This window comes from Eublepharis macularius, chromosome 5 (assembly GCF_028583425.1).
Source record: "Eublepharis macularius isolate TG4126 chromosome 5, MPM_Emac_v1.0, whole genome shotgun sequence".
In the NCBI taxonomy this organism is placed as follows: domain Eukaryota; kingdom Metazoa; phylum Chordata; class Lepidosauria; order Squamata; family Eublepharidae; genus Eublepharis; species Eublepharis macularius.
The window spans coordinates 154,537,073-154,681,251 of record NC_072794.1 but is presented as its reverse complement, the minus strand read 5'-3'; the positions used below and the strand labels follow the sequence as shown (position 1 = coordinate 154,681,251).

General features: G+C 43.3%; 1 protein-coding gene across 1 annotated transcript; it reads left to right on the top strand.

Annotated features, from left to right (window-relative positions):
• Window positions 1-46,282: 46,282 nt before the first annotated feature.
• BMP7 (bone morphogenetic protein 7) lies at window positions 46,283-137,266 on the top strand. The gene is made up of 7 exons (XM_054980196.1): window positions 46,283-47,013; window positions 105,289-105,481; window positions 115,556-115,704; window positions 120,427-120,621; window positions 125,449-125,525; window positions 130,640-130,750; window positions 132,838-137,266. Exons 1-7 carry the CDS (start codon window positions 46,578-46,580, stop codon window positions 132,985-132,987), a joined length of 1,311 nt encoding a protein of 436 aa, XP_054836171.1. The 5' UTR covers window positions 46,283-46,577; the 3' UTR covers window positions 132,988-137,266.
• The last annotated feature ends 6,913 nt before the right edge of the window (window positions 137,267-144,179 follow it).

The following is a 144,179-nucleotide window of genomic DNA, read 5'->3' as shown; positions in this document are numbered from 1 at the left end:
CACAAGCTGGAGGATCACCAAAAAACCCCGCATGTGTACAGGCAGTTGTTGATTTTTGCCCATTTGCAGGTTGGCTCAGATGAGCAAAGTTGTCATGGCAGAGCATAGGTAGTCCTGCAGATATAAGGAGCCAAGACCATGAAGGACTTTGTGATAGTCAAAGGGGGATTCTCAGGCCTTGTATAAACTGTGGGAAGCATGTTGTGATTTCATGCTCACTTGTAAAATAGAAAAGAGTCCAGTAGCACCTTTAAGACTAACCAACTTTACTGTAGCATAAGCTTTGCTCACTTGTATATCAGTAGCATGTACAGGTTAATGTGACTCCCGTATTCAGACTTGTATTGCTATTCTGTGTAGTCTCGGGAGCTTTAAAACCATCAATCTCTTACGTTATAGACTAATTTACTTGCTGCTCAAGGACATATTGAACATATAAAACTGCCTTATACTGTCTCAGAATTGGTCTAAGAAGGTTAGATTTGTCTACTCTCACCAGCAGCAATTCTTCAAGGCATCAGGTCTTTCACATCGCCTACTACCTGATCTTTTTAACAGAAAATATCAAAGCCAGATACGGCAGACTTCTGAAAGCAAACCAAATGCTCAGTCCCAGAGTCACCCCCATGCCATAAAGAGAGGCAGCTACATGAAGCTGCCTTATACTAGAACATTGGTCTTGATAGCAATAATGGCTTCTCTGACTGGCAATAGCTGTCCAGGTTTAAGCAACCACATAGTCTATCCTTGTTCCTGAAATAACCTTTAACTGGAGATGCCAGGGATTGAACTTGGAACCTTCTGCATTTAAAGCTTGCACTCAATTATTGAACCACATTTTGTGTAACATAAGCAAATAGCTAGCATGTGTAATATGGGCTCAAGTGATGGAGAATGCCCTCAAGTCATAGCTGACTTATGGCGACCCCTGGTGGGGTTTTCATGGCAAGAGACTAACAGAGGTGGTTTGCCATTGCCTGCCTCTGCAACCCTGATTGTCACTGGAGGTCTCCCATCCAATTACTAACCAAAACCGACCCTGCTTAGCTTCTGAAATCTGACAAGATCAGGCTCACCTGGGCTATCTAGGTCAGGGTACGGGCTCCAGTAGCATTAATGTATTCACTATCAATGGTCTTTATGGTCATCCCATGGTGATCTCAGACTGGAATATGGAACAATTTCTGTGCGAGGCTTGAAGAGTTAAACCTCCTCTTCCTTTCTTGCATTGCTCCAAGTTGCAGCTGAGCATGTGAATGAACATTTCTAGACTGATGATCTGAGATCTCTGTCTTGCCTGTTTTGGCCCTCTGTCCTGAGCCTGCAACAGATGTTTAATGTGCGGAATTGGGTATCTAAATCTTTTCATGGCATGGAGGTAAATAACATCACCTGACAGATAACATACCATTAAACCTCTGTTAAAGGAAAGAGCCATTTTTTCTCCAGGCAGTTGACAACTCTAGGTTATTTTCTTTTCTGAAAATCCAGCCTCATGAAAGATCCTCAGGAGGTGGAAGTTTGCTTTAAACTTATTAAATGTTGTTGGTCCAGGAAAATGTTTAAAGTTTCGTAACTTGTGCAAAAACCCCACTGGGTGGTTGTGTAACTTCTCTTTTCAAGGGTTCTATGGGGCTTAGGAAGCAATTTTCACAAAATTTTAAGAAATAACTTTTTTTCTTTTAAACTTTTTAACAATTAATAAAATACAACTTAAAAAAATAACTCTTAAGTGCAACCATTAAAAAAAAACTCCAACAATGTCGTTGAAAAAGCGAACAGTTCAACATCCAAGAAGTGATGAGTCCTCTCTCATCCATTTGAAGCAGCTGTACCCCAGGCTTCCGTCTTCTTGTTGGGAATTATAGCCCTGCAAAAATAATACAATCCCAGTAACACCAACCAAACACAATACACAAACACCACTTTAAATCATATTTTACATACAACATTTGATTACCTTATTCAAGGTGATGACAGCTTATAATTTATTAAGCTCCCCAGTAAACAGCCTCCTCCTCAGCAGCCTGCCTCTAGCTTCTGACTCCACCCCACTGGGCGAAACCAATTAACCTCACAGGGGTTACAGTTGCAAGTTACAAACTTTTTATGCTGCTGAAAGCTACTTTTTTGCATTCAGATGCAGATTCCACACAGCACAAAATATAATTTTATATTTCCTATAAAAATCTGTTATATGGGCGCAATACCAAACAGATCTATTCCCTAAAGTAAGTCCTGTTTCATTCAGTGGGGCTTTGCATTCTTTGCATTGTAATCCATATCTCTTTGGGAGTAAATCTTCTCCATGCTATTTTCCTTTCCCTCCCCATTTATTTTCAGCCTAATTAATTCCTGTTTTCTTGTGGCCTGTAAGTTCACTAGGGTGGCTCACGCATCAATGGTTCTTACTTCTTTGGGGCAGCAGTGTCAGGGATAGGACTGCCAGGACCCCTAGTGGGGGCAGGGGATCCCCTGCTCCCAGCCTCTGCCCCCAGCTATCACTCATCTGGCCGGGGGGTGGGGGGAGGCAGGGGAACAGATCTTCCAGGTGTGATGATATCATTCTCAGGAGTGACATCATTGCACAGGCCCCAGGAGCACTCCCACAGACGGATTTGCACCCAAACGGGGCCAATTCTTTAAGAATCAGCCCCATTCAGGGCCCGAGCCAGCCCAATGCAAAGTGCAAGAGTGGTCCCGGGGCCTGCACAATGACATCACTTCTGAAAGTGACATCACTTCCACTCGAAGCACATGCATATTTCACATGTGCACGAGGAGAAGAAACAAGGTGAGTGCCGGGTCCCCCTCCTCCCACCTGGAGAGTAAGGGGACCCAGCAACCCTAGTTGGGGTGTTGTGGCTTAAGTACTGCTTTTCACTTCATAGCCAGCCAGAGTCACTCTTTCTAGGTTTTCATTTATTGTTTATTCTCATAAAAGCGCAATAACAAAAAAAAACAATCAAAAATTTTCAAAAGGGCTGTCTACAAAGTGAAAAAATAGTTTTTAAGTTCCCCTTCCTCCCAAACAAGAGGTTATCACTTCCATTGATTGAACACTTAATAATCCAATGCCACAAGAGCTAGCTACAAGGGAAACAGGAAATAGTCTATTAAGTAGGAAGAAAAAAGGGAAGAAAATTTAAAGGGACAGCCCCTCTAAGAAGCCTCAACAGTACTTTCACAAATTATGCCAATTCCAGACTAAGTGGCTAGTTCAAAATCACCACTGTCCTCCTGCAAAGGCCAGGTTTGTGTGACTTTTTCTGGATTTTCATGCTTTTGAGTTCTTTTGTTGTTTTTAGTGCATGGCTCAGTCTTGTCATGGGCCAAATGTAGGGCGAGGATGTCTGGGATCAGATGTCGGCTGGAGGACTCTATATCACCTCCTGTTTACCTTGCACTCTTTGCACTTTATTGACTATATGGTTGTGAAAGAGTGGTTGGTTACTGATCTTTTTCAATGAGATTGCTAGATGAGATATGAATTTGTGGATTGTATATTTATGAATTGTATATCTATGAATTATGCAATTTAGATGTAATTTATGCACTTCATGCACTTTGAATTTAAATACTTATAAGTAATTTGTAGGTAATTGTTTAAATTCATAGAGGGAACTCTATTTAACTTCAATGGGCCAAATGTTGCCAGTACATTGTATCAGGCTTTGCTAATCACCAGCCTCTGACCAGCATCTTTCTTTCACTTGATTTGAGGAAATTTCAAAGCACCTTGCAATGCAATGCTAAAACCTGTTTTTTGACACTGCCTCCCCCATCCCAAGTAGCTCCTCAATGTATGTACAGATCACTGCATGCTTTGAATTGTTGCCATAACCAAATTAAAGAATTTGGTTGCTTGCCATCTACTTTTGAAGAAATTACTTGAACTATAAATTAATAGGCTCCAGTGCTCAATCCCTCACTTCCTCTCGAAGAATAATTTGCTAATCCATAGACTGTTACTAGACCACGGTACCTTATTTCACGACTTGTACTGGTTTGTTTTCAGAAGAGCTTTGCATTTTCCACATCTTTAAGAATATCGGCTATAAAGTACATTTTATTTAAAAATGGGTCTATTTTGTTTTTTCTTTCTCTTTTCCTTCCCTTGTCCTGGCCCACTTCATTAAATAAGCTTTACCATTTACTCAGATGTCTTAATTGGGCCATCTTAACAAATTGGAGTTGGTTTTTGTCCCAGTAACTGGGATTCCGGGAGAGAAGAGTATGGTATACCCTGATCTTGTGAGATCATGGAAACTAAGCAGGGTCAGTACTTGGATAAGGGACCACCAAGGAAGACTCTGCAGAGGAAGGCAATGGCAAACCACTTCTGCTTCTCACTTGCCTTGAAAGCTGCTCGCTGGGGTTGCCATAAATCAGTTGCAACTTGACAGTACATTCCTATATAACATGGATGCCAAACCATGGTTTAAAGCTGATAAATACTGGGCTTATGTTAGAAAACAAGGGTCAGAGTCTCACCGCACGCAAAGGGTGGTTTCAACAGCATAGATCCTGAAACATGGAAACATTCACCTTTAATGTCTTCTGTAGTCCTCCTGGTCTCATTCCCTGTGATGGGCGGTTAAGCTTTTTCAAAGTAAACTCAAAGCAAAGTAATCTTCTAGTGGATTACCCTTCTTTTTTTCCCTTCCAGAGTTTCTCAGTATAGCAGGTGGAAGAATTCTGTGCCTGAGCTTGAAAAAACAATTTTGGGTGTGATCAAGATAGAAGAGATTAGAGAAAATCCGATCTGCATGTAAATTTCCTTTCCATTAAATTCCACGGGAAGCTGCTGAACAAGTTCTTCAACAGCCTTGTTGATGTCCTTCAATGGAAGAAACTCAAAGGGACAGTTTCTGAGTTAACTTGGAACGCTTCCTGAGCTGCTTCAAGAATACCAAAGGAGGTGTGAGAATTTACACAGGCAACAGCGGAAAGTGGCCCGAAGTGGTATGGTGTTGATTCACCATGGGGTTGTGGTTGTACGCAAACAAAGGTGGATATGCTTTTTCCTGTTGCAGTATGACCGTGGCTTCACTCCAGCTTTGCTCTGAGCATTTGAATCACATCTGAATTTGTGTCAAATTCAAGGATAATTTCCACTCTGTCTCTCCCTCATTCTTTCTTCAGGTGGGCTGTCCATTTTTTTAATAATGCGTGCACCTTGCATGTTTTCTCGTTAAACATTCAGAATGCTCAAACTGACATGTGTGTTATGTGCTGTCAAGTCGCCTATGACCTATGGCGACCCTATGAATGAAAGACCTTCAAAACATCCTATTGCTAACAGACTTGCTTAGATCGCTCAAACTGATGCTGGATGAGTAAGCACATTGAGAACTAGGGGTGTGTGATTCGGGATTCCAATTCAGGGAAAAAACCCGAATCGGGCCCAATTCAGAAAGATTGGGAAATACTGAATCAAAGCTTTCCAAAATGATTTGGATTGATTCAGAAAGCTTTGGGTCAAGCAGGAGCAACCCGCATAATTTTTCTGGCTGTTTGCAGAAAAGTGCTGTTTGCTTTCAAACTTCTCGCCCTGTCGTTTTTTTCCTCCGTTAAGAGGGGAAGGAGGCTTGTAAGTGGCAAGAGAAGTGTTGCTTTTTGGTGTGCTCCAAATCTTTATGGAGCATACTGAAGCGGGTCAGTAAGTGATTTTCAAAGTGGCTTGCCACTTTGGAAATTGCTTATTTCTGACTTTTCCCCCGCTTTGGAAATTCCAAAGCGAGAAACCTGAATCTTCTTTTGTTGCACACCCCTGTTGAGAACAACCTTACTTTATAGGCAGTTACCTCCTCCCCTGACTCTTCCAGCGTACTTTTCGGACATAATGAATTACGAGTACAGAAAGGCCTTCACTAAGGCAGAGTCTGCTCCTGTGACTATAGGTCCATTTATCTCATGTCACATTCCAGTGTCTGAGGGTTGAGGCTAAGTGCAATAGATTTCTGAGGACCATTATATCTCGTTTCCCAGGAAGTTCAGATCATGAGAAATTGGTACTATTACTGGCAGATAGGGACAAATCTATTATTCTCAAAATTGCAAGGTTTGCCTCCGCCACCATAAAGGTAAAGGAGTCGATGAGGAGTGCATACATGGTTGACCTGCACCCTTACTGCTCTACTCTGGGTGATTAACCATTGGATGATGATAGTTTTATTATGAAATACTTTAAACCATTATTATGCATTTTTAATCCAGCCTATGAAAATGATTCATTTGAAATGTGGTGTTGGAGGAGAGTTTTGCAGATACCATGGACAGCCAAAAAGACAAATAAGTGGGTACTAGATCAAGCTATCGTACTTTGGTCACATCATGAGAAGATAAGATTCTCTGGCAAAGTTAATAATGCTAGGAAAAGTGGAAGGCAGCCGGAAAAGAGGAAGACCTAAAACGAGGTGGCTTAACTCAATAAAAGAAGCCATGTTCTCCAGTTTGCAGGATCTGAGTAGGTCTGTTAGAGATAGAACGTTTTGGAGGTCTTTCATTCATAGGGTTGCCAGAGGTCGGAAACGACTTGACGGCACATAACACACACATAACATGAAAAAGTGTAGACATTTATATATTTTATCTTGTCGGAGACTTGATTTTATCTTGTACCATTGCTATGGCTTTTCTGCGAAAGCAATAGACTACATATTAAACATTCATTCATGTTTTTCCATTCATTCATTTAAAAGTCCAGTCTTGGTCTTTTTAAATCTTGAAAAACTGCATGGGGTGGGCGGTTGGGGTTGGGGGGGGGTGGAACACAGGTGCCTTCATGACTGTCGTGAGGGCCAACCAATTCAATTAAGATTGAAGGCCTTGCTATGATCCTCATCCATTGGAGCTGCAGCTGGTGAAATTTTGAGAGAGGGCCTTCTCAGAATGTTATTTGTAGAGCATGCAAAAGAGGTATGCCTCTGTGCTCCCCATCATTATAGGCTCTTTTGTAGGCAGCGAAGACATAACTATTTTGGAGAGATCATGGAAAAACAGTAGGGTTACTGTGTGTTCTCTCTGCAACTGTGTTAGTGTGACATCTTTCTATGGTAGCTGTTGTTTGTTACCTGCTTTGGATGTTTACTTAAGTGTTACATGAATTGGTAGGTGCCTTGAAGAGGGATCTGCATTAGAAGGAAAGGCAGGCTGTAAATATTTCAGTTAAATAAAAGATGATGAGTCTCCCTGAAATGCATGGAATGTACTTCCCACTGTGAGCTGACTGCTAAAATTATGTGTCTGGATTAGAGATGGAAAAACCAGGAAAATGGCGGTTCGTTGCAGTTCATCATTCATCGCATTTCATGAACCATGAACTGGCATGAAATTGCCTGGTTCACAAACCGGTTCGTGAATACGTCAATTCCGGGGCAGCAGAAGGTCTGCAGAAAGCCCATCCCTCCCGTTGCCTACAAAACTGATTGATCAATGCCAGGGTCTACAGTGACAAACTGAAAAAAAACCCAAATGAACCTGCCTAAAAATCATTGCGGTTCATCACGGTTTGTCAGAAATGCCCTCCGACGAACCACCGGTTTGCAAGCCAAAATACAGGCCGGTTCATTATGAACTTTGGTTCATATTTCAGTTTGTGCCCACCTCTAGTCTGGATGTACCCTAAAAGAAGTGGGAAAAAGGAAATGTTGACTTGTGCTTCCCCATCTGAAGGTACCATTTTTCTTCCATATTTCTCAGGGCCAAACTTCATATTCCACCCTGCAAAAAAAAAATCCCACTTTTGCCAGGCACGTGTTGGGCAACCCTAGGATGAAAACCCATCAGCATTCCCTGTGCCATTCTAGCCATCTACTGAGGATTTCCTCTGGCTGGAGTTGCTGCAGGATGGTGTGACATTGGATATTTTGCAGTGGAGCGCCAACTTTTTGAGCAGCCCTTCCAGCTGTGCCTTTCACAGCTACTTGAGCTGTACACATTAACAAATGATAAAACATATTTATGCCTTGGAAAGCTTTGCTTGCTAATTCTTGAATATCATGTGGCTCTTCAGGGCACAAGAGCAGATCAGGATTCCTTTTCCCTCTGATCAGTTGGCAATCTTCGCTTCTTCAAAACTTTCTCTCCCACTAACTGAGCAGTGAGATTTTTTATAGGTCATTTGCTGTATTGGAGAAACCTGACATACAACTCATTCTTGTATTCTGCTGGAGATATATGCCCAGTTCCCAGTGCCTGCACAAAGAGACACCCGAGGCTTCTTCAGACATGTGTCTTCCTATACAGAAAGACATGTTTCTTCCTATACATATAGAATCCTAGAATTCCTTGAGAGAAATAACTTCAATGGTCTGCCTGATAATGGATAAGCAAAAGAGATGATTCTCCTATAAGCAAAAGAGATGGCTCTACTAAATCAACACAGAGGGTTTTGAAGCTGAGTTAGTTACTTTTCCATGGGGACCCAAAGCAGCTGACATCATTTGCTACTCCATTTTATCCTCACAACCAACTCTGTGAGGTAGGTTAGGCCGAGAGAGAAAGACTGGCCAATAGTTACCCAGTGAGCTTCCCTGACTCTCCAGATCCTAATCTGACACGTTAGCCACTACACCATAACAGGTCTCAAGTGGGATATACATTTTAATTGGTATGCATGAATTAAACACACATTTTGAGAGCTGCTGTAGTATAGTGGTTAAGTGGTTGGGCTGTAAATCAACACTCTGCTGCTTCGAATCCTACTACTGCCACCAACTCAGCAAGTGGTCTTGGGGAAGCCACTCCTCTCAGCCCCAGCTCCCCAGCTGTATTATGGGGATAATAATAACATTAACTTGATCACCACTCTGAGTAGGGCACTAATCTGTATAGAAGAGAAGTATATCAGCACAGTTGTTGTTGTTACATAAAACATCATAAAACATACTAGTGAGAAGGAGTGTAACAACAGTGGATGAATTGTATTTTATGTTCAAGTTCCTATCAGCATAAACCTGTCTCGTATAGCACTCCAGTCCATCTGGTTTTCTCTTGAATGTCACCTGGGCCATTCAGGCAAATGAAATTCAGCATAATGCAAATCTAACTTATGAAATAAGGAAATGTACAATCACATGTGTGTTTTCTCAAGAACAGACTTTACCACTGGAAATAGTAGCCTGTTTTCTTCTTGATGGAAGATAATAGGCTATATAAATAGCAGTGACTGTGGACACAGAACCAACTCGGGTATCTTTCTTAAGTGCACCAAGCCTTGAAATCAATGTGACATCGGTCTGGCCTTTCCCAGGACCATTGCAGGGGAGGAGGAGATTAGAGAGGCAACCTTAGGGGGATAGTGCTGATCATCCAGGCGGCCCAGGAAGGTGGCCAAAGTGCCACTGGTGTACAGCTGTAAATTGAGCATCTCCTTTATTGATAGGAAGGGGAAGTTGGGCCTTATGCCAGTCATTGCTTCTCGGTCTAACCTACTTCACAAGTAGGAGTGTCTGGTTGCCCTAGCAACTGTTGGGAGATTGGGAGGGTGAAGGGACATGGAGGGAGGGGTTTTTTTTAGCACTCACAGTGTCTTCTCTTATCCTTCTTCCATGTTTGCTGTGATGATATCACTTCTGGAAGTGATGTCATCACATGGGGGCAGGACCATGTTCATGCTTTGCAACAGGTCCAATTCCTTAAGAATCAGGCTCAAATGCTATATTTGGGGCTGATTCTTAAAGAATAGGACCTGTCTTGAAGCGTGCATGCCCTCCTCTTCCCCACCGCCCCATGCGACAATATCACTCCCAGAAGTTATGTGATTGCAACAGGGCATGGAGACACGTGTTCCCGTTTGCCCTAGATCGCTGCTAGTGGTGAGTGATCATCAGGTGGCTTGCCACCTCCCATCAATCCCCAGTGGCAGGGGGCAAACCACTGGGAGTTTGCCCACCATTGGCAGGCACCTGGCAACCCTATTCACAATGTTGTGGTGATAAAATGTGGGGACTGATGTACACCGTTCAAGTGATCCTTGGAAGAAGGAGAGGATACAACTAGTCATGAGCACAAACAAAAAAAACCCCGAATCACATAATTCGGGTTTGTTGCGTTCCATGAACCACAACAGCCCCGTCAGTTTCAAAACACCCTGTGTTGGCTTCATCCGATCGGATGAAACCAGTTTGAAAGTCTCAGCCTTCCCCTGTTGCTTGCAAATGGCAGGGGAAGGCTGTCAGTTTCAAAACACCCCGCGCAGGCTTCATCCAATTGGGTGAAGCTGGTGCAGGGTGTTTGAAACAGACAACCCCCTTCTGCTGCTTGCAGGTAGCTGGAGAAGGGGATGTCATGTGGCCCCACAAACCACATTTTCATGAACCACGGTTTGTGCGTTTTTTTGCTCTGTACTGCAATTCGTGCCCACCTCTAGATACAACTGCAAGAACAGGAATTGTGGGGAAATAGATGCTGTGTATAAAGAGGGCCTATTCTTAGCCTATTCATGATGATGTTAAGTGACTTGTTTTCATATGATTTGAGTTGAGTGTAGGTGATGGGGAGGGTGGTATATAAAGGATCTTTGTGGTTCTCTGGTAGAGTTTCCGAGCCCTAGTTCTGGAGCTCTCCTTATTGGAAATAGCTATTTATATTCAAGTCCAGTGGCACCTTAGAGAGCAACAAGATTTTCTGAGCGTAAGCTTTCGAGAGTCTGAAGAAGGGAGCTCTGACTCTCAAATCTTATGCTCTGAAAATCTTGTTTGGCTCTAAGGTGTCATTGAACTCAAATCCTGCTGTTCTACTGCAGACCGACACGGCTACCCACCTAAACTATCATTATTTATATTCATTTAGTTTAGGTCAGTGTCATGGGAAGCATGAACCCAACATACAGGAATCCATCTTCAGGCAATTTAATTGTAGAAAAGATAAAACTTGCATTTTATTGAGGAAGACTCTGTTCACAGCCTTTTTCTTGTAGAAGACAGAAGAAAGAATCCTAGTCTAAAGTGAAGAACAATGTCTGTGTTTGATAGCGCCTTAAAGACCAACTAGATTTCTAAGGTATGAGCTTCTGAGAGCCAAAGCTTCCTTCGTCCCTATTGGGCATGGCCAGCTATTCTAGCATCATGCTTGCATGCCAGTATGTGTATTAGGCCTCCATGGCAGGAGAGAGATTTAGGTGCATCCTACACCTTTGCAAGCCACATGGAAAAGAGAATCTCTCACCGCGGACACAAGATGAGAAGGAAGAGTCAGGGAGGCATTCTTGCTGTAGACAAGAGAGGTATCTTGCTAATCAGGAAAATAACACATACACACAGAGAAACATGCAGCGCTCTCCAATGTCCAGACATGCCAAGTTGCCTATTACAACAGTCCTGGAATTACCAGACTGGAGAGATCAGTTACCATGCAGGAAATGGCAGCTTCAGATGGCAGACTCTATAGCATCATATCCCTGCTGAGCTCCCTTGCCCTCCCAAATGTCACCCTTCTTAGGCACCACCCCCAAATCTCCAAGGCTTTCAGAAGCTGGAGTTGGCAGCCATGGTCTCTGGTCTTTTGACAGCCGTGGATTTTCTAGGCATTTCACTCTCTCCCTTAATTTTTAGAGCCAAATGCAAATTGCACACATCTTATCCCCACTGGCAGTGGGAAAGTTTCATTGCAAGAAGAATCGCTGAGCTGCATAACTGGGGATTACCTTTTTTAAAAAATGGGATATGCACCCTTCACTAAGTAACAGATTGGCAGGATGAAAGTCCGCCTTGAAAGTCCGCCTGGGAGCTCTCAAATGGTACAGGCATAAGAGAAGTGGGGAAAGACTATCACTCGTTAATTCAGATCATCATTTTAAATCATTCCACCACCACCCCACACACGCTTGAGGCATAATTTGCCTTGCGGGTAATTTTTAAGGATTAAAAGGAATTCAACTAATCAGAATGATTTTGATCAGGAATGTACCAAAACGGCTGACAATTTACTAATTGTGGCTATCCACAGGATATCACTAATAAGACTAAACAACGTGCTCAATTGGCAGGCTGTAGTCTTTCATTTCAAGAGAAACAATGGACTTCTAAGAACAATATTATATGTACTTTTGATTACACCCTTCTAGCAAAATTCGATTTAGAGAATAATTTTAAAACACTGGCATATAGTCTCTGAAATTTCAGGCTGTGGAGAGCAACCTTTTATAGGATTCAGAAAGACCAAAAGTATTAAAAATACATTAATAAGATCTGACATCATGTCTAGTCCTAGTAATAGAGGGGATATAAAAGGTCATTACAAATGTGGGTCTTGTACAGTATGCCCTCTAGCATGGGAAACTAAAAAGTTTGGTTTTTCTACGGGTCAGTTTTGAAAAGGATCTTCCCCATTTTTCAAATTGTAGCAGTAAACTTATGGTCTATCTATTGAAATTTCCATGTCAACTTTACAATGTGGGGTCTAGTATGCGTACAATATGTGCAAGAATCATTGAGCATAAATCACGAATAAGTAACAAAAATGTTGAAGCACTTTTGGTATTGTGTTTTTTAGACAAAGGTCATAATCCTGATGACTTACAGTTTTTACAGTAAGTGTGACATACAAATGTTTTACTATGTAAAGGAGCATTTTGGATATATAGACTAAAAATGTATACATGTATGGATTAAATTTAAATTTAGAATTGTCTTGCTTTTGTCAAATGAGGAAATCACTAGTGCAATTTATTAGATGGTGTGCCTTTAAAATGACTTTGTAATTCTACATACAGCAGTTAGATGTTTGGACCAATGCCTTGATAAACCCACAAGAGAGTGCCACTGTTAAGAAGGTTTTACTCATGGGAATGAGTGTTTGAAGTTCAGTCTCTTGGAAGAATTGTTGATTGGTGCCCTCTGTGTAATGATTTAATTATTTTTTCATGATTACGTTTTTTAGTGGTTAAGAGCAGTGGGACTCTAATCTGGAGAACCGGGTTTGATTCCCCACTCCTCCACTTGAAACCAGCTAGGTGACCTTGGGTCAGTCACAGCTCTTCCAGAGCTCTCTCAGCCCTGCCCACCTCACAGGGTGATTGTTGTGGGGATAATAATAACATACTTTGTAAACCACTCTGAATGAGTGTTAAATTGTCCTGAAGGGTGGTATATAAATCGATGATGATGGTGGTGGTGGTGGTGGTGATGATGATGGTCTGGTATAGCTCCTTTACGTTTGCACAGCTCCTTCATGTTGGTTTAGTAAAAAAAACATTGTGACTATTAACCTTTATGACTCTACAGATATCTGTCTGGTTTATAAGTATTTGCTCCTCTTCTGAGGAAGACTTCAAAACGAGTGATAATCAGGAACCTCGTCAAGAAGGAAGAAGGAAGATTAGAGGAGAATTTTGAGAATGCTCGGAGTGTTTGAACTCAACATGAAGTGTTTGAGTTTCAAGTGATTGAATATGAGTGACATTTAGTATATATTGACTATCTGGTAGTATTTGAACGCGTATGTGGATTGGATTGTAGGCATTGCACGTTGGATTATTTCTTATAAGAATACACACACAATGTTGAATAAGAATGAATTTCATTGTATTGTAATTATTTTTTGTGTTTAGCGACCCTTATCTCATTGTTTTTCATGGTTGACTATCACTCATTAATGACATCACAAGGATGAGCCAATAGTTGCCCACGAATCTTACGCAACCATGGTCTACTCAATTTGAGAAGAGCAATCTGAAAAATTGCATTTTCCTCCTCAGTGCTAAATTACTGATACTTGAGTGCTGAGGGGGAAGGTGTGATTTCTGTGCCATAACAGCCCTACCTGGGGAAAGACACCTTGATCCTCTCTTCAATAACTAACAACTATGCAATTCCTTATAGAGTAAACCAGCAATCGAAGGAGGCTTCTTCGTGCATGACAGGACTTACCATTACCAATCTGACACAATTTCTTTGGGCAGCAGATTCCAGACCAGGCATAACTTTTCCACCCTACCATTTCTATCTTTGTGTGACATAAGAGAAGGAATAAGAGGAGTTTTTATATTTTGCTTCAAGCACAAAAACAACCAAATAAATACACAGGGACCATAATACAGCCACCAGGGTGGTAAACAGGAACAGAGATTGTTTTGAGACTGCCCCCTGACATAGCCATGTCAAAGTGCAATCCTAAGAGGTAAACCCTTCTAAATCCATTAAAATGACTCTGCTCAGGATTGCATAAGTATCCCAGTTGCCTGCTTCAGATGGGCGTTCTCCTCCCACTGCCCCCCACCCTTGCCTCTGGGGGCATTGGGAGAATAGAGGAGGTGGTGGAAATGATATTGCTGTACATGTTGTCATGTCAGAGAAAAAACAAAGATGTAGGGTTGCCACAGACAACCCAAATGGGCAAGGGTTCCCCATTCCCAGCTCCCTTTTCCAACCACTGCTTGAAGCAGTGGCAAGACAAAAATAATAGTAAAAATGCCTATTGGGCTGATGATGTGATGTCACTTCCAGGAAACCTGGAAGTAACATCATGAATCTCTATGAATCATGAGAAACTGTATGGTAAAACCATAGATTTTTCAGCAATTCCTAGAGAGTTGTGCCATCACTGATGTCTGATCCCCCCTTCTCCACTCTCCAGATGTGATGTCAAGTGTGTCGACCAATGTTCTAGAAACTCTGTGGTGGCTCTGTAGAGCAACATCTGTCCCTTGCCCTGCCCTGATTGGGGGCACCAGTCAGCGGCCTGGCATCCCTAGGATTGTATTGTTCGTTTGTTGCAGAAAAAATAAATGGGAGCCTAGTGGCACCCTAAAGATCAACAAGTTTTTATTTACTAACTTATTTACTTAGTTTATACCCCAAGGTTCTCCCCAGTGGGAACCAACGTTTCTTACAACATTCTTCCCTTCTCAATTTTATCCTCAATTTAGATTGAAAGGCCGTTTTCACACTGCTTACCCAATCGCACAAAACTCCTGGAATGACGCACCTGCCTGGCACGATATCCCACGATAACTCCAGTTATCGCAGGAAATTGCGCCAGGAAGGCGTGTCATTCTGGGAGTTTTGTGCAATCGGTAAGCAGTGTGAAAACAGCCAAAGTGTGTAACTATCCCAAGGCCACCACTGAGCTTCTGTGGCTGAGAGGCGTTTCGAACCTGGATACTTCAGATCACAGTCCAACAGTCTGTCCACGACACCATACTGGCTCTCCATTATAGTATATACTTTCATGGACTAGAATGCTCTATCGGTCAATAAAAGATTGTGCTAGAATAAATACTTTTTAGCTTTTAAGTTGTCCCCGGATACCTGTTATTTTTTAAGTATGAAATTTGACTTTCCTGTGAAAAACTGACCAGTGATAGCCTTTCTGCTATTCTTTCTAACTTAAAATGATTAATGCTTTGCGCGTAATTACACTTATCCTTATGGTGAGCATGAATGCCCTTTAAAGGCTACCTAATGATCAAATCCCTAAGGGTGTTAATTAAACAGCACAATAATGATTTACCAGTGATTTATAGTTATAGATGACTAGCCCACAGTGGTTGGTCTGATAGGCATTTATTGCCTACTTAACCATTTAATTTTTTTTTGTTACAAAAAATCATTGCAGTACAAAAGGTGATGAATGTTTTTGCTAAAGCAGTCAATTAAGATGATTCATTAACATCACAAAGAGGTCTGCAGCCTTCATTGGTGCCGGTAAAAGTCTGGGAAAGTGTAAGAAGCATTACCATAGGAAATTCTCGATGCCAAACATGTGGTGATAGAATCTAAAGGGCTGCTTTCCATAGATAACATCCTCCCTTTTTCAACATGTTACCTAACCAGGTTTACATGGGACACTTTGTACAGTTTCGTGCCTTTGGCGTAAGAAAGCTCTTATCGTCCTAATACCAGAGATACTGGAGGAGAGCAATAATAAAATTCAAGCGCTAAAACTTCATAGTCCTCTTTGAAGCGGCTTGGCAGGAATGTGGAAGCACTGGTTGCACCAGCAGAAAATGAGAGAGAGAGAGAGAGAGAGAAAGCACAGTGTAGCGAATTATAGGGAAGAAAGACACAGATATTAAAAACATGTAGGATTTTTTAAAAAGATGTACTGTATGTGGTCATTTCTGGTCAAATGATACCCCCTTTGCTTAAGAGGGGATTCACACTGTTAAATGGTACAAGCTGAATTTAGACGAGCAATATTTAAGTTTGTTCAGCTCTCTAATACATATTTGGCATGGAAATTTACAAGTGCTGCCAAAGAGAAGGGGAAGCAGACAATACCATTCCTCCAGTCATCAGAAGCAGTTTCAGACACGGCTATGTCTACCACCTGAGAAACTTTTTTGTCATATAGGTTGTTTAAAAATGAACTGACAGTCTATCTTCTGCTTGTAGTGGCAGTAATTACTATACTGGAGATGTGGACCCATGATAATCAATGAAGTGAGGTATATGGGACTGAGGGTTGCCATCTCTGACTTGGGGAATTCCTGGAGAGGGCAGAGTTTGGGGAGGGAGGTCAGCAGTGACGTGATGCTCTGGAGTCCACCCTTCAAAGCTGCCATTTCCTCCAAGGGAACTATTCTCTCTACAGTCTGGTGATCTGTTATTATTCCAGATGACACCTGGAGGTTGGCAACTAGGGTTGCTAGGTTGCCCTGGCAACTGTTAGGAGAGTGGGAGGGCACAGGTGGGTTGTAGGGTCTTTCCTATATTTTGGGCAAATTCTTAAGGAAGTGTGTGCTCACTCCCACCCCCCATGTGATGACATCACTTCCAGAAGTGACGCATCGTGGCAAGCTGTGGAGGCCTGTGGCAGGCGTTTGCTAGGTGGCTTGCCACTTCACAAGGGCAAACCACATGGACTTTTCCTGCCTCGCAACCCAGGTTGGATTCCAGCTAGAGTGGTCTCAGTTCAAACTCCTTGATACCACAGCCAGGCATAACATTCTCAAATACAGTTTAGTTCAGTTTATTCAGCTTAACAGCCCATAGGCCATACACTCTAACAAAGTTTAAGAATGAAAACTAACAGTTAAATAAGAGGTTGCCATGTCTACAATACAGTTTTTACAAAGGCTACTCAGTAATAGTCTTAATTTCGAGGCGCCAGGAACGTTTGAATGCCTCAGTAGCCATTTTTTAGAGAATCTCTCTCTGGCTAGTTCATGCTTTGAACAGTGAAAGAAGGTATGAGACCGCAAGTCAACTTCAGCCAAAGGGCAGTCACAGAAGCGCTGATCCGAGGGCATCCTGAGGACGCAGCCCTTCATCTGGGCTGTTGGCAATGCGTTGTAACGTGCAACCATGTATGACTGCCTCAGTTTTGGGACTACCAGCATACTGAGGAAATGAGGCTGGTCGAACTAGGATATTTCATTCCCACCTACAGAGTGGAGCATTTTTGTGCTGCGACCTTTTGAAGGGAGTCCCTGTCCTGCTTCAGCAGCTTCTCTATGTGTAGCTCTCGTCTTTTCCCAGTTAAAGCTCTTGGGTCCCATTAACCTAATTTGTTCATTTCTATGTCCGCAGTTTTGTTCCGCCTTGGGCTTCTGATTTAGGGAGGACTGGAAGATCTTCAGAGTTTTGCAGTCTGTATTCTCAAATACAAAGGTCACTAGGTGGGCCTGGAGAAAGAGACAGCTGTGCTCTTCCAGTTAGTAGCTCCTCACAACACCGACCCTTCCTAGAGATCTGGTTTTTGACTGGCCTTGGGCAATTTTATGCAAAGGCTTGACAGGGGAGGCCAGGAAAATGTGGGAGCCTGTTCTGTTTTCAAAGGTTATGTATTAAGATTTGACACCCAGTATTTTGGGGATAGTCTGGAAATCTGTGAGAATATTTTCAAATGGGCCATTTTTTTACCATAAATGGCATGATTCTTACCCACACCACACATACTGATTTGAATATAACTTGGCTGTTGGCATGTTGTTAGCCTCCTTATATCTCTAAAGGTAGTCCAGATACAAATGTCTTAATAAGAATATATGCAAGCACGCATTCGTCTCTCAGCCCCTCTTTACCTCAGAACATTGTTGTAAAGATGAAATGAGATATCCCCACCAATGCTGTCTTGAGCCTCTGAGGGAGGAGGGTATTAATCTTCATCCTCATTACTTGTTGAGTGCTCACAACCTTTTGATTTTAGGTGAGGGTTAATTAGACCCCCCACTATTTTGGGATGAGCCTTGAAGTACTCTACCTTTGATAGGGATGTTCAGCTTTTGCACACAAGCTGGGAAGCGTGGTAAATAGATAGGTGATAACTGATATGCATTAAAGATAGAAGATGACACATTTGATCAAAGGCCTGTGATCCATAATACCTGACAAGCAAGTGACTAAACAGTCTCTTCTTATGTGTGCAGCTGACACCTCTTTTTTAAAAGATGAAAGACACACCAGAAAGAAGAGGAGGAAATGATGACAGTCAAAAGGTTTACAAAAACCTATTTGTTCATTTTTGTTCTGGATAAATTAAAAATTCCTGTGAGCTGTTCTGGGTGGGTTTCAGAGAACGTGAGGTGTTTTTTAGCAATTTATCTGTCTGGAATTTCCAAACCATGAAGTCTTTGAAGCTGCAGCCAGCAGCTTGCAGTTAGTTGTAGTCAAGCGTTTATCACAACGCTTCACAAGTAAATAGCTCCCTTTGGACTGCAGACTTTTGAAGTAACAGAGAGAACATGTGGCATAGTTTAATGGTGCAAAGCCGGAATACATGACATTCATTGGTACATTTTGTCCTGAAACAAGGCCCAAAATTGCCTTATTAATGTATACATGCAAGTGTGTGTTTGCATGCAGAGCAGAACCTTGTGAGGCTTTCAAAAAAAGATATTAATAGACATTGTAGAGCAAGCACAGGCTGCAGTCTGGCCCCCAATAGCTTTTCTTCCCAATTATTATCTTATATACTAATAGCCAAGTGGCCTGACCTGTGGATACTTAAATCCGGAGATTAGAGACATGAACGGACAAGATAGATCTTCCTACGCACCTGAAAAATGACCCAGATTTGCAGAAAAATATGAAATAAAAAAAAACATTCGAGAGTAAAAAGAAACCCACTCCAAAATGATAAAAAAGAGTACCTGTAGCTTTAACCACCTGACCTCACTGGCTGTTGCTAGGCAACCATAACAGTTTAGCCAGTATTCCAGGCTTGGTTTATGTCTGTAACAGGCAGGGAGAAGGGGTCTTTGAGAGAGGACTGATTGGAGCCAGGTCCCCCAGGTGTCTTCTTGATACCACATGACTCACCCAGGCCTGGCTCCTTGCTACTTTGGGTTCCCATTATGGAGAAAGGCAGTATATAAATGAAGTAAATTAATAAATATAGATGAAGATGGGGGGCATATAAAAAGCAACTTGTTTAGTGGGTTTGAAGGAGAGAAGGATGTAGGGAAAAGTGAGCATATGGAGGCTGCCAGGAAGAGAGAAAAAGGAAATAGTGTGGGGAAAGGGGGTTCAGGGCAAAGTGAAGTACCCCAAGCAAAATATCTAAGAGCGAACAAATTGAAACCGAATCTTGACAAGATGGAGGTAATGAAGGTTGGGAAGTTTGAGGTCTTGAATGACACTGTACTTCCTACTTTCACTGGCATTCAGCTGACCCTTGCTGACTTGGCTAACATCCTAGGCATTATACAGGATGCAGCATTACTGCTGGAGAAGCAAGTAAAAGCAGCCACAAAAATGCTTTTTGGCCAATCTGGGCATCTGGATCCATGCAATAGTAACATGGAGACTAGACCATTCCAATGCTCTCTACTGGGGCCTGCCCTAAGTCTGCCAAGCCCCCACCCTCATTTCCTTCCATGGAGGAAAAAAAAACCCCAAATTGCCATAGGGCTGATGGCATGATGTCACTCCAGGGGGAACCCAGAAGTTATATCAATCCTCTGCAGGAAATTTTAGAACCTCTATATGAAAACCATTGAGTTTCTAGCAATTCCCAGAGATGTGACATCACTTCCAGATTTTCCTGGAAGTGAAGTCATGCCATCAGCTATAGCAAAACCATGTCCCTGTCACCCTGGTATTCCTCTGTCCTTGAAGTTAACTTGGAGACTCCAGTTGGTGCAGAATGATACAGGCAGCTTAGTTATTACCAGCAACTAGGCAGAGCATGTATATTACACCTATTCTGCAGTCGCTCCGTTGGCTGCCCATCAGTCACTGGGTTCAATACAAGATACTGGCTGCCACATACAAAGCCCTACATGGCCTAGATCCCTCATATCTGCAGGTCTTCTTTGGAGGTCTCCCATCCAAGTACTAACCAGGGCTGATCCTGCTTAGCTTCTGAGATCTGAGGAGATCTGAGGCTGGCCTAGACTATCCAGGTCAGGCCAGGTGTTTTTATAGTATTTGCTTTATTTACAAGGAGAGAGGAAGAAGCAAAGAGGCACTCCTACAGGGCAGAAAAAAAGTGATACCTAAGCACAGTTGTTGTTGTTCTGTGGTACCCCATATCTGATCCCAGACAGACAGATCCTGTATCCCTAAAATGTTTTGGCCATCTCCTGGCCTTCTGTCTGTTCTTCTTTTTATCTGTTTTCTTTTTCACATGCGCACACCTGCCTCTTCTCTTCAGATGGAGAGAAGGGTCCCTTCTTCCAAGCCATGATGGGTTCTTGAGAAAGGCCATTTCTCAACACTTAAGGCCCGTTGAAGGGAGATCTACAGTCGTTAAGAGACATCACCATTCTTTTGTAGTGGGCTTTGGTTCTCCAAGGCATGCCACTTTAGCCCAAGTCCATTGGATAAAACCATTCACAACCTCCAAGCTCCTTTCAATGTATTAACAATTGCTAATTTTACATGGTTGTACCCGTGCAATAAATACAAATTCAGAAAGAAGGAAGGAAGAAACAACAATGTGACAGGCCAGGGCAACCTGTCTGTTAATTCTACCCTTCTTCTAAGAAGCTCAGAGCAGTGACCATACATTTCCTTTCCTCCTTTTATCCTCGCAAAAACCCGGTGAGATGTTAGGCTGAGAGAAAGTCATTGGTCCAAGGTTGCCCAGTGAAATCATGGCTTTGGTGATTTGAAATTAGGTCTCCAAGATCCTAATCTAATAATCTAATCACTACACAGTGCTGACTTTTCTTTGCACTACAAATACAATAATGTTAGACAAGCTAACTAGGTTAGTGGTGTGCCACTGGCATGGTTTTATTTTGGTAAAGGGTGGAATTTTCTTACAGCCAAGAAAACCACACCAAATTAAAACCAATGTGAACAGAACTGAGCCAAAGTCTTTCCTACCTTTACAGAATTTATTTATTAAGTTCACAGATCTTGATAGATCCACAGCCCAACCTGGAAAACATACCAAAAACTTGAATCTATTTGTGTCAAATTGTTGCTTACTCTGCTTGTGTTTCTACAACTTAATCATACTTGGGGCACAATAATTCAATTTAATTACACTATGTAATAATAATAATAATAACAACAACAATATTTGATTTATATACCGCCCTTCAGGACAACTTAATGCCCACTCAGAGTGGTTTACAAAGTATGCTATTATTACCCCACAACAATCACCCTGTGAGGTGGGTGGGGCTGAGAGAGCTCCAGAGAGCTGTGACTAGCCCAAGGTCACCCAGCTGGCTTCAAGTGGAGGAGTGGGGAATCAAACCCGGCTCTCCAGATTAGAGTCCCGTGCTCTTAACCACTACACCAAACTGTAATCCGCCTTGAGTCTCAGTGGCTGTAATTAATTAATAATGAATTGATGGCATGTTATTGGCTAGGTGAAGTTATTTACCTCCACACCATGAAAACCTTCAGCTGCCTGTTTCCATACATTAAACTATTTTAGGGACAAGATATTTTTCTCCAGGCCTGTTGGCAACACTATCTAAACTGTGTAAATGCCAAATTGTACATGATGCTAGAGATCCATGATGAGAAATAGAAAAGAGTCCAGTAGCACCTTTAAGACTAACCAACTTTACTGTAGCATAAGCTTTCGAGAATCACAGTTCTCTTCATCAGATGCATCACCTTACATCTTAAAGGTGCTACTGGACTCTTTTCTATTTTGCTACAACAAACTAACACGGCTGACTCCTCTGGATCTATGATGAGAAATGTTCCTCAATAGCAAAATCAGATGTATAATTGCTTCTCAATAGCAAACTCAGGCTGTATAATTGCTCCTCAAAAGCAACCATGGAGGAAATTAAGATGATCTGGACTATGGCTGTGGCACTAGGGGGATGAATTCAATTACCCATGTTCCTTCTTGGGGTTGCTTAAGCCCTGGTCCGAGGGGGGGGAGACAGGCCCCGCTATGATGCCCCTCTTTTTCTCTTGCGTCGCTTAAAGTTCAGCTGCTCTAGGAAGGATTCATTATCCACCTGCAAGAGCGGATGCAGGCTATTTTAGAAATGACTTTGTAACCGGGAAATATAAAAGAAGTGCAGTACCTGTGTTTGACGGGATGGAAGTTTCAAAACAATTCCAGAGCCATTAAGGAAACTAACTTTATTCAGAAGTCTTCATGATACTTCCAAAGAGAATCTATAAAGAAGAGGATCCTCCTTGAAACAAGACTACTAAACGAGTCATGAAATATTTGTACACTTCTATATTGTGTTGTAAAGATTTTGTGTATGCAATTTTAAAATTTCTTGGAAGCACCTCTCTCTGAAATATTTGTACACTTCTATATTGTGTTGTAAAGATTTTGTGTATGCAATTTTAAAATTTCTTGGAAGCACCTCTCTCTGATTTTACTGGATTTGTGCAATTGTCTTAGCGTTTTGTGGTTCAGTAGAATGGTAGGGTCTGTTTCTTGCTTCTGTTGATGCAAAGATATTCTTCCTCATTCTCCCAACCAACAGCGGGTCATCTTGGTGTAACCTGGAGATCTTCTGTACCCCATTTATGGCAAAGAATGGAGCCTGGTTTCTCCTGCCCAATTCCCACCAGTCCTATTGACTCCTCTCTCACACATGGTGGAGCAAGCATGGCTCTCCTTTTTTTTCCCCTTCAACAACCTAGTGTGTCTTTTTGTCCTGTCAGATTAATGCCCAAGTATTTCACTTGATTTGTTGCTCTCTCACATCCTGTCATTTCCTTGATTTTTTCCTCTTCTTTTTTGGTTAAAAATTTAGAAATTATTTTTTTTTTCATATTAACTTTAAATCCTGAAAAGGAACTGAATTTAGTAAGATGTTCTATGACATAGTGTAGTGACTCATGTGGGTTCCGGATTGTCAGGACCACATCATCAGTGCAACTTTTCAATTTGAATTCTTTTTTTTTTGCATAAAATTTTTATTGGGTGAGTATAAATTGCAATTACACATTTTCCATTAATACCCTTATTTCTAGTACCCCCCACCCTTTCCCTCCTCCCCTTTATCTAGGACTTCCAACAGTTTTCCAACCCTCTGTTGAAATCTATTACCTACTTCTCTATTATTTTATTGCATATCCTAATATATTATTATACTGGTTAATATGTTAATAATTTCAGTATAGCTTAATCTCAATCTAATAATAAAATTATAATATGTCTTTCTTCTTCTCTAGTAAAGATCTATATCTCTTCCAATCTGCAAAATTAATAATTTTCTAACAACCATAATTCCCCCTTTACGTCCCACTTTTTCTCTAAATACTGTTTTAGTCTCCCCCAATCATTAAAAAATTCTTCTGGATTCTGGTCTCTCAACCTTCTCATCATTTTGTCCATTTCTGCCATGTGTAGCAATTTTTGTATCCAATTTTCAATCGATGGTACTTCTTGTGTTTTCCACTTCTGTGCATACAAAATTCTTGTCGCTGTTGTCATATAAAATAGTAGTGTTCTATATTGCATAGGGATTTCTTCCATATTCAAGTTCAGCAGCAACAGTTCTGGGTTTTTATTGAAAATTGTAAAATTTCATTAATAACTTCTAAAATATCTCCCCAGAACTGCTTAGCTACCTCACAGGTCCACCACATATGATACAATGATCCTTCATGGTTATTACACTTCCAACATTTATCTGACATTTTGGAATTCCCATATGCTATTTTCTTCGGCGTTAAGTACCACCTGTATATCATCTTATATACATTCGCTCTAATATTGGTACAAGTTGAAATCTTCAATGTATTTTTCCACAGGTATTCCCACGATTCCATCATTATATCTCTGTTGCAATTAATGGCCGTTCAATTTGAATTCTTCACCGTCTACACTTAAACCTTTAATTTTAGAATCTTGTCTCACCTTTGATGCAAGAACGTCTATAGCTAAAATAGATAATTATGGTGATAGGGGACATCCTTGTCTGATTCCCTTTTCAATTTGAAGACCTTCAGTTGTCACTCCACTAATCAAAATGTTTGCATTTTGCTTTTTATAAATTCCTTTTATCCAGCTCTCAAATTGGGACAACATTTTAAATTTCCTTGTACTTTTTGTAGAAAAAACCATGAAAGATTATCAAATGCCTTTTCAACATCTAAAAACATAAATGCCGCTTTGTATCTCTTCTTCTCCACAAATTCCATTGCATCTACTACGAATCTAATGTTATCTCTCATTAGTCTCTTATGTACGAATCCTGTCTGATCTGGATGTATTATTTTTGCGATACATTTTCTTAGCCTTTCTGCCAATATTGAAGTAAAAAGTTACATTCAATAACAAAATGGGTTTATAAGATTGGGGTAGCATAAGGTCACTATCTTCTTTATAAATCAAAGTTATATAAGCCTTTTGCAAGGTCTGAGGTAGGATCTTATCTTCACTTATTTTGTTCATTACTTTATGAAGTGGCAATATCAGCTCTTCCTCCAAACATTTATAGTACATTACTGATAACCTGGAGCTTTATCTTTTTTAAGTCGTCCTTTTAACCCTCAGCGGATACAAGGGAAAGCTGGACAAGAGGCACAGGGTGGGACAATGGAATATGCGTCTGCATTCCACATTGCTGCTGCAGAGACTTTAAGGAGACAGAGAGAATCTCTGGATTGTGAGACTGTACAAAAGGACTAAATATATGAACATTGTCCTCAGTTTGAGAGAAGAGAACAAGAATGTGCCCTGGTTTATTATTTAGTCATTTGGAGCAGTTCATACCCTGCTTTTGTGTTTAAGAACATTCCAGGCAGCTGATAATAATTTAAAATGCACAATACAATACAAGCAATAAAACACAGTACCATGAAATCCAATAGAAATGTACAATAAAATGAATAGTAACACTTGGTTCGGTTACTAAATTGTATTGTAAAACAGACTACTGCCAGCAATGGTCATAAAGTCCAACTAGAAGCAAGAAGGACTTGTAGCAGCAATAAAATCAACGCATATGTTGCAGCCAACAGAATTAAAATGTAATTGTCTCCTTGTCTCATCTTCTCTTGAAGAATCAAGGGAGGAAGGGATTTGAGGACACAGGCTGTGGAAAGCAAAATAACTTCCTTCCAACAATCTAAGCTTGAAACTAAAGGTTGCCAACTGGGCTTGGGAAATTACTGGAGATTTGGGAGTAGGCAGGGCTTTTTTCTGGGAAAAGTGGTGGAACTCAGTGGGTTGCCCTCGGAGAAAATGGTCACATGGCTGGTGGCCCCACCCCCTGATCTCCAGACAGAAGGGGAGTTTAGATTGCCCTCCGCGCCGCATGGCGCGGAGGGCAGTCTAAACTTCCCTCTGTCTGGAGATCAGGGGGCAGGGCCACCAGCCATGTGACCATTTTTTGAAGAGGTTCTGGAACTCCATTTCACTGCGTTCCAGATGAAAAAAGCCCTGGGAGTAGGCATGCCAGGTCTCCCATCCTCCCAGCAGGAGGGGGGGGACTGATGGGCTTTTTCCTGGGACTAAGCCCTAGTGAATAACACTGGACTTACTGCTGAGTGGTTTATGATTGCCAACCTCCAGGTGGTGCCTGGAGATTTCCTGGAATTACCAGTGATCTCAGACCACAGAGATCAGTTCACCTGGAGAAAATGGTTGCTTTGGAGAGTGGACTCAATGTGGCTTATGTTCACTCTAGCTTGAAGGCTCTCAAAATTTACTATGGGAAGTCTGGAAGAATAAGAGGAATTAGAAAAGGTAGCTTCCCTCTTTGAAGGCCAAAGTGGAGTCCATCTGCAAGGATTGGCTGCTCGCGTGACTCCTGTTGCCAGCTTATGGGATGTACAGGCTTAATTATTTTTAAAATGCACATGCTGAGGGCCTATGAGGAATGGATGGAGAGAAGAACAAACTGTTTGGAAATCCCAAAGCCCACAAATTCTCGCATAAACTGTTGAAGGAAAAATTCCCCTCCTCCTTTTTGCCTTTAATGAACATGTTTAGTCCCCATCAAGCATTTTTTTTCATTTTCCTTTTAGATTAATATCCTGCATCCACCCTCCCCCCTGCTATGTAGATACACCTATTTTATCTGTACATGGCCTGGTATTGCTGCTTTAGGATTGGCTCAAGAGCAATCCAGTTTACTGTCTGAAATAATGATACATGTGAAGCTGCCCTATGCTGAAGCTGTCCTTTAGCCTTATTCCAACTCAGGCTCTTGGGTCCAAAATCAGTATTGGCTGCTCAGCCAGGTCTCCTAGGTAGAGGTCTTTCACATCACCTACTACCCGATCCTCTTACCTGGAGATGCCGGGGATTGAACCTGGAACCTTCTGCAGCCCAAGCAGATGATCTACCCCTGAGCCGTAGCCCTCCCCTCCCACAATAATGAAATGTCTGTGAACACAAACTACTGCTTGGTGCCTCCAATCCCAAATACCCCAGGGAGAGATGCTTCTCAACTGCATCCCTTGTGAATTTTTATTAGATCCTAGAAAGGCAGTGAAATTTGTTACAGGGTGTAACTTTGTTGTTCCAGAAGGGCTAGAGTGGTGGGACTCTAATCTGGAGAACCGGGTTTGATTCCCCACTCCTCCACTTGAAGCCAGCTGGGTGACCTTGGGCCAGTCACAGCTCTTTCAGAGCTCTCTCAGACCCACCCACCTCACAGGGTGATTGTTGTGGGGATAATAATAACATACTTTTTAAACCCCTCTGAGTGGGTGTTAAGTAGCCTAAAGGGCAGTATATAAATTTAATATTATTATTGTTATTTTCAGTAGCAGACTAGTAATGCTGCGCACCTAAGTGCATATACTAGGAAATTAGTCCCATTGAATGTAGCAGGGCTTACTTCTGTGTAAATAGGCTGAAAATTACAATGTGTGATCTTCAGTTTTTTTAATGTTTATTAAATTCATTAGTTTTATAACATAGTAAGGTCCTCAAATCTGCTTACATCATTAAAAAAATATAATATTGAACTTCCTCCACCCCGCCTATCAACACTCTCTTGCTCTGGCTCAGATATTTTTGTTACAGGTTTTGGAACTACAATTGTTTAGATAGATTTATATCATGCTTCCTCCTGCAGTGGGAACCCAAAGCAGCTTACAACATCGTTCTTCCCTCCTCCATTTTATCCTCTCAACCACCACCTTATGAGATAGGTTAGGCTGATTGACCCAAAATTTGTGCACAAACTCTGCTATATTTTCCTACAAAATTACTCGGCAGACTTCATGGCAGAGTGGGGATTTGAACCTGGGACTCCCAGATCCTAGTCCAGCACTCCAACACTGTGCTGTTATTTGTTGTTATTTGCTTGGGTGTTGCAAGTTCTAGTACCCACCATCCCCAAACTTGGAACCAAACAGGGATCTGCTCAGATGTTCATAACAGAGGGGCGGAACAATTTAGAAACTCCCATCCCCACCCCAGTAATCTCAGAGCCAAGATACAAGTGATGCCTGACACAGGTTGGACACTTGCCAGCTTCCCTCAAGTTTTGATGGGAAATGTAGGCATCCTGGTTTTACAGCTTGGCTCTCCATTACAGCTGCAAGACCAGGATGCCTACATTTCCCATCAAAACTTGAGGGAAGCTGACAAGCGTCCAACCTGTGTCAGGCGTCACTTGTAGCTTGGCTCTCAGTGGCTTAAAGAGACTAATTTCCCCTCCTCTTTTCTTCCTTTAACAGCTCAGCTGTTCTCAGAAGTCTGCACCCCCTGGAGTACATTAGAGTTCTCATCCGCCTGGTTTTTTGGGGGGGTCTTTTAAACAAATATTCCTTTGGGCTAATTTACAAATTATGTTTTTCTGCCCTATGGGGAGAGTCCCCTGAACGTGCAGAAGCTTAACTACATTGTCTGCAAGTGGCTTGGGTTTGGTGCTTTAATGATTGACACAAAAGGCCGGTCTACATAACAAAACTGGACAGAAAGGACAAAGGGTGGGCCACCTCCTTATTTAACCCCCAATGTGGCTTTGCAATACTTGGAAGGAGCCGGTTCCCAGTGTTTGGTAACACACACTTCCATGCCAATCCAGAGGCTCTTATCCGAAAACTAAATGAGGTCCCAGAACAATATTCAGACGCGCCTTGGTAGTTCCGGGACGATGGTTCTGAATTCCCTCTGCTTTTCATTCCTCCTTTTCTCCTGTCTCTTCTTTGCCACTAGACCACCCAGTTGGCGCAAAGAGCAAGCGACGCTGAGTTTCGGCTTCACGTTCTGCTCTGCTTGGCCTTTTGAAAGGGGTCTCAATGCAGGGCCTTGTTGATACTTCTGCTGGTGCCACTGTTGATATAGCGGATCATTAGGGAACAGTTTAGCCTGAACAAAAGGCATTTTGTTCCCATTGTCCTTGCAATTTGATGTCTTAACTGGGGGTGGGTGGGGGGTTAATTGTCTTAAAAATAAATAGGTCCAGTGGAGCTGCAGAAAGGGGGGATAATTTATGGCAGAGACCCTACAGTTTTAGTTTATCTCCTGCAAAAATATATATCCAGGGCAAGTTACATTCTTACTTTGCTTTTAGATGATGGGGAGGGTCATGACTGGCCCATCACATAAAAGTTTCCTACATAAAAAGAGCATAAGGCAAAGGGCAGAACAGTCTTTTTCCCTGGTGACCTAGCTTTGTATCTGAAGAGAACATTTTTTTAAAAAAAGGGAAACATTCAACAATATTATGCCCCCGGCATACAACTTGTAATGCTAGTTAACACCCCATGTGTAGGCTCCACCCACCAAATCTCCAGGAGTTTCCCATCCAGGACCTGGCAATCCTATGTGCAGAACAGGTCTCAGTTTTAAAGAAAAGATTGTGGTAAGGAGATTGGAAGCTCCCACCCCCCACCAATTTCTAAAATAAGTAGAATGAACACAGGCCTTCTACCTATAGGTTTGATTCATTTCTTTACTCCTGGTCCTGGATAATAATTCTCTATATATTTTTATTAAAATATTTATACTCTGCCTTTCCCATAGCTCAAGGCATCTTGGTAATAATCATCTTGGAAATCCCCCGTCCCAATTCCTTGTCTCTGTCAATGGGGAGGTTGGGTATCCTTTCTTCTTAAACGGCTCACATACGAATCCACTAGTGGTTGGGATTGTGGAACTCAGCTTTGGATTCAACTCTTCCAACAGTTCAATTAAACAACAAAATGAGGTCGAAGAGTTCTGATGGAGGAGAATGGTCTTAAGGGGAAAGACCACGGTTTAAAAATGCTTCTTGGTGCAAAAAGCTCCCTGGAAGAAGAAAACTAGCAGGGCAAGAAGTGAGCTGAGATAAAAACTTTACTGATGTGTCGGTTTCAGGATAGAATGCAAAACTATGTTCTCTCACCTGCACTCCTGCAGTCCAAAATAGTACTCTGATTATTCTTCTACCTCGTTGTGCCATTTGTGTAGATCAGGCCCTTTAGCAGAATGTTGTGGTAGAATGAGAGCCAAGCTACAAGTGACGCCTTACACAGGTTGGACACTTGTCAGTTTCCCTCAAGTTTTGATGGGAAATGTAGGCGTCCTGGTTTTACAGCTTGGCTCTCCATTACAGCTGCAAGACCAGGATGCCTACATTTCCCATCAAAACTTGAGGGAAGCTGACAAGTGTCCAACCTGTGTCAGGCGTCACTTGTAGCTTGGCTCTGAGAGTCATACATCTTACACAGGGACGCTCAAGTGACTTACTTCCTGTGTGGTCTTTTATGCAAGTGTACTCTGTCTCCCTAGCAGTGCATGGGTATCCATGACGGGAGAACAAGTGTCAGATCTTTCACTTGAGCATCCCCGTGTAAAATGTCTTGTGTAGAGAGATTCTAAGATGGCTTGTGTAAACTCTGAATAAACTTAAAAATCTGTACCTCCTTCTTCCTCTTTCATTCTTTGAACTAAAATTGAAATCTCCAGACAGAGGGGAGTTTAGATTGCCCTCTGTGCCGCTGTGGCGCGGAGGGCAATCTAAACTCCCCTCTGTCTGGAGATCAGGGGATGGGGCCATCGGCCATGTGACCATTTTTGCTGAGGGTGATTTAAACTTTAATAAACTCCCCCCTCCTTGTTCTAGCTGACCCAAAATGATGTCATTGTGCGGTCCTAGGAGTGTGCGCGCACTTTGTGTGCGCGCATGTGGTAACAAGGGCACCACCTCCCACCAGGAGTTGCCCCCTGTTCTGGCAACCCACTGAGTTCCCCCACCTCTTTTCCCAGAAAAAAAGCCCGGAGTGTGTGGGGGATGTTTCTCTACATTATTCAAGCTATTAAAGGAAAATGTTCTTGAGGTTTCTATTCCAATTAAGTTCATCTTAGGACAAGCCTTATCTAGAAAAGCAAATAATGCCAAGGAGATGTAGTTTCACCAGTTGCCAATCACTTCACCTTTCTTCTGGCCTTGCTCTTATACCTAACAGCAGCCTGAAAGACATTTAGCAAGTAAAGCTACCCCTTCCCCGCCCCCAATTTGTTAGCTTTCATGCCAAGAAAAACTTCAAAAAGGTCTCAGGTTGCTGTTTTAAAGACACAGGAAATGTGCCAGGATTCCCCCCCCCCCCTTTAAAGTGACAATCCTATCTCTTGCCTTCCTAAGCAGCTCAAACTGTTGATATTAGCAGAGGATAATTTTTATCTCTATGCTGTGGAAAATGCCACCTGCTTATTTCTGTACGTCCGTCTATGTAAAAGACACAAGAGGAATGAAAGGCAGTTATTTTTGGTGATTTGGCAACCTTTTCTCCTGCAAGTTTTTTCGTCAGGAGTGCCTTCCCTGCTAATTAGTGGGCTTCCTATAGCCCTATTAAAATAATTACATGGCTACTATAAGTCTTTTAGATAAAGATGATAAGCTTGTAGGATTGATGAGACTCCAGAGCCATAGAAGTGATTTCCCACAGGGCAGCATTTTGGGTTAGGATGGAATCATCAGATAAGTATGATGTAGTAACCAGCCCACGGAGGACAAAATGGAGCTTTAGATTCATTTGGAGAAAGAGGAAGAAAAAAGAGTAGGCCCTCATATCTAAACAGAAAATTAAAAGGATACCATTCTGATTATTTCAGAAGCCTGGTAACTTTACAGTTCATAGGGTCAAATTACAGGTTTGGATTTTCAGTCATAAACTCCAATGTAGCACGTAGTTTGGCCTGTAGTAATTCCCTCAGGCCTGTAGCCTTGGTGGTTGCTAAATTCCATGCTCAGCTTCCCAGTGATGCCCTTTGAGACTTCAGTAGAGGCTCCAAGGGATTTCTGGTGTGAAGAGGCAAAGTTGAAACGGCCAGTTTTTAGATACATTTGAGATTAAATTGCAAAATACTGTTGTGGTTTAAATTCCAGGGGAGTTGCCGTGTTAACTCCGTAACGGCCAACGCAACAAACCATCTTGTGGCGCCTTAATGATGTACAAACTTATTGTGGAGCAAGCTTTCACGAGTCAGAGCTCACTTAACATTTTATTTTAAGAGCATTTGTGACATCCATTACTTCTTCGTTGTTTGTAATAAACAGCAGTGTAAACAGCCACTCTAAACTACTTGTGAGAGCAGCCAGAAATTGCCTCAGTCGTGTAAAAAGATGGGAGTTTGTATAGGGAAGATAGATATGAAAAGAAAAGAGGGGGCATGTAGGTAAGGACCCCTCCCCTCCCCCAAAAGGCTTCTCTCTCCAATGCCAGGACTTTTTCTCACAAACTGGACTCCAATGCCAAAAGTGACCCTGCCTGAAAGAAAGAAAAAAACATTTGTGGCAGGGAAGATAGGCAGTAGAAGGGAAAGGGTTCAGTAGTCCTCAGGCTCACTGCTCTTTTGCATTTAAAATCAGTCTTCCAATCCTCCCTTTTCCTATGTGCTTTGCATGGTTCAGTGCTTAAAGCACATGGAATTGTTACCTACCATCCCATCTAGCAAAGGGATTTGTGCCTTTGGTATGCATATAGCTAGTACATAATCTAATTGAAAGAACTGTAACAATAGTCACACTGTGTAGACCCAAGGAGTTGTCCAGCAGTATCGACATTCCCAAGAAATAATCAGATTGGGTGTGAAATACAGGGAGGGAAATACACTACCTCTCTGTCCTTGCACATTTCCTGAATTACTGGCTTTCAGTTTTCTAGAAAGGAAAATCTCCACCCCTTTATTTATGGAGATACAAGAAAAATGGCAGGCAGTATTTTACCAAGTGCTCATAAATCTTCTATCACCTCCTGGTATTCTAGCCTACAAAAGCAACTGATTTTGCACTTCACCTTTTTTTTTCTTTTTGCAAAAAATTGACTAAATTAACTTTAAACTTGTTAGATGATTTGTATTTAGTTTTCCAACATATTGCATTAATTGAGAGCCAGTGTGGTATAGTGGTTAGAGACGCAGAACAGGATCTAGGAGATCCAGGTTTGAATCCCTGTGCTGCCTGGGAAGCTCCCTGACTCAGTGATCCTGGCACAGCCATTCTCCCTCAGCCTAACCTACCTCACAGAGTTCTTGTGAGGATAAAATAGAGGATGGCCAGGTACACTATGGTGAACTAACTGGAGATAGGATAAAAATGCACAATTTAAAAAAAATAGATCCAGAGGAGTTAGCCGTGTTAGTCTGTAGTTGCAAAACAGTAAAGAGTCCAATAGCACCTTTAAGTCTAACCCACTTTATTGTAGCATAAGCTTTCGAGAACCACAGCTCTCTTAATCAGATCTGACGAAGATAGCTGTGGTTCTCGAAAGCTTATGCTACAATAAAGTGGGTTCGTTTTAAAGGTGCTACTGAACTCGACTATTTTTTTAAAAAATTGATAACCCCCCACCCCACCCCACTAATGTTCAGCTATGGGCTGGCATACACAGTTGTTCTTAAATCAGTCGGGGAGCTTCCCTTAGGCAAACGCAGTGGGGGAGGGGCAGAAGCACCTTAAAATATGCCCATTCGTGACCTCCTTTGAAACTCTGGCCCTATCCCATTTGCCTAATCCCCAAACCCATTTGCTGCTTTGGGAGTTAATTTGGTATGCAGATGACCCTAATGAGCCACTGGCATGTGTTTGCTCAATTTGCATGCGAGATTACAGCAACCACATGCGGGGACAAGTCACCACAGGAAGGCTGGGCATCTCATTAGCTTGACAATATGAGCCTTCCTTTCCTAAGGGATTCAGCTGCTTGCAACTGCACATGGAAGACTGGAAAGTGGATTTTTAAAAAAGCAGCAAACTTCACACAAGGCCTGAGATAAACTAAGATACTGGAAAAGGCGAGAAAACAAAATGTTGTTGAGTTGATCGTGTGGCCTGAGTAGAACTCCACAGCAAAAAGGCCCTGCGCTGCTTGTTTGTAATCTCTCGAAAAGATCTCTTGACAACAGCTGCCAGCAGGTAAGATATTGCTTCATCCTGGAGGAGACCAGGAGAGGGCCAAAAGGAAGGCAGGAAAGAAGAAGAAAGAAGAAAAACTGGTTTCCTCTCTGCCTTGCTGGGATGAGATCACGGATCAGTAATATTCCCAGCAAACTGGCTTTGTTACATGGACGCTTTCAGAAGAGAGAAGCATTGCGCACTTTAGCATTACTGGGTGGGTAAGGTGAAAAACAACACAAGAAAGCCTGCTCAGTCAGAAGAAAAGGTGTATGGACACATTTCTTTTATTTGTTTTTTTTGTTATATTGTTATTTTATTATCTGCCCTGAGCCTGCTGGAAATGTGGGGAGATAGCAACAAGGTGAATACGCACGAGTAGGAAAAATCAGTCATAAATAGTATCAAAAATAATATAATGGAGTACACACTCTCTAGAACCAATTAAGAGAATATACACAAATCAATAACAGATACGATATCTGGTGCACAGTAACAATGAACCCATGTGCACCTAAGTATATGAGTAACGAATTCAATAAGGAAGACGTCCATAAGGTAAGTCCAGGAACTTGACTCCACAGCCCGCTTATTACAGCTCCACCTGGAAGAAAAGCACAGCGTCATTGACTTTATTGACTATCTTGACCATTTGTGGTCTTTTTCATTATGGACTTGCTGGACTTACCTTATGGACATCTTCCTTATTGAATTCGTTACTCATATACTTAGATGCACATGGGTTCATTGTTATTGTGCACCAGATATCGTATCTGTTATTGATTTGTGTATATTCTCTTAATTGGTTCTAGAGAGTGTGTACTCCATTATATTATTTTTGATACTATTTATGACTGATTTTTCCTACTCATGTGTATCACCTTGTTGCTATCTTTTCGAGTGGGTTCCTGTTTTGTGTTTTGCATAAGAAATGCGGAGAGGACAGAATAAAAATTGAAAATAAATAAATAAATAACAAAATTTGTGTAATTTATTGATTTCATGTATATTCTGCCTTTCTCTCTGAGACTGGAGGCAGGTTACGCAATTAAAAACAATGCAGTGGAAACAACAGCAATAATACATACAACAAACAATACAGAAATTGGATTACAAAATGAGAGAATGCACTGAAGAACTGTATCATACATACATGAAGAATAGGATCATTGGAGAACAAAACAGTGTAATGTGTACAATTAATAATATAATGAGGATTGTCTAGCATTTCACAGGCAAGTACAGCCCTGTTCCCTTTATAAAAACGCCTTCCTGAATATTCCTTCCCCTCCTTTCTCACTATCCCAAGAGATTCAATGTAGTTTACAAAACAGTGTTAAGCTAATGCTACACACAGCAATTAAGATATATATTGGGTGGTGGAAACTTTATTATAATTCCCCTTTTGGTTCAACTGTTCCCTGCAAATAGGATCTCTTGTCTTTTTGTGTGTGCGAGAGCAGGCTTTCTGTGCCTTTAACCTGATGCCGCAAGTCATATTGACAACGACAAACTTTACAACACATCCTAAGTAGAGCTACTCTAGTCTAAGCCTGTTGAAATCAATAGGCTTAGACCGCAGTAACTCAGTTCAGGATCAAATTGTTGGTTGGTTATATTCTAGTGGAATTCTCTTCCAAAGAATGCTGAAAACTGATTTGTCAATCATTTTTCTTCCTTTGTGCTCATTGGGCAGAATACTGGAAATGAGTTTACTTCTTAGTGGAAGCTTGCTAAGAACAAGGAATCCTGTACATTTAGTTGGCTACAATGACACTCAAGGGCCAGATTCCTATAGCTCCCTGGCCTATACTCTTATGTCTTGTAGAAGCTGCCAAGAAAAGATTTGCAAGTTTAGGCATGACCTACCAGTGGAACATATGAGCCCTCACAAGCACAAGGAAGTGGATTTCACACTTCCAGGTCTGGAATTTGAGTCACTATATAGGTCCTGGATTGAGGGGTGTGTGTGTGTGTGTGTGTGCCTTTTTAGATAAAATCTGAAAATAGGGTAATATTGGGAAATTCTTGGAAATTTAGGGGTGTATCCTGGGAAGGGCAGAGTTTGGGGAGGGGAGGGACCTCAACAGGTTAATGCCATGGAGTCCCCCCTCCAAAGCAATCGTTTTTTCCAGGTGAACTGATCTCTTTCATCTGGAGATCAGTTGTAATTCTGGGAAATTTAACTACTTAAAGGTTACAATTCTCCCCCACCCTGTCAAGATTGTTTTATAACTGCCATGATGGTTGGAAAGCTGTTAGCAAACAAATCAGTGTTCCCAAAATTATAACAAATGTTGGGTCACGAAAAAAACCACCAAATAAAAAATGATTCTGTTGGGCCTTTTTTTGCTTGTTGCCTTGTCAGATTTGTGGTTTTGGCCCATTTTCAATAAGGAATTTATCCAAGTGAGTTGGGGATAAATTAGCAGCAACATGTTCTCTTGTGACAGAGGTCTATCGGCCAGCTTTTCAGTCCAAGTTTTACCCAGATGCTCAGCCAATGCACCTGCAAACTGGACTGCTGGGGACGGTCTGGACTCGGAGCCATGTGGGGAGGTTAAAAATGGGAAAATATTTTGGGGTAGGAGATTTAGGTCCACCTGTGCTTTAAATAATCCACTTTCATAACATGCTTATTATGCCAAGTAAACTCTCGGTCATCCACAACCAGTGACCTGTTTCTGAATCTTCAGATTGTTGCCATGAAGCAGCATGAAAGGCAGTAACAAGGGAAACAAGCAAAGTGGAGCAGATAAGTTTTCCGGAGAAGTAAATCCAGCAATTCAGATTAAAAGTTTCAGGAATGCTGTCAAATCTTTGATTATGCCAGTGGGGGAAAACCCTTTTATGAAAAGCAGCATCTTTCCTTTATTTATCTTCGTCAAAAGGCTAAGAAGTGATAAATGAAGTAAAAAAAAATTTTTTTTTATTTTGCGTAGGGCAATTTCCACTGGCAAGAGATTTCCATCAGCAGAACAGGATCTCGCACTTCCCTTATTCTTCTGCAGCCCAAAATGTTCATCCTGGGGGGCTGGGAACCCCCAGAAACAACAAGGATGGGGGAGTTGGAGAGGTCTGTAGTAGGACAGCAGAACTGGTGGAAACATACCCCTCTTTCTATTAGTGGAAATCTACTGCTGGTCCGCAAAAGGAATATTGTCAGCCTGAAATCTAGTGAGTGTAAATAGTTTCAGCATGTTTTCTTGGAAGTAAGTTCCACTGTGTTTAAGAGAGCTTGCTCTTGAGTAAATGTTCATAGGATGGCATGGCAGCATCACCTATTATAAAGTTCTTAACATGGATTCAACATTCTGGTATGGAATTCTCCCAGTGTTTGGGAGGGACCACTTGGATTATTGTTTAGTTTTCACAAATAACTTGTAATGTGGTAAAACTAGGATTACTATCCTCCAGGAGGGGCCTGGTATTCTCCCAGAATTACAGTCTATTTCCAAATTACAGAGATCAGTTCCCCTGGAGAAAATGGCAGCTTTGGGGGGACAGACTCTAGGGTATACCATAGAGTCTAGGATAAATAGAAGTCCTAGAGTGACATTACATCCCCATAGGGATCCCAGGTCCTTCAGTGGAGGCGGAGGATCACCTGCTCCTACCCTGAAGGAAATGCCTACATTTCCCATCAAAACTTGAGGGAAGCTGACAAGTGTCCAACCTGAGTCAGGCGTCACTTGTAGCTTGGCTCTGAGGTCAACCCTGCTTAGCTTCTGAGACCTGACAAGATCAGGCTTGCCTGGGTTATCCAGGTGAGGGTATTCAAAACTGTACTGCCTTTGAATGTGAAGATTCTCTTAAGTTATCCTGTCTAGTAGCCACTGATGGACCTATCCTGTGTAGTTGGCCTGGACAGAGTATTTTGCAGGCAACAAGACACCATCGTAAAGAAGAACTCTCTAACTTCTGAAGATGAGGGCACCCAGCTCAAGGCCTCACACAAATATTTGACTAGATCTTTTGGGAGAGGGAGGTCTTTCCTTCAGGTATTTTGGTCCTGAATTGGTTGCAATTCCTTGATGTCAATAGGCCCTGTTTCCCCATGTGATTATTTGCATAGGCTAGTTCTATACAGCCCAACATGTTATATGGGACATTTCCTTTTTACTACAATGAGGTATGCAATGGGGCTAGTGAAAGGTTTTAGTAGGAAAAGCTGCTCTTTGGCAATGTGCCCCTAGAACTCTTCAAGAAATAAGCACTGGTGTGATTCCATATACAGTGACAACCCACAGTTTGCCGCTACAGGAACAAACCCAGAGAATCCATGGGCTTATGTGTTCCCTTTCACACAGACAGGAAATGAAACACCTCTGCGACAATCTGGAGTTTGAGCCAGAGACTACGGTTTGATCTCTGCCCTCTAAATCAGGATTCCAAATCATAGTTCAGTCCTGTTTTCGAGGGTAGAGAACCAACCATACTGCTAGCAGAAGTAATGGGGAATGGTTAGTGATCTATTGTGGCAATTCCAAGTCTGAACTGGACCTTCCCTGTGTGAGTCAAGGTTAAAGGGCAAGTGGATCCTCAGAGATTTCTATATTAAAATTCAAGACAAGATATAACAACGTGGGTGGGAAGGGTGGAAGCAAGAACTGTTAAGATCATGTGGTGACATAAGTGAACAATGATGCTATCAAGGTAATTTTTTTTTGCTGTAATTTCGTTGGAGATCATGTCATGACAACTGTAAACTCATGACAAAAAATTAACAGTTCAATGAACCTTAGTATCATGCACCCTAAAAATAACCAGTGACACATTCTGCTTCAGAAGCAATGAAACTTGCTGGAGTATTCAAAACTGAAAGTCGGTTCCACTTAAATTGTTTTCATGTCACCTTTCTCCATTTGTCTTGCTGTTGACAATTCCAAAAGGAATCTTCCGTTAAACTTATGCTTTTATACTTCGTTAGTTAAGATCGGTTTTAATATTGCACGGTCATGCATTATAGCCGTCATTCACAACTGGATTATCCTGTGTGGACAAGATAATTCAGATGGTGACAGATTGCTACAGTGCAAAAATAACACAATATCCAACAATGTGTAGATGGAGCCATCATCTTCTCTTGGGCTGTTGAAGGCTACAGGTTCTTACCTTTTGCTGGTACTTACGTTTAAGTCCCTAAATGGCGTGGGACCAGGGTACCTGAAGGAAAGCCTCCTCTCATACTACCCTGCCCCTCCAGCTTAAATCTGCCTCTCAAGCCCTACTCTCTCCCCCCACCCCTTCAGAGGTGAGATGGGTAGCAACTACAGACAGGGCTTTTTCTGTGGTGACACCATATCTTTGGAACACCCTCCCCTTGCAGCTTGCCTGGTTCCTTCTTTACTGTATTTTAGGCCCCAGGCCAAAGCAGCATGAGTGTGGTGTAGTGGCTGGAGTGTTGGACTAGGATCTGGTTGAACCTGATTCGAATCCCCACTCTGCCATGGAAACTTGCTGGATAACTGTGGGCCAGTCACACACTCTCACCCTAACCTACTTCACAGGGTTGTTGTGAGGATAAACTAGAAGGGGGGGGTATGATGGGACCCTGTTGGCGGGAAAAGCAGGGTATCAATGAAGTAAAGAAACAAGTTTATCAATTTACCCAGGCCTATAAATAATTTGAGCAAGTCTGTTAATGATAGGACATTTTGGAGGTCTTTCCTTCATAGGGTTGCTATAGGTCGGAGGCGACTTGACAGCACATAACACACACACACACACACACACACACAATTAAGAGTTTATCTTTTCAGCTTTATTTAATAGTCTGCTCTAGTCTAAGCTCTGTTTTGTGGACAGTTTTATGCTTTTTACATCCAATGGCTTACTTTAATGGTATGTTGTTTTTATATCGTTAACTTACTATTTTAACTGTAAGCCACCTCTAGCAGGAATCTGATGTTGTGGTATAGAAATCTCCCAAATAAATAAGTAAAGGAATGCTCAATGTCCATTACAGATAAATGTTAAACTTCCAGCAAAGCGGTCTTAGTCCACCTGCCCTCCCCTTACTTCAGAGCAGACTCAGGAAAGGGCATAGAAATTGGTGGCAGTCAAATTCCAGAGAGACCCGATGCTGGACCTGTGTGCATTTCCTTCTCCTTGGATCAGTCCATTCCTCCTCTTATTTTACATCCCTCCTCCGAAAAATACCATAGTTAATGTAAGCTTTGGCTTAGACAGTGTGATCTAGCGGACAGAATGTTGCCTGCTGACTAAGGGCCAAGCTACAAGTGATGAATGACACAGGTTGGACACTTGTCAGCTTCCCTCAAGTTTTGATGGGAAATGTAGGTGTCCTGGTCTTGCAGCTTGGCTCTCTGACTGCTGTCCAATGGACTTTTCAACTGTCAATTGTCCAACATTCCACCAAGCTGCCTACATTTCCCATCAAAACTTGAAGGAAGCTGACAAGCGTCCAACCTGTGTCATTCGTCACTTGTAGTTTGGCCCTTAGGAGATCTGGGTTCACGTCCAACACAAGCTGTACTTAATGGTCCAATGCCTTAACTCAGTGACAGAGAGCATATTGTTCATGCAAAAGACCCCAGCTTCAATTCCTGGCATTTCCAGTTAAAGGTTTCTAAGAGCAGTGCTGGAAAAGTCTCCTAAAAGAGCTACTATGAGTCAGTGCAGACAGGACTGGACCAGATGAACCAATTATTTAAATGAGCACAAGGCTGCTTTATATGCCCAGGTCCTACCACTGCCTCAAATCATATGGACCCAATGAGGCTGCTTTTTGCTGAGTCAACCCTTTGGTCTGCCAAGGTCAGGAATGTCTGTCTGATTGGCAGGGGCCTCCATGGTCTCAGGTGGCGGTATTTTGTGTCACCTACAACCTGATCCTTCTAAATGGAGACCCAGTTTGGTGTAGTGCTTAAGAGTGGCAGGACTCTAACTCGAAGAACCAGGTTTGATTCCCCACTCCTTCGCTTGAAGCCAGCTGGGTGATCTTGGATCAGTCACAGCTCTCTCAGAGTTCTCTCAGCCAACTCACCTCACAGGGTGATTGTTCTGAGGATAATAAAAACACACTTTGTAAACCACTCTGAGTGTGGCATTAAGTTGTCCTGAAGAGGGGTAGGAAAGCTAGTTCCCTGTGCAAGCACCGAGTCATTACTGACCCATGGGGTGACATCGCATCGCGATGTTTTCTTGGCAGACTTTTTATGAGGTGGTTTGCCATTACCTCCCCCAGTCATCTGCACTTTACCCCCAGGAAACTGAGTACTCATTTTACCAACCTCAAAAGGATGGAAGGCTGAATCAACATATAAATCGAATGTTGTTGTTGTTTTGTTGTTGCTATTATTATTAACCTTATCAAAAATCGAAGGCATTATTATTAACCTGGCATGAGCCATGCCCCCTATCCAATCACTGGATGGCCTTATGCAGTTCGTCACTTCTCATTCTCTGTTCTCCATATCTAAAGTAGGAATAAAAGGATACCTACCTCACAGGGCACACGTAGCAAAGATTGTGGTGTACATTGCAAATTTAAATGTTCTGTGTAAGTAGTATTATAAATATGTTTCTTTTTTTAAACAGCAAAATGTCGCTGGGGAAACAAGCAGAAAACTAGTGTAAAGCCTCCTCCTTCAGAATCCATATGGTTGCCAAATTACATTTCAATGGTACCTCCACATCCTTATTTCTTTGTAACATCCCTCCCACCTTATGACTGGGATAAGAAGAGATCTCCCTCCCTACTTGTATATGATGAAAGGGAGCTTGACTCTTGAAAGCTTATAGCCTGGGAACTCTTGTTATTTAAGGTACCTCTGGATTTGAATCTTGCTCAAATAATCTTAGTCATTGGACAAATTTCTCTCAGAAAATCACATAAACATTAGAACTATTTGATCAGTTGTCCAGAGCTCAGTGACACAGCGAGTGCTTGGCATGAGGAAGCCCAGTTAACAAACTGGATTATCCCAGTTAAAGGCTCTTGGGAAGTTGGGACTGGAAAGACTCTCTGCCCAGGACCATGAAGGGCTGCTGCTAGGCAGAGCTGACCGGGGTTCCCAGTCTTTTTAGGCCTGCAGGCACCTTTGGAATTCTGACACTGGGCGGGTGGGCACAAATACAAAATGGTTGCTGCAGAAGATGGAGTCAACCACAAAATGGCTGCTGCAAAGACAGAGCCAACTGCAAAATGCCAGGGAGTAACTGTTCAACATTTCAGGGAGAAGTTCTGTTTAACAGAATGCAAGCTGAGCAGATATACATGAGTTCCTGGTCCAGCTGTTCCATTCATTCTCATGAAACAGAACCATAATTTCAATTAGCACCTTCTTCTTTCAAATATTATACACATTGCATGGCCACACACAGCTCTCTCATAAAACAGTACTCTGTATAACCCATTTGAAGAAGCACTATAGTGTTCCTTGCACAGGAGCAGTGTGGTGCGGTAGTTATGGGACAGGGAGAGCCAGGCTGTCCATGAAATTCACTGGGTGACCTTGAGCTTGCCATCTCAGCACAACCTACCTCAGAGGGTTGTTGTGAAGAGAACATGAAGGGTGGAATAGGCTGCCTGAAGAGGTCAAGAAAGGTCCCTCTCTCCTGACTTTCTACAAACTGACTGAATTATTCAGGAGGGTTATTTTACTCCAGTAACAAAACTGTGTTGCAAGGAAATGGTTCAGAGATAGATGTGTTGGAAAGGGATAAGGACGGTAGATTATACTATCGTGTACTATCTGTTGCTGTAACTAGTTCTGCATTGCATAATATGTTATGTCAGTTTTGTTATGCTTTGTTTTAGCATTGTTTTCAGCTCTGTATCAGATTTATGCTTGTTTTCAAATTTCTGAAATACTTACCCTCTTGTATTGTTTATTGAATGTCCCAGCTGTTGATTATATTGACCTATGTGACATAATCTCCCTTGAATCTCAGTAAGAAAGGCGGACTATAAATAGCATGCATGGTGGATATGCAGCAAAGGTACAATGAATAGATTTAAAAAAACCTGCATTGTACATGTGTCTATATCTTGATTTTATTGGGGAGGGGCTCAACAGTCAAATTCTTGCTTTGCATGCAGAAGGTCCCAGGTTCTAATCCCTGATTTCTGCAGTGGTGGCAGGCTGGATACGTCCTGAGCCCTTGGTGAGCCATGACCAATCTTTGTACTCTGTCAGAACAGGGTTTGACTCAGAACAAGGCAGTGTCCTGAGTCAATCTGAACGCTGAACACACTCCAGGATGTGGTGAGCCATGAAGACACGGTGAAGCATTCACAAGACCAGTCGTTATGACACACACAACGCATGCTTGCTTCACTCCAAAATCACCACACAAGAACAGTCGAGAGTATGACGTCAGCCCGGTGGCTGAGCTCTGCTGAAGCAAAGCAGTCTTTCTGAAAGGTCATTGGGGGGGCCAAAGAACCCATAGCTTTGTGCATACCAGGGCCCACATCCAATCCTTGACAACTCTACTGAAAGGATGGAAAACAGATCTCTGGAGGAGATCTAGCGAGAACAGTGGTTTCAGCCAGCTCATGTTATCCTTTGAAGTCCTTCACTGCCTAGGAGCTACATATCTCAAGGACTTTCTTTTCCCATAGATCCAGCGGAGTTAGCTGTGTTAGTCTTTGGTTGCAAAATAGTAAAGAGTCCAGCAGCACCTTTAAGACTAACCAATTTTATTGGAGCATAAGCTTTTGAGAACCACAGCCCTCTTAATGAGATTATGCTGCAATAATGTTGGTTAGTCTTAAAGGCGTTGCTGAACTATTTATTTCTTTTCCCATATGTCTTAATGCACCAGTTACAGTCCTCAGGATGTGTAGCCCATCTTACCGCATCTACTGCTCATGCCTTTCCCATCATAGCTTTTCCACTCCTTAAAGAGATGAAGAGGACATCACTTATAGAGATATTTAAGAGGCGCTGCAAAGTGACTACTGTTTGCTAGGGATTTTAACGGGGTGTACATTTTAGGCATTTTTAGAGGGGTTATATGTGGGTTTTATTGTATTTTGTAGTTTTATTCTTCAATTTTATAAAGGACAAGGACTGCAGACTACCCCCTAAGAGAAATTGACTCAGTGGAGCACATCTTCTTTAACTGCCCAAGTCACAGTAAAATCAGAGCAGAAACCATCAGTCCATTAGTAGAAAGATTCCCTGGAAGTTCAAATAAAATCAAACTTGATTATCTTTTGTCTGATTGGAATCACCAGACAACATGTCAAGTAGCAAGATTCTGTGCCCAGGTCTACAAGCAACGTAAATCTCATAAGGCAGACTGAATGTATTTTAACTTTTTAAACAACTAATTTATGATGATCTTATTTTTTTACACTTATATTTATTCATTGTTCTTCCCCTGTATCCAGTCTCAACTGTTTTTAAACTGATTTGCAAATGGTTTTATATGTACTGGTCACAGACTGTAATAATAAACTTGACTGCAGACTATCCTACTGTAGACCTACTGAGTAGTTCAGCATAGTGCTAAACCGTTGGAACGGTAGTGTCTTTCTGGCGCAATTTCTGACATCATCATGCCATGATTCTGCTCTCATGGCGTGATGATGTCAAAAATCGCGCCAGGAAGACGCTATCGTTCCGACAGTTAAGCGCTATGCAAGGATGTGTGGATTCAGCCCTAGATTTTCCTCTCTGCATTTTATCTTCACAACAACCCTGTCAGGGAGGTTAGGCTGAACGATTAGGTCTGGCCCAAGGTCATCTACTGAACTTTACGGCTGAGTGGCAACTTGGACCCAAGTTTCTGCAATCAAAGCCTGGAACTCTACTCAGTATATCACATTCTTCTCATTTATCACACAAGCTGGTTGGGATAAAGAAGAGCCCCGTGGCGCAGAGCGGTAAGCTGCAGCACTACAGCCCAAGCTCTGCTCACGACCTGAGTTCGATCCTGGCAGAAGCCGGGTTCAAGTAGCCGGCTCAAGGTTGACTCAGCCTTCCAGCCTTCCAAGGTCAGTAAAATGAGTACCCAGTTTCCTGGGAGTAAAGTGTAGATGACTGGGGAAGGCAATGGCAAACCACCCCTTAACAAAAAGTCTGCCAAGAAAATATCATGATGCGACATCCCCCATGAGTTAATGACTCGGTGCTTGCACAGGGGACTACCTTTACCTTATGGTTGTGATAATAATAATAATAATAATAAAAATCCCACAGATGCTGCTGAGAGCTCCTCGCAGTCGTGGCGTACAAAGGTGATAAAATGATACCACCTTAATTAATTAAATCGATGCAATAATTTTGTAATTATAATTTAAGAGTCTATACAACACTGATGACTAAAACAAAAAACACTTGCCAGATGTAGATACGGGACTCGGTCATCTGTAATATATAGTTTGGGAGGGAAATACTTCAATAAAACGCATATCTACTTTAACATCTCAGTCTATATACAAGCCAGCGGAATCTATTTAATAGGCACCACCAGCCCTTTCTCCTGCTCAGCGCGTTCAGGCCCCTGTCCTGCACTGAATTGATCTGGCCTGGTATTCACTCATAGCTCACCACCTGCTAAAAAAGGCATTCTGGAATGTACCACTTCAGCCAGCAGGTGGGATATTACATGTTGGGAGTGTTCCTCCATAAAAAAAGAGAACTTTTACTCCGACGTTTAGTTTTCGATGTGCAATTATTTTGCGTAGTTTTTAAAAAAAGAGATGTTAAGGGGTGTTTAATTACGGGCAGTTTCGTGGTACAATCCAGACCCCCCCCCCACTGGGTGTTCATAGGTCAGAGCAAAGGGATTTTTACCTGCCTCTCTTTGCACCTTGGTGGCCAACTGCCTCTTTTGCACAAGTCCTGAATTTTCTTCGGGGGTGGGGCGTGTTATTTCACCAGCTACGCATGTGACAACCATAACGCATTGCGTTCCACGGGGCTTCGTTTTTTTAAAAGGTTAGTTCATGTTAATATTTACTTGAATTAATACTTCAGACATCCAAAGCCGGACCTCCGGAGCCAGAAGTGGTCGATCCTTCGGGCACGTGCGGAAAGCCGGCAGCCCTAGGCGCACAAACCCTTAGCAACACAGCTGGCGCCTCTTACTCCCAAGGACGTGCAATTAGAGTTGCCAACTCTTGAGTTGGGAAATCCCTGGAGGGTTTGGGTGTGTGTGTGTACCTTAGCAGGGTATGATGCCATAGTTTCCCCCCTCCAAAGCATCGTTGTCCTCCAGGAGAACTGATCTCCGAAACCTGGAGAACAGCTGTAATTCCGGGAGGTCTCCAGGCCCATACGGGAGGTTAATGTGAATACCTAACCATACAAGCATTTCCTAACCTGTCCTATACAATAAACAATAAACAACAATATGTCAAAATAGATTTTTAAAGTATTTTTCAGTGCAAAAGAAGGAATTCACCAAGGGCAATAGTGCCCCAATAGTACATTTCCGGCTCAGACAGTCAAATCAATCAATCCACTCAATCAATCAATCCGGGTCGGCCGAGATGCTCGGGCTTCCAAGGGGGAGGCAGCCGGCTAGCCCTGCGCCCGGCCCAGCCCCAGCCAAGCCAGCCAGCCGGTCGGCAAAGCCAGCCCGGTCTTTGCGGCGGAGCTTTGGGGCGGGGAGCGAGCGAGAGGCGAGCTCCGCCCCCCGGCCGCTCAGCCTCCCGCGGCTGGCTGCGGCTCAGAAGCGAAGCCGCCGTTCAAAAAGCCCGGAGTGGCGGAGAGGAGCGCGCAGAGCGGAAAGAGCCCGGCGGGCCAGGGCAGGGGCCGCTTCTCCCGCGCCCCCCGCATGGCTCCGGCCAGCTGAGCCCGCCGCCCGTCCCCGATCATGTGCGCGCCGCGCTCCTCGCCGCCTTCGCCGGCCGCCGAGTGAGCCCTCCTCGCCCGCCCGCCCGGGCGCGCCGTCTGGGCTGCTCTTTCATGGTCAGCGCCTTCGCCCTCCTCTGGCCGCGCGATCCGGGCAGCTGCGCGCCGTGACGGAGCGGCGGCCGGCCATGCAGGCGGCGGGGGCTGCGCGCTGGCTGCGGCGGCTGGCGGCCGCCCTGGGGCTCCTCCTCTGGGCGCTGGAGCTGCGCGGCGCCCGGGCGGACTTCACGCTGGAGAACGAGGTGCGCTCGAGCTTCATCCACAAGCGGCTGCGCAGCCAGGAGCGCCGGGAGATGCAGCGGGAGATCCTCTCCATCCTGGGCTTGCCCCACCGCCCGCGGCCCCACCTCAACGGCAAGCACAACTCGGCGCCCATGTTCATGCTGGACCTCTACAACGCCATGTCGGTGGAGGAGGAGGGCGCCGGCGGCGGGGACGCGGCCGGCGAGGGCTTCTCCTACCCCTACAAGCCGCTCTTCAGCACCCAGGGGCCGCCCCTGGCCAGCCTGCAGGACAGCAGCTTCCTCACCGAGGCCGACATGGTCATGAGCTTCGTCAACCTGGGTGAGTCCCTCCGACGGCAGCGGCCCCGAGCAAAGCGCCCGGGTTGGGCAGGTGTTTCCCACACCGCCCTCCCGAAGGTCACCCGGGAGGAGGGAAGCTGCTGGGGCCCCAACAGGTGGCGCTGGGGGTGGGAGCGGCGAGCGCACCGTCGGAGCGCTTGGGGAGGGGTTCCAGGTGGGTAGCCCAGTTGGTCTGCGGTGGAAGAGCCAGATTCTGGTCTAACAATAACAACAACAATAACAACAACACGCGACATATATACCGCCTTTTAGGACAATTTAACACCCATTCAGAGCAGTTTACAAAGATTATTCTCCTCTCTAAAGACCAACAAGATTTCTGGGGTATGGGGAGGGAGTGAAAGAAAGGAGAGCATCAGAGATCGTTTTAGGCGGTAGCTGTGTAGGTCTGCTGTAGAACTGCAGGATTAGATCCCAGTGGCACCTTAAAGATCAACTAGATTTCCTGGGTGTAAACTTTTGAGAGCCAGAGCTTGAGCTGTGGAATCAAATCCTGCTTTTGAGAGTCAGACCTGCCTTCTTCAGATGCTTAAAGGGTTAATTTCAGGTGGGTAGCCCTGTTGGTCTGCAGTAGAAGAGCAAAGTTTGGGTCCAGCAGCACCCTCCAGACCAACTAGATTTTCAGGGTATGGGCTTTCCAGGGCCAAAGCTCCCTTCTTCAGATAAAGGGAAGATAAGGATCCCTTAGCCTTTGTGGTGAGGTTGATAGTTTTCCACTCCATGTGGCTGAATGTGGTGCCTTCCATGAAAATAGTTTCAGGTGAGTAGCTTTATTGGTCTGCAGTAAAACAGCAGAATTGGAGTCCAATAGTACCTTAGAGAACAACGAAATTTTCCGGGTGTTGCTTTTGAGAGTCAGAGCTTTTAAGAGTCAGACCTCCTTTTTTCAGAAATGCAAAGGGTTAATGCATTCCTAGTCTGTGTCCTGTCCCCCCCCCCCAAAAAAACAACTTTCCCAACTTTCTAGGCTTCCTCAACCCAGCACCAATGATCTGGACAGCAGAGCATGCCTCAAAAGTTTGCAGTTGTTGGTGTGCAACCACCTGTGGATCAGGGCCTCTGTTTGTTTTGTTTTAATCCCGCCTTTCTTCCCAAGGAGTTCAGGTTTCCTAACCCAATGCTGAAACAGACCGAGATTTTTCTAACCTTTTCTAAAACCGCTCATGGAGGAAATGCCAATAGGACCATCAGCAATTCTTTCCGAATCAGTTTGGAATGATGGAGCAAGCTGGGGAACGGTCACCAGAGATGAATGAGAGAAAGCATTCATTGTCCCCATGTGGCTGTGGCTTGTGAGGGGAGGAATGGTCTGCCTCCAGATTCCATTGCTATCAAGCGCCCTTACCCCATGCAAGTTTATCCCCGCTGTACTTGAGAACCACTGGTTTTAATGGGGAGGCAGTCTGTGTTCAGCATCCTTAGAGTAGGATAAACACCTGGGGGTTATTTCTAGGGCAAAGGGCTTTAGCCCTATTCATAAGTTGCAGTGAACTCATGTACAACCCACGTTGCAGTGTACGCTTGATTGTTTTTTGCATGTGTGTTGAGTCATTCTGGTATAGTCAGCGTATGTACAGCTGAATGTGTGCCTAAGCACTGGTCCCCAGTTTCATTCATAAAGTGAATGCACATTGGCTCTTTAGCACAAACAGATGTATGCATGCCCAGACAGGATGTGTGTTCACTATAACTTGTGAACAAGCCTTTTGTCATCATTATTCCTAACCTATCTATAGAACTCTGAAGAATGGCCTGAATACAGTTGCTTTTAAGTTTGCATTACTGTGCGCTCTTGAACCTCTGTATTCCGTCCAACTTGCTTCTGAGCAGGTGTGTATAGGGTCAGGCCACACGACAGTCTGTTGCCCATTCAAAACTTTCTAATGCCAGATTAATTACTTGGCAATAACTGTTCAGCTCCAAACTTGCCATAATCAACAAGAAGTACAGCCTTAATTTCACCAATGAGTGTGGATTAAAAAAAAGTATGGAAACATCCATTATTTCTGTGTTTATTGTTTGTACAACTGGGGTTAGAGGTAAATTAATCTCCCGTGGGCCCCTTAAAATACCTGGGGATTTACTCCTCAATATATGTCAATGGTAAAACCTTTTGTAAAAACAAACAAACCTCTTGAAAGTTTTAAGGAACACCACACAGTCGGTGTCACCGAGGGCGTGTGGCTTTCCTAGATTAAATGAAACTCCATTATTAAGACTCCAGTGACTAATGGGAAGATTGTGAAAATTCTCCCTTTTACAAGTGTGGAAAGACTGGAGAACTTGTATGTATTGCTGCCTCCATGGTAGGAATGAACTGATGGTAACTTCAAATGCACTGAGAGAGAGAGAGAGAGAGAGCTACTCTGCACCATAGACAGAGATGGTTCTCTGCAGCTTTCGTGGTTGCAGTGGGCAACTTTGGGAAGCTATTTAAGCCAAATTAATTGGGGCCTAATTAACATATGAATGTTCTTGGGACTTTGCTGGGATGTGTGAACTGAAACAAGTGGGGATGGAATGAATTAGAATGCGTCTCGATGCTCCCTGTTGCTGCCACCGATCATGATTATACCTTTAGAACTTCCATTCTGTAGTTCTGTTTGTTTGTTTTGATATTATGCTTTGGGGCAGCGGCTTCCAATGCCATCCTTCACCCTGTCATTTTATCTGTACAACAACTACCCTGTGAGGTAGGTTAGGCTGAGAGAGAGTGAGTGAGTGAGTGAGTGGTTGGCTCAAGGTCAGCCAGCAAGATTCCAAGAAAAAGGGGGGATTTGAATTTGGGCCTCACGGATTATAGTTCAACATTCTAACCATTACACCAAAGTATACTGTTGTGCCTTTTGCTGAGAAAAGAGGCAGTGTTCTATAGTGGTTAGAGTGTCCAACTAGAATCTTGGAGATCAGGTACAGAGCTCCACTCTGCCATGGAATTAGGGTTGCCAACCTCCAGGTTGGGCCTGGAATTTCCCCAGAAATATAACTGATCCAGACGACAGAGAAAATTTCCCCTGGAGAAAATGGCTGCTTTGGAGGATGGACTGTATGGGATTGTACCCTGCCCTCCCCAGGCTCTAGCTGCCAAATCTCCAGGAATTTCTCAACCCAAAATTGGCAACCCTACATGGAAGCTTGCTGGGAGTGAAGCCAGTCACACACACACACAGCCAGCCTAATCTATCTCACGAGGTTATTGTAAAGATAAAATCGAGAAGGGAAGAACAGTGTAAACCACTTTAAGTCCTCATTGGGGAGAAAATCAGAGTATAAATGAAGTGAAAAAAATGAAGCTACCTGGGTCTGTGCGTTGCAATAGGCCACAGTACGGCATTGAACACACAAAGAGGCTTGGTTGCCCTTTGAATAATTGTAGTTTGGTCTCAGCTGCTTGTGAAAGAAAAACTCCCAGTAGAAAAGGAAGGGTTAAGGCCAAGATGATGCTCCTTTTGAAGCTAGCTGCTGGGTTTCTTTGTGTTTTAAGCTGAAGTGAACAATCCATTGATTCCAGAGGAGTCCCGTTCAGATCAGTTGGAAGGCCTCCACAATAAGTAGGTTGCGGAGTGTGATCTTAATGACCCGCGTAGGATTCCCTAGTAAATCCTCATTTGTTCTCTCTAATGAGCTGAGTCTGGGCTTGCCAGTTCCCTTGGTGAGCACATGTGGATGGGTGCATGCAGATGTGGGGGGGGGAGTTGTCACTGCTCAGCTTGTGGTTGGCTGAGCCTTTTTAATGGGACTCCCGTCGCCCAATGGCAGTTCCTCTTTTTGCTCGTGACGGGTCCAGCTGGATTTGAGTAAAACATTGTCCGAGGCAGCCATTCTATTTAAAATGTGTAATTATAGGTACCAGTTTTTCTGTATCTGTTTTTAGCCTGCCTCATGTGGCGCCTGTGAAACCACCACATGTACAGATTGGGTGTCTATGAATCCACACCAGATCTGAACATGAGTTTAGAACAGAGAGATTCACTCTTAACAATCCCACCCAGTTTACAGCTTTGTTGAAACAAAGCTGGAAAGAGCTCGCACAGACTGAATGTGACGCAGGGAAAATAATAGCCAGGACTGGTCTTTGTTGTAATATGGACTGTATCTGCATCGGAGGTCATCGTTACCTAAATGGTCAGTTAAGATGGTAACCTGGAAAAGTTTTCTGAGCAGGCAGGAAATGCAGGTTGTGGGGGTCGTAAGAGTCTTTAGAGGAGGTCAGGTGATACTGCTGAGATGGACTAGGAGAGATTTCCATTGGTGGGACCTGTTAGTACAGTGTTATTCAACCTCTACGTAAAACCTTTAGGAGAGCTCATTCGCAGCTATGGAGTTGGATGTCATCAATATGCAGATGACACCCAACTCTGTATCTCGCTATCCAGGTCCCCACAGAAGCAGTGGAAATCTGACAGCCTGACAGCTGTGGTGAAATGGTTGAAAAACAACAAAATGAAATTGTACTCAGACAAGACTGAAATGATTCTTGTTGGGAAAGCAGGGATCTTGAAAAACATTGTACTCCCCACTTTCGATGGAGTTCGTCTGTCCCTTTTAGACTCAGTTAAGAGCCATGGGGTTATATTGGATCCAGCGTTATTACTAGAAAAACAAGTTAAGGCTGAGGCAAAAAATGCTTACTACAACCTCACTCTAGCCTGGAAGATGGCTTCTTATCTTGACATGGCTGACCTGGCCACTTGGATCCATGCTATAGTAGCATCAAGGCTTGACTATTGCAATGCTCTATACATAGGTCTCCCATCTAAGTTAACTAGGAGGCTCCAATTAATGCAAAATGCTGCAGCTCGACTGTTATCAGGAGCGAGCAGGAGCATGAACATCACTGCTATCCTACAGTTGCTCCATTGGCTACCCATCAGTTACCGTGCTTAGTTCAAGGTATTAGTTATTACATAAAAAGTTCTTCATGGCCTTGGCCCAGCATACCTACGGGACCGAGGCACCTCCCTCCCTATGTTCCTCCATGGCAGCTTTGCTTATCTGAACAGGATCTCCTGCAGGTGCCAGGCTGCACACAGGTGAAGTCAGCAGCAGCTTGTACACGGGCTTTCTATGTGGTGGCCCCTATCCTGGGGAATGACCTACCTGAGAAGTCAGAAGAGTCCCCACTCTCCTGGCTTTTCGTAAACGATGCAAAACCGAACTATTCAAAAAGTCTTCTTACTCAAATGGGAGGGCTGTATTGTAGGGAAGGGGGTCTCAGGTACTTCGCTAATGAGTTAGGGACCATAGACTTCATCACTATATTGCCTTACATATTATCTGCTGCTTTAAATATGTACTCCTAGTCCTATGTACCACCAGTGCTCCATGTTGTCTAATGTTAGCCTTAGAATTGATTATGTTCTACTTCAGCATTTTTTCTACTCTGTATTGGATTCTTGCTAATACTATGTCTTTTAAACTTGTATCTATTTACCCTATGGCATTGTTTATGGAAATGTCCTTGATACTGTATTGAAATGTACTTGATACTGATTGTACTAATCTCATACTGTGTAATCTGCCTTGAGTCTCGGTGAAAAAGGCAGATTATAAATAAATAAATAAATAAATTTGGACTCACTGATCTAGAATCCCATAGTGAGACCTGGGTCAGAACTAAGTGTATTTCCCTCTCTTGACACTGAGGTCTACTGCTCTGATTGAGAAGAATTTCCAGTAGCATTACATTGCTCATGCAACATGATTTGTACACCTGTGCATGCAGCACATCAGTGCTTTGAAGTGGAATGATCTTGATAATTAGGTGTAGATGCATGGAAAGTTGTCGCCGGGTAGAATAGATGCCATTGTATGGCCAGCAATAATGGCATTGGGAAAGACCTTTCTTTGCCTAAGATTCCAGACAGCTACAACCAGTTAGGGTCAAACAAGACATCAGGACTTCTAATGAGTTGGGTCTGAGATAATGATGGGAGAGGAGAAGCCGCCCCCCCCCCCACCTCATGGTCAAGCAGACTCCATTCCCCACAGCTCCTGTGTGCCTATGGGAAATGTGAGTTTGTTTGTTTATTATTTATTTCTCACTGAGACTCAAGGTGGATTAGATAGTGTGCAATGCCATACGATCAATAAATACAAGTTTACGAAGACATAGCATTAGCAAGAATCCAATACAGAGTTGAAGAAATGTTGAAACAGAACATAATCAATTCTAGGACTGACATTAGACAACATGAAGCACAGATAGTATATAGGAGTACATATTTAGAACAACAGATAATATGTAAGGCAACATATTGGTGAAGTCTATGGTCCCTAACTCATTAGCGAAGCATCTGAGATTCCCTCCCTACAATACAAAAGCCTTTTTGAATAATTCGGTTTTGGATTGTTTGTGGAAAGCCAGGAGAATGGGGGCTCTCCTGACCGCCTCGGGCAGCCCATTCCATAGTGTTAGGTACAGGGAACCCAAATGCAACTTGTCATGTCTAGTTTAAGCTCCAGAGTTGCCCATACTGGGTAGACCGCCAGTGGATTAACTTGGTGTAAAGCAGTTTCTTAAGTTCATCGTGAATACATTCTGCTGGCAGTGAGTGACATCCAAACTATAAGAGAAAAGTCCCGGTATCTTAGGGAATTGTACAGCATAAATGAAAACAAAAGGGTCAAAAGGGTATTGAGAGTGAATGTGTGCCACTCCCAGCTGGCGATGAATGACAAAATGGGAAGGCTGAATGTCCCTGGAGAGAACTTTCATATCAAGTGAAATGCGGGGCTTCTCTATTGAAGATACTTAGATACAGGGCTTTTTTTCAGCGGGAATGCAGTGGAACGGAGTTCCGGAACCTCTTGAAAATGGTCACATGGCTGGTGGCCGCGCCCCCTGATCTCCAGACAGAGGGGAGTTTAGATTGCTCTCCGCACTCCTAGAGCAGCACGGAGGGCAATCTAAACTCCCCTCTGTCTGGAGATCAGGGGGGCGAGGCCACCAGCCATGTGACCATTTTTGCCAAGGGCAACCCACTGAGTTCCACCACCTCTTTTCCCAGAAAAAAACTCTGCTTAAATATATACAGTGGCAAATAATCACACAAATAATCACACCCCTGTGGTGCATTGGCACCCTCCTTGTGGAAAACCTAGCAGCTTCATTCCACCATGTAATCTTTTTTTCTTAAAAAAAATTGAGTTGATATGAAATGTCTCAGAATCCACATTTGTGAGCTTGGTATGTAAGCAAAAATGATGAGCATTCCGTGGTAAAATTTTGAGATATCAAAATACGATCAAAATACGAACCACTTTTAACCTCAGATACTGCTTGCTAGTTTAAATGATATCTTGAACACCATAGCCCAAAGGGTGACTGCAATTTTTACCGGTGAAATGATGTGGTAGTTTTTTGGGGGTCAGCAATTGTTCAGCAAGGCGTAAAGGAAAATAGAGTAAGCTTCTAAACTATTTTGGTTGAGAAAGGTTAGGATAATTATTTACTCCTCCCCCTCCAAGCACACATTTTATAGAGCCAGTTTATATGGTAAACTGAATCAGAAGGAAAAGCTTTCCCTGCACTAAGCCGCTTAGATGTGCTCCCCCTTTGGAAATGAAACAACCTTCTGCATAGAAGAATGGCATGTCTGAATAAATGCTAGGTGAACCCTTCTTCCTGGTATCCTACTTTTCAAGAAATAGAGACCTTTGGCTTCGTTCTTACGGTAAATCTCTCTGCTGATGGAAGGGATTTCCATGGGCAGAATAGGACTTTCTCGCCTCCCTTTCCCTGCTGTAGCCTTGAATGATCCCTGAAATATGGCTCTTGGTGGATTGAGACATTGTCCATGCCCCTTATCATTTTATGTAGGAAAACCATTTTCCATTTGACCCTGCTAGTTGTATAAACTGGCTCAGTGCTACCCTGCAGGGTGGGAAAAGGGGGCTCTTCAAGAAATTATGGGTCTCCGATAGGTCTTATTATATTTACCTGCTGTCAGCGTAGGCAGTTATTCGTAAGAGGATAGGCAAGATTCAGTCATTTTAACATAGACAGGTGGGACTAGCGGCAACAAGACACTTCTGAAGGGTTTGTCTGTATGGTTTTGTTCCCTTGTCAACAGAGCAGGCCAGGACAAGTTTAAGAAAGGACATCGATCCGTAATGGCTTTCTTCATCGCTGTGCACACCTTTCATCCCATTATGGTTGCGGTTCTTTCATCTCTGCAGGACAAAGGCCAGCTTGTTTAGAGGCTCCTTAATGAATTAGACTCGTTGCAGACCAGACTATATAGCCGAGCCCAGCACCTGCATTCGGACATACATTTCTATTGACAGTGAAAATTAGAAGATCTATTGTGGGGTGGCTTTTTTGTGTCCCCCCCCCCTTTAAACTGAAGGCTTTTATGGCAATCTTTTAAAAATGTGGCCCGTATGAAAGCGTCTGTACCTTGGTTTTGTAAGAGATACCTTTGGGCATCGTATTTCCCCATGAAGGGTTTTGTTACGTACCTGGAACAAGTGCGGTAAGGAAGGGTCATAAAGAGCATAGCAGGTTTTTTTTTTTAAAAAAAGATCTATTAACAATAAACAGAAAACTAGAAATGAATGCACCCTTCAAGTATCCTGTCGTATTGCTATGAATTTGCAAACAGTTTCCTGCGAGGTGCTTCCCCTCCCCCCCCATACATTAGAAGCAAGAAAAGGAGGGTTTTTTCCCCAGGGAGGTGCTAGATAGGTGAGTTTTCCAAAGACAGGGGCAAGATTGAAAAGATATTGCACTTGGAACAAATAATCCTTTATTAAAAGACAGAGAGGCTTTGTAGGTTGCAAGGAAGCACCAAGTGAAGAAGAACTAGTGTTTGGTGCTCTCCTCCGCTTCCCTAGTTGTGCTACTCTAGTAACATGTGAAGGGAGAACAAGTCCCCTCCTAATGTGCTCAGAACTATGGAAGAGACATGCGAGTTTCCCCTTTGGATGCTTCTTCAGCATAACATGAAGCTCAATAGGTACATGCTTTGTGGTTGTCACCTGCTTCATCTCTGCAGACACCATCACAAAGAGCAGAGACTGGGGGAAAGATCTCAGCCCTTAATACATGGAGTTGGACTACAGGACTGAAGAAGAGAGAGTTTAAGGGGACTGGTGGGGGTGGGAATTTTCTTTTAGGCTTGAGACAGAAAGGGAAAAAATGGAGGTCAGATATTGGGGAGATCTGGATGGGATATGGTTTTTGGCAGGAACTGTTTGATTTGTATTTTGGGGGACTAAATTGAAAAGTAAATGATTTGAGAACATCATAATTCTTGTTGACATGTCATCATGGAATGCTATCTGCTAATACGGCTGTTGGAAACAAGCTGTTCCTGTGTATTAAATCCATGCCTGAAGCCGGCCTAACTTTGATTCATTTGTCCTCTCTCAGGAATCTCTTTTGTTTTTGGTTGGTTCCTGAAGTAAAGGTCCATTTCCTAACAGTTACTCTGTCCCTGTAATGAGTTAGGGAATGCTGTGTGATCGAGTGGCTACAGAGGTGGAATTGCTGTGGAGCCCCGGATGCAAGTCAAATGTTTCCTGTGGTCCTGTGGCAAACAATGTAAACAAGACACTGTGACACTGAGAGATCTCTGTCTTTTGGTGCTACACCTCAGAAGATGCCAACCACAGCTGCTGGCGAAACGTCAGGAACTACAATGCCAAGACCACGGCAATACAGCCCGGAAAACCCACAACAACCATCGTTCTCCGGCCGTGAAAGCCTTCGACAATACAATGTAAACAAGACTTGAGAATGGCTGCGCTAGGGCTCTACAATAGTTGCTTTCTGAAGCTGATAATTGATAAATTCAGGATGGAAGTAGTTCTTTATTCAACGGGTGATTCAGTTGTGGAATTCACTGCTTGTGAAAAGTGGTGATGGCCAGAAGCATAGATGGCTTTAAAAGGGAGTTGGAATTAATGGATGACGGGTCCATCACTGGCTACTAGCCATGGTGACTAAAGGGAACCTTTACATCCAGGTGCATTCAAACTCTACGTACCAGTGCCAAGTGGCAAAACCAGGGCAAGGCCTCTGCTTCTGTGCTCTTTTTGTTGGCCCTCTAAGGCAACAAGCTGGCCAGCGTGTGGATGGACCATTGGTCTGATCCAATGTATGCTGGACTAGATGGACCATTGGTCTGATCCCACAAAGCTTCTCTTACGTTCTTGTATTCCTTGGAGGGACAATAATCCTGTATCAAAGCAGTGGCCAGCTTAGTCTCCTGGGTACGCTAGAGCAGTCTGTTAGCTTGTGTGACCAGAACCTACCTTCTAGAACATGTACCTGTTGGAGGGAAGAGCAGTAGGAGAGGGTCAAACTGCTTTTCTGAGATGTTTCTTGCTAATAAGCATCCAAGGAATCTCAGATGCTCTCTGGGGCACAGTCTGGAGACCACATTTTGTATACTATACTTTGTATGCTATACTTTGGAAGGGTACTGTGGGATGCTGAAAAATACTGCTGGGTGTTCCAGAGCTCCAAAGCGGCCATGCGACTTTCAATGCAATCCTAAGCAGAGTTATACCCTTCTAAACCCACTGGTTTCAGTGGATTCTTAGGATTGCACTGCTTACCATTTGCACAATACAGCAAGCACTCGGGCTACAAAAGAGCTGGAAACTGGTGGCGGAAAGTGCTGTCAATTTGCAGTCAGCTTACAGCGACCCCATAGGATTTTCAAGGCAAGAAATGAACAGAGGTAGGTGGTTTGCCATTGCTTGCCTCTGTATAGTGACCCTGGATGTCCTTAGTGGTCTCCCATCCAAGTACTAACCAGGGCTATCCCTGCTTAGCTTCTGAAATCTGATGAGATTAGGGCAGCCTGAACCATCCAGGTTAGGGCTATGACTTGTACATGTTGAATTAAAAAAAAAATGGGGTGCAAAACTTTTCAGTAATGGTAAAGCCAGTACAATGTGAAAATCTGGCTATACTGTCTTCCATTCTGAGTACGTATTGCCATAATTTTTGGCCTTTGCAAGTGCATTTTTGTGTGAATAGCAAGAGGATTAAAATGGATGCTTGTGTTCTTTTTTTCCCCTACCCCAAAGTAGCTCTCTAATCGCCGTGGACTTAAATTTAACAAGGTTTCTTCAAATGTCAGGGTCAGGATGCCCTCCCACCTGCTTACAGATCCGTGCTAAAAATGTGTTCCTGGAAGATTGGGGCTGTTTTTTTCAGTTTCCCTCTCGGGTTCAGTCAGAGTGAAAAATGCTGTCAAGCCCAGTTGCCTCATTGACAGCTATAAAATTGCGGTTAAAAGCTTGACAAACAGCGAAGAGGAGGTGGGGGGGAAATAGTAAAATTACTCATTCTTGGAAAGAGCACACAAGTGGCTTTGGGTTCATGTACATGAAAACGTGGAGGAGCCATTTGGGTTTCCAGTTTACTTCATACCATCTGGTTGTGCCACCCCTCCCTCACACCCTCCCCCCTTTTATTTCTGACAAGTGTTTGGCATCCCAGACCCCCATCCTTTTGCCCTTTTTAATAACCGACTCTCAGCGCCATGGGGTATTAGACTCTTCTTTCTATAACAGTTTAAAAGGGGGGAAAGAAAGCCTCTCCTTTGGGAATTACTTTGTAAAGTGAATGCAGGGGGCAGGCATTCGCAGCTGTAACCTGGCTTGTGTTAAAATTTGGAAGGGTCTGCATCACATTCCATTTCGCTACAGGCCTTCCTTGGTGTACAGCCAAAGGTTAATATAGATGTCGCAAAGTTTTTCTCGGCCCCCCCCTCACCCCCCACTTTGGAGCGCTTCAGATATAAGAGTATGTATACAGCTGTGTTTGCAGTAACCCTTTCATAATCACACTTCTGAAACCTCATTTTCCTGCTTGTATAAATCAAAAGAATTTTTCAAGGATATTTGACCTGTATTTGAACTTATTTGATCTTTCCGTATTTCCCACTTGAAACAAAGCAGATTAAATCTTGGCTCGGAGAAGGCCTGTCCAAAATCACGTGATGTGGTCCATACATCAGGATAAACATTTTTCCTTTCCATCTTTCACTTCTGTGGGTTTTTTTCCTCCAAAAGTATATATATTGGGTTGTTGTATATTGAGATTTATAAGCAACTCATCCAAAGATTCCAGGCGAAAGAAGATCAGCATAAACATTCCTACAACATCAATACATCTATAAAAATATTTTGTTATAGAAATAAAGCCTTCTTCCCAAATACACAGTATCAAAAATGTTTGCTCAAATAAAAAAAAGAAACTAAGTTGCCTTTGAGAAACGTTTGATTTAGAACTTCTAGATGAAGAGAATTTCAGTAATGAGTTCTAGCCATTAGGAAATTCTGTGCCTGTTATATGTGGACGAAATATATAACTAACACCATCAAGACATTTTGCTGTGGGCAGACCCTGGAAACTGAAGCGGATGGAAGAAAAGCTCCGTTTATGTATTTATATGATTTTTTTTAACCGTGTACTCTCAGAAATAAAAAGAAAAAGCTCACATAGCGAACTAGTAGGCTAAAATAATAAAACAATCATAACAGTATAAACCCAGTGGTGTCAAACTGACACACAAATCCAGTGAAAAAACTGCAGTTACCAATTCATGACGGGGGGGGGGGGATCAACAAAACTATAAACACAATTCAAAAGAAGAATAAAAAATCTTCCATCAGCAGTACACAAATGCCTGGGAAAAGTTTTCCTCTGGTACCTAAACCTGATCAAATTTAATGTGAGGAACATAGCTGTGTGGACGGAGTGCTACAGATAAGGGGGCCAACACTGAGAAGGCCCCATCAACTCTTTCATTTCAGAAAACAGGGACACACATAAAAGATCACACACATAAGATCTTGACTGTTGGGCACCTTTATACCTTGGTCCTGGGACATCAAGGGTATTAAATACCGGTAACTGTGCCTGGAAACTAATTGTCAGCTGGCGTAATTCTTTAAATACTGGAAAGAAGTGTCACTTACAATGTATATAAGCTAGTACCTTTTCCTTTGGCATCAACTTAAGTCTGAATAGTCTTTGAAGGCAGCTTCACATGAAGCGGGCAGCAGTAATCGTAGCTGGATGTGATCAGAACATGGATAACATGACTGAGTCTCACCTTTCAGGGGCAGGCTGCAGCTGGTGGCACCTATTGAAGTTGGTTAAAACTTCAGGTGGTAGCTGAGCATCCATCTGCAGGTACACATCTTATACCACCTCTAAGTTGTGAAACTGCTCGTTCCTAGGGAGGAGGAACCCAATCAGAACACCTGATTCCTCCCTCCCTGATTGTCTTTATTATCACCGATCGGCACCTGGATTGAGCTTCTGTTTGTTGACTGTTATCCAACCCGCTTCCACCTGCAGTCGCCTGACGGTATCTTCTGTAGTCATTTGCAGCCAAGTCCTAGGTCATGTGAAGTTTTGCTGCAGAGTTGCAAGAGTGGTCCTTTGTTCTTGTGGAAGAACAGCGGGCTGCATATGCTCATCTAAAAATGTAGCACATCAAATTCCGATCTGCATGTGCATTGGAACTTTTAATCATGCTGGAACCATTTTTCCCTAGCATCTTGGCAGTTTGGTGCAGTGATTAGAGTGTCATACCTCACAGGTAGTTTCCGGTGGGTAGCCGTATTGTGCTGCAGTAGAACAGCAGGATTTGAGTCCAGTGGCACCTTAGAGACTAACTAGATTTCCAGGGTATGAGTTTTTGAGCTTTGACTCTCGAAAGCTCACACCCTGGAAATCTAGTTGGTCTCTAAGTTGCCACTGGACTCAAATCTTGCTCTTCTATTGCAGACCAACACAGCTACCCACCTGAAATATGCAGCATCATGGGTACTAATTTTTCTCCCCCTGAATTTCGCCTTCCGAATTTACAGTTATAGTTGTAGAGTAGCATTAACGTGTTTCCTTTTCTCAACCTCTAACTTGCATTTCTGAATTTACAAACCCTGTTCCAATGGTGGCATGCATTCACAATTCCATTGTGTTAAAAGCTTTTGTACTCCTTGAAGTCTCTTGTGAGAGTGCGTGAGTGAGAGAAGTGTTTCCCCCCCTGAAATCTCACAGTAGAGGTTTTGTTTTAGAAAAATCAAAAGGATTACATATATGCCCCTTGAACCTAATAATGTCCTTTTGTACTGGCAGGTGGTTATAGAAGGGAGACGGCCTTGTGGCTAATGTCTGTCTGGTGAAATTGACGAGGAGAGCAGCCTTATCACTTTTGTTGCTGCCAGATCCTTAATTTTGTTTTAAATATAGTAGAATCTCTATCAGCCTGCTGTTCATAGGTGCCCTTTTGAAGCAAAGTAGCAAAAAATGCTGAAGCTTTCCGGGCACTCTGCTTCGTAAAATTTGACCAGATAGTTGGCCATTTTCTTTTCTGCCTATAGACATACAAAAATCAGACCTACTTGATTCTTGAAGTAATAATAATAGTGTGCTTATATACTACCTTTCTGGACAGATTAGTGCCACACTCAGAGCAGTGAACGAAGTCAGTGTTGTTATTATCCCCATAATCCATCTTGGGGAGCTGAGGCTGAGAGGAATGGCTTACCCAAGGCCACCTGCAGAGTTCATGGCAGGAGTAGGAGTCGAACTAGCACAGAGCTGACTTGCATCCCAGCCACTTAACCACTGTGTTACAGCAGCTCTATGTACTAGGTCACACTACAGGTAGTTGACTTCTAGAACTTACTGCCACATGATACCAGGATGGCCATGGGCTTTGATGGACTTAAAGGGTGATCAGAAGGGTTTATGGAGGAGAAGTCTATGGTTAGGATGTGGGAGGCCCAAGTTTGAATCTTTATTTTCCTGTAGAAGCTTGTTGGCTGTCCTTGGGCTAGTCACATATTCTTAGCCTAACCTACCGCACAGGGTTGTTGTGGGGATAAAATGGAGAGAATAGTGTACGCTGCTTTGGATCCGCACAGGGTGAAAAGTGGGGCATTGAAAGTAAATAAATGATAGCTGAATGGCTCTGAGTTCAGGGGATGCTAGGGAGGAAGCCCTGTGGCATCTCTGGTTAAAGATGGAAACAGGAAGTTGGATTAGAGAGACCATTGGGTCTGATGCAGTATGGCTCCTCTTATGTTATAAGCCAGTGATACAACCTTCTCGTCTGTTCCTGGCTAGTCAGTTGCTCTATGCTTTCGAGGAAACCACTTCTAAGAAAAGTGTGTTTAAAAGAATTGTATCCTGGGTCAGTTTCAAGCGGTGAGGTGAGATGGAAAATTTCCCAAGGAAAATTATCCTGAGTGGAAAGTGTTCCGCTACTATGTTTTTCCATAGAAAAATGTCCACCCTTCATAAATATGGTCTGTTTTTCTATCATTGCTGGAGCTGCCTCAAGTCAGTCTTGTTAGATGGTCGAAATCCGGGATATGAAGTGTGGACAAACCCCAGCGCTTGTACGTAGTGTATTTGCCATCTTTTGCTATCACTATTCAAATTTTGCTAACTCTATTAAAAAGGTTAAAAGATGTATTTAAATTTGAATCAGAAAATGTTGCTGCCGATCCCTCACTTCTAACTTTGTTTTCTTTTAGAGAGGCTGATTATCACCGTGTTAGGCTGTTCGTGGGGTGTGTGTGTGTAAAGTGTGATAAAGTCGCAGCTGACTTATGGTGACCCCATAGGGTTTTCAGGGTAAGAGAAGTTCAGAGGGGGTTTGCCATTGCCTCCTTTTGCTTAGCAACTCTGGGCTTCCTTGGTGATCTCCCATCTAAGTAGTAACCAGGCCCAGCCCCTGAGCTGATGAGATTGGGGTCGTCTGGGCCATCTAGGTCAGGGCCAAGGCTGAGGCAAAGGGTGTGAAATATTATCTACAGTGAGCGGCATACTTTACCTTGAGCGGTGCATCGTCTCTGCCCAATCTGTTTCCTTGTTTAACCTGACCCAAATGTACGTTGGATTAACTGGTATGTTAAGCACACTTCAGACTCGAGGCTTGGGCTGTACTCAGCCATGAGGGGCTTACCTTGGTCTTTGTGGCGTTTTGTAGCTGTGGGAAGCCTTGACCATGTGACAATGAGCAAGATGTTCTCTGTATTGCAGAAATGTTCATGGTTATTCATTACTGGTCAGTGAACCCTGGTGGCTTTTGAATGAAGCCATACGTTTGGAGACTATTTTTTAAACCCCTTTCTGTAGCCTCTCCATCCCAGATTCTTGGAGGAAAAGTGACCCATTGGGACATGTTAATGAGGTGTTAATAGCTCTAGGAGAGGTGTGAATGGTTGCTGCAGTGGTCTTAATGGCAGCTGCACAGAGGTTATGTCGCAGAGGGGGATGGAGAAGACCAAAGAAAAAGGTTCTTTTAACAGGTGTGAACTTCCAACTATGCAGAGCTTAAGAAGGGAACCCATCATAGGGTAAAGGTGGCCATTTTGGGATCTGTTCTGTCTGTCGGCAGAAAGACTCACATTTTGTCCAACAATCTACCAAATAGTTTGAGGTTGTGTGTGTGTGTTGCTCTAACAGTGTAGCGGAGATTCTTATTAGTGTTATGAGAAAGGATGAAGCTGGCTAATAGAGAATAATATAGAATTGAGAGTCATTTCCAGTGACCCTTTATTTAAAATGTGGAGGGAAGTCCCATATTTGTCACGAAATGATGGATAAACTGAGAGAAGAGTCCACTCATAAAGACAATGTTATTAAATATGCTGTTTAGGATTGCCAGTCCCTTGGTGGGGATGGGGGATCCCCTGCCCTTCCTCTTGTTTCCCACTGTTGATCTGAGTTGTGGTGGGAGGGGAAAAATGTCGTTGGGGTTTTCCGTGCACATCAGTGCTCTCTAGGAACTGCCAAAATATCTGTAGTTTTTCTATGGAGTGGTGGGCAATTCCTAGAGAGATACATCATCACTTCAGCGTTTTTCCAGGAAGTGACATCACACTGTCATCAACAGCTGCCTTCCTGTCTCCATCTGGTTGCCAGGCTGGGGCTGGAAACCTTAATGTTGTTTCTTATAGAATAAAAAACTATGGTCCAAGGCAGCTGATTACAGGGTTGCCAGGTCACCCCTGGCAACCAAGGTGGGGGGGGTGAGGAAAATGACCGGTGGCAGGGTAGACTTGCCCTCACATACACATTAGCACATGTTTCCCAGCAATGAGATGATATTCCATCTGGTAATGTATCACATCACTGCCATGCTGGAACCACTTTGGTGTTTGGGTAAAAACTTTTTTGCCAAAATACCAGCGTTTCACCTGGTGGTGTGATGACATCATTTCTGGGTGTACAGGAAGTGACATCACTACATAGCCGGCAATTTCACAACATTACTCAGAAGGGCCAGTGGCAACCAGTAAGTCCCCCTGTTTCTTCCGCCTGCTGGGCAACTGAGCAGTGGCAGGGGGCAAGGTCTCGGGGGGGGGGGGCTCATCCTGTCCCCAGTGGAGGGCTAGCAACACTACCAGACGATCAGCTAAGAGAAAGACCTGTGGAGCAGATTGAACCTTGCCTCTTCCAAGAACTCACGAAGTGGCCTTATGTATTCCATACTCTCAGGACCAGATCCTCCCGTTTCCCTCCGTTAGCTGATATTAATATTCCTATAACTTGTAATTATTCATCTACAAGAAAAATACATGAAATGCTTTGATTACTTAGAAGTATTATACAGATGGAAGCATTAAGGGAAGAAGAAGTCACGAGATTATTTATTTTTGTAGTAAATTGACTTTTTTGGAGTACAGACGCGACTTTGCGAATACCATTCTGTATCACTTCAGACTTCCATTATATAGAAAGAATCTGGTTGTATTAAAGGAAAAGTCAGGTTTCTTCAGTGTCCCAGTGCAGTGTAAAGTTGATCTGGCAAGGCAGTCTAACTTGGATATTAGTGGGGACTTGCTCACTTTTAGAAGATGGGAACAGGGTCTGCTTGGCTTGGTAAGCTTGTTGGAAGCCGTCTTGCTGGGGGGGTAAGCTGCTGCAGATACCCTCAATAAGGCATGTAGCTTAAGAAGTTCCAAAGGTCTGCCTTCCTCCCTCCAAAGAAAGAAAGAAAGAAAGAAATCCATATTCTCCACTTTGGGGCTGCTGCCATGTTTGTTTATGTACAGTGGCCATTTTGAGAGCTCTTGATAGTTCTTCAAAACAGGAAGGGATTGCCTGGGCAGAAGTCAACAGCGAAAGTGATGAAGTGATTGCCTCACACCAGTTTGGGGGGCGGGGGCAGATTTGATTCTGAGGACCTTCCATGGTCTAATATGGGCTTGAGTCTGTTTTGAGTTTTACCGAATTGCTGCTTATTCAGCTGTTGTAAAAAGCACCCCGCTCCCAGCTTTTGCACCTTGCTTTTATTAATAAAATACTTTACCCTCTTCAGGATACGTACAGGGAAGGCAGGGACAGAAAGTGGCTGGAAAGATTTTTTTTATTTTTTATATATATATATATATATATATATATATATATATATATATATATATATATATATATATATATATATATATATATATATATATAAAGCTTCTAACTATTAAAGCCTAGTCAGAGGCTGTTGACAGATTTCTTTTTAAACGGGACACTGTTATGCTTTAGTTTAATACATTCTGGCAGTGTCACTGGGGTTAAGGCTAATACAGAGATGTGTGGATCCTGTCATGTTATTGTCAAGAGGAATGCAGGGATTAGGTTTAAAAGGGGTGGTGGGTGAGCGGTGCAGCTGTGTACACTTATTATAAAAATGGCCTTTATGTCCCGCTGCTAGAATCAATATATTAAATTGCACAGGCCCTTTGTTTTTAATTAGTCGAAATAAAATATGCAGTTAGAGCTGTTATGGCTTCTCTCCTTGAACCACAGTGAGGAAATGCTAATATTTATACAGAAACTGTTAATTTGTGGTTAAAATGATAATGTGTTTAGTTTTTACACGGCTCAGCAGTTCTAATGTGACGGATGTCCAGGACAGGCTAGGATGACGGATTGAAATAAGCTGAAATAAAGAGTCTCCCCCGCTCCTTAAATGGTGGCCAGGTAGACTTACTTAGTTCGAAATGTGCCACAATAACGATATCCGTCCTTCCTGCCCTTCCTGTCACACACTTGACTTCTTTCAGTAATGTTCATTTTAGATTGGCTTAATTGCATGCCCCCCCCCCCTGTAAGAAACAGTTGAACTGCTTAGAAAATAGGCGAGCCTCTCAATGGGGCTCCTTGTGTGTAGTCCTGTAATGCCGGATCAGGTCAAAAGGGCAAATTCTTGAATGGTTCTTTGGCTTTTGTAGACTGACAAGTCTTAGGCAAAAGAGTGTTTGAGAGAAGGCCCACCAATGTTTTTGCAAGTAGGAGCAGGGTGGGATGGAAATACGACCTTGAGTTTAGTTGCACAAACACAAGAATATCCCTTAGATATGATGGGCTGAGACCATGACAAGCTTTGTAGATGATAGCCAAACACACTACCATCTTGTTTCAGCCCCACACAATTAGAGTAAAAGATGGCCAGGATCCTAAAAGGACAGAAGTGCTAACTTGTTATGATGTTGACCTTAGAATTTTCCCCTCATCATTGTGTTGTTAGAGAAAATTTATTTATTTATTTTACGTTATTTGTAGTCCACCTTCCTTATGAGACTCAAGGGGTTTTACACTGTGAAAGGGCTGCAGAAATGCTGAAACAGAGCGTAATCAATTCTGTGACTGATGTATTAAACACTATAGAAACTACACAATAGGATCATACTGATAGGGGAGTCTATGGTCCATCAGTATTTACAGCAGTAGTAGTCAAGTCTGTAATCTTTCCCTATCACTTTCCTGATGTGTCTCTATGAGACCCCTCCTTACAGTTCAGCCCTCCTATCTGAGTAAAAAGCCCTCTTGAATAATTCAGTTTTGCATCATTGACGGAAGGCCAGGAGAGTGGGAGCTTTCCCGACCTCCTCAGGTAGACCATTCCATAATGTGGGAGCCACCACAGAATATGCATGTTCGCAGGCAGCTGTTGATTTTGCCCATATGGAAGGTGGCACCTGCAGAAGGCCCCGTTCAGATGAGCAAAGCTGCCATGGTGGAACATAGGGAGAGAGGTGGCCCCATAGGCCGTGAAGAACTTTGTAGGTGATAGCCAGGATTTTGAATTGGGCTTTATAGTCAGCGGATTAACTATAGAATGGGACTAATATTCATGGTCCTCTTAGCTCCCGATAATAGCCGAGCTGCAGTGTTCTGTATCAAATGGTGTCTCTGAGTTAACGTAGAGGGGAGGCCTATGTGCAGTGCATTACAGTAGTCAAGTCTCAATGTTACTATGGCATGGAACGGCCAGCTTCTCTGTTAGCATCTTCTGAATTTGAATAATTAAATAACCGTTAAGTAGAATCCATAGGTTGTTGGATATTGCACAGTCATTGTTTTTTGCAGGAAAATCCAGGAAATGAAATGATTATTACAATAGCACAGTCTTCAGTTACGTATGGATCTGTTTTTTGCCACTGATCCTAATCGGGGGCTAGGTGGAGTATCCCTATTACACCTGTTCTGCCATTCTTCCTTTGGTTTCTGGGTTCAATCCAAGGTACTGACTGTTGCCTACAAAGCCAGGACCCAGTGTTCTAAAGGAAAGCCTTTCTCAGTGTGCTCCCCTTTGATAGCTGGGTTGATCTGAGCATAGTCTTTTAAAAGTGCCACTTTGCAAATGGGCAATATCAGCACCTGCCCATAAACAAGCATTCTGTGTTGTGGCTCTCGCATTATGGAATGGTCTACCCGAGATGGGCAGGAAGGCTCCCACAGAAGCAGAAGCATTGGGATGTGCACATGCTCTGGTCTCAGTCTGATGTTCATGGTTTACGGATTCGCACCAAATATAAGAGGAAAGGGGTCCCACTGGACTGGTTTGGTTGATATGCGCACCCCCCCCCCCCCGCACCCTGCTCCCATCATTAGCACGCGTCACTCACCAGGCACGCTCCTGCCAGCGGGCAGTTGTTTTAGAAATATGTTTTCGAGAAGGGAAAGGGACTGTGGTTTGTACTGCTCTGCATAGCACGTACCATTGTCGTATTTGCTACCCTACTGTGTAATTTCTGCATCGTTTAATAGGTCATGTTAATACACATGCTTTGTTCGAGCTTGGTTTCAGATTTTTGCTGGTTTTTGCTTGGTTTTAGATTTCTGCAATCCTAATCCTACCTCATTGCTTATTGGATGCCTCATCCTATTGATTGCATTGACTTGCATGGTATAATCTGCTTTGATTCTCATTTGAGAAAGGTGGACTTTACGTAACATTAATTTTAAAAAATAAGCTATTGCCGTAACACCAAGTTTGAAGTTTGTAGGACTCATATAGACACAATCAAAATTCTGCTTTTAGTCTGAGATTCAGCTCTTTATGTGGAGTCTTTTTGTGCAAAATTGGATATGGCAAGGTGTGTTAGCATTAGAGGATGGACCAGTATGGTAGGTGGGTAGGGAAGAGGTACCATGCATTCCTACCTTTACCCATCAGGCACAGAGCTGGCATATTATTCAGTCTATCTCCTTTGCCATGCACCTACAACAGCGTTGGGACCACTTAAAGTATGAATCCATTCAGCTAAGGAGTGTTGAGTATGTTATGCAAGTATATTGGCTGCCAGTCAGACAAGAGAGACACTACCCTATGGCACGAGGGGCTCTAGTTGCATTTCTAGACAGGAGATACTCAAGCTACCATAGCTGAAGAAGTGGCTTGAAGAAGCATGGAAGATACATTTTTGTGCTTCTCTAGTTAGCTTCTCTAGTATCAGCCAGGAGCCACCACAGTCCCTCTGTGTGTGTCAGGCACGCTGGTTTCATGCTAACACCACTTTCTGACATAACAAAAAAAGATTTGAGATGGTGGATTTACCAGACTCCGTTGTGAGATTTTGGAATTTCCATCCAGTACGCTGTCTCAGGCTATTGTTCCCAGAACCTCCAGTCTGACAGAAAAAGAGTGCATAGAGTTATCATTTTTCCATCAGTGTGATGAACACAGAAAGCTGCCTTATTCTGTGTTAAGAGACCATTGCTTTCTCAAGGTCATTATTACCACAGCAGAGGCCTTTCACAACACCTATTACCTGATCCTTTCAACTGCTGGAGATTGAATCGGGACCTTCAGCATGCGAAATTGAACCAACACTTCTTCTTGTGTTGCCATATGACTGCATATCTGGAAATAGAGGCAGGGCTTTTGGGGTGTGGGTCGAGCTGAGTTCTTGGACGTCATCTCTTATTAGACTCATACAACCCTGTAAGGGAACCTAACACGGGCAGGAACCTCTCCCAGCCTGTTTAATCTTTCAGATGTTTGTGATATATTCCTAATGAGTGCAATGAAATCTTCTGGCCAAAGGCTGATCTACCCAGTCCAAAGAGCCCTTTTGTTTAGCCTTCTTGGGCCTGTACCATTTCAGCAGGTTGCTGGAGGAACTGAAAGATAAAATGCTTCCCCTCCCTCCCATTTAAAAATGTTCCACGCAGAAAACTAGAGTATGTGGCAAGTTGACTCTTAACACACAAACTCTTTTTAGGTAGGGGTGTGCGGTCTTTTAGTTTTTGATCTGGGAAGATTCGGTCATGGGATTTTCTCCGTCCTCTGTTGTGCACAGCGGTTTTACTGCATGACTCTTCAGAAGTTGTCAGTCAGTTCTGAACATCCTGAATTCTGAAACTCACCGTTTCAAGTAATTGCTGTATTGTTTTGGAACCAAGATGTTTCTAATCTGGTTCCTGTGCAAACATGCTGGATGTGTGTTAATGTGTTTCCAAACCAGACCCGCTCGGCAAAACCTGCTTTTCATTAATTGGCATCAGTAGCACATGGTACAGTATTTCAAAGGGCTGGCCAAATCTGAACAGTGTTTCTAATTTCCTTACTTTCCTGTGTTTGGAATGCCAATGTTAATTTGTTCCCATGGAAGGGCGAGTGCGGCAGCCATAGTTTTGTGTAAATGACTTTTGTCTTGCAGAGATGCCAGCCCTGAAGGAAATATGGGGAGATTCCTTGGCCCCGACTCTACAGATTTTTGTTCCTAATTCTGGGAGCGCGAAGAGGCGGGTGGGATGTTGTAAGATATTGGTACAGCCTGTCAAGTGGAAAAATGTTTACTTGACAATAGTTAAACAATGCCACCCCTTTTCAGTTTGTAATTAAGTTTATGAATGAGCTCATGCAGCAAAGTATAGCTGGAACTAGGTGTGTTCGAATACGCCCTTTTTCCGTTGCTTGTTTGTTTGTCAGCTTTTGTCCTGCCCATTTTCAATGCAGCTATTCCCAATTTGAGTGTATTTTTTTAAAATGCTGTCCGTATGCAGTTGACTCACAACCAAAAAGTGTTAATTTTAATAAGGGGAGTTTGGCAGGAAGAAACAGGCTCAGGGGTACAATTTGACACAAGGAAGAAGGGGAATTGATTCCCCACCCCCGCCCCCGACACCAACTGAATTAACAGGGATGAGAAATCCAATAGTATCTCTAAATGGCAAACGTTTTGCCATATCCTCTAGTCTAGGTCTTCACTGTGTTTATTGGAAGCCAGTTTTTATACTTTTCTCCATCATACCACACAAACAGCCCTGTGGGGTAGGTTGGGCCGCTTGAAAGTGACTGCCTCAGGGTTACCTCACGAACTCCATGGCAGACTTGACACTGGATCTGCTCCAGAATTTTAACCACTATGCTGCAGTGGCCCTCCACCTACCTCTGAACATACGAATTAGTATTGGCTACAGCAAACAAGGCACAGGGCAGGATTTTGCCTTGTCCCAAGCCACAGACCCACTAAATGAGCTCAGTCAGCACCCAAATCTTACAGTGAGATTAGTGAGGCAAAGCGTCCAGGCATACTTGATCTCTAGACTTGTCCTTTCTGGAAATTATCCATCACGTGTTACTATTTGTTTTTATGTTATTTACTTCCTTTATACCCTGTCCTTTGCCTCCACAAAGACCCAAAGCAGCTTACGTTGTTCTCCTTTCCTCAGTTTTATCTTCACAACAATCCTGTGAGGTAGGTTAAGCTGAGAGTGTGTGACTGGCCCAAGGTCACCCAGCAAGCTTACACAGCAGAGTGGGGATTCAATTCTGGGTCTTGTTCTTAGTCCAACACTGTTCACTGGTTCTCGACTTATTCAGTGCTATTGCGGTCAAAAGAAGACCAAACTATCTTACTTCCCTTTTGAAGTCTGTTGGTGCTAACCACCCATCCCACACCTCTTCCAAGGGAACCCATCTACCTGTTGGCATCTAGACATGAGCAATCTTTGATGGTCTTTTCTGTCCATCAGATCAGAACTGCAACAGCGAAGAACAGGGCTTTTTGGTGATTGCTTCTACTTTCTGGCACCTGCTTGCTTGTCAAGATGAGGAAAACTTTTAGTTTTCCAACGGGCTGTAAAACTTCCCTTTTAAAGCAAGATTTTGATCTTTAGGGAGCGGTGAGATGTTTTTAGGAATCGCTTTGAACCCTGGCTGTACTGGTTCTTACGGAGAACTTGTTAGGGATTGTTCAACAGGTTTTTGTATTGATCGTTTCTGGTGGATGGTATTTGTCCTGCGCCTTGATCTTGGGCATGGGGTTGCAGGATACCGGTCTTGATATTCACGTGCGAGATCTCTGCAGAGAGTTGTTTTGATCTGGCAAGCAGTGGAGCTTTTGCAAACTCGGGATTCCAATGGCCGTGTTGCGTGGCTTTAATATGAATAGGGGCTTTGCGAGAGGTACGCTGCTAGATCAAAATTTATTTATTTTTATTTCTTGCTGGAGACAAAAGAGGTTTCCATCTGATGTTCCAGAGAGGATGAATTCCTGTGGGTGGTGGTGGTCACAGCAGCATATTCTACCCTGTCCTCCATGCAATCATCGCAGTATGAGCAGAGATCCCAAATGCATAGATGTACGGACAGCTCTCTACTTTATCAGGAGCCCTGAAAAGATCTGGGTTTCCAGTTATGGAAGCCCCGTTCACAGTGAATACATGGGCATCCTGCACTTACGTGAATGCATCTGTTCTCAAGAAAGAGCTAACCCATGTTCACTTTGCAGTTGAAATCGAGGATCAGTACCTGGATAAATGTTGGGTTTAAATCACATACTGTGCTGTACATGCATTGAATGTAACATGAGAATTTCTCAATGCCGATGTAAACAGAAAACAAGTGTGCACTGTGCGTGGATTATATGTGCATTCTGTAACTTGTGAACAGGGCTGGAGAAAAACTCTTACAGGTAGACAGTTGTATGCATGTAGGCCTGTGCACACCAGGCCAGGAACTAAAGTCAAAGCCATGATCCTGCACCCCTATTTGCACATTCATCCTCCCACAGAGTGTGTTGTGTGAAAAGTTTTTTTGGATCTGTGGTTTCCCAAGAGTTCTGTTCTGATTTGGTAGTATGATTCTTGCAGAGATCATGTCTCTAATAGAGGTGGGCACGAACCAGGAAAGTGGCATTTCGTTGCAGTTCGTCGTTCGTCACGTTTTATGAACCGCCATGAACTTGCCCTGTTCATGAATGGGTTTGTCACTTCCGGGGCTGCAGAAGGTCTGCAGAGAGCCCATCTCCCCCATTGCCTAGGTAACAGATTGATTGGTGCCAGGCTGTCTGCAGTGACAAACTGAAAAACGAACCATATGAACCGTTCTAAAAGTCATAGCGGTCCATTGCAGTTTGTCGGAAATGAGCTCCAATGAACCACTGGTTTGCGAACAAAAAAACCCTAAAAACAGGCCGGTTCGTGACAAACTTTGGTTCGTATTGCTGTTCCTACCCATCTCTAGTCTCTAATGCTCACATCATTTGGTGTTAAGATGGCCATCAAGGTGTTTCATGGCACCCACTTGCTTTGTGAGACTTGACCAAATGGTCTTGAAAAACAAAAACAACAACAAAAAACCAACCAAAGCAGCAGCCCAGTGGCACATTAAAGGCTAACAAAATTTATCCTGGCATAAGCTTTAATGACACACAGCTTGCTTCATCAGATGTATAGGACTGTTGAACCCAAACTACATGTTAGATAGAACATGTGGTCGCTAAGAGAGCTTGCAGCTAGATAGCAGCAGCCCCATTCCCCGTGGGAACTCAATTTCAAAGTGTCACAGGGGCAGCATTTGGATCAGGGCCATAATGTGGAAGGAGGAGAGGGTTCAGCTTCCTGATAGTGGTGGAAAGCTCTGTCAAGTTGCAGCCAGCTGATGGCGACGCTGAAGGGTTTTCAAGGCAAGAGGCTAACAGAGGTGGCTTGCCGTTGCCTGCTTCTGCATAGCAAACCTGGACTTCCTTGGAGGCCTCCCATCCAAGTACTAACTAGGGCCAATCCTGCTTAGATTCTGAGATCTGACAAGATCAGGCTAGCCTGAGCCATCCAGGTTACTGCCCTACCATGACATTTAAGTGACATGAAATAGCCCAGGGAGGCGTTATGCACCCTGTGAGGTAGACTGCCTGTTCTGTGAATACTTGTATGTGCAGCCTCTTTGGGGGATTTTGGATCTGGGATACACACTGTCCCAATATGAACCAGCCCCTACAGTGCTTCACAGTCGAGTTTTCGTGGGAAGCTTGCAGTTGCTGTATTCAGTTGCAAATTCTCTTGGTGATTACCTCTTACATGGGATGTGTGGTTTAGCCCTTAGTCCTTAATATGCCACTGTATTCCTCTTTGGAATCTCCCTTCCAAACATTGTGTGATGAGCCCGTCCGCGTGGCAGTCATTTTGTGGCCACACCCACTTCCCTTTCTCAGCGTTCGAAGAAGTCCTTGTAGACTCAGTGAGGTTGGGGGAATCCATGTTTTAAGATATGGAAAACAGGCTTTGCCCAGAGCGGCGCTTCAAAATCCAATCAGAACACTTTGCAAAATCTGAGCCTTTTAGGTAGGTGAGATGTGCCTTGTCTTTTTAGCTGTTGTACTTGGGTTAAGGACCAAGGGCACCTTTTATATATTCACTGGTCCCTCTAGTTTTCCCTGTTAATGCCAGTTTGAGTTGCAGCAATATATTTCGTTCCATTCCATGAAAAGCTTCAGCTGCCTGTTTATCGACATTAAACTTCTGTTAAAGAAATAGGATATTTTTTGTGGGCCTATTGGCAACCTTTATTTATATTCTGACGAGTTAATATGACCAGATCAAAGATTTAGGGAGGGTAAAATAAGAACGCGTGATCTGTTATGCCACAATAACTCACTGTCTGCTGCAGCAATGGACAAATCTGCAAATATACTGACAAGAAGAACTGTCCTGGGAAAATACCGCACACCCTGACTCGGTTCAGATATCGTGTGAAACTCTGGTTAAAGCAGCTTAGTTGTAGTTGGGTGAGATACCTGGTTTGCCATCTTTAGGTGTGCCATCACTTAGAAAACTGGGATCATAAATCAAGGTGCCAAGAGGGTCTGTGCTGACTCTTTGGTGAGTGTTCTGAAGACCACTTTCAGAGATGAGCCAAACGAAGATGAAAGCGGCAAAAAAAAACCCCTTGTTTTCCTGATGATCTGCGAACTCAAACCATGGTTTGTGTTCTCAGTGTCATGTCTGAAATGAGCCAATATATTTCAAAAGCTGTGGCCCGTTGTGGCTTCCCAAACCTCCTACTCTGTGGAACACAACATGTGCAGAGGTCCTGGAGAAAAATGTCCTGTCCCTTTAACAGAGGCTTAATGGGATGCTATTTGCCAGGTGATGTTGCTTACCTCTATGCTGTGAAAAGTTTCACCTGCCTATTTCCGTACATTAAGCCTCTGTTAACAGAGAGGACCTTTTCCCTAGAAGGAATGAGAGAGAGAAGCCACACCCACTTTCCTGATATTTCAGAAGGCTTAAAAGGACTGAATGGGTTTCTGAGTGTAGCACACCAACCTCCATCCTTCCTGCCCTTCGGATGCATGAGTAAAAAAGTACGGCTTACTGAAATGCCAAGATGAAAGTGGGAATCCAAAAAGGAGGCAAGCTGTTTAGGGACCTTCTTTGTAACCCTCTTCAACCTCATCTCTGCAGAGGTTATCAGGGGATATTCTACTGAGTGAAGGATCCTTCTGTCAGATAAAGGAAAGGCAGGATACTAATCCCTTAAATAAAGAACCAAACAAAAGGGAAACTCTTTGGTGCAGTTAGCCATTAGGAGAAGCAAACCCTTTTAATGAGCACCTGTATAATTATACAAAACTAACTATTTAGGGATTGTTCGCTGGTTAAAATATGCCAAGGAAAAGCAGGCCAAAGTAGGAGCGGGTGGAGAAAGAGTGGACAGTGCTTTAAAAGTCTGAATGCATTACCTGTAACAATAAAACTAACAGGATTGTCCATTATTTAAAAAAGACTAGGTTTCCTTTCCCAAGCCAAACAGACTTAGTTGTGCAGGTTGCACACAGAGGGGGAGGATGGCAGAGAAAGAATCTTAAATTCTTATCCCCTGAGCTCTTCAATTGTTAAGAGTTTTCCAGACGCGCTGACTCAGGGCTGCCAGGTTGAGTGTGGTGCAGTTGCACTAGCTTTACACAGCATGATCGTGGGTTGCTGGATTGCACAACCCAAACAAAAATCACTTTTTTAAAGGGCTCTGAAGAATCTTGTCTGTATTGCATTTTTAAAAAGTCTCAGACCTCTATCATCCAAGTGTGTGTCTGTGGATCCCCATGGAGCATGAGAGGTGAAGTGGGGGGGGTATGCTGTGGGTGTGGAGAAATGACAAAGAACAGCAGCTCTTCACTTTTCTGGTGCAGGCATGGCTTAGTTGAAAGCCTGAGAGCGGAACTACAAGTGACAAAACGCACAGATTGGACACTTGTCAGCTTCCCTCAAGTTTTGGTGGGAAATGTAGGCATCCTGGTCTTGCAGCTTGGCTCTCCGACTGCTGTCCAATGGACTTTTCAACTGTCACTTGTCCAACATTCCGCCGAGCTGCCTACATTTCCCATCAAAACTTGAGGGAAGCTGACAAGTGTCCAATCTGTGCCTTTTGTCACTTGTAGTTCCGCTCTGAGTTATCATTTAATGTGTGAAAAATCCAGCACTTCCGTTATTTAATAGACACAGAACTTGGAAGTAAAACAGCAACAACAGCAACAAAAAAGGTCTTCTCCAAACTGAGCATTGGATGAAATGCATCCGGGCAACAAAAGCGGCTCGTTGTTTGAAATCTCCTGTGAGGAGATAAAGACGTTTGTGAAGAACACTCAACTGAAAAACACTTTTCTGGGCAGACTTTCCATTGTGGAGTTTCGTTTATCTCTTTGTCAAAATAGTTAGGAAATATTTGAAAGCAATTTAATAGAAGCCTTGAGTGACAAACCTCATTACTTAAAGTGCCTTTCCTTCTTCGCCAGGCACTTTCTGCATTCTTTCGCTTCTTTGCTCTCCTGAGACTTTTAAAGCCACTGAACCAAAACGGAACCTTTGTTTGCCGGCAAAGTAACTCATTGGCATATATGGCCGATGCTTACACCTGTTCCAGTAAAACGGGTGATTCAAAACCGTTTGGTGTCCTTCGATGCAGGAAACTAAAGGCAGCCTTACATAAAATGCCTTCTTGAAGGGAAGAGGTGGGGGTGAGGAAAGCCCTTGTTTTGGTTGTGCTTCCAATAAAGAGATGGGATTAATGGGGGGAAAAGGCTTTACTTTCAGTCTCGCAAACAGAGACATCACACTACATATGTTGAAGGTAAGTGTAAACCTGTGGTGATTTCTTTTTGGAAATGTGTTAGTGATTTTGTTTCTTTTGAATTGAACAGTTTTTCCCCTCCCCCCAATTCATGGCAGAGTGATTTGAATCCCACCGTTCTTCTTATCTATCTCTGACCGAAGGTAGCTTCTTCTGAGCAAGAGGCTATTCTTCCAAAGGAAGGCTCCTTCACCTAAAGGTAAAGATAAAGGTAGTCTCCTGTGCAAGCACCGAGTCATTACTGACCCATGAGGGGACATCGCATCACGATGTTTTCACCTAGAGGAAGATTTTAAAAGTTGACCAAGCAGAGGGGTAGGATTCGAGGCAGTGATTCGATCCCAAAATGCTGACAGAAACTTGCTGTTTGAAACACTGGCCGTTTTCACACGGCTTATCAGCCTCCAGAATGTTGCGCAAAACTCCTGGCAGACAGCGTCTTCTCGCGCGATTTCAAGCAAAACTCCTGGATAACAGCGTCTTCCTGGTGCGATTTTGCGCAAGAAGACGCTGTCTGCCAGGAGTTTTGCGCAATGTTCCAGAGGCTGGTAAACTGTGTGAAAACGACCTCTTTTACCGTGCAGCTTCAAATATTACTTAGGGAATTTGAAGCATTCTTCTCTCTATATTTTTATCCCATCCTTCTTCCAGTTTATTTACCAAGATGGACGTGGTTCTCCTGCCTCCTCTTTCTTCCCACCAAGATAGGGTCAAGTGGGAATTTTTGAGTCAGAACCACCTAGCTCCTAGTCCAGTCTCTAATCATTGCACCACACAGCCTGTCATTCCATTCCACTCAGACAGACGTTGAATTAAACACCTGTTACCTCTTTAACCATCTGACTTTTAACCAATGGATTTATTTATTCATTTCACTTAAACCTAACTTTCCTCCCCAGTAGGGACCTAAAGCTAGCTTACCGTATTCTTCCCTCCTCCATTTAATCCTCACAGCTACTCTGTGAGGTAGTTCCTCGTGGGTGGCTGTGTTGGATTGTAGTAGAAGAGCAGGATTTGGGCCCTGTAGCACCTTAAAGACCAACTAGATTTCCAGGGTATGAGCTTCCGAGTGTCAGAGCAAAGGAGCTCTGACTCTCAAAAGCTCATATTCTGTGAGGTGGATTAATGTGCCTGGCCATTGCATAGTGCAGATTTGAACCTGGGTCACTCAAAAGTCAAAAGTTTTGCTTATTTAAATATAGAAAAAACACAATGTAGGTGCTTATTTAAGAGCACAGATGGAGAATTTTCTAGTATGGGTATCCCTATATTACAAATTTATAGCAGCCTGATACCAGTCCCCCAAAGAATCTGGGGTATTGTAGTATAGGAAGACACTTTGTTAGAACCTGGGAATATATTATGCTTTGATTTATATTCAGTTCATTTTCTGCATGTTAATAAATGTCTGACATGGACATTATTCGTGCAAGATCACACCAGCGGCTTCTGTGATTACGCTAGTCACAAGATTGATTTTTTTTTTCTGCACTGCATCCTGCAGTTTTTTCTTCTAATCCCGAAATCAGCTGCTGTGATGTTCAGTGAGTTCCCACTTCCCATGTTACACAGCTTTCATAAGTAGGTCTCCAGCATCAACAACTATTTTCAGGGCTTAGTTGGCTGCAGTAAAATCTATAGCAGCTCTCCAGAGATCTCTAGCCCCTCACAGAATTGCACTTCCAAAGATTCCCTGGGCAGAGGCAAGCACTATTTAACCAGCTTGTCTATGGTGTGTGAATATACCTTCCATCTGAGACCATTCCCCACCACCACCATGAAAAGTTGTTGGTGAAGATAAAATGGGGAGTCTTTCCTGGAAATAAGCCCCATTGGACAATATGACATTTACTCCTGAGTAGACCTCTTTAAGCCTGCCCTCTGATTGAGATGGGGGTGGGGGTGGTTCGTGAGCCTGAGTGAGTTAATGGAGTTCCACACTGTGGGTTGGCTGACCCAAGACGGATGGACGCGTGTGCTCACGTGCAGAAAGTCTTCTTGACATGAGAGGCAGATGCCAAGGCCCTCATAAGCATTCTCTTCATTGCATCTCAGGAAATGAGCTCAGACTCTTTAAAGTTCATGCTGGAATTAATGTCATTAGTCTTTAAGGTGTGACTGGACTTCTGTTTTATTTTGCTACGGGAGACGAACATGGCTGCCCTTCTGGCATTAAGGTTGCCAGGCATGGTGGGAAACAAGTACTGGGGGCTGGACATCTCCCATCCCAATGAGGAGGGACCTGGCAAGCGTATCTGGCGTTCTAATTAACACCGTTCTCATCGGGTTTCTTGCAAATTGTTAAGTTGCATATATTGTCGAAGGCTTTCACGGCCGGAGAACAATGGTTGTTGTGGATTTTCTGGGCTGTATAGCCGTGGTCTTGACATTGTAGTTCCTGACCTTTTCGCCAGCAGCTGTGGCTGGCATCTTCAGAGGTGTAGGACCAAAAGAAAGAGATCTCTCAGTGTCACAGTGTGGAGAAGAAGCTGGCAGGTAATTTATATCTACTCAGGATTGGTGCATATGGATTGGTGCTTGATATGCTGATCTTCTCTGCAGGGCTATTGTGGGAAGTGGAGTATTTCGTTAGCCTGGTGTTTTGCAGGGCTGGAAGCCATGCTCTATTCCAGCCCTGCAAAACATCAGGCTAACAAAATACTCCACATCCCACAATAGCCCTGCAGAGAAGATCAGCATATCAAGCACCAATCCATATGCAAAAGAACCTCCTCAGGATACAGTGAAGCCTCCCTCCATTAGCATTCCATACCCTGGGAAACTCCTACGGGATGACTCAGCCCAAACCCACTTTCCTGAGTAGATATAAATTACCTGCCAACATCTTTTCCACACTGTGACACCGAGAGATCTCTTTCTTTTGGTGCTACACCTCTGAAGATGCCAGCCACAGCTGCTGGCGAAACGTCAGGAACTACAATGCCAAGACCACAGCTATACAGCCCGGAAAATCCACAACAACCAATGTTAAGTTGCAATTTACCAAAAACGATTCACTGCTGAGTCATTTTGAAAGCATCAGAATGGGAACTTGTTTGTGTTTAATGTTTGTTGAACTCTTCCTGTAGTGACTTAGGCCTTCAATTTGGATAAAAACAGATATGTTGACCATTTTCTTGTTGGAATGGACAAGGCTGAGTATCAGTTTTCCACTTGAGTTATAAACTCATACCGTATTTACCTGAAAGGATATTTACCTGAAAGGCATTTTGTCCACATGTGCCATCAAGAAAAAGAGAGGATTACCTTATATTCCCTTAAAGTTATAGGTATGTACAATAGTAATAAACTTGTTGCGCACAACTTTAAAAAAAGAGTTGGCTTAAATTCACGTTGTCTTCCTTTTGGGTAAATACAGTAGTTGGATGGAATGGTGGCTTATTAGAAGCTGAGAGCTTATGAGTGTTGGGGGGAACTTTTGCCTCTCAAGACTTTTAAAGTTTTGCCATTGCCTGAAAAAGCACCATATTTGCAAAGAAAGCCTTCAGAGAATTTTATTTTTGCACGCTTTCTCTCACTTTTTGAAACTATAAAGCATTTATAAGTCCGGAGGGACCTTTTGAGGGTTTAATAAAATAAAAAAAAACTCCTGCCCATTGCTCTCTGTGACCCCAGTGTGGCCCTATAAACATTTGCAGAAGGGTTTAAGTTCCTCGTTTTGATTATGAGTAGAATTTTTTAAAAAAATTGTTACGGGGAAGTGATTGGGGTTCTTTTAAGGGGGGAGGGAGGGGGATGTAACTTTAGTCCCAGGATCTGTTAAGTACATGGGGCAATAAATGTTTATTTGAGGCAGGGAAAACTTAAAGCTAGTAGTGGTTGGTTGTTTCCTTTTGGAGGAAACTATAAACTCCCCCATGTGTATTTTAACTACATGGCTGCTGGGCCCCCTAATTACACTCCTATGTATGTCAGAGAAGCTGTAGTAGAAGGGAGCTTGAAATATTTTGGATATTCAGCTTCATTCAGTACTGGGAGAGAATCAATTTCAGCAGTTGTTTGCAAAAGTTTCTTATTCCTATCCTTTTTCCCACTTCCAGTGTTCGTGATACATGCGTTGACTGTTGCCCTGTTCATTCAACATGGCCCCTGTTGATTTCAGTATGCATAGAGGGGGAGTGAGATGAACCAGTTATGGGTCATGACCATGGCAGCTACTTGTGTACACAGTGTACAAACACTGTTGTTTGTTATTTAAAACAATTATAATTGGAATGTTCTGACAGTTGTGGACATGGTATGTTTTAGCCCGATCTTGTGAGATCATGGAAGCTAAGCAGGGTCAGTACTTGGATCGGGGACCACCAAAGAAGACGCTGTGAAGGAAGGCAATGGTAGACCACTTCTGCTTCTCACTTGCTTTGAAAGCCCCTTTCCGGGGTTGTCATAAGTTGGTTGTGACTTGATGGCACATCCATCCGCAACAGCTCAGGTCAAGCTGGTCTTGTGGTGGCTAGATTCTGAGTGAGTCCTGCTTGTGCTGGTAGGAACAGTTCCTAAGACAGTCAAATATATTCTGTTATGTATTTATGTACCTCAGTTGTACTCTGCCTTTCTCCCTACCGGGGCTTACATCATTTTCTCCTCAAAGCAACTCTTTGAGTTAGGTTTAAGCTAAGAGCATGTGTCTAACCCAATTCCACCCAGAAAACTTATACGACAGAGTGAGTGTTCAAACTTGGATTTCCCAGATCCTAGTCTAACACTCTTAACTACTGCAGCACATGGATTATTAGCACACTGGTGATACCATCTCTGTCATATCTTAACAATGATATTTTAAAGTATAAACCTCTACGTGGAAGACAAGAAGGCCGATCAGCATGCAACTCACTTCTGTTCCCCCTCCCCTTCCCCTAGCGTACCCAATTTCTAGCTGTGTTGGCGAGCTCTCGGATTCAGTTCTCAGGATAAGATATTCTCCCTATTTGCCATTTCCCCTTCCCCTTCCCACCTGTGATTTTCGATTAAAGTATTAATAGCCATGATTGCCTAGAGGCAATGCAGTTATCCACCACCTGTGAAGGATGAGTAACAAGGTTCCAATTGGCCTGTTGCCTGGGGTGCTGGCAGCTCACCTTGGAAAAGAAAGCAGGACAGTAGGTTAGAGAGATCTTTTGACTTCATTTGACCAGGTGTCTGCCGAGGAGCCTCATGGAGCTGTGCCGAGCGTGGGCAAGTGGTGGCCCTCCTGCCAGCTCCCTCCTTGCATCTTTTAAAACATGCTTAAGCATGTAAGCCTTGCCTGGCTCATCACATCAAATCCATCATTTATGCTATGTCTTATATGCTTATTTAGTTAGTTAGCATTCTTTTTAAAAATCCCGGTTTTCTCCCCAGCGGGGACCCAAAGCAACAAGTTACTAAAAAAAATACAGTTAAGATAAACTTGAGGAAACAAAGTATAGTATAAAGAGCAAGCAAACACGATAGGTACACAAAATATCCTGGGCCGGTGGCCACTGGGTCAGAACTAACTGCAAAGAGCCTGTTGGCTTGTGTCCTTTGGGCTTTAAATACCTACAAGAGAGACAAAGACTTACCCTGGAACTTACAAGCCAGCAGTCATCTTCCCATGATTCCCCCTCCCCCCGGCTTATCTCTTATTTGTTTAATAAAATGCAAGATTCGGGGGTCCTTAAAGACCAACTAGATTTCCAGGGTCTGAGCTTTCAGAACTCACAAATATCTTTCATGTGTGTGTGTTAAGATTTGCACCTGCAGTGCATTAGGGTTGCCAGGTCCCCTTACCCTCCCAGCACTTACCTTCCTTGTGCTGCTCATGTGTGCACAGAGGATGTGCGTGTTCCCAGGCTGTGCAATAACGTCACAGTGAATGTTTATTAGTAATGATGCTATGACTGTAATCTTCCAGTTAACATATTCCAAAGTTTCCCTTACTCTATGTGCAATGCTCATTTTGTTTTATTGAACAACCACCCCATACACTTGTGTTCAGCATTTGTAAATTAAAGTGTATTTGCTCTGCTGTGGGCTGATTTTGGCCTGTTTGGGGCCAAATTGGGTCTGTTTGGGGCCTAAATTGGCCCGCTGTGAAACACAGGTGTTCTCTAGGGCTTTCCCGGCAGTGCTCCTGTGCTCTGCAGTGGGCCGAATGGGCCCAATTCGGCATATAAGTACACTTGTTATTAGTGTGTGAATTCCCTTCCTCCTCCTCCGGTTCCCTTTAACTTCCTGTTAGCTCTACCCTGGTAACCAGGTCTGCCATTTTAGCCCACCATGATCTCAAACATAGAGCGGAACTACAAGTGACAAAAGGCACAGGTTGGACACTTGTCAGCTTCCCTCAAGTTTTGATGGGGAATGTAGGCATCCTGGTCTTGCAGCTTGGCTCTCTGACTGCTGTCCAAAGGACTTTTCAACTGTCACTTGTCCAACATTCCACCAAGCTGCCTACATCTCCCATCAAAACCTGAGGGAAGCTGACAAGTGTCCAACCTGTGCCTTTTGTCACTTGTAGTTCCGCTCATAGATTAAGATGAGAATGAAGCTGCCTTATACTGAAGCAGATCCCTGGCCTATCAAGGTCAGTATTGTCTATGTTATGTATTGACTTTGCTTCTGTCTGAGCTAAGGCTCCTGAAGTCTTCATTACTATTGGTTGTTTCCTGCTGGCAGCAGCCAATCAGTGCTGTATAATAAAGACCAATCACTGTACTGTAAATAAGTTACTTTGTATATAGTTAATGCAAACTAAGGATTCTGGTTATGTGTGCCTATTGGTTGTTGCTTGAAAAAGGGGTGTGGCTTGTTTGTATATAGTTGGCTCCTGTTGATCCTGTCTTCAGGCTGCCTGCTTCCAGTTTTCAATAAAACTGTTACTATGAGCTGAAATCTCAATACTTAATAGTCTACTCAGACTGCCAGTGGCTCTGCAAGGTCTCAGGTCTTTCACATCACCTATTGCCCGATCAGGGGATTGAACCTGTCACCATCTGCATGCAGAGGCTCTTCCACAGAGCCACAGCCCCTCCCCTTATCTTGGTCAGTATTGACCATAGTAGCACTGATGCAGCTATACCACAAATCTATGGCTAGATTTGGGTCACAGTTAAGACTGGGTTGAGATGGAGGCTGAGTTCAAATCCCCACAGTGCTGTGGAACTTTTTGTATGATCTTGGCCACTCACACAGTGTCACACACTAACATACTTCAGAGGGTTGTTGGGAAGATGAAATGGAGGAAGGGAGAATTATGTACATCGCCCTATTCTCCTTGGAGAAAGGGCAGGATAAAAATGTTCTTGCCAGATCCATAGAAGTATGAGGCAAGAAAGGAAGGAAGGAGGAATTTGCCCAGGGCAAGAGGCAAGAGCACATTTTTTTCCAAACCGCCATTTGCAGGGAGGCGTTATTTCATGTTACGTCTGCTTCTTCGACATCTTTTTATTTTATTGTATATTTGCCTTTTTAACTCGAGCCTCTTGTGGTTCTCCCAAATGCTTTTGGATTGTGATAGAAAACTTTGCGACATGATAGTTGGAAAGATGACAAAACGTTCTAGGAAACTGAACTAGATTTCTTAACCCAGACAGGTGTTCAGTGTGTGTGTCTCTTGTGTGTGTGTGTGTGTGTGTGTGTGTGTGGTGGGGGAATGGAAATGAAATTAACAAACTTCTTTTTTCCGCAGGCAAAAGAGCCATATTTGCCTGAGCCCAGTTTCTAGTCAACAGTTTGGGAAAGAGCACATTCCACTGATAGCAAGAACCCATTAGAAGATTCCATCCCCTAAGCTCTTTCCTTTAAGCGTTGCCGGTTGATGGATGCATGCTGCAGACTGGAGCTTTTGAAGGACTCTTATTTTGAACTCAGGACGTGGATCTCAGAGTATTAAGGGAAACAGAACAATCCTTTATTTAGCTGCACCTGCACCCTAATGCCTAATGAGTTTAGTTTGATGGAATCCAGACCTCAGGAAGGATTATAAATTCTCATTTGATTTCATTTACTTCTGAAATACCTTAAACCAGCTGTACCAGTCTAGCATCCAGTTGGCTCTTCCAACACCGCTTTATGCAAAGACCCGAGAGTCTGTTGCGTCTTGTAACTGCAACTTTGTAATATGCTTGCAATAATAAAGAACAGAAAGCAGGGATTGGGGGGGGGACTCTCCTGGAAAGATAAATTAAACTTCCAGTCAGCAAAAGTTGTGTTCCCCCCCCCCCGTCCTTGTCTGATTAAGCATGAAAAAGGGGTTTGAAGAAGGTCCCCCCACAGTGCGCTTTCATACTCGATCCCGTAGGCATTTGAAAGACGAATTTTCGTGGGCAGGGTTTAAATTGCCTGTTTAAGTGCCCTCTTTTCTACTCCATGTGAACATTTTGATTATTGTTAATTAGGATGATGAAGCAGAAAAGGTGCATTTCAAGAGGGAATGAATATTCTGGCCAGTGGGGACTGCTGATTTTGTAGCGCAAACCCATTTAAGCTAGAAGGGCTTTAAAAGCTGTTCTTCTTTTTCTCAAGCGGAGGCACTTTGAAATCAAAAACATCACCTTAACACACAACTGCATCTAATGGTACAAGGAGAAGCACTTTCCTTAGGGGTAAGTAAAAGTGTGGAAGAGGTAACAGAACAGTTAATCCTTTCCCACCCGCTGATTCCACTCCAAATCCACCCCCCCCCATAGCTTTTCCTCCTACAAGGTTTTAAATTCTTGCTTCCCTACTTCTCCCATTTGGGTCTTTCTCAACAGTTTCATTTGTATGCTTGCATTTTTTTACAACACTTCCGTCCTTCCTTCTAGGGCCACCAGGACTCCAACTATGGTGGGAGGCTTGCCTCTTTGCCTGCTGCTGCTCATAGCAGCACTAGGATAAATTTTTAAAAAATCAGTGATGTTCCTATGTCACTTGCAGGGAAACCCCCAGAAAACCATTGAGTTTCTGGTGATTCCTAGAGCCAACTTACATCATTTCTGGGGGTTTCCTAGAAGCAACATAGGGATGTTGCGGATTTTGCACATGCCATTACCGTATCTCCATCCACTCTCACCGGTTGCCAGTGGCCTAGCAACCCCTCCATTCACAGAGGCAAAGGCACATTTTATAAAAGGGAGAATTTTAACAGGCACCTGCACTGTATGAAACAGCTGTAAGGGCAGGGATTCTGAGTGTTTTTGCCCCCATCTGAGAAATCTGTCCTCTTCGTCTGAGTCTTATTAGTGTATCACTCAGTTGTGGCTTAGGCTCTGCTCTCTAGTACCAGAGTGGGGTGGTTAACTCATCACAATCTTGAAATTATGCTGCTTTCTTCTGCAGGGTAGCAGCCCTGTCCTGCAAGAACATATTTTTAAAGTGCTGCTAACACCCAAATGCCCCAAACCGTCAAACAATACTGCATAAACCACTTAAAATGGTTACATCACTTGGAAACTCCATGCAAAGCACATAACAAACAACAACCGAAAAACCTCCCGCGCCTATAAAACTGAATCCTACAGGCATGGTTAGCTTACCTATAAGGAAATAACTTTACTGAGGGAGGGAAGGAGGGTGCAAAAAATACCCTCAGAAAAAAACAGCAGCTCAATGAAACTAGCGAAAATGATTCTGCCTGCCAAGAACTACAGCTCTTTCGTCTCCAGACACAATGGCACATACCCAACAAAATACTGGTAGCGTTTATCTCCAACTAAGTGGTGTTCCCTTAATGGAAGGATAGTTGCCCAAGCAGTAGCTCTAGACATTGAGATTGTGTTCTTTAATTGTGTTATTAAAATATTTTTTAATAATAAAGAAAAGCAGGCAGACTCTTTAGATGCCTTGACTCGTGCACTGCGATATGTTGAAGTGAGCTCAGTTAGAATGCTCCCTCGTTTGCCTTTGCCCACCAGCGTGACTTTGTCTAGAAGTTGATTGCCTTAAATGCCTTCCCTGCCTACATTTAGACAAGCAAGCTGTTGCTAGGCTTGTGCGAATGGAAACTGCATGTTGGATATAATGGGAGTTTTCTTGGCCCCTCACGGCAGTTTTAGAAGAGCACTTCCTCTCCCATAATGGCTTTTACCATTGCGGAAGTGGACCACGGGATAAATGCCGAAATTACGAAAGAGACCTGCATCCCTAATCTCCTCCATTACTTAGAATGGGACTGTGAAGGCAGCTTGTACTTTTGCAGTACTGTGCTTTGAATATACTTAAGCTTCTCCCATGTGGGCAGCTGTCACCAGCCCTTCAATCTCTGCTACCTTTTAGGGCCAAAACTGCTTCAGGTAATGTTACATTGGCTATAACCAGCATTAAAATCAGAATTGTCTCTTACCTGTGAAATCTTCTTTTTCTAGATCTCTTTTCCCATTGTTTCCTGTCCATCCTGTGTATTCATGAGTAAACTGTTACCCCCTTCTTTCACGGAAGAAAAGGGAGGGAAGGTGGCATGGCATAGTCCAATCTCCTCAGATTTCGGAAGCTAAGCAGGGTTGGTACTTGGGTGGGACACCATCATGGAAGGCTGTGAAGAGGAAGGCAATGGCGAACCACCTCTGCTTCTCACTTGCTGGGTCTGTCATAGGTCAGGTGCGACTTGAGGGCACTTTATACACAATAAGAGAATAAGATGTAACATGTTCCTTCAGTTTTTTTCCTCACAACTCTTGTGTGTTCTGAGCTCTTTCTTATATTGTTTTCCTGAATGTAATTTGGGCCGCAGAGGGAAGGGGGAGGTGAGAAAGAGACACTGTTGTATTCAAGCCTGTGACTTTTTGTTTTGGACTGTGCTCCTATCCTCTTGTGTTTGCCGTTCCTGTTAACTTTGTGTCATGGGCCACAGCATCCAGGGGTTTGGCCCTTGACTGTACGAATATCGGTCAAATAGACATCTGTAAGGGAGATACCTTTTCAGTTGTTCACAAGAGTTTTGTTTTTTCCAATGTTTTTGATGCACTACTGTAAAAATCCTTCATATTTGTAATCTTTTTGAACAACATATGGGGTAGCAGGATGTGTGGTCGCTTCCAGTGTGATGTAATCCTCTTGCTTCCTGTGGCTGCAGGGGATTCTGGGACATGGGGTGATTCAATGTGATTCTTCTGACACAAGGTTGGAAAGACCTTTCTTACGAATATTTTACTTTGTAGGGTTGGCTACTCCTAGCTTGCACAGTCTTGCTTTCTGGAGTTTGCTTCCATTTGGGAAGAACATGCAAAAACTTCAGAGATAATTAAATCCATCTTCCTTCGTCCCTGCCTTCTCAGTATGTTCACAATGATACCATTGTTCGTGGCTGCGTGGCACATATGCTGACATTAAAGTGTTTAATGTTGTACTACAGTCTTCCATTTTTTTTCGACATCTGTATATGATAAGAAATGGTTTGTATTAAGAGGATTTGTTGACAAAGTAATAGCTAATGCTTATACATGTGCAGATGGAAACCGTCTTTCCCCATTCTGTTCAGCGGGAGGGAAGTGCCTTCTTTCCAGTCTAGTTGCAGATGTGATACGCACCATTGCTGTTAGACCCGTATGATTCCTGCCCCCCTTCCTAAGCGAGAAGTCTGTGTTGAGGGGAAGAATGCAGAAAGATCTCTGCTTTGCTCTAGGAAAGATGGCTTGGTCTGCAGCAAGATTCTTGGGTTGAAAGCTTAAGGAATGCGCCGATGGATCCGAGGGAGAAAATTAACTCTACACATCTGTGTGGAACATTTGTTGACGTGTTAAGCGCGATGGGGTTTTATTTTTTGGAGACCAAGTTTCAGCAAACCTGGGAACAGGAGGAATTGTAACTCTTTACAATGTGATTTAGGGCCTTGCTATACATTGCTAAGCCCTCATGCTTGTTGGTAGACAATGTGCAATGGGAGTATCAGGTGTGCAGTGGGAGAGTTGTGCCTCCCAGATGTGCAGCGGTCCTTTTCCGCTCATGACCATGGTGGGGGGAATGGCTTCAACCTGTCCACTTGTGCCATTTTCACATCTTCATACTGTCCTTTTGAGACTCTGTTGGCTGTGTTGCCAAAATTCCATGTTAACCACATAAGCGATGTGATTCCACAAGAGAGCCAATAGCAGCTCCAGGGGGCAGAGTGAGGACACAAAACCCATGCAGGAGCAGAGGGGTGTTGCAGCCACTTCTGTCTGCACCCAGAAAAGGACTGGTCATGCATTGTGGAAGCAGAAAACTCCCATTGCATATCCGATACAAAAATTCTTGTGCCATCTACCAAAAAAGACGAGGTCTTTAATATGCAGCGAGGACCTCAGATGTCATTTGGTGCTTGCAAGTTACTCCTGAGCTTATACCATGATTAGCTGCATCATCAGTTTACTCGTGGGTGCGGTGGGGGGAGGTGTCTTTCGCTAATTTAAGACATGCTTTCAAATGCAATCCCGTCAGCAGAAAAGGAAGGCTGAAGTGGAAAGAGAGCCATGGCTCTGTGGTAGAACTCTTTGCATTGTATGCAGTAGGTCCAGCTGCAACCCCTGACCTTTTCAGTCCAGGGATTTCAAGTAGCACTGCTGGGAATGGCCTGTCTGAGATCGTGGGAAGCGGCTGTCCTACAGGTCCAGGTGGCCCAGTGGTGTGATCTTCTAAGGTAACTTCTGTACGCCTTGCTCGATTAAGTGGTGGTTGTGGGTTGGAGATAGGATTCCCTGTCAGTATACAGGGCGGGCTCCAATATTTAGGGGAACTGCTAGAATGATGCCTCTTCCACCACATGGACACATAAAGCTAATTTATACTGAATCAGCTAATTCATCTGTCAAAGTCAGTATTGTCTTTTCACTGGTAACAGTTCTCCAGGTCTCAGGCAAAGGTCTTTTGCGCCACCTGTTAAAAAGGTAAAGGTGCAAGCACCGAGTCATTACTGACCCATGGGGGGACGTCGCATCACGACATTTTCTTGGCAGACTTTTTATGGGGTGGTTTGCCGTTGCCTTCCCCAGTCATCTACACTTTACCCCCAGGAAACTGGGTACTCATTTTACCGACCTCGGAAGGATGGAAGGCTGAGTCAGTCTTGAGCCGGCTACTTGAACCCGGCTTCCGCCAGGATTGAACTCAGGTTGTGAGCAGATAATCCTTTTAACCCAAGATGCCAGGGATTGGACCTGGAACCATTTGCATGTAGAACAGATGCTCTATCATGGTAGATGCCTTGGTCCCTGAACGAGAGATTCCTAAGAATTTCAGACAAGGTATCATTGTATTCCTTTGGCCGTGGAAGTAATAAAGGCAAAGAAATAAAGGTATATGGGCAAGATTGGCAGGGGGAATCTGGCAGTTCTGTGTTTCCACTTTGCATTCTCCTTCCTCTGTTTGCTCCCGCACAGGGCCCAGAGGATGATTTTGAGAGGCAGTGGCTTCTTTTAGAAAGATCAAAAGCTCAGTCTTTTTAGGGCTGAGCCACAAGGGGACGTGGAGGTCACAGTTGGCACGAGGGCAGCAGAACTGAGTTCATCTCAGTCACTGATTGTCCCATTCTATTTTTGCACATCATGGCACTACCAGAGTGCCAATAAAAATACTTGGGAAAGTTGATGTTTTCAAAACAGCCACTCGTGCTGCAGCCGCTAACCAATTATCAGATTAATTTTCAGGAGAGCCGTGTGTTGTTTTTCCTAGCAAAAGAGTCTCGTTTTAAAAAAAAAAATCAATTTGCTTTCCTTTCAGTTCGTTCCAAAATAATCCCGTTGGGCAAGGGAGCCAATCCCATAAATTTTGATGGTGTCATGCAAATCATGTTTTAATAGCATTAAACAAACGTTGGTTAAGCAATGTGGGGCATTGGCTGTGCTCTGCTTCCAGAGCCCCTTTTAATGTCACCCCCCCAGCTGATTCAGCAATATGCATATAAATTTTCAGTCAAGGGGACTAGGATAAATACAAACTGGGTTGTGTAACTCGTGTCCCTGGATTCTTGCCACAATACATTTCTTGCAAGAATTCTCCAAACTTTCACTTGTCAAGAATCAAATAGAGATAGAAATAAATTTCTGTGTCACCATGGCAGATCTTTTTTGTAAGCCCTAAGCAGGCCTTTGGTTTTATAGAAACGAATGCGCAGCAGGGAGCTGGAATGGAGCCCACACTGGACCTCCACTTGTGCAAGGGGCTGCTTGCACAGCAACATACACATTATCCACACTCATTCAACAAGAAAGGATACGGCGGTGTGTTTGAGTGTGGGTGCGTATGTTCTGCACAGAAGTGACCTTGAATGTGTTGAGATTCCTTCCCCCTGAAAGGTTAAAGCGCTTGGGGCTCTTTAGCTTGGAGAAATGACGGCTGAGGGGTGACATGATTGAGGTTTGCAAAGATTATGCATGGGATAGAGAAAGTAGAGAAAGAAGTATTCTTCTCCCTTTCTCACAATACAAGAACTCGTGGGCACTCAATGAAATTGCTGAGCAGTCAGGTTAGAACGGATAAAAGGAAGTACTTCTTCACCCAAAGAGTGATTAACACATGAAATTCACTGCCACAGGAGGTGGTGGCAGTTTCAAGCATAGACAGCTTCAAGAGGGGATTGGATAAACATATGGAGCAGAGTCCGTCAGTGGCTATTAGCCACAATTTATAGATGGAACTCTGTGTCTAGGGCAGTGATGCTCTGTATTATTGTTGTTTGGGGGGGCAATCAGTGAGAGGGCTTATAGTGTCCCTTCCCCACTGGCAGACCTCTTGATGACACCTGGGTTTTTGGCCACTGTGTGACACAGAGTGTTGGACTGGATGGGCCATTGGCCTGATCCAACATGGCTTCTCTTAAGTTCTTATGTACAAAATGTATATTGTAATAATACAACATAACATTTATATGGAGTTCAGAGTGTTCAAAGTGCTTCATGCATTATCTTCTAATTTTAAAGGCAGACCTCTGTCATTATTGCCATATTGTAAATGAAGGGACACAGGTGAGTAGCTTGGATAAGGTGATATGGTCAGTTTCAGGCAGAGGTGAGATTTGAAGGGCAGGGGGGCTCTTGTGTCAGAAGACGGTCTCTTAGCCACTATGCTACATCAGCTCATGGCACCTGTCATTCAAAGAATTTAGGATTCAGTCTTGTTCTTTGCTAAGGTTCCACAATACCATCAGAGTTTATAGTAGCTTATATTGACAATATTGTGATTTTCAGACAGGATTTTGATTCACCCTTGGAGCATTTGGCCAGGGTGTTAGGTGCTGTCCAGGAAACAGGTTTCACAATCAAATTGAACAAATGTCAGCTGAAGATGCCGGAAGTAGTGTGTTTACAACACACAAGTGGGGAGTTGGAACACCACACCCATGAGAGAGAAAGAAATAGCGGCTCAGGATTTCAACTCTAAAGGGATATCTAAAGCATGGTCTCTGGAATGAGCAACTTCTATGAGAGCCTGCCTTACCCCTGTGGTCCTTGCTCCTTCCAGTCTTGAACTAACCAATTGGAGAAGCACCCTTAGAGACAGAACACAACCATCAAAGTGGAAACCCACAGCTAAGGGACAAAACAATTGCCAACAAGAAATTTTAACAAAAATATATTAGGTAATTATTAATAATATAAAGTGGCACAGTACATTTGTTAACAATATTCAATCAATTTCAAGCCAAATATATCAAATTTTCATACACGTGTGCCTTCCAGTCTTGAGGCAGTCTGCTCAGATGGGGGTGCAAGAGTGAAGTGTGCCTCCTTGTTGAATTCCAGGAGATGGGGGGGGGGGTGAGAAAGAGACCCACTATTACACTCAAACATTGCTTGTCATAGCTGTATTTTGTGCCTGTGAAAAGAACAAATACACACTCGTTACTTCAATCAATGGAGTCTTTGTCCACAGATGCAGAAAATAACAGCAAATAGCAGGATGTTTGGAGGGCAGCCAATGTGTAGCCCACATGCCAAAGAAGCCCTCATAGTCTCTACCTGTGAAGGTATTAGAGGTGATGGGGGACAGAGAGACCATGGGGACCCTGTCCTTGACCATCGGGGGAGTACAGGGACCTGGTATGATCCCATGCTTCTTTTAAAATAAGACCCCACAAAGTGCAGGACCACTCCTGAGAAAAGCGCAATGATGCTACTTCAGGAAGTGACATTGTTGCACCCCACCAGAAGCGCACCTGCTGCATCCTTGTCCGGTGGTGGATGACTGTTGGGCAGCTTGCAACGTCCCACCAATCACCAGCAATCGGTGGGCAATGGGGCAAACTGCCTGGAGATTGCCCACCACTGGGGAGCACCTGGGAACTCCATGTGGTGAATACTGCAAGCTTTCCCTCCTGGATTCCAGAGTTACATTTCCAACCATATTTGTGGACCATCAGAGAAAAGACATGTATGTGTCTTAACGAGCACTGTCATCTAGCACAGGGGTCCCCAAATTTTTTGTACCTGCGAGCATCTTTGGAATTCTGACACAGGGTGGTGGGTGCAATCACGAAATGGCCACCCCAAGAGGGAGGCCTATGACACACACAGAGGACGCCCAAGTACAATAACAACAACAACATTTGATTTATATACCGCCCTTCAGGACAACTTAATGCCCACTCAGCAGTTTACAAAGTATGTTGTTATTATCTCCACAGCAAAACACCCTGTGAGGTGGGTGGGGCTGAGAGAGCTCTGAGAGAGCTGTGCAACAGCCCCCCCCCCAAAGGGAAAGAAAACCTATACTATGATCTTACTGTAAGACTTTTCCTATTTTAAACAAACTGCCAAAGAACGATGAAGCTTCCCCTTTGAAACTTCCTTAATTATCAAAATGTATTTGCCATGGGCTGCCGCATCAGCAGGGGCTAACTCTGAAGAGAAGGGCAGCTTGTGGACTGGGCTAGAGAAAAAATGCAACGACACCCCCCCCCCCCCCGCTATTTGCAACGTAAACCAGCAATAGAGGAGGTGGGGAATATCAACTGGAATGTGTGTCTGAATACCTATAACTACACTCCTCCCCTAAAAAGGCCATGAGAGATTTGGAAGGGACGTTAATCTCCCTGAGAGTAAAAAGGTCTTGAATTCCTGAGACTAAAAGATAAGTGAAGAAGTTGATTCCCTAGTTATAATCATCAACCTGTGTGCAGCACCAGACTACAGAAGACACGGAAAGAACGGCGCAGGCAGCCTTTAGCCCACATGCCGAAGGGGAGTACACCAGAGCATTTCGCTCATTGCATACAGCCAGTTTCCCCACTGAACTGGCGATACCACTGGGACACTGCTTACTTCCTGTATGTCTGGTCACACACACATGAACACACACAAAGCTCCCCTATACTGAATCAGACCCTTGGCCCATCACTGTCAGTATTGTCTATTCAGACTGGCTGCAGGTCTCCAGAGTTTCAAGTCAAGGTTGTTCACATGACCTGCTGCTTGATACTTTAATTGGAATGCTGGGGATTGGACCTGGGGTCTTTGCATGCCAAGTGCACGTTCTGCCACTGAGCCACATGTTTTTTTGACTCTCAGAGGTGGGAGTGCCTGTTTAAAATGGTGTCAGCTTGAGCTTAATGCAGCACCCTGGTTGCGGGTTGAAGGGGAGAAATCGTTATATATGCACTTGCACTCTTTCTAATACTCTTCCTTGTATGGAATCTGATGGGTAACAAGCATGAAAACAGAGTCTTAAAGACTAACCCTTTATGAAATAAATATCCTTTACTGAACCCATTTGATTCATCTTATATACTTTGTCCCTATGGAATATGAGCTTTATTGGCCCCTGGAAGCTGCAAACAATGAAAACAAGCACGGTGCAGTGGTTAGAGTGTCAGCCTAGCATATGGGAAATCCAGGTTCAGTTGCCTGCTCTATCCTCAAAGATTGCTAGGTGACCTTGGGCCAGTCATGTGCTCTCAGTAGGGCTGCCAACTCTGGGTTGGGAAATTCCTGGAGATTTGGGGTGGAGCCGGGTGAGGGCAGAGTTTGGGGAGGGAACTCAGCAGTGATGTGATGCCATAGAGTCTAATCTCCAAAGCAATCATTTTCTCCAGGGGTAACAGATTGCTGCAGTCTGGAGATCTGTTGTAATTCCAGAAGATCACCAAGGCAACACCTGGAAATTGGCAACCTTAATTCTTGGCCTAACCCACTCACATCATTGCAGTGAAGATCAAATGGAGGACAGAAGAACGACATAAGCTTCTCCATTGGGGAGAAAGGTGGGAGTATAAATGAATTAAATAAATGGTTGCTACTAAGCCCAGCCAGAGTGTGTGCACTCTCAGTGACTGCATGAAGCTGCCTTATAATGAATCAGATCATGGGTCCATCAAGGTCACTATTGTTTACCCAGACTGGCAGCACCTCTCCAGAGTCTCATGTAGAAGTCTGTCTCATCACCTACTGCTTGGTTCATTTTAACCGGCAGTGCCAAGGATTGAACCGGGGACCTTCTACACGCTGAGCAGATGCTCTGTCACCGAGCCACAGCCCCTCCCCACAGTTTTTTTTTTATTTCCTGGAACTATATTTGTGTTGGCTGTCTTCTAAGCTTCTAAGAAGCAGTCAACTCCCACAATCCTTTTGGCCAACAGAGGTTTGTGCCCCTCTGCTGATGGGGCAATTGTGGTTTTGGCACAGTCCTGGGAATGATACTGGTACATAGTTCTCACACATCGTTTTGCTCATGCATAAAAAGGAAAGTGTTTTTCTTTTCTTTAATTTTGAGATTCCCGATGCATTGTTGGCATGAGAAGTGAGAGAAATGTTCAGTGACTGAGGTTGCAGTCAGACTGGTTGAAGAACTTCTGCTCGGAACAGGGAACTCGTTTTCTTTTAAAAATGGTTCGAACTAGAGCTAGTCTGATTGATAGCTGGCCCAAGGCTTGGTGGAGAGGTCTCCATTCTTGATGATTATGCTCTCGTACCGTGGTATTTTAATTTAAATCAAGTCCTATGTGCTTGTTGAAGATCTAGGGCCAATATCTTCTTGCCTGTCCATGCCTTTTGATGCAAGCTGAGGGGAAAAACGGGAAAAAATTATTTTTATGAGCACTGGTGAAACTACTTATTGAGATAGTATGCCCACATGTGGCACACTTCTGAAAGGTTTGGGAGAAAGTAGAGAATGTTCTGTGCAATATTTGAAGCTTAGGATTAGACCGGGCCTTCTGTACTGCTGAAGTTTTCCTGTGCAGTTGTCTTCTGGCATACATGTTGTTTGTGATTTCATGAAGCAGGTGCCATGTGGCGGTGAATTTTACCAACAATGCTTCCTTCAGCTGTGGTCACAGAGATGTTAAATGTGTTTGTTATTTTCGCCGTATCTGGTACGTTCCCTACGTGTTTATACATACCAGGGTAGGCTCGAATGGAGAAAATTCAGCTGAAAATGATGTTTGTGAACAGACCCTAGAAAACAAAACTGTCTATATGGCTAATCAAACAAGAAGGTCAAGTGGGGATTTGTCCACAATGCATCCGTACCTTCCCGAGTTTAAAGGTCAGTGCAAAAAATGTACCAGGGATCAATGGATACAGGTTAAGCTAAATAAATACGCACTGGGGCACACATTTCCGCTTTGGCAGGGTAATTAATTACTGGGTTATTTATGACGGTACTCGTAATTAAAATCTCCTCTTTTCTTGGCTTTTAGATTAAAAAGCAAAAACCACGGGATGAAGTCACTGTTAAATTTCTTACTTGTACAAGTGTTTCATGAGGACTCATATCCAGTTCATTTATTTATGTATTTATGTTATTTATAGGCCACCTTTCTCACTGAGACTCAAGTCAGTACAGTCAATTTCAAAGACATTTCAATAAACATGTAATAGGGTATCTACTTGCAAAGATTTAAAACCAGGAGAAATCTAATACAGAGCTGAAGAAATGCTGAAACTGTGAATAAGCAATTCTAAGACTGGCATGTTAAACAACATACGAATTATCCAGTAGGATCATACTTATAGCAGTAGTAATAAAGTCTATGGCCCCTCCCTATCCTTTTGCTGATGGATCTCTTTGAGACCACTTCTTTACTATACAGTCCTCCCATCTGAGTAAAAAGCCCTCTTGAATAATTCCGTTTTGCATAGTTTGTGGAAAACCTGGAGAGTGGGAGCAGTTGCCACATGTGCTGGCCTAACTATATGTTGCGCAGTTAGGTGGGTAGCTGCGTTGGACTGCTGTGGAATGGCAGGATTCAAGTCCAGTGGCTCCTTAGAGACCATTGTGTCTGAAGAAGGGAGCTCTGACTTCGGAAAGCTTACACTCTGGAAATCTTGTTGGTCTCTAAGGTGCCACTGGACTTGCATCCTGCAGTTCTATGTGTAGTGCAAGGGCATGCGTGACAGGCTTGGATGCATATGCTGCTACCATGAGAGCTGTCTGTGGGAATGGGTTGGCTACCGTGCTAGATACATTGCCATGTGATGGGGTGCGCATCAATATTAACAAATGTGCATGCTGATTCTGGCTCAAGTCACATTTCTTTTGGCCCTAAGTCAGTGTTACTCCGCGACTTGTGAAGAGCCACATTCACAATTACCAACAAACCAAAAAAGACACGTGACTCCGCCCACCCCCAGGGCATTCTTGTTTCTTCTCAACATGAGAAACATCAGTTCAGGTGATACAGTGAGCTAGCCAAGGTTCCTGGACCGCACCAAATTGGCCATGGAAAAAGAGGAGTAAGAACATCACTGCCCCACCATGACTAGCTTGCTCTTTCCCCAGATTTCTATTGTAGTGGTGATTTTGCTTTCTCTTCTCTGTAGCCAGTTGACAGCTACCTCAGTGCTGGAATGAGAGTGTAGAAGCTGTAGGGTCTTTGGCCCTCATTCCCTGACACTGCTTGACAGGGTGGCAGGGGGAAATGGGGGGAGATCTGGCCCCATGGCAACATGCTATGTCATTTCCGGTGCGAAACCGGAAGCAGAGTCATCACATCTGAGTGATTCTCTATGCCCGTACAAATGCTTTCTCTGTGGTAGCAACCACCATGTGGAACGGCCTGCCTGAGGAGGTCAGGAAAGCTCCCACTGTCCTGGCTGTCAGCATAGGAGATACCTTGGAACGGGACAAGGACTGTAGACTAGACTATTGGGTACTGTCTGCTGGTGTAGATGTGCTCTTACTGTGTAGTTCAACGTTGCTCAGTGATGTCGGCCACATCACAGTGTCACTTCCGGGTCAAACCTAGAAGTATTGAACGGTAGCACTTGGAATAGCTGAATACTGTATGGAAAACCATAGAGTAAAGAGTCCAGTAGCACCTTTAAGACTAACCAACTTTATTGTAGCGTAAGCTTTTGAGTGTCACAGCTCTCTTTGTCAGATGCATCTGGCTTCTTTTTCGGCCCCTTGAAAATGTGCTCTCCAACTTTCTTCCTTTCAGATTTGTCCACAGGGTCTGATCCTTTTCCTGCATCCCTTTCTCTCATCTTCTTAAACCCTCATTACTGATGCTACAATAAAGTTGGTTAGTCTTAAAAGATGCTACTGGACTCTTTACTATTTTGCTACTACAGACTAACATATCTAACTCCTCTGGAAAACCATAGAGTTTCCCTTTGACCTATATTACTTCTGTGTTTATGCAGAAATAATGTCATGATATAGCACGTTGCTATTTTTAAAAAAATTATCCTACCCCCAATCAGAGCAGGCCTACTCATATGGTGAATAATTTTTTGTCTCGCATGTCTTAAGAATAAATCCAGAGGAGTTAGCCGTGTTAGTCTGTAGTAGCAAAATAGAAAAGAGTCCAGTAGCACCTTTAAGACTAACCAACTTTACTGTAGCATAAGTTTTCTATTTTGCTTAAGAATAAAGTAATTCCAGTTGACATTTAAAGAAGCAGCTCTGCAACTTTAGATTTGAGAAAGAATAGGAATGTCATTCTTGGCTTTGTAGATAAAATTGTGTTTCGGTGTGTTCAGTTTTAATCACTTCACTTTAATATACTCTAAACCTTGTGAGTTGTCATGGTGCATTTCCTTGCTTTAGTGAACAAATTCAAATGTTCTCAATTTCTTAGGTACCGATTTGCACAGGGCACAATAAATAACTCAGTTCAGTTTTGCTGGGGTGACCAAACTGAGTGTGCTATAATGTGGATACCAATTGTAATGTTTGTCCAAATTCCCAAGCATGATTGGATCATGGAATTTCAAGTTTTCGTTTTTAGGCATTCTGACTTGGTGTTCTTTAAACACAAGTTCTTGTTTTTTTAAATCATACTGTTAAGATTTACTGCATTCACGGAACAGTTGCTGATTGAGGGTCAGTGTTTCAGGTCAACCAATAAGTATGGGTCAGGGAGAAAATTGGAGTTGGGGAGGACCAATAAACACAGGCTGGTAGGGCCTTGGTTGATTATTTGGTTATGTATCCAGAGCAGAATTCTACCAAAGATGTTGGAAAACTAATTTCTGCATTCAAACTTTTTTTGGTGTGGGGCGGGGGGGGGGGTTCTTTTTCTGCCCCTTGAAAATGTGCACAATTACTCTCCAACTTTTGTTCAGATTTGTTCACAGCGTCCAATCCTTTTTCTCCGTCCCTTTCTCATATCTTCTTAAACCCTCATTACTGATGGATTAGTAGAATCTGCCCCCTCCCCTAGTGTATTTTAATTGTGTCTGAGGGGTCATAAAGATTCACGGAAGACTTTTGTTGGAAAACAGAGTGCTGAGAGTAATCCTTCCCTAGACCGGCTACACAATTATAGCTCTTGTCACACAAGGAATCAAATACTTTCAATCCTGTGATTTATTAAAAATCTTCAGTAAACATTTGTAGCACTAGCTGTGACATGCTTGGGAATGCGGTTGGCAAAAATAGCAGTTTGTTTTGTGGTCGCCTTGTCCTAAACCAAGCTAGTGAACAGCCACGGCCCTAGCCAGTGTCTCGGATGATAAGGTAAGTGTTTTTAAATGGAGGAGAGTAGATGCTTTCTTTTCTGTTGGGCTGCTCATGGGATGTTGTTAAACATAGAAGTGAGCAGGCATTTGGGTTACCACTGTTCATGAGCTACTAACTTTTGCAGACTTGTTTACAAGGCTCTTCCAGACATACGTGCAATTAGCTGCCTAGTCTAGTGCTGCATCTATTTTATTTACTTTCTTCATTTATATCCCGTCTTGATGGAGAGAGATCCAAAGTGGTTTGCGTAGTTTTCCTTTTCTCCATTTTATCCTCTTTAACAACCCCATGAGATTTGTTAGTCTGAAAGTGCGTGACTGACCCTCCAGGTCACCCGACCAGTTTCCAGTGACTGCCTAATAACTTGATACCACAAAAAAGTGACCAGTTACCTATTTTACTTCTTTATTCAAACAGTTTTATTAGGCAGTCAATGGTCATTTAAACCTGAGAAAGTCAACTGTTTTGATGCGGAGGATCTGAACTTCATGATTTAGGATGTTTGGCTCCAGTCTTTCTCTTTTTCTTAAATACACAAACAGAAAAGTGTGCATGTGTTTCAAAACTCATCTGTTGGATTGCAGAGACCTCTCCACCAGCTATTTAATGTAGATATTGACGAGTGAATTCAGATACTTATCTGCTGATAGATACTAAATACAAAGGACCTAACGTGACCTACCATACCAGTAGACATAGCACTTCAGCCAGCACCTGGGAGACTTAGGTTTATATCCTCACTTGGTCATGAAGACCACTGGGTGACCTTGGCTTAGCTTGTCTCTCTCAGTCCAGCATACTTCATAAGGCAGTTGGGGGGATACAACAGACATATTTATGCTATGCTAAACACCTTGGAGAGCCAGTTTTGTGTAGTGGTTAAGAGCGGCAGGACTCTAATCTGGAGAATCAGGTTTGATTCCTCACTCCACCACTTGAAGCCAGCTGGGTGATTTTGGGTCAGTCACAGCTCTCTCAGAGTTTTCTCAGTCCCACTCACCTCACAGGGTAATTGTCATGCAGATATTCAAGTGGAGATATGTAAGAGCTATACTGTGGTGGCTGCCTCTTGATTCTTAATTATTTATTATGAAATTACTTAGATTTTAATTGTTTTTAGGGTTTTTATGTATCAATTGATTATGTAACATTGTTATGATTATGTTTTTAAATGGTATAATCCGCCCTGAGCCCGTTCGCAGGGTGGGTGGAATAGAAATATAATTAAATAATTAAATAAATAAATAAACAAACCGCTCTGAGTGGGCATTAAGTTGTCCTGACGGGTGGTATATAAATCTAATGTTGTTGATGTTATTATTATTAAAAATATGAAAATATCAACGCCACCCTCAGCAGACTCCACTTCCAAAATCTCCAGGAATCTCTCAACCTTGAGTTGGCAGCCCTATCTCCTGACTTGGCAGCCATGTTCTGCAGGGACCAGGCCCACATGCTGTACAAGTGATATCTGTAAAGTGGAACTATATAAATCAGGAAAATGTTGTCATTGCTTCCCTGTGTCTTTTGGCCATCTCCAGTATCTTGAGGTACTAGTCTGTGAAATAATCATGTCAGCTACCTATCCTACATTGTAACTGTCAATAGACATTACTAATGGAGAATGAAAGTGAACTATTGAAAAACATGCTGCCGAACCTGTGGGTTGTTATGGGATTCTTGAGCAAGGGAAGTGGGTACCACCATAAAATGACATCCATGAAAGGATAGAACTAGTCTCAAAATGGCTGCCTTAGGGGGAAGCTTCAAAAGGTTGGGAAGCTCCAGGCCATGCGTCCTCCTCTGATGAAGACAGCTGTTTCTGAATGACTGCTCCTTGCCAACACAAACATAATGCTTCTTTGGGGTCTTCTGAAGTATGTTATGCTTCCATGAGATGAAGGAAAGATAGGACTGTTTTTTTGTTTAGGGGAGGAGCAAGTGTGCACCTGGAAACACATGGCTGAGCACCTTGAGATAATGTATGAGCTAGGCCTCTGAAAAATACATCTGTGGGTATCTGTATATCTAATTCTGAACCTGGCTCCAGACTACAGATTAAAAAGAAAAGTACAATGGGGGCCAGTTACAGAAAGAGAATATGCTTTAACAAATCGAGCCCCCCCCCCCCCCGTTTTTCAGAAACATTTTTTTTAAAAAAAAGAGAATGATAGAAACTTAAAAGCTTTGAAATGCCAAGATCTACCAAGATTGCCTCATGAGATCTCCATAGCCATTGTGGATTGTGTAGGTAACATCAGACAGTAGCCTGCAATTGCCAAGATAATCCAAAATGGTTGCTGCGGTTTCATTTTGAAACCAAAAGTTGGTTGGGGTGAAGGTGGTCAGTCAAAGGAGAGGAGGAGGAAGATGGAGGGGGAAGTGATGCTAGAGTAGAAGGAAGAATGGGGAGAGATGGAGGATAGAGAGAAAGCAGGGAAAGGGCAGAAACTGCAAGGGAAAGAAGGAAGTAAAACGGAGATAGAATGAAGGGGTAAGATGGCCCTCCCCCAAGAGTTCTGCTTGTTTTTTATAATAACAATGAGGGAAGATCTTGGGTTTCCAAAATATTTTTTTATTATTGCAGGTAAAGGACTATACAGTCTCTTTGCTCTCTTTTCCTCCTCTTTTTCGTTTCTCCTCCTCCCTCCCTCCCTCCCTTCTGGTTGGCACACTAACAAATTGCTTTGGGGCTACAATCAGGCTGAGTCAGCGTTCTTTGCTTGTTTGTTTGTTTTGTCTTTACTAGGAAGAGTTGGGAGGAAACCGGTAAGAGCACTTCATTTTTAATAATAATAATAAAAAAAACACGCCTGCATATTACAAGGCACGTTTTAATCTTCAAAGAGTTTTTATTAATGATTTCTCCCAGCACAGCCCATAAATGAGTATGGCTGCTTTGGTGTATGAGAAAATTGGCCTAGAGAGAATAAGGTCTTTTCCTTAGGGCACATGCATTATTAGCAACATAGCTGGAGTTGGAACTTGGATTTTTTTTAAAGGCCGTATGTCTCCGGCCAAGTTGTGGAATATGTGATATGTAGGGGTGCTAATTGCACAATGTTTTAGAGCCCAGACATTGTTTCTCTTGCTCTCATTTGCATGGACTGTGTTAATGCTAGTAGTTGCCTCCATTAGAATACACTTTTAGTTTGCTTTTATTTGCTGTTCTGATGTGGTTAAAAAGTTACATTGTTATGCTTCATATCAATTAGCCTGAAGTACTATCACCCCTGGCTTTCTACTTACGTGGGTTGAAATATGCACCTCTTCCATCTAATTGGTTGTAATCAATTACATCTTTCCTGGGATTTAACCCCACTAATTGCTCAAAGAAGAGAACGGTGAATTGTTTTACATGGTGTTTAGGCTGTAGAAACCTTATCCAGTGCCAATTTGGGCACAACCAGTTTTAAGTGAAGAAGAAGAATGGACTGGTATGGGGAACATGAGATCTGTGCACACTTCCCATAGCCATGTTCCAGACCTTCCATGCTTCAGATTTTTTCAGTCCAAATTATTTCTGCTCGGGGGGGGGAGGGGGGAATGGGCTTTGTTGAGTCTTGTGAGTATCCTCCATTTCTCAGCGCAATGCCTGCGGTGATGCTGGACTGCATTTTGATTTATTGCAACAACAATGAGCAGACCGAAAGAATAGCTTGCACATTGCTGAGCAAGTTCCCATATCTACAGAATGTTCAGGGGTGCTGCAAGGCTGTTTTATTTGGCAAGGCTGAGGCAAGAACTGCAAATATCGGAGGGGAGAGAATATCTAAGATTTTATTTTGTTCGTTTTAAATTGTAATGTTTTAATTGTAACTTGTAGGCATCCTTGAGCCACGAGGAAAGGAGCAATATAGATGTTTTAATAAAATAACGGACAATGGGATTTTTGTGACAGCAATGATAAACTCTTTGATACCATTTGGCTGAATTAGACACAGAAGGGCTTGTTGGAGGTTGGATTAGGCCTCTGGCTGCCGTTGGCTGAGCTGCTCTGTTGTCAGAGCAAGGATGGGAACAGACAGAACAGTTGCAAAAAAACAGGAAAAGAATAAGAAACAGAAGTTTGAAAAGTAATGGGGGAAATGGAGAGGGAATGGGCAAGGGAGGAAAGAAGTGTTTAACCAGAAGCAGAAAAAATGAGTGGGAGGGTGTTGAAATTCACATACAGTATTTCAAATAACTGCATAAAACTTTGTGCCATGTACCAGGTTCTGTGGAATACTATAAGGTTCTGCTCTCACAGTGTAAACTGCGTAGAGGGACAGGGCTGGTCTACACAATAAAAAGGAGGTGGTTTCCCTATGAGATCCTATCCCTGTATAAGGCTGAAAGATGTTAGCTTGCCTAAGGCTACCTAGTAAATCATGACATAAGCAAGATTTCAACTGAGGATTTGGTTCATAGCTGAGTGTCTTTGACGCTATGCTACACACTAGCCCACAATCCAGATTCTGTCAGGTTTGGCAGAATATGCTGTAGAATCCATGAAATACCACTGGGAAAAATTGAAATGCTCAGCATATCCCGGATTTCCAAAAGGCTTGGATGCCTTTAGCACATCGTAATGTATTCAGCCTGGTGACCGACATTTAGGGCTCCCTTGGCACTCATGTTTGGGAAATACTGACTTAGTTTAGACTGTCCCGGTCCAAAAAAGTGGTTATAAAGTCATTGAGTTATTGATGAGGCATTAGTGAGGCACGCCTGTGTGGTGGACAAGATTGACTCAAGGAAACTAGCGGTAAGCACAAAAACGTCAATGTTCTCACAACTCTTTTATTTTAGCAAAGGTCCTGCAAACCGGCTACATGATCTTTGTGACTCACAGACAAGTGTACGTTGCTCCCAATGGCCCCATAGTACTTGAGTCACCAATGAGTGTTGGTAACCTCAGTACCCATTACACATTTTAGTAATACTTTTGATTTGTTTGAAAACAGGTCGTTGGCTGTCTGTTCCCATCCTTTGCAACGGGGGATATTTATGCAGAAAAATGTTTTTACGTTGGACTTCCGTCGAGTGTTAGGTGGACTCACACATTCAGCAGTTGATTCTCCTACTAAAGGTGCTATGCATCCGTGCCAAAATGCTTGTTCCTTAATATAGTAGTTCATCAAGGACACCATCCATCTTACTCTGGAGAATTCCATGAGTCACCCGAATGGCATCCTTACATACAGTACCGATCAGTGTCTCCCTCCTATAAACACTGTCTTTTCTTTCCACAATGATGAGGGTCCACTTGCAGATACACCACTTTGCTACTATATGGAACAAGCTGGAGCTCAGGAGACCGGGAGGAGCAATTGTGGAATCTCACCCTCAAACTTTCCCCTTCAGAGACAGGAGCAAATTGATTTCTCTTCCCTGCTCTTTTGTTCTTTTCACTTGGGCTGGATCGATACACTGTGGGGTACCGCATAACTATTTGCCTCCTAGATTTTCTTGTCTGCGTGAGAAAATCTAGGTGAATTCTTGTTATGGTTCAGTATCCAGTGATGTGTCAATCCTACTGGGGCTCATCTGTTTTCAACATTCCATCCCTTCTGGAGCATTTTCAACCCTTAACGGGTTGTTCCTAAGTTTCCCACTTCCCTTTTGGTTAATCAACAAAGTTTGGGATTTTGCCTGGCATGCCTCGGTGTCCTCCAAGTCATCCTGGTTTGCTGTTTTTATTATCTGCATAGGGGCCAGTCAGTTTAGTATTAAATTTAGCAATAATAATTCTGACATAGGATGTTTTCTGAAAGAACTAAAAAGCATGTCAACTGATTGGTTGCTCTCTTTTGCAGTGGAGCACGACAGGGAGTTCTATCACCAACGCAGCCATCATCGAGAATTCCGCTTTGACCTCTCCAGGATCCCTGAAGGTGAAGCAGTGACAGCCGCCGAGTTTCGGATTTACAAGGACTACATCAGAGAACGCTTTGATAATGAAACTTTCCAGATTAGTGTCTACCAGGTTCTCCAAGAACACCCTGGAAGGTGAGTGCCCAAAAGCGGGGGGGGGGGAGGCATTCAATGTGAGCTAGTGATGAAGAATACTTAATTTAAATTAATGAGCATTCTGGAGTAATTTGATTTGGGGGGCTGTTTCACACACATGCATATTTAGCTCTCTGTCTCTCTTGGGGTTTCGTTCTCGATTGCGAGTTGACGCCATTGAAACTTTGCATAGGATGTGACGTGAAAAGGTATAATGTGAGATCACAAGTTCTGCTTGTGATTCTGGTGCAAGTTGTTCTTTGCTCTCCATTAGGTGCAAGGCTCCCTTATGTACGGACTTTTGATTTCTTTTGAGGTTCATTGTATTGCGCAAATTATAAGTGATATATGCACTCATCTTTATTCATTTATTGCTAAAGACATTTGTGTACAGAACACTATTTATATCGTTGTAAATATATTTGATTTGTTTTTGCCACCCACTCGTGTGGTCTCCACTGTTTGTTACAACTCATTGTTGAGTGGGTTCTCTGTTTGTTTGGTACTGTGATTCTTAACTGGCTGTTCACACGTGAGCAATTGCTTAATATGTAGATGTTAAGCGACAATCATGCATGAACTCAGCCTGGAACTAAAAGAGTTGAGCCCTGTTGCCACTCAGTAGGATGGTGGCAACAAATAAGCACAAAAAATAGCTTTCACATTGATGGTGTGATGTTATTTCCAGGGTGAACCCGGAAGTGCCATTATGCCTCCAACATGATGGTGCCCCCCACGTCCCTGCCCCCCATGTCTCACAGGGTTCCAACCACTAGCTGGTGATCGTACGGGGAACCCTGGATTAGGCTTCCGCATTGGATGCTAGATTTGAGATCTAGTTCTCTTGAAATTGTTGCACACATCTAAGAGCTCTTTTTTATGTTGTGCATGAGCTTTTTGTATAATATGGACTGGAAGCCCTGATCCTGCCAGTCGCTCAAGATTAGCTGTAAAACAAATTAAAATGGTTCTCTGCCACAGGGACCGGCAAGGCAAATTTAAGCAGAGGTATGTCCTTCTATATGCATTGAAGTCCACGTGCATAGAAAGCTGTAACTCTGTTTAGGATTCTGTTGTTAACTTCTACTCTAACTGCAGAAGTAGGATTCTGTTGCCTTTTTTAAACCTGATGTAATCCTTGGTTTTTTAAAATTGTCTTTTGTCTTCTGTGCACGTGTTGCTGAATTAGCAATAATCAAGGCGATTTTCTAGTTAAAAAACCCAAGTATTTATTTAACTTGGAAGGAGTTCTGTGACACAATGATTGTGGAAAATGCTCTTCCTCCAGCTCTATTCAGCTTTATCCCACTCTTTGGACCCTAGAAGAGGGAGTGCTAATCCATTATTGCTGGAGAGTAAATTATTGGACACCAGGGCAGGAATGTTCCAAATGTGTGCGGGAAGGATGACTCCCTTTGATCTCTCTTGCAGAGGGTTTTCCCCTCCAGGCCTGCTGTTTGCTCAGGACTGTAACTAACTGCAGGAAAACAAAACACATTATACAATTTCCCAGGCTGACTCATGGCGTGCAATTGAATGCATCATGCATTCGTGTGGGCCTGGGAATTTTCTTTTAAAGACTGTCTCCTTCTGAGTAAGGTTCATAATAAAAGAAGCAGTAGATTTTAAGAAGCTGTTGCATTTTTTCCTCTGCAGGGGTGGGGTGGGATGTGGGGGGAAGAAAGCAAGTCAGACACCCACCCCAATTTTAAAAAAATAATTCATGGTTTGTGGGTGACAGAGATGGTTGAGTCAAGCCATGGAGGAAGCAAGAATTTTTTTTTTTTCATCTCTGGAAATTCCACATCAGACGTCAGTAAGTGAGTCCAGGAGCAGTCAAGGCCCCATCCTTGCTTCCTGTGGGAGCGGCCCGGTCTACTTTTGGTGAGGACTTCAGCGCCTGAGGATGTTTCAGTTGCAGAAACCTGGCTAACAAGCTGTGTGGTCTCCTTTTTGCAAACCACCAGAAAGTTTTTGAAACACTGTTGCCTACATGATTGCCTCTTACCAGGGGAAATAATTAATCTGAGGGACCAGAGTTTCCTCAGAAACTTACCGGGAGCAACTCAAGGAGATGATCAGGAATGGCAGAAATCTTTTTGCCCGGTGAAGAATTTGTCTGCTACAGCTGATCTTTCCCAGCAAGGTAGAGGTGCAGAGAAGTGTTGAGTGTGGCCTAGGGCTCAGTCCAAGCAAGGCCTCAGTGTCCATTGCTCTCATTGCCCTCACTGTGTGATCGGTGTGTGTGTGTGGGGGGTAGTGTTCCCAGGTGTCCACCAGTGGCAGGCAAACTTTTGGGAGTTTGCCACCCTGCCAGTGATCAGCAGGAGGTGGCAAGCTCCTGGAGGTTGCCTGCTACTGGCAGGCACCTCAGGAATGCACGCCGTGCACGTGCTCTCAACAGGTGTGGCGATGTCACTTCCTGAAGTGACATTGTGCTGGCCGTAGGAGTGTTCCTGCACTTCATTTGGGGCTTATTTGGGCCCCAAACAGGCCAAATCGGCCTCACATGGAGCGTGGGAGTGCTCCTGTGGCCGGTGTGAGTCGCTTCCACGTGCAAAGAAGACCTCACCGCTGGCACGAAGCAACTGCCAGGTTTCCCCCCCCCCCAGCAGGAGGGTATAGGGACCTGGCAGTCCTGAGGGGGGGGCACACATACAGTGTGATTCTGACCCATGTTCTGGTTTGCTTCAAATTCACACTAAAGCACCTTCCTTCTGCTGTCTCTCATCTTCATGCTAAAGGAGTTGATGTTGATGGTTTGCACCCGGCATAAAGGAAGTGCTGTTAGTCCAAAGAATGTCTCCCTGCAAAGGTATGAAATGAGCTGTTGACAAAATGGCAAAGAGCCTCTCCAAGTTTGAAAGGAAGACTGAGGGCCAAGCTACACATGACGAATGACACTTGAACGGCAAGTGGATTGAGTGGAAGGCAAGTGAACAGGGAGAAATACACTTGCTGTTCAAGTGTCATTCGTCATGTGTAGCTTGGCCCTCAGAATCTGGGTAGAACAGTGCATGCAGTTGAGCCGAAGAATCAGCAGACAAGCATTCAAAAGTAATATCCAGCATTCAACAATAATTCTCAGCAGTAGAAGGCCTGCTTTAAGCACCAAATATTTCATGCAGCCCCATATACACTCTGCAATTTACGCAGCTCACAAAAGTAAAGATTTTTTGCTTCATTCATAGAGTTCCAAACAAAAAAAAAATTACTTTCCCCCCAGCTATGAAAGAGGGGAGCTAAGTGTGCTAACAGGTAAACAACTTGAAGAGGAGAGGTCCAAGGGCCTGGGGATATTTTCTGAAGAGGAACAGAGAAAAGGTATCAAAGCAGAGATTAAGTATGTTTAGACCTAGTCTTAGTTACCTCAATGAGCCGGGCCTTTTGGAAGGAAATTCAAACATCCTTAATTACATTATGCCTGGTGTCTGACCTGTTTGAGGGAAATGATAATATGGGCTTGGTTCTTTGTTTGGCAAACTGTTAATCCAGTTGATTGATCACTTGAAAGGGCCTGATTTATAGTATGGTGGCCCCATGGGTCTCAGTTTTCTGACTGGGCCTACTCTTTCCCAGTAAGTGGTGTTTAAATTAATGCCAGGGGCCTGAAGGCCTCAGTTGACTAGGCCACAGGGAGGCAAACCAGAAAGGTGGCAGGCTTATACCTGCAGCACCTGTGCTTGTGTTGAGGGGACTAGCCACTAGAACACCACCACAACCGCCTGTCTTTCTGTGTGGGCTGACACTTAGAGCGGGACCACAAGTGACGCCTGACACAGGAAGGCAGGACAGTCAGGCTGCCAGGGACGATGGCACTGAACGGCTTCTGTCCAACTCAGAAGTTGTGAAGCTTGCCAGGATCTATTTAAGCCATTGATAGGCTGGGCCAAGCTCATGAGAGACAGCGGAAGGGCTGAGGCAACAGACAAAGGGCAAAGCCTGCAGGAGGAGGAACTGGGTGGTACTATGCACTCCTCTCCATATAGGGATCCCATGTCCCCTGGTTGGGACAGGGAATCCCCCACTCCCACCCTCTGCCCCCTGCCACCGTTTACTTATCCGGGGGCGGGGAGGAGGAGGCAGGTGAATAGGTCTCTGAGGAGCGCTCCCGCGCTTTGCAGTGGGCCAGTTTAGGTCCCAAATGGGCCCAAATGATTTGGGCCCACATATGAGAGCATTCCCGGTCCCTCCCAGGAAGTAACATCATCAGTCTGCCCCAGGAGTGCTCCTGTGCTCTGCAGCAGGCCAATTTGGGTCCAAATTAGCCCTTTGTGAAGTGCAGAGCACTCCTGGCCCCTGCGCAATGACGTCAACTTCCCGGAAGAGACGTCATTGCGCCACCCCAGGTGTGCGTACATGCAAGAAGACAACAACAGAAATGAGTGCCATGTCCCCCCCTTCACTGGGAGGGTAAAGGAACTTGGGAACCTTACCTCCATAGCTGAGGGCCAGGGGCTCACCCAACAAGATGCCAGACTGTGATATAAGGAGGTTAGGCATCATTAAGAGTACTCCTTCTTCTAATTCTCAGTCTTCTGCTATGATAGTGGCCATAAAACCTTTTTACTTGGGATGCTAGCAGCTAAAAATGTTTTAGTAGTTTTGTCAGGGCTGGCCTGTCTACTAGGCAGCCCTGCATGTTCACCTAGAGGCCAGAGGTAGAGGGGCGCACACCAACCATCTGTAGTTTTTAGGAGTTGTCTAAAGTAAGGATATTGTTGATCAAGAGGCTGACAGATTTCAAGTGGTGCAAGGTGATCCCTGGGAATGACAATTGGTCTCCAGACTACAGGGCTCAATTCCCCTGGAGAAAATGGCTGCTTTGTAAGGTGGGCTCCATGGCATTGTACCCTGCTGAGGTCCCGGCTCTCCCCAGCCTCCACCCCCAAATCTCCCAAGAATTTCCCAGCCCCGAGTTGGCAGCCGTATTCGTCATTACAGAAATGGTTTGAAGCCTACCAGCTTTCCCACTGGCACAAGAGGGGTGACTTCACTCCACTCCCTTCCTCACTGACCCACCAGTCCCACGGTCCCTGCGTATATCGTTTTCAGGGATAACAAGAGGCCCCTCCTCCATCTTATGCCAACCCTCAGAATGAAAAAAAGACAGGAGAATGTTTGTGCTTACTTTTCTATGTTTTCCTTCTTTAGCTCTTGCTTATCATCTCCCAACAATGAATTTCTCTGTATTCTCCTGGGTCTTTGTGTTCTTCTACTTCTTTGTCCATAAACTCTGTATCTCTTCCTCTAGTTTACACCTTGCTGTTTTTTTTCTCTTAAAACTCCTTATCTGTGAAATTTGTTACTTGCTGATATTTTGTTCAATTGATTCTCTCTCCTCCCTCTCCCCACCCTTTACAAGTGCATTTATTTGTTTCAGCTATCCTGTATCCAACTCAGGGCTTTTTTTTGGCCTTCTCTTCCTTTCATTTTATTGTGTTTCCCCCCTTTTATTTCTGTTTAAATTAAACTGTCTGTGTATTTGAGCAGGGACTATGGTCTCTCATAATTTTTTTTTTTGTAATAGGCTTTTAAAAATGAACAGAAAATTTTTAAAGCTTCGCCTAGTGCTGAATCATGAAAAATATGTTATTCTACTTTGTAGTGGCAAAGTATGAATAGGTGTCTATGGAAAATTAGCTTCCTTTTCATATAATAGACCAATCTTAAAATTTTGGAAAAAATAGACATACTTTTTTTTTTTTAGAATAAGTGGTAGTAATTTAAGGAAAACTGAAAATGCCTATTGTTGAATTAGATTAATTCTGAAGTTAATATTTTAAAATGCTGAATAGAAAACACTGAGTAGCAGAAATTTAAGAAAAAATGAAGAATGGTTATTCTTGAAATGGATTAATATTAAAGTCAAATTTTAGAATGCTGAATTGAAAATGCTGAACACACATAAGTAATAAGAAGGAGAGAAGAAATAGTTTATAGTCATATTATATCCTTTGCTGTTTGCTCTTCTGTAACTGATTTTCATTTTATTTGTATTACACTCTGCACTGTTTATTACTCTTGTTGTTTGTCATTTATAATAATGTAAAATCGTGCAGTTTACTATTCTTAAGGTGACTACAATACTGTCCACTCCCTCTTTTCTTTTTAATAAATTTTAAATTTAAAAGAAAAAAGTATGGTTCACAAATAATAGCATTAATTAGTACTTTTCACAAAAAGCCTGATTTGGATTCAGGTTTTCGTTGTTGTTGTTGTCATTTTAAGAAGTTGAGAGAGTTTTTAAAAATATCAAGATCTGTGTGACAATGACGTCTATTGTTTTTCATAGGCAATGCATTTTTATCCCTGCCTCTCTGCCCCTCCCACCAACATGGGATGGAATTGTCAGGGTTTGTAGCCCTTGCCCAAGGAAATCTCTCCTTCTGTATATTTGGCAGATAGGAGACAGCATCTCTGTTTTACAGACAATGAACATTTTCACTTGCAGAGTGGAAAGGAGGCACCATTTCAGAGAATTTGCATTTTAGAGAGCTCTTCCTTTTGGTTCAAGCCTCAGATGTATCAGGGGTCTGGAGACTGAGCCCTACGAGGAAAGGTTGAGGGCCTTGGGAATGTTTAGTTTGGAGAAGAGGAGATTGAGGGGGGACATGTTTGCTATTTGAAAGGCTGTCATTTGGAGGAGGGCAGGGAGCTGTTACAGTTGGCAGCAGAGGGTAGGACCCAAAACAATGGGCTTAAATTATATGCACAAAGGTACTGGCTGGATATTAAGAAGAACATGGTCAGAGTAGTTCAAAAGTGGAATCAGCTGCCTAGGGAGGTGGTGAGCTCCCTTTCACTGACAGTTTTCAAGAAGAGGCTAGATGAATATTTGTCAGAGATGCTTCAGGCTGATCCTGCACTGGGCAGGGGGTTGGACTAGATGGTCTGTATGGTCCCTTCCAACTCTATGATTCTATGTAGGGGCTCTATGGGGGGAATAGTTGGAGGGGAGAAAGTTGTGACTCTCACTCCACACCTGGCCTTACCTCATTGTTCTTGGCCGATTTCAACCCTTTTCTCCCATGCTGGCTTATTTCCCATATTGGAGCCTCACTGGAAGAAAACAAGCCTCAGCATAGAGTGAAAATGGAGGAGACGAAGGACACCACCCCGCAGTTTTCTTGCAAATGGGCACTCATGTTGGATTCCCCATCCCTCCATCCGTTATGGCAGCTTTTAAATAAAATAAAGAGGTACAAAGTATCCAAGATCCTCAGTCAGTCATGGCCTCCCTTCAGTTTGCAGGTCAGATGCTAATTATTTTTATTTTTAAAAATTTATATCCCTTTTCCTCCTCTGTAGGGACCCAAAGCAATTTATCACATCATTCTTTCCTTCTCCACTTTATCTTCACAATAACAACCCTGTGAGGTATGCTAGGCTTAGAGTGTGAGGGGCTTAAGGTTGTCTAGTGAGTTTCCATGGGGACCCACTTGCAGGGTAGTATCTGCAGAAGGCCCTATTCAGATGAGCAAAGCTGCCATGGCAGAGCATAGAGGGAGAGGGGGGTCCCGCAACTATAAGGGGCCAAGGCCACGAAGGGCTTTGTTTATGATAGCCAAAACCTTGAAAACTAATTTGGTATAAAGGTTAAGAGTGGCAGGACTCTAATCTGGAGAGCCGAGTCTGATTCCCCACTCTTCCATTTGAAGCCAGCTGGGTGACCTTGGGCCAGTCACAGCTCTCTCAGAGCTCTCTCAGCCCCACCCACCTCACAGGGTGACTGTCGTGAGGATAATTATAACACACTTTGTAAACTGCTCTGAGTGGGCGTTAAGTTGTCCCAAAGGGCAGTATATAAATCGAATATAATAATTATTATTGTTACTGAATTGAGCCTGGTAACTGATGTGTAGCCAGTGGAGTGAGCGCAGAATGGGAATCACGTGCATGTTCTGCCTAGCTACCGATAATAATCGAACAATGGCATTCTGCAGCAGCTGGAGTCTTGACTTTGAGGGGAGACCTATGTAGAGCGCATTACAGTTGTCTAGTCTTGATGGTCTGAATCCAGGCAGCCAGAACAGCTATGTCAAGGTAGGAGGCCATCTTCCAGGATAGTCTGAGTTGGGAGGAAGCCTTTTTTGGTAACTGTATTCACTTGCTTCTACAGCTGCAGTGCTGGATGCAGTATAACCCCCTAGGCTCTTAACTGAGTCTGCCATGGTCAGCTGAACCCCATTGAAAGGGGAAAGCAGAGTGTCCTTCAAGATCTCTGCTTTCCCGACCGGCATCACTTTTGTCCTGTCTGTTCAGTTTCAATTTCACCACAGCTCTCAGGAAGTGGCTCAGGATCTCTACTGCATCACCAGAGGATTTGGATAGCAAGATACAGAGCTAGGATGGCATCTAGTTCCATCACTACAAATTGGTACTAGTTGTTGCTATTAAGAATGCATCCAGTAATACCTTCTCATGACCAAACAGATGGTCTTATCTTCTGTGCCACTGCTGGAATGGTTACAAAGCAATTAGTTACGCAAATATCTATGCAAAGTGCACAAAAGATGTTTGGCAAGACGAAGCATGCAAGTCAGCAAAACGGGCCTCTAAATGAAGCTGGGGTATTTAAATATCCAATTAGCAAGCTGGCACAAACAACTGCAATGTCTCCGTCGATACTTGCACAACATATGTGAGCAGTATCATTTATACAGAGCTTTTAATCCAGCTTTTACAGTTGCAGAGAACAAATGATGGAATGTAACTGTACCAGTGCTACAGGCTGTGTGGTTGTTTGTTCACTGTTTATGGGATTGCCCTTCCTCTCTTGTTCAACCCCTGGGATCCTCAAATCAATGTGGGTGGCATTTCCTCCCTTCTATGGCTATTTTGTTATAAATGCACTCCTGTAAGTGGTAAAATTGAGATTCAGCCATTGAAGACATTTTTTGTGTGTGGTTAGATTGCAGTTTCACTGCGCGTGTGTGTGTGGAAAGTGCCTTTGTAAGAACAAGTTACTGCAGAAGAATCCATAAAAGAGGATGGTATCAATATTTGCATAGATTGAGGGTGATGTTATCACTTGGTTATTTGGGCTGTGTATTCAGGGGACTACATTTTTTGCTGCATTATGTAGGGCTTCACTGAAATGGAAGGGGTCATTTTTCCTCATTGTTGGAAGGATTTTTTTTTGTGAAAAGTGTCTTCCCCTTTGGTGAAAACACCCATTTAGAGTGCTGTTTCAGGAAGACTTGTCCTCATTCTCAGTTGAATTGTGGCATCTTTTGTAGTCAAATGTTGACTACATGTTCTTATCACATTGACTGTATGATCCCTGATTGTCTAGGTAACTAGGTAACTGGAGAGCCAGTTTTGTGTAGTGGTTAAGAGCGTGGGACTCTCATATAGAGAACTGGGTTTGATTCCCCACCCCTCCACTTGAAGCCAGCTGAGTGCCCTTGGGTCAGTTGCAGCTCTCTCAGAGCTCTCTCAGCCCCACCCACCTCACAGGGTGTTTGTTGTTGTGAGGATAATAATGACATACTTTGTAAATCACTCTGAGTGGGCATTAAGTTGTCCTTTAGGGCAGTATATAAATCGAATGTTATTATTATTAACTATTCCTGGGATAAAGACTCATTTTTTTAAAAGGCACATAATGTGCCTTTGGGAAACATTGACAGTAAATAAGTAAGTAAATAACAAAGTTAGAATAGTGGGAATTTCACATGAACTGCTTTCTCCTCCCAAAATGAAATAGGAAAATACATTTGACATAGCTCCAGCAATGTGTGCTCCATATTCTTGAATTTTTCTGGTGTACAATTCTTCCTGTCTGCTGGGATAGCCAAACAAATTAAAAAATTCTAAGAGTTTTTCCATCTTCTGTGTGCATGTCTTCCACTTCTCATTGTAAGCTTTCTGGATTTAAGTTCATTAAAATGTATTTAGCGACAGCTTCTGTCTTGTACAACCTGTATATTGCAACTGTATATTGCAAACTACTAAGGAGTATCCTTACAGCTCAAGATTATATTTAGTAGACTGTTTGTCTTTCCTGAGCAAATTCAGATCCATTTTGCAAGCAATTCTTTCCTCTCTTCTGGCTTTTATTTCCTCCAGGGATTCGGATTTGTTCCTGCTTGACACTCGAACAATTTGGGCTGCAGAAGAAGGTTGGCTGGTGTTTGATATCACAGCGACTAGTAACCACTGGGTGGTAAACCCACAACACAATCTCGGCTTGCAGCTATCAGTGGAGAGCATTGATGGTAAGCTTTGGCACCAGCAAATCGTTTCAGCTGTGACCGGCAGGGTTGTCATGAGGAGGGACAAAATGCTGGGAAGCCCAGTCACCTTTGGGGCCCGTGAAGCTTCCCAAGTCATGTGGATTTGGGGATGCATCTAAGGCAGAGGTCCAGGGGGAATCTTTTTCTAGGTGCCAAAGATGGCAGCCCTTTGTAGAGATGGCATCTCCATGTATCCCCATCTTTGTTCCTAGCATCTGTGGGGTTAGGTTAATAGAGGGGGGCATCTCCCCGAAGACCGATAATTTAATGGACTCTTACTTCAGCTTTCATTTAAAAAAGAAAATAAGACTCTCTCCTTCCTGTTGGCTAAGGAGAGCTTGGAAACCACTAGGCTGAGCCTGTTGATAGTTCAGAAACAAAGCTGTGGTCTTTGCTGCATTTGGTCACCCCTCTTGTGGGATTACTGCTTCCTGTTCTCTTGCCTCTTGCACACTGCCTCCATTATCGCTTTCATGCCTTTTCTCTGCTTTCAGGATCATTGTTATCATTGGCTTCTCTGTTAAGAACTTCTTGGAAAACTCTCAGAGGTACTTGAAGAACAGCGGTGCTTAAAACACTAAGAGCCAAGCTACAAGAGACAAATTACACAATGAGGAGCACGTGATGGGAGTTGCAATGTTAGCTGGGAAGCCGAGTTTTAAAAGAGATCCGGAAGGCTTTGTCAATTTCTCCTCTTTACAGAGCCAGGGAGATCACTGCTCAGAAGGTTTGTTTATTTCTTCTTTGCCTCTTAAAAGGGGAAGTGAAACTGACAGAGCCTACTGGAGGCAAAGAGGAAATTAACAAACCTGAGCAGAGATCTCCTTGGCTCTGTATAAAGGGGAAATTGACAAAGCCTTCCAATCTCTTTTAAAACTCAGTTTCCCGTGCTCCTCGTGTAATTCATCTCTTGTAGCTTAGCTCTAAGCTGAGCTCGGAGTGTGAGTTCATTGAACCCTGACTCTGTTCCTTATGCTTTTCCCCACTGTGGCTACAGCACCCCTCCAACCAAGCAAGGGAGGTGATTGTAGAGACTCTTCTAGGGCTTCCTCAGTGGTTTCTTATTTCCTAGTGGTAATGGTGACTGGTAGCTGCAGAAGAAATGGCGTGAGGCTTGCTTGCACTCCTTTTTGTCTTGTCAGAGCTGACAGAGCTGACAGTAGTGTGAGAGAGTTGTGTCTTGCAGCCACTGGATAACCCTCCTGCCAGGAAATGGGAGAGTGTCTTGGTGGTCTCCGAGATGGGTGTGGATAAAATTGGAACTACAGTGCCAAAGAGAAGGGTGGCGCCCGTATGCTGGGTGGAAAGAGACACTATTGCAGTCAGACCTGCCTCTGCACAATAAATAATGATTTTATACATTCATATTTTTAACCTTTACTCTGGGGTTATTCTCAAATACATCTTTTTAAAATCCTCTGTGAAACCGTCTTGCCCTCTTTAATCTCAGACCAGTAAACTCCAGCGAAACGTAGGAGGGTTACAAACCCATATTGTGTTGGCAGCCTTCCAGTTGTCTCAGAATGGAACTGAATTTAGTGATTGGTTACGTATTATAATTAAAAGATCGAATAGTTTCACACTCGAGTTCTTTACCAAAAGAAAGCTACAACAGGGAAATGCCATACAGCCTTTTGCCGGCGTGTTCATTCTAATTTCAGTTTTAAAGTTTCATCCTTTTGTTACTTTTGTTCGGACACTGCAGTGAAGACTGAAGCAAAGGGTTTCATTTCTCTGCAACTGCCTTGGTGTTCTCCCATTCTTTTTTTACTTCCATTATCTCTCTGTTTTTTTGGTTTTTTTTATTCCAGTGTAGCTTAAAATGTCTGTAGACAAGTTTTTCACATTTCTTCTCTGTTTGTGTTATGGTAAATTTAGATTTGTTATTCCAGAGCGTATACTTTTTGGTATTTAGGCAAGGCTTCTGCTTTTAAAATCTTCTAGCTTTTTATCGTTTTCAAGGCTTCTACTTTTAAAGTCTTCTAGCTTTTATAGTTTCCTTGGTTTTACTGTTTAACCCTGTAGGCATTCTTTGTGACTGCATTGTATCTCCCCCCCCCCCAATTCTTTGAACTATATTTTCTTTGCGCCCTTATTTTATCTTTTTTGAGGAAACATCTCCTGAAGGGATGGGACCCTTCCAGCGCACCTATCAACTTCCCTTAACTAATCCTCTGATTTCGGAGGGATTTTCTCTTGCAATTAAATATGCCTCCTTTGTTCTGGGCAGTTTCAGAACCTATTTTTCAGCTGCTTAGCAATATTCTGAGGGCCTTGTCTATCTAGGGGGCACAGGGAGTCACCAGAGACTGAGAGCCAAACTACAAGTGATGCCTGACACAGGTTGGACGCTTGTCGGCTTCCCTCAAGTTTTGATGGGAAATGTAGGCGTCCTGGTTTTACAGCTTGGCTCTCCATTACAGCTGCAAGACCAGGATGCCTACATTTCCCATCAAAACTTGAGGGAAGCCGACTAGTGTCCAACCTGTGTAAAGTGTCACTTGTAGTTTGGCTCTGACTTCCCTCTGCCCCACCCCCCCAATTAGAGAGAATAAGAACCAGGAGGATGACGAAGAGAGCATGGAAGAGTCAGAGTGTGAGCCAGACATAAGGGGAAATGGAACGTATGGCTTTGGGGAAGGAGGGGGGGCCGCCCTCGGTGTCCCTCCCAGTTGCCCCATAAGGACCAGGGCCAGCCATGAGTGGTTTGGAATTGTTGCTTGACCTTATGTGAGACGGATTAGTTCATATTTAATGGCCATTCCCACTCCTTTGTGCAAATGCCAAACAGATCCCTCAAGGATAGCAAGGAAAGGGGATTAGGCTATTTGTTTACTCTTAGAAAGTTTGGATAAAGCGAAGCCATGCAAGAGGGACTGAAGTAATTCACGATGCCTTCGGCAGTCTGTCATCTTCTAAGCTCTCTAATGCTCTTCCCGCCCCCCCGCCGCCCACGATAGATTGGAGCACCAATACATGTGGGGAGTTCATTCAGCCGCTTCTTGCAAATTGTTCTGCATCCTGTTGGTCTTATTGCAGAGAAGCTTGATCCTCTGCCTGTTTACTTTGGCCCATTGCATTCAGCAGGACTTGCTCCTGAGGAGGCATGCCTAGGACTGTAGGTTAGAACGCACCGCAGGTTGAACACAGCTATTAGAGCGCTGGGTTGCTGCTTCTCCTCTGCATGAAGGACGTTGTTTGTTGAGTCCAAAGTAACTGGAATTTGGCAATGTAACCATGTTCCCCCTGAAAGTTCAAGAGCTGCTTTATATGATCAGCTTAATCTGGGGATCTGTTGACTTTTACGTAGTAACACTGTTTATGTAAATGCTGTCTCACGTGTGATTTTTTTTTTCAATTGTGATTGAAACAACAACAGGTCTCTGATTTTCCTTTGGTATCCCCATTCTGGAACAGGATGTGTGGGGAGGGACGTGGGCTTAATATTATGCAGTTTTTGCCCTCCTGTGGTTTCTTTTGGAGCATAGAAAGATGTTGTCATTCTTTTAAGTTAATTGAAGAGGGGATTTCTTTACTTCATTTATACCCCCCTTTTCCCCCAATGAGGATCTAAAACATCTTACGATGTACTCCTCTCCTCCATTTTATCCTCAGAACAATCCTGTGAGGTAGGTTAGTCTACGAGTGTATGACTGGTGCAAGATCACCCCGCAAGCTTCCATGACATATGGGGGATTCGAACCTGGGTCTCTCAGATCCAAGGCCAAAGCTCTAACCACTGAACAGTACTTCTCTCATATCTGAACTTGTGGAAATAGCCAGGTCCAGATTTCAGCTGCAGCAGCTGGAGAAAGTGCCTGATGGTAGCAGTATAGATGAGTGGGGAACAGAAGGCCAGGAGGAAGCATATCAAAGTGAGAAGGATACACAGCCGCACAGCCTGTAGTACTGATTCCATTTCTAGCTGTCGTGGCCCTGGTGATGTAGTTAGCAGCATCCTTGCCTGTCCCCAACCAACTTAGCTATCACTGCCATACCAGTAGCTTGTTTAGGATGAGGAACTGAATTTGAAGACAGCTACTCTGTCATCCTGAACAAGCATATCTGGCTCGACCATCTGCCCCCAGAGAACTTTGGGTTAGAGAACAAACTAAGATCTGGATTGGATATGGCCTGATTTTTACAGAATTGGCTGGGCATGCCCAAATTCACCAAGTATGGAAGGAAGGTGGCATCAGTCAGCCAGAGTCTCTCTGAAGAATGAAACTATTGCTTTCTCTCCAGTGCAATCTATCTGGAGCAGCATCAACCTTTATTTAAGCTGAGGCATTTTTATTTTAGGCTCATAACCTTCCAGTGAGAATTTAGTGTTCCTCTGGGTTTGGTTTTATGGTTCTTTTTTACAGGATCCCATCAAGTTATAGGTTGGTGAACTCAAAGAAACCCCTCTAAAGAATGCAGGGAAATCTAATATTATTAACGTGACATTCAGCGGAAGCATTTGCTTCGGCCGTTACACAGTGAGACGCAAAATGAAATCGGCTGCGTTGGGCCATTCCTTGCAAGAAAAGCGTCATTAATTTTAAGGTCCAGTTCCTCGGCTGTCCTCAAACATATGGAAGGCTGTGGGAACTTCACACGTGAGTTGCAGGCCAGTCTGTCTGGCTCCTGTGATTCCTAGTATAACTGGAAAGCCGATAAAATTCCTCTTTGGAACTAACATTGTTTCTCCCCCTTGTTTAGGCCAGAGCATCAATCCCAAGTTAGCTGGCCTTATTGGAAGGCACGGCCCACAAAACAAGCAGCCGTTCACCGTGGCCTTTTTCAAAGCTACTGAGGTGCATCTCCGTAGTATTCGATCTGCAGGGAATAAAGCCCGAAACCAGAAATCTAAAGCACCAAAGAACCAAGAAACCTTTCGGGTGTCAAATCTTGGAGGTATGCAAATGTTTTTGTAAAAGTGAACCGGTGTGTGTGTGTGTTTATTTTTATTTATTAAGATAATTTATATGCCACTTTTTCACAGACTTGCTCAAGGTGGCTTACAAAGGAAAAATAACATAAAAGAAACATCAAGACAAAAATATCAATATTAAAAGAAGCCCTTAAAAACAAGCGAGAGACATAAAAACAGCATAAAATAATATTCAGCAGTCTAAAATAACATCCATAAATCTTTCTTTAGGCCAGAAGTAGACAATGGCTGCTTCCACACACGTTGGATAATCCACTTTCAATACTCTTTAGTGAACATTTGAAACTGATTTTCCATGTGTGGAACAAAAAATCCACTTCAAAAGGATTGCGAAAGTGCATTGAAAGTGCATTATTCAACGTGTGTGGAAATGGCCTATGTACTATCTGTTGCTGTAAGTATGATGCTACTGAGTGTTTAAAATACGTCAGTCTTAGAATTGCTAATGTTGTGTTTCAGCATTTCTTCAACCCTGTTTATTGGATTTCCAATGTTTTAAAGCTTTGCAAATTTGCATTTCTAGATCCAAATACATTGTTTATTGCCCTTGAAATTGACTGTGCTAACTCACACTGTGTAATCTGCCTTGAGTCTCAGGGAAAAATGATATCATTATCGTTACTATAAATGATGTAAATAAATAAAAACAGCTTAAAAAGATGAAACCACTCAATCGATCCAAATGTTTTTAACCAGAGGTGGTGGCTATGGTGGTAATCATGCATCACCTAAAAAAAAAAACGTAATTTTTCATAGATTGCAAAAAAGATTCTTTTAATCCAGTGCCAAAATGTAGGAAATAGATATTCTACCTTCTTGGTATGCGTAACCTTCAAGGTGATTCCTAACTACAAGGATAGAAGAACAGTTTTAAAATTAGATAAACAAAGCAAGGAAAGTCAATAATATAGTTGATTAGCAGCAGGAGATGAAAATGGAACCAAACTGGCCAGAAAAGCAAAATGAGTAAGCATTTCCAAAGCAGCTAGATGAATTTAAAACCATGCAGGCCAGGGGCCAAAGCAGAGGTTGTGTGGGAAATCTGTCATCAGATCTCCAGTTTTGTTTTTTTGGGGGTTGTTTTACATTACAAAGCAGCTACACCCACCTCTCCCTTTGGATCAGGGGCTGTAGGTGAGAGGAAAATGGATTCACCTTCTTCCCCTGCCATTCCCCCAGCAGAAGTCTCCGCCCCCACCCCGCGTCCAGAGCTGCTATTAACCACAGTAGGAAGGAAGGGCAGATGGGATGCAAGTACCTGCATTTTTCTCACTGCTCAAGCTCATAGCAGCTCAAGAGAGAGATTGCTTAAGAACGTAAGAAGAGCCATGCTTGTTCAGACCAAAGGCCGACCAGCTGCCACTAGATACCCCGCAAGCAGGATGATTGCAACCGTATCCTCCCGCCCGTGATCCCCAGCAACTAAAAGAAAAAGGTATGCTGCCTCTGGTACTGGAGGGAGTAGAAATCGATCATGACCAATAGCCATTGATAGCCTCGTCCTCCATGAATTTGTCCACTCCCCCTTTTAAAACCTTGCAAGTTGTTGGCTGTCACCACCTCCTGTGGTAGTGAGTTCTGCAAGTTAACTGTGCACCATGTGAAGCAGTACTTCCTTCTGTCGGTCCTGAAACTTCCACCCATCAGCTTCAGTGGATGACCCCAAGTTCTAGTTTTATGAGATAGGGGAGACGTTTCTCTGTCTGTACCATGCATAATTTTATAGTCCTCTGTCATATCCCTTCTTACTCTTCCTTTATCCGAGCTAAACAGCCCTAGATGTTTTAACCTTGAGCAGTTGCTCCAGCCCCCTGATCATTTTCTGCACTTTCTCAGGCTCTGCAAAGTCCACTTTTAAGTGTAACGACCAGAACTGTACAAACATTTATGTTAAGGGCAATATGACAGAGGCAATTTTATTCACTATTCCTTGTCTAATTATAGCCAATATGGAATTTGCCTTTTTTACAGAAGCAGCACGCTGAGTATTTCAGCAAAGGAGACACTACTGGTTTCCAACGCCATGGCTCTGAGTTGTAACACCACTCCATATATAACCGGTTTTGAATGCCATAAAGACTAGATTTTTTTAAAAAGCCCATTGCTTTAAGAATTTAAATCAGATGATATTTTAATGGTTTTATTGTGTGTCTCAATGGCAGGTTTGTTTATAGGCCTTTTGGGGGGAAACAGTGTAGAAATACCAAATTTGAAATCCGAATAAGTGCACATGCAGACATATGCAGCAAGAGGGAATCATTATGTGTGTGTTGCGCTTTGCCCAGCTAATAGCCAAATCGTCTTTGCCAGGAACATTTTTAATAAATGCAACCTGTGACTGTTTAAAGGCAGAAGCTCCATTTACTTTTCCAGGATTTCTTAACACCTTGGCTTAGAAAACGAACGATTTTGCAATATAGAGGCCTGTACCAGTAAGGAGAAGCCTCGGAGAGAAAAAAAAATCACTTTCCTGGGGCTTCCTTGGCTTCGTGCAGGAAGCAAGATGAGTGTTTTATAGTTATTGAGTCAAGCTCTTTAATATTATTGAAATTTATGGTACCCCCAGCCTCACAAGCGTTATGAAGCAGCACCTCATTTCCCTGTTGCCAAACTGCCAAGAATGTCAGCGCTGCAGTTTCAGCCTCTGAAACGATCCAACCTAAGGAAGCCACATCTCGTGTTACTGTTTCTGCTCACAATTCGCTCTCTTAGAAGAAGAGCAGAATACTGGATCAGCTTCCTCCTCCGTCTAACCGTGATGAGTGTGGGTTTGGCGGAGAATCTTGAATGACCTATGAGTGCAAGGAGAGCTGCACTAGGGGTCTGATTCTTCCCGTGGGGGATCCACCACTCCTATTGCAGAGGGAGAAAACATTTAAACTCACAGCATCACTTGTGGCATCATATCACTTAACGGTGTAAAAAAAAAAAAGTGGTGACATAGGGTAGCTCTATGAATTGCCAAAAAACTCTATAGTTTTACCATAGGGTTTATGGCAATTCCTAGAGTTACTTATGTCACTTCCACTTTGTTTTACTGGAAGTGACATAATGCCTCATTGCCACCCCTATTCCTGCCCACAGCCCTCCTGCCAGTTGCCGTGCACTGCATTGCAAGCATAAGATGCATGAATACTGCTTGTGATACTGTGCAAGCCTGAGATGATGCCTGCAGGGCAGAGCTACATGTTACACGCAGACATGTGTGACAATAATTCCTGAAGGTCACTATTTGCCCTAGGCCAGTTACGGCAAGGCAGGTTTGGGAAGAAATTATTTTAAGGGCACAGTGTGAGACAGGGGTGCTTGAGCCTTAATTACTGCTATTCAAGTCCCAACTCCTGGCAACGTTTCCCAGATAAGGATCCAAATGCATGTTTATGAGGGCCAGGAACCCTGTGAGGGTTAAACACAGCCCGAAACAGCTTAAGTGATGGAGATTGCAAATGAAGAAACTAACAGAAGCAGCTGTTTGGTTTTTCTTGCCTGGGTTTGTGTGTGACAGACATTCTGCTTTCCGTTCCCTGGGGTTCCATTGGTTCATATAGCTCAGCATTGTTAGCTCTGACTGGCAGTAGCTCTCCAGAATCTCACACAGGGAGATCCTTTGCTGCCTTTGATCCGTGGAGACGCTAGGTAAGGGATTAAATCTGAGGATTTCTGTATGCAAACCATGGTCCCCTTCTCTCAAGACTTAAACATGTCTGAAGAAATCACAAATGCACAGGGATTTTTGAATAATAAGCCCAACATTCAGGCAAACATCAGTGTAGAGCACCTGACCCTCCCCATCACTAACAGGAGGGTCTGTGGATCAGTGGTGTAGTGTCTGCTTTCCATACAGAATGTCCCAGGTTCAGTCAGATATGGTAATATAGTAATAATAACATTCGATTTATGTACCACCCTTCAGGACAACTTAACACCCACTCAGAGCGGTTTACAAAGCATGTTATTATTATCCCCTCAACAAACACCCTGTGAGGTGGGTGGGGCTGAGAGAGCTCTGGGAGAGCTGTGACTGACCCAAGGTCAACCAGCTGGCTTCAAGCAGAGGAGTGGGGAATCAAACCCAGTTTTCCAAACGAGAGTCCCGCACTTTTAACCACTACACCGAACTAGCTCTCCAGTAGTAGGTGATGTGTCTAAGATGCTGGAATGAAGCTGCCAATCAGAGTCGACAATATGGTCCCTGGCATACCAATAGTCTGACTCAGTTTAGAGCAGTTTCACGTGTGTGTAGTAGAAGTTAATGGCTTGGTTCCAGATTAATGTATCTACAGCCACAAGGGCTTCCAAAGGTTTTGGAGGAGATATTTCAGGCAGCTGCAGTGGAGGGAGGTGAGGAAACTGTCCGCGGAAGGAGGGAGGTGCAAGGACTTCTGTCCATGGAAGCATTAGTCTAGATCCAAGCGATTACCTTGTGTAGCATGGTAAAAAAAAATAAATCAAAATTATGCATTATACAAAATTCAGAATTATGCAAATGAGAATATTTGCTGCACTGCTGAATTTGGATAAGTTATATGCATCATATTATTCAAGTTTGTTCGGAACAGGCTGATGTGCAGAATATGTGTTTTTAAAAAACCCATGCACAAATCTGGATAGAAGTCTGACATTCTTGTTTTCATGGAGGTCATCTGTGAGTGGAAATAGTAACATTGTAAGGTCCCCTTGCTGGGCTGTGCAGTGGCTATAAAATTGCAGCACAAGAATGGGTGTCTTAAGCTAACCTGACGGTTTTATTTCTCGTCCCTTTCTTCCTGCCAACCGCCTTCCAAACTCAGAGAACAGCAGCAATGATCAGAGGCAAGCTTGCAAGAAACATGAGCTCTATGTCAGTTTCAGGGATCTTGGCTGGCAGGTAAGGTGGTTTTTGTGCTTGGAATTAGAGAGTGGTGGCACATTTTAGTCCTTTGTTGTTATCGTGCTGGTAATGCGAATCCTGAGATTGAATTTTCCAGTTTTGACCTTTTGTAGTCTTATTTTCAGAGCATCGAAAGGCACTGCATTTGGTGGGGATGGGCTTGTTGTTATACATAAACTTCCAGTTTGTGTCTACAGAATGATAACTTGCACACTTGTAGTGGTGGAGGGTTTCAGGATGGGTTGTATTTTGATTGGGAGACATAATTGATCATATATTCCCAAAAAAGCCCTAAAGTTTTAGATGCCTTTTTGCTTCGGGGAAGGCTTCTTGAATTGAACAAAGGCATCACCGCTAGCAGAACAGATCCACAGGCTCTAAACTCATGATTGCTTTATGAAAGCACCAATTCAGCTCAATTAAGATGGACAGCCATTTTAGTCTGTCTGTAGCAATAAAAAAAAAGTAGGGATGTATGCTTTGGGTTTCCAATTCGGGTTTTTAACCTGAATCAGTCTCGATTCGGGTAGATTCGGCATTTCTGAATCGGCCCCAGCATTGCTGAGCCGATTCAGAAATACTGAATCAAAGCTTTCCGAAAGCTTCGGAGTGCTTTGGAAAGCTTCGGGTAGCAGCCAGCAGTTTTCTTGTCACTTGCAAGTGGCAAGAAAAGTGTTGCTTTGAGATTCAATGTTCTATGTAAAGATCCCCAAATCTTTATGGAGCATACCAAAGCGGTTTAAACATCTGAATCCCGAAGCAGCAATTTGGGTTTTGGGTTATTCTAAATTGTTTTCCCACTTCAGGTAAACCCAAAGCGGGAAACCCGAATCTTTTTTGGGTGCACACCTCTAGAAAAGAGCAAGAGTCCAGTAGCACCTATAAGACAAACAAAATTTGTGGTAGGGTATCAACTTTCGTGAATCACAGCTCACTAAAGAAGTGAGCTGTGACTCACAAAAGTTCATACCCTACCTCAAATAATCTTATAGGTGCTACTGGACTCTAGTTCAGCTCAAGTTAAAGATAGAAGTGATTAGGTAATGACTGGACACAGCTGGAGAACATGCAGCAGTTATTTGATTGACCCTAAGTATAAAATCATAAAAAATGTGGATCAGTTGCTCAAATTGAACCAAGTTGCCTGGCTATCTTGCTGTAAAGCCAGAGCTTTTACATGTTCCAAAACAGGCCCTCTGGGGTTAAGGATGAATTATATATTTGAGGTTGATAGTGAGTGACCTCTCCCCCTCTTTTCTGAACAGTGGCCAATGCAGTACCGCTAGCTACTTAACTCCGGTGAAGACAGATGAAGTAATTAATGAGCAGCCGCAAAGGGTTCTTCACCTGTGCTGTGAGCCCAGTTTCATAATTTGCATGAAGCCTGGTTCATTTGTTAAACTCGTCTTTCTTCATTATCCAGTCTGCCTGTCTCTTTTTTTAAAAAAGAAGACTGGAATGCACATATATATTTATTTTGTTCATCCTTCATCTTTTTTTTTTAAATGGCAAGCATTTTTAACTTACAAAACCACTCTGGTTTTAAAGGAAAGATGTTCTGGTGACAGCATGGACGCTAGCCAATTGGCACCTTCTGCTCCTAGCTTTTCCCTGTTTTAAACTGACCAGTGTTGCAGACTTGTAGAACCAGTTTTTCAACACTCACCTCAGAACAAGAAAGGACACACTTATGTTAATTACAATGAGAGTGCTTCCGAATAGACTTTGGCACTCCAGAATTACACGTCTGCCCCACCCCTATATTACCACTGCAAATTTCATTTTTCACTTCATATTAGATGTGTTGTTCATGACTTTAAAACTGTTCTTCAGTATAGTAATGAACTAAAAGAAGTAATATGGAGTAGTTTCCAGAATATAGTAGGATCCTAAAAGATAACTCAAATTGTGCAGGGTTTCTCAGTATGCAAAGAGTTCTAAAAAAGAAAATCGGCCTCTGGGATTCACCTGTTGACAGTATCTGCTTGCTAAAATTTTTTCCTCTGTGCTTTACTGTGCTGAAAGCACAGTCAAGTTTGGAGTCATGAAGTCAGACAGTTGGACCCTTTAAAATCTGCATCTGAGACCCCCTTGACCTTTTGCCCTTCCAAAGTAAGATGGTAGTGACCCCAGGCAGATAGATCCTTTTCTGTGGTGGCACCTAAATCTGGAATGTCATCCTCGTAGTGGCTTACCTAATATCTAGCCTTTTGAGTTTTAATTGCCCAAGCATCTTGTTGCATTGTATGTTGCTCTGCTCTATGCCCGTGATACTTTTGACTGCTGCTGAATTTGTTTTAATGAATGCCTATCTTTTAACATGCCAGATTGCTTTAATTTGGTTTATTTAGTTGATCTACAGTTGGCTGAAACAGTTATAATATGGTCTTGTGTTGCCGTCGACTTGAACGTAATCCTTTTTATTAGGTTTTCTGGTTTTATTTTAGTGGTTTTTAAAAAATGGTGTTTAAAATGTTTATAAGTTCTGGCATGCCTTTTTGAATGTATGCTTTTTTATTTTAAAGTAGATGTGGCTAATAAATAGCTTAAAAATAAATCATGAATCACAGAGTTGGAAGAGCTCAAAAGAGTGTTGAGGCCCTTTACGTTTGGCCACAAACCAGGGTCCTTCAAACATGTGGCTTCTTGCAGATCACGTGAAGCTACTTTATACTGAATCCGGCTATTGGTCCATCAGGATCAGTATTGTCTACTCAGACTGGCAGCTGCTCTCCAGCATCTCAGGCCAAGGTCTTTCACATCACCCATCACATGAGCCCTTTTAACTGGAGATGCTGCGGATTGAACCTGGCATTTTCTGCATGCCAAGCAGATGCTCTTCCACTGAACCGCTGCCCCTCCCCAACCCACATGATCAACCCATACAATTCTGACCACATTGAGATGAGAACTGTGCACAACAAGGCGATCCTTGCAGATCTGATAACTTCCAATGACTCCTGGATAAAATGGGTATAGCGACTTGGGGGAACCTGTCCACAATGACTTGGGGGGCAATTTAAATTCCATCCTTACGGAGTAAGCTGCCCAGTCATGCAAGCCTCCTGGAGGATGTGACTCAGCGGTAGAGAACCTACATTGCATGCAGAAACTCCCAGGTTTGATTCCCTATTAACTCCAGTTAAAGGAGATTAGGTAGAGCAGCAAGATTCGAACCATGTAGCACCTTAAATACCAATAAGATTTCCAAGATTTTTGTATCTGATAAAGAGAGCTTGTATCCTGGGAATCTTGTTGGTCTTTAAGATGCTGCTGGACTCAAATCTTGCACTTCTACAACATGACTACCCACCCGAAACTATGTTTTTAGAAAGGATTGGGTAGTAAGTGGAGACCTTGCTGATGCAGATAGACAATAATGATCTTGACAGACCAGCATCTTCATGTATTCATGCCTAACAGATACAATCACCACTTCCTGATATGTGTGAAAAGTGTGCTGATGTGCACATGTCCTTGGGGTCCCTTCCAGGTCTGTGTTTCTGTGTGGAAGCAACCATTTTACCTTCAGGGCTACCAGATGTTTTTGCTGCCAAATAGCTGGTCCTCCGGGGGGAGAGGGGTTGCTCCTATGCATAGAACAATTCATAGGGGTCTGAAATCAGGGATGGCCCAAGTGACTTTGGTCATTGAGGCAGAATATCCGAATGGTCCATATCCGATTCCTCTGGAACTTGAAGCTGTCCAAGAGTGCTTCCATGTTCTTACAAAGCTCCTTTTCCATTTGATAGTACTTGTACAGAATCTCCCAATGGATGGGTAATGCCCCAGGGTCACATCTGTTTTATCTCCCATTTGGTCACCCTTATGGGCACCTTACTGTTTTATGGTAGGGCCTCTTCTAGTCTGCACTGGGCCTTACAGCGCATGGCTAAATGGTATCAAGATTGCTTCAATGTGTGTCCAGCGCTAGACTCTCCTCCTCCAATTTGTATTATTTAAACAAAGAAGTCCAACAGTGAAGTGGCAAGACTTAGATCCACATGCAAGATCACTCTCATGACCACCTTCCTTGTGTATCTAAAAGTCCAAATGAATCAGCTTGACTGCTGTTCCTATGAGAATACACCCTTAAAATCCTGCCTTGCTTGGGATTGGGGTATCTGAAGGTCCATCTTCTCCTATACATTCCTGCTTAGGAGTTAAATTCACAGGGAAAGACACCCCCCCCCGACAGTCCCATTGACCACAGAAGCTCATCTGGTAGGTACATGAGAGAGGCCCTTTTGGGTGATAGACCCACAATTATGGAACAGCCTCCCTAGGGAGCTACACCTAGCCCCTTCACTTTCAGTCTTGAGGAGGCAGAGGAAGGCAGTTTTATTTAGAACTGCATTTGTTTATTTTGCAATTTATTGATAGTTTTATATTGTGATTTTAAATTGAGGTTTTTTAATGTATTTTTGTCTGTCGTAAGCCTCCTTGAGTGCCCTAAGTAAGAAAGGTGACTAATAAATGTATAAAGTAAAATAAAGTAAATTTGCTGAAGGCTGAGGTGCATTCAGATCATCTGAACATGGCGTTCTGAAGGTGTTATCTTGTAAATGGGCAAAATCAACAACTGCCCGTACACGCACATTCTCTGTTACGGCTCCCACCTTTGGAATGGCCTGCTTGATTTGGTTAGGAGAGCTCCCAGTCTCCTGGCTTTCCACAAACTGTGCAAAACTGAATTATCCAGGAGGTCTTTTTATGCAGGTAGGAGGGCTGTCCTGTAAGAAAATAGTTCAAAGAGATGCATTGGTAAAGAGATAGGGACTATAGGTTATACTACTGCCTGTTGCTGTTGAGTATGCCCCTGCTGGGTGTTTTTGGCATTGTTTAATATGTCATGTTTAATTACTTATGCTTTGTTTCAACATTGTTTCAGCCCTGTACTGGATTTGTTTGGTTCAGATTTTTGGAAATTTTGTATTTGCATACCATATTTATTGTTTATTGCATGTCCCAGCTGTCGATTGTATTGACTTACACTGTGTAATTCACCTTGAGTTCCGTGAGAAAGGCGGGCGGATGGATGGATGGAGTCAAGTTAAATAATTTCCTTGACATTGATTAAGCCCTTTCTATCTTGTTCTGATCCACCCCAGGACTGGATAATTGCTCCAGAAGGCTACGCTGCATACTACTGCGAAGGAGAATGTGCCTTTCCATTGAATTCTTACATGAATGCAACAAACCATGCTATTGTTCAAACACTGGTAAGCTCCTTTTTTAATCCCATACAACTGTTTTACCAAATCTGATCCGCATTAATACTAGGGTTTTTTTTTTAAAGATCGTGCTAGTCGTTCAGGTTGAACAATGGTAACCATTAAAGGTTACTAATAGGTTGCTAATAAGATTCCCACGTGTCCTCTGCCGACCTGATGACGGGCAATATTCATTGTGGATTGTGAACAAGAAGCCCCTCACATGCAGATTATGACGAGGATAAGAACGTAAGAGGCAGCCACGCTGCATCAGACCAGCGGTTTGCTAGTCCAGCATCTCATTTCACACAATATCCGACCAGATGTCGCCCAGCTGGCCAAATCCTTCCCCTATTGTTGCCCCCAAGCAACAGTATTCAGACGACTACCGTGTCTGAATATGGAGATGACAGTTAGTCTGTGCGGCTAATAGCCATTGATGGATCTGTTCTCCACGTACGTCTGATTCCCCTTTTAAAACCAACTCAAGCAGTGGCCGTCACTTCATCCTGTCGTACAGAATTCTAACGTGACTCTTTGATTAAAGACATTTTTTCATTGAGTGCTTGCAATTTTGGTACAAGGAGAGGAGCAGTTCTCTCTACCTGCTTTCTGCAGCTTTTGAGGGGATCTGCCTCTCAGCACTTCTTGGGGGGGGTGGGGGGGTGGGAGGCTTGCTGAAATGGGTTTTACCAGAGTTCAGGGAAATTCAGTAGAGGACAGCTGGACTGGATTTGTTGATAAGGCTGCAGATGTTCAGCACTGCTCCAGCAACGTTTGGCCGTACACAGAGGATGCATTGCTGTTATTCCTCCCATTTTGCAGCCTGAAGAGAGCCTTGGGCTTCCTAACATGAGGGGATGCAGCTGGGCTAGACTTCCTTAAGGAAACATCAGCCCATCTTGGTGGTGGTCCCCTGTGACTTGTCAAGCCTTGTTTTGTTTTTTTTATGGATTGTTTCTGTTCTGTGCACAGGTTGCCACCCACTTGAAACAAGCCGAGCTGTAGAAGCAGAGACAGTTACTAGCAGGTCATTGGGAACAAACCTTTAAAGACCTGGAAATGCTTAGAAGGTGGTGCAAAAATCAGCCACCGAAAACGCAACTGACCTTTAACTTTTGCAGAACAGATGGCAGACATAAATATGAAATCTCTTCAAAAAAAGTATCATGTGAACTAGGTGGCTTGTATCCTGCAGTCAGTCTTGACTGGTCTTGCTTGCCTCCCACCCCAATCCCAAATGAGCCCCACAATTTTGTTCTGGTGGGGGAGGGGACAGGAGACCCCTCCCAAGGAACAGGAGATGGATGGGAGCCAAAGGTCTGCAGTAAGAGGAGGGAACTGTTGAAAATCCACCCCCTCCATTAGTAGAAACATTCTTGAGGATCCAAACCTTCATATCTACACACCCCAAAATACCAATGAAAATTTGCTTCGCCATAGTTCTTTTTCTTACAGATTCTAAGCTAGATCTACAGGAACCCAGCACAGGATACAGATTTTGTATTCATTAATTGCATCTCCCTGGTGGCCACTTTGAGTGGGGAGAAAGAAATGTTAAAGCCCAGTCTCTGACTGTCCTTTACATTCTCTTTCTTTTGAAAAAAGTAAACAGAAGAGAAACAAGAATGTGGTATTGATGCCGTTGGTACAATCCGCCCATGTTTCCCCTCTGTTAAAAGACTCAAGTTATTTCCGCTTTCTCATGACAAAAGGCATTAAAAGGGGATTAGACAAATTCATGGACGGGAGGTCCATCAGTAGCTGTCAGCCATGGTGACTAAAAGGTATCTCTGCATTCAAAAGAAGTAAGTCTCTGAATACCAGTGACAGTATGCAACATCAGGGGTTGACCTCTATGCCTTGTTTTTTTGCCATTGCCTGAAATGGGATGCTGGACCAGATAGACTATTAGTCTGATCCAGCCAGCTTCTTATGTAAGCTCTCTAGTGGGGCCAGATAGGCAACGGGTCTTTGGAATCATTTGTATGTCAGTACAAATCATAATTTGTAAATGTAGATGAAGCGTTCCACTTTTGATTGGGAGGGACCCTTGTGAACATATTCATGTCTGCTACCTTTTATTTGCCCCACAGGTTCACTTTATAAATCCAGATACTGTGCCGAAGCCTTGCTGTGCCCCGACGCAACTCAACGCCATCTCCGTCCTCTACTTCGATGACAGCTCCAACGTCATCTTGAAGAAATACCGGAACATGGTGGTACGGGCCTGTGGCTGTCATTAAACATACTAGACTGGAGAGCTCCATGTGGCTCACAAGATGTGCAGGGTGTTTTTTAAAAAAAGAAAACATGGATCATTTTGAGCAAGTCTCCTTCCAAACATGCCACAGATCTTAGGATTTCTGAAACAGCCAAACAGGACGAGCGCCAGACACAGGTGGCATTTTGAGCAAGTTTTGCTTTAGCTTGCAAAGTGAAGATTTTTCTGCAAACTGCTGCACAATATAAATCAGGACTGAGGATCAGTTTGTAAGCAGGTCCGTGATTCTGTAGGCAAGCAAGCGCTTCCTGAAAGGTGATTCTTCAAGGGGAATGAACCTTTTAACAAAAAGCCATCCGTGGTGAGAAACATGTTTGTGCATGTGTTTGAGTGTATGTAAGTGTGTGTGTGTGCGCGCACAAATTTATAAAAGTTCCTCTTGGAGAAACGGATAGTTTCAATTAGAAGGAAGGAATGGATGTGCCTGGATGAACCAGGTATTCTGCTAACATTATTAGAGATACCTGAAAAGTGTCCCGTTATCTATATGGATATCTCCGTCTCCCTATTTGCATTGTGTGTTTGGGGTGTTTGCCCACCAAAGCAGCTATGCAATTTTCTCCAAGCAGATCCTGGCCATTGTGTGCATATTGTCTGCAGCTGTGCTTCTTGTTCCCCATTCCAAAGTGCAGACAGACCGGAAGGATTGTTGTCCATAACATGCTCATTTGGCTCAACTGTGCATTTTGTTCCCCATTCAGAAATAGATTTAAGATCTGAATCGCTGTTGCACATCTCCACTGCAGTTGACTTAATTATGCAATGGCTTGCATAATTAAACTATCAGTCTCTCTTTCTTCTTCACAATAAAATGTGTAGCGGATCAGCGGTGATGGTTGCGAATCTGCATCCTGTTGAGGAGTCTTAGCCACAATTGCAAACATTTGGTTTTCACATGGAGAACCAATAATAATAATAATCACAGAATCTGAGCATCCCTAAATTGACCTTCTTTCCTGTCGTTCAATCCAGCTTCAGAGGCAAGAGAAAAGTCTAAGGCTTCAGAACAGGAAAATTCTTTATATGCATGGAGATGTGCTTAGTACAGAAATTATCTGTATTTCTGAACAGCTTTCTCCCATCCTCTGGTTCTACATTTCTGTTTTAATTTCTTACCAAGTCTGGCATGGGAAGAGTAGGGAACAACTGTAAGATGAGAAGCTAAACAAAAGAATACAGTGGATCATATCCAGCAGCTTCCCATAGAGATCCAAATTGGATGCAGAGATCACTATCTTAAAGGCATGGGTTAGGGTACGGGCAGTATCCTTATCTAAGGTTCAGGTGATATCATTCCTCTTGGGTTTTTTTGTAACCCTGTAGATAATAGATCATACATTCAGAATTTTGAAAGGGTTGACTACAAATGTCTTACAGAATTTAGGCAAGGGAAAGAAACTTGGAGGGACTTGAACAAGTCTAAAACGTGGGGACTACCATGGATTAAACAGAAGTCAGTGAGAAGAGAATGGGAGAAATCCTGAGCAGGTGTACTCAGATGAAAGGCCTGTTTTACTCTGAAGAAAGCGTTCTTGGGGATGCAGACAATTTGTCATTTAAGACTAATAATATTTTAAATTGCACCAATGGAGAGAATTGTCTCCCAGAGTGGCAGCATTAAAGGGCTGTTGTGTTTGGCCTGGGTCTGACCATCACTGAACATATGAAACTGCCCAACAGTTGGGTTCGACCCATCACTTTGCCATTAAGCTTGTTGAGAAGATCAGTCACACACTCTCAGCCTAGCCTTATCGCTCGTGTTTGTTGTAGGAATGAGAGTACCATGTACATCTTGGGGCAGGCGGGAAGTGTACATCTCGGGAGAATGGCAGGATTAAAAATAGTGCTAGATAGGTGTTGTAGGAATGGAATGGAAGAGCAGCAAGGATGTTCCAGAAATACTTGGTTAAGCCACTTGCACTCATTCCACCTATCTTTAAAAGGTTTTTGTATACAATCAAACTATGAAGGGGTTGGAACACTTTTCTAATGAGGAAAGGGTGACATGTTTGGGGATTTTTAATTGGAGGGGAGAAAGCGACAAGAAGGGGAAGAAGCATTGTTTTACAGGTTTCTATAAAGAGCTTGGAGAGGAAGTCTTCTGCCTCTCTCGTATTTGAACCAAGTCATCCTTTGATGAAGTTATGGTAGATTCTGGACAGCAAGGAGAAAGTGTTTCACGCACAAAGTTTTGGACTCACTACCACGAGACATTGTGATGGTCACAGTGTCTTGAATGACTCTTTAAAATGTGTACACGTGAATGGAACCCATTGTAGCTCAACCCCATTCATATAAATAAGTACAAAAGACAAAGGGGAAAAAATTCCCATTGTCAGTTTTTCTCTGCTTAGCAAACCTTGAATTTCAAATGCAAACAAGTGCATTCTGTTAATGAAAAAGTTCTTATGGTTGATTTCCACCCCAACCCCCCAAACACCAGTTATAGTACAACTCTAATAAAACAGACAGAGCTTTGTTTATTTCCCTTTGGAATAGCTAATAAACATGGGGAAATGGGATGGTGGAGGTAGGCATAAACTCCCTTCCCAATGGTAAGTTCCAGATTGGGGCACCACATGTAGGCTATTTAAAAGAGGAAGAAAAAAAATAAACCCTCTTGAGGGCGCATACCCAGAATTTGCATCACTACGTCTGTTTTGGTCCTACCAGTTGGAGGGTCAGTTGGATCTGACAGTGCAAGACAGTTTCATATGTTCATGGAAGGATTTGGGCTTGTGTCTTCCACTTACAGCTACTCTACCCTACTGCCCTGCACTAGCCCTTCTATAGTACTGGCAGAAGTAGCACAAATAGCCTGTATGAAGGGCAGCAACCCCCTTGTCTTCCAAGTTTAAACATTAGTGTGCAAACGTGTATATGCATAAATTGCAAAATGGATGGATTTCTAATGTGACCTTTGGGACTAAATTAGGTGCCCACTCCTAATTCTGGGGAAGAGATGTGGAAGGACTCCCTGTGAAGCCTCCATGAGGCTCCCTAAAGCCTTACAATATGGAGCTCCTTCACAGAGCTGCTGTAGCATGGTGGTTAAGTTGTTGGACTGCGAATCATAGCTTTGCTGGTTTGAATCCCACTACTGCCATGAGTGCACTGTTATTACTGTTGTTATCATTTCCAGAAGTCTCCCATTGGTCTGGCACATCACAAGAGAAAATACAGGTAGAGGGAAGTGTTTGGATTGCATGTAGGTTCCAGTATCTGCTTTATTTTCAGAGGAAATCACTTAAGGCAATAAGCACAATATGCGTATTGATAACTAGAAAGATCACCACCAAATGTTTGGGATCGGTTGCACGCCCCAGGCTGTCATGTGTAACTCGGAGTGTTTGATAAATGCATTGGAATGTTTGATAATGCAAATAATGGAGAGAGCAGAGGGGAGTGGATTGGCCTACTTGCTGATGATGTCACAATGGACCATCACTTGGTATTGAGTGTAATGATTGTTCTGAGAAGGAAAATTTTGTGGGTTATTTCTCGGGTGAAAGATTGCATGGGCACATGCAGCTATCTCTTATCTTCTCTTTTCCTTTAGTTTTTTTTATTGTACCTCTCCGGCTCACACTGGTGAAGCAGGGAGGAAGAAGTGGACAGATCTACACATGGGCTTGCAAATTACAAAAAACCTATTATATACTTCTGGGGTGCACTGAGCCTTGTTTGGGGAGTTTGGAAGCTTCTTCAAGAATTAACACGATGAATTAAATACCACCCTGTATGTATATAATATGGCCATGGGTAAGCTTTTGAAGTGCCTTGCCTTGCAATCCACATTGGCGGCTATCCTTCGACATGGGAGGGCCACCGTTGATAAATTCTTTCACTGTGTACACTCCAATCTCTTTATCTGTTTTATGGGGATATTCATTTCCTGGGTTTATTTCTATTTTTTCCCCTAAATAAACGGCAGGCTTTCTGCTAAAGTTTTATGTAAGCTCCACTGTTTGTACATGTTTGTGTAAATAGTTTTCACAAAAGCAGAACAAAATTATTTATTTCAGTCTCTGAATTTCCTTTATCCCCCCCAATCTCATTCAGGAAGAAATGATTCATCTCCCTTTTGAACACATTTGTTTCCTTATTTAATAAAGTATTTATTAACAACTGTTGGCAAAAAATATACATTTTTGGGTCTTTTTTCCCCCTTTAAAGCAGTTGTTTTAGATTGTTGTTTGTGCAAATTAGTCAAATAAATCCTTGTGGTTTTACATGTTTTAAAAAAACCCTCTAGTTTTGTGTCTTGATGTGGTCATTTTCCATTTTTAAAACGTCGTCATCTTCATTTATAGTTTGCCTTTCTCACTAGGACTCAGAGTGGTTTACCAAGATAAGAACTATTCAGCCAATTAGCAAGTGAATTACAAAGATAAAAAATATTTCAATCTAACAGCAAAGTTCCTAGTAAAACAGAATAAGACGGTGGATCTGCAAGTGCTACGATAAAACAGTCTGGAGGTGATATGATAAAACAGTTCATTCTAACAGCAGTGAATCTTACTAAAACAATAATACAGAGGGAATGAAACTGAAGAACGAGAAAACATAAGCAAACAAAAATCTAAGGCAAAAAATCCCAATGTCGGTAATATTCATCCTTATATAAAACAAGATTCTTAACAAAAATTCTTAATAGACAAACTAGTGCAATGGAGCTAAGAATTAAAGAATTAAAAACATTCGACGTCGGATGTTTATTCCATGTAGAAGCCACCTCCTGGGTTGATCATTATACTACCACTTGCTTTACAAGAATGCTCTCCTGAACAGTTCTGTTTTGCACGTTATACAAAACGAGAGAAGCACGGAGGCCTTCCTGACTGCCTCACGTAGCAGGCCGTTCCATAGTGTGGGGCCCCCACAGAGAACACGCATGCGCAAGCAGTTGCCAATTTTCCCCACTTGCAAGTAGGCACCTTCAGAAGGCTTTGCTGAGATGAGCACAGCTGTTACGACAGACCACAGCAGCAGAGGTGATCCTGCAGGTACATAGGTCCATCGTGCAGCTTGGGCCTATGTTTACTTAGAATTAAGCTCTACCACATTTAGTGAGGTCTACTCCAAACGGAAGAAATGCACAACACTGCATCCTGTCTAAGTTTGCCAGGTCTCCTGCTACAGCGAGAGAACTCCTGGATGGAACCCCCAGTGCCAGCCACTTTTCTGGTGGGCGAAAAAAAAAATTGCTGTCATCCTGATGGTGTTACATCACTTCCAAGGGGCAACCCAGTAGTGATGTCACACCACTCTAGGAATCACCAGAAACTCTATGGTTACCCTAGAGTATCTGGCAATTCAGAGCATCATGATGTCACTTCCAAGTTTTCTTCAGAAGTGACATAAGCCTGTCACACTGATGACACAACCCATGTCCCTGCTGGGAACCCTAATAGTGTTCTATCTAATTTTTACTCAGAAATAAGGGGTACAGTGTTAAGGCCTACTCCTATGGAAGTAGGCTTGGAATAACAGGCTCAGCTACACCCGAATTGGAAGTGTTGTTGACCAAAGCGATACTCGTTTATTTGGTTTTTTTATCCCTCTCCCAAGTTTCTCCAGCCAGTATGCATTGTGTGTTACCCCCTCCCGCCATTTATCCTTACGCCAACCTTGTGAGGTAACTTGGAGTTCCCAGTCTTGCCAATTCTGAAAGCACTTTTGCTAACCATTAAAAAGTTTGCAGTGGAGCTCAGGGCTAGTCACAGAATATTAGGAGATTCCAAGCTAAGCATTCTCACCCTGCCCAGCAGAGACACCTGCTTCCTAAGGGGCACGCCCTGCAAGTGTCTCCTGATCTCGTCTGAACCACTTCATGCACTGAGGAAACAGAAGACACCTGGAATTGCTTTTTGCCAATTTTGCACTCCATATGCGGTGGTGAAGGAAATGTACTTTGCACTTGCTCAAGTGTACGTCAATCCATTCCTATTTCACACGTTCCATGGCATTTGAGCCAGGGTATTTGAAAAACAATATTGGGTCTAAGCCTGGCATAAATGACACCGTGAACTGCTCTAGCTTATCCTTCAAGAAATCTCAAATTTGTATTAAAATGATTTTTTTCCCATGTGGATTGTATTCTTAAGAAGAAACTCTCCCTGGAAGCAGGGGAAGAAGAGGTCTTTAATGTGGGGTTATATGAACCTACTTTGTACCAAGTCAGTTTCTTGTGCTATAAAGGTCAGTCTTGTCTTCTCTGAGAGTCTCTCTACATGAGATGCCTCAGCGCGTGTTTGTCAAGGGTAGGGAGATGCAATGTTAGCCAGGAAGTGTAGTTTAAAAAGACAGAGCTGGCAGAGATCGCTCCACAGAAGGTTTGTCAGTTTCATCTTTGCCTCCCCAAAGGCTCTATCAATTTCACCTCTCCAGTCTAAAACGGTGCGATCATAACCAGAGGACAGAGAGGAATGGAACCTCTCCAGGCTTGGACCTGGAGAGGTTATAATGGGCTGACGTTTCCCTTCTGGCATTTCATAGCCCCTTCACACAGCTCCAGTGTATAGCAAAGCCTTTGCCCTGGCACCGGCCCTTCCCAGCTAACATTGCATTTCCTGACACATGTTCTTCGCGTGTCAGATGTCTCTTGTAGAGAGACTATGAGTGGTGGCAGCATCCCTGCAGGTTGTCAGGTCTTTCACATCACCTACCACCTGATAAGTTTTCAGCTAGAGCTGCCAGGCATTAGATCAGGTGTTCCACTGCTCAACCACGGCTCCACCACAAATGGAGCTATCAGTCCAAAACATTTACAGCTCAGGGAGCACAATGGCAACATACATATTTCCATGCAAAAACTTCCATCACTCAAGAACTTTTGAGGAGCCCCAATGGATCAGCAGCCCATCTCTTCCACCATGCTGTGTCACACAGCAGACAACCAGTTACTCTGGTGGGCCAAATGAACAGCATAGAAGACAAAGCCTGTCCTAGATGTTGCCTCTTAACTCTGGTTTCCAGAGGTTTACTGCAGTGAGATTTGGAGGGAAATGGGAGGGGGGTAGCCGCAGCACAAAACATGAATTCATCGCCGTCTATCCTGCTGCAAAGATGCCCAGTTGATGATTCTAGCACAGCTGTCAGCAGCTGTTTCAAAGAAGCAGGAGGTAAATGAATTCTGTTTACTGCTGACATAGTTCAAGGATTTAGTCATTCCAGTAAAGTTATAGGGGCACAAGAAAGGGAGGGAGGAAAAAGCAAGATCCAGCTAAGAAGCTGATAAATTTTCCAACTTAGGTGGACGTAATGCATATTTTTAGAGAGGCTGCCAAAACTGATTCCCCCTCCCCTTCCTCGAACATGCAGAGCATGATACTGCTACAGAGACAAGTGAATTATGATGCTTTTCTTTATAGCAGGCATATTCTTTGTGTCATGCGCATGTCTGGATGGCAGAACATCTGCCTGTAGGAGGCGTGGCTTGTGCAAGCAGTGTCACTGGAAGTTTTCAGTACATTCAACAGCCAGCCACATGGGCCACATTCCTTGTGCTGCTCCTATGCTTTCTGTGGCTTGCACTGTGGATAGAGAGAAACAAAAAAGCCATCAGCATCTAAGGACAGATGTACACTGGATTAAATTGGCAGTGCTAGGGGAAGACAGCAGCAAAACTGCAGCCTGGAGCAGCTTTTCTTGAATTCTTTCTAAAAACGCCTCTCACAGCCATTCCCCCAAAGTCATTGTTCATTTTCTGATATTGGCAGCAGCAGTAGCAAGTCCTGGGTGCTTTCAGTAAACACTAAGCTAGGAAACCAGTGTGGGAAATTGTGTGCATGAGCAATTCGCTTTCAAGAAAGGTAGAGGTAGATGGTACGCAGTGGTGCACATGTGCAACTTGCTTTCATGTTCAAGGAAGGTAGAGGTAGATGAGATCAGTGGTGCGCATGTGCAATTTGCTTTCACACTCAAGAAAAGGTAGAGGTAGATGACATCAGTGGTGCGCATGTGCAATTTGCTTTCATGTTCAAGAAAGGTAGCAGTGTGCATGTGCAATTTGCTTTCACACTCAAGAAAAGGTAGAGGTAGATGAGATCAGTGGTGTGCATGTGCAATTTGCTTTCATGTTCAAGAAAGGCAGAGGTAAATGACATCAGTGGGAGTCTGAGCATACTAGTGTCACATGTTATATTCTTCAGCTCGTGTGTTGGATGCAGCACTTCACTCTAACAGATCACAGATCTTTGTGAGAGAGGTGGCAGAGGATCTGCTTTTCGTGGAGAAGGTCCCAGCTTCAATCCCCGGCATCTCCAATTAAAAGAACCAGGTAGTAGATGATGTGAAAGTCCTCTGCCCGAGACCCTGGAGAGCCACTGCTATTCTGAGTAGACAATACTGACTTGCATGGACAGATGGTCAGATTCATTCTAAGGTAGCTTTATGTGTGTTCGCTGGTTTCCCCTGTCTCTGGCAGTCACTTCTGACCCCAGAAAACTTGATTTGCAAAGTCATAAGACCCATGCAGGTTGGTGAGCTGTAGTGAAAAGGAGAGCAAATTGTTCCCTTGATAACAAACTGTGCTTCTCAGTTTATTGTTATTCTATCAAAATCATATATTTTCTCTTTCTACTTTTAATTTTTTTCTTCTCAGATAACAAAAACTAAAATATGGCCCAGCATACCTATGGGACCACCTCCCTCCTTATGTTCCTCCATGACAGCTTCGTTCATCTGAACAGAGTATCCTGCAGGTGCCACCCTGCACATGGGTGAAATCAACAGCAGCCCCTACACGGGCTTTCTCTGTGGTGGCCCCTGCCCTGTGAAACAGCCTGCCTGAGGAGGTCAGGAGAGCCTGCGCTCTCCTAGCTTTCCGCAAACGATGCAAAACCGAATTATTAAAAAAGGCTTTTGTATTGTAGGGAGGGGCTCTCAGATGCTTCACTAATGAGTTAAGGACCATAGACTTCACCACTATGTTGCCTTACGTACTACCTGGTGTCTTAAATATGTGCTCCTATGAGCTGCTTGTGCTTTATGTGGTCAGCCCTAGAATTGCTTATGTTCTGTTTCAGCGTTTCTTCAGCTCTGCATTAGATTCTTGCTAATGCTATGTCTTTATGGACAATACAAGAAGCTCTTGAATGATGTCTTTAGTGCAACATCTTTTCTGTCTAGTCAGGGTTCTCACCCTGTGTGTGTTAAGCAGCAGCAAGAGAAAGTCCCAGATTCTCCAGTTTTCCCCAGCATGGAGTTGCATTGATAGAGAAAAGCTGCAACCTGCCCCACATCTGTTACTGATCCTAGGCTGGATTCAGACTAAATAGGCAATTGCCACCAATTCCCCCTTCCTGCTGTAGACCCTCCCTTCTCACAAGCAGCATTTTGTGGAGGTTTAGTAGACTGCAGTGGCAGGTTTGGTGATGTGTGTTAAAATTTGCCAGGTTTTGTTTGCAAAGAACTTTAAAGGAGCCCTCAGAGAGAGAGAGTACCTGTGTTTATGAAGATGACCCCTGAATAAAAGACAACCGCCCCCAAGTTTTTTTATTACCTGTCACATGTATGCTAATTTGAGAGGGCTGCCTGTTTTTCTTGATGGCATTCTTGGTGGGGGGCGGGGGCGAGTAAAAAGCTAGTCTTCTCAGGTAAATAGAGTAACTGGTTAGGAAGGGCATATTTCGGTAATTCCATCCTGTAGCTCCTTAAGCCGATGGTTGATCTATCTGACTCTGAAATGAACTTTGGCCTTGCTAATGGAGGGAAACTCTGCAATGCTGGTGGATTTATCCGTATGTTTTGTGCTACTGATGTGTCAAGTTCCTTGGATGACTTCACATAAACTATGTGAAAGTGGAAAGATGCCGAGTCTGGAATGAGTTACAGAGGGGTCAAAGCTCAGCTATCCTGTCTCTCTGTTCTCTTTAGCAAATGAAACCATTCCTCCCCAATCCAGTATCTGAATAGCTTATTTAGCTGCTATCTTAATCCTAAACACAGTTATTTGCAAAGAAGTTCCATTAAAGAACAGTGGGGTTTATTTATTTAAAGCATTTTAAAACATTTATTTAATTAAAAAATACATCACAACAACATATGTTTACATTATTTTTAAATTTATATTGTGGTTCCCGTCAACCTAAAGGGACCGCCAAGGTGATTCACAATATGATAAAGAAGAAAAACAACAAGCTAGGTTTAAAAATCCCCAAATAAGTACTCTATTGAGTGAGTTGCGTAGCAGTTAAGAGAATTAGCTGTAAGCTGGGATGTCACTGGTTCAAATCTTGTCTCTGCCACAGATTCACTTGGTAGACTTAAGGCAAACCTTTTTCTTTCAACCTCAGCTGTCCTTGAGATATCGGAGTAACAATACTAGCCTACTTTACAGGCAGTTTTGAGGATTTCAACAAGATAATAATATCAAGTACACTTACATTTATAATATCATGGCTTTCTAAGCTTTTGTCTGGGATATAATGGCTCAGAGATCTCCATTCCTACTCGTATCTGAAGAAGGGAGCTCTGGCTCTCGAAAGCTCATACCTGGAAAATCTTGATGGTCTCTAAGGTGCCACTGGATTCAAATCCTGCAGTTCTACTGCAGATCAACGCGGCTGCCCACCTAAAATAATGCATACAAGGCATTCTGAAAACTGAAAGCTACATGCACTTCCTATATCAGAGGCAGGTATTGTAATGACTTTATGTGTGTGAGAGTCTTTAAATGCTTGGTGTGGTACAGATGAAGAGTGGGGTGAAAGAGGGATGAGTGAGTGAGATGATTGACTGACTGATGACAGTGTGTGAGCCGAGTGAACTGCAGTTTTTAGTTACTGAGAGCGGAACTACAAGTGGCAAAAGGCACAGGTTGGACACTTGTCAGCTTCCCTCAAGTTTTGATGGGAAATGTAGGCGGACTGTTGGACAAGAGACAGTTGAAAAGTCCATTGGAGAGCAGTTGGAGAGCCAAGCTGCAAGACTAGGATGCCTACATTTCCCATCAAAACTTGAGGGAAGCTGACAAGTGTCCAACCTGTGCCTTTTGTCACTTGTGGTTCTGCTCTGAGAGGAGAGAAAAGATTCATTCGGCTTTCTGGTTTACACAGGCAAGCTGTGAGCAGCCTGAGGGTGTCTATGCATTTCTGAGAGAAATACTGATTCTTGTTTAGACAGGCAAACTGTGTGTACATTTGAGAGAAA

Coding starts and splice junctions, on each gene's coding strand:
- BMP7 (XM_054980196.1), top strand. CDS start 46,578: ATGCAGGCGGCGGGGGCTGCGCGCTGGCTGCGGCGGCTGGCGGCCGCC. Junction 47,014..105,288: donor CATGAGCTTCGTCAACCTGG/GTGAGTCCCTCC, acceptor TCTCTTTTGCAG/TGGAGCACGACAGGGAGTTC. Junction 105,482..115,555: donor CTCCAAGAACACCCTGGAAG/GTGAGTGCCCAA, acceptor TATTTCCTCCAG/GGATTCGGATTTGTTCCTGC.